Source organism: Amblyraja radiata, chromosome 6 (assembly GCF_010909765.2).
Source record: "Amblyraja radiata isolate CabotCenter1 chromosome 6, sAmbRad1.1.pri, whole genome shotgun sequence".
In the NCBI taxonomy this organism is placed as follows: Eukaryota; Metazoa; Chordata; class Chondrichthyes; order Rajiformes; family Rajidae; genus Amblyraja; species Amblyraja radiata.
This window is the reverse complement of record NC_045961.1, coordinates 14,965,698-15,109,876: the sequence shown is the minus strand read 5'-3', so window position 1 is coordinate 15,109,876 and position 144,179 is coordinate 14,965,698. Positions and strand designations below refer to the sequence as shown.

The window sequence follows — 144,179 nt, the reverse complement described above, 5'->3', positions numbered from 1 at the left end:
GTGGCTATCACACTGTAGAACTCCTGCCCCTTCTGTCATGGGGCAGACTGAGACTGACCCCCCTTCCCAATCTTTGCACATCCCCCATCCTTTCCACTCGTCACTTTAATTTCATGTTTCATGTATTTTGTGTTTTATGATTGTTGGCAGATCAATTTCCCTCCTGGCATAAATAAAATTCTATCTAATCGTATCGTATCGTGAAAGGAATCAATGAACTGAATTAAATATAAATGACACTGAACTGCTACCTCTCAATTAAAACTCTCGGACCCAACTTAGGTTTATCATTTATTCTGGATAAAAGATTCAAATGAATTCCCACAGATACTTTTATTTTATGCTGATTTGTAACATTTGTCTTGATTGGTTTTCATTTACAAACAGGTGAAACTTGTTCTTATCATAGACAGAGTTTTTTGTTAAAACAAGTGAAAAAAAGTTACGCGATGAAATTTATATTACTAAAAGTCTGATCTTGACCACTTCTTGTTGTTCTGTATAGTGATTTTAGAAAAAATGTTGCCACTTACGGCTGTGATTTTTGGCCATCTTACTCCGAGTCCCTCTCCGCTGCGCAGGACAAGAGTGTTTTTCCCATTGATGATAAATAAAAGAGTTATTAATGTTTTAAAAATGTTGAGATTCTCTCTCCTGAAGGCCACGCCGCTTCCGGAGGGACTATAAAACCCGGAAGTGTTGAGTGCCTCAGTCTCTGCAAGATGGGGGAGCGAGAGGGTCACATCTCTCAGTCTGAACTGTGAATAACACTGAACACATGTCTACTAACTGTGAGTGGTTTTACTGACCTTGAGTACCCTTAATGTGTTTGAAAATATAGTTTGGAAATGCTAAAGCCGTGTTGCCTTTGGTTTGGAAATGCTAAAGCTGTGTTGCCTTTGGTTTGGAAATGCTAAAGCTGTGTTGCCTAATTAAAGTTGCCGTCTTCTATATAATTAAAAGTCTAATCTTGACCACTTCCTGTTTGCGCTTTATATTGATTTTAGAATAAACACTATCACATATGGCTGTGACTTTTGGCCATCTTGCTCAGAGTCCCCCTCCGCTCATCAGGTGCCGAAGATTTTTCCCATCGATGGAAAATAAAAGAGTTATTAGTGTTTTCAAAATGTTGAGATTCTCTCTCCTGTCAGCCATGCACCTTCTGGTGGGAGGGGGGGATGGACTATAAAACCCAGAAGTGTGGGCGTGGCTCAGAATCTGCAAGATTGAGGAGGGAGAGGTCACGACTCGCTGTCTTTGGTGGCCTTGCTTGAAATGGTAGGAAACTGCACTTGAATTTGGTGGCCTTGCACCCTGCTTGAAATGGAATTTCAAGGAATAGACGTGAGTCAACTGCCAGCCGACCAGCCGTGAGTGAGTGAACTGCAAGCACAACACGCTTGAGTGACTGAGCCGCCAGTCCAAGAATCCATTCGGCCCTCAATGTCGATACTAGCCCTCTGGAAACCAGTCCCTTCAGCCCACAACACCCATACCAGTACCCCCCCCCCCCCCTGGCTACCAATATTGGAATTTATGGAGAGGTGGAATATTGCGTTGGGGGACCAGCCCTCCCGTGTGATGTTGGGACCCAACGGGTCCCGCTTTGTCTAGTTAGTACTAAATCTCACAATTACATTTAACTAAACAAGCTTTTTCAATTTCTTTATTTACAACAATTGGCATGGTGGCGTAGCGGTAGAGTTGCTGCCTTACAGCGAATGCAGTGCCAGAGACCCGAGTTCGATCCTCACTACGGGTGCTGTCTGTACGGAGTTTGTACGTTCTCCCCGTGACCGCATTGTTTTTCTCTGAGACCTTCAGTTTCCTCCTACACTACAAAGACGTACGTGTTTATATGGCAATTGGCATGGTATGAATATCAAATTGTCCCTAGTGTGTGTGGGATGGTGTTAATGTGCAGGGATCGCTCGTCGGTGCGGAGCCTGTTTCCCTAGAATAAAAAACACTAAAATCTAATAAGCTTTTCATTGTACCTTGGTACACATGACAAAAATAAATTAAACTAAACCGAAATTGTAGATCTCACCAATAACTGACAAAGCAAATAAACAGTGTGGCCAGAATCTCCTGAATCAGCGATTTCACATCATTGATTGTAAAGCACTAATGGGCCTGTCCCACTTAGGTGATTTTTCAGTGGACTGACGGCGACTGTCAAGTTGCCAGCAGTCGCCTGAAAAACTGGCAACTGGAACGGCGACTGTCAGAGTGGAACACACACACACATCGCTTCCTTCACCAGACCGTTATGCAGGCGTGGGACAGGGGAAGCGGGGGAGCGCTGTCTGAGTGAAATTCACACGGTACAAAGCCAATGTGATACAGACACACACCGTGATGAACAGGAAGGTTGGCGCTGTAATTAAGATAGGCACAGTGTACGGTAAGTCCGTTAAAAGAGGGGGTGGGGAGAGGGGGGAGAAGGAGCCAGAGATACACGGCTATGAAACTCGGCGGACATTTATCATTACCGGTCGGTTATCCTTGGTTCTGCAAACAACTGCTTACGTTTTTTTTCCCAATGAGCCAATGAAATTCACCGGTCAGCACCGGCTACAACCTACGAGAACCTTCGACCTCCTGGCAACCTATTAGGACCTCCTGGCGACCGACTAGGACCACCTGGCGACCCACCTATGGGACGAGAATTCTCGCTATTCTCCATGGCGGCTTCATTCTAGTCACCGCTAACTTTTCAACATGTTTTTTCCACCTGTGAACATGTAGCGACCAAGTGGCGACTGCATTGTCTCCTGCTGTCACCTAAAAAGTAGCCTAAATGGGACAGGCCCATTAGGAACATGATACAAAGTGTTACACGTTTTACTTTCTTTTCATCCCCAATGTTGTTATCCCATTCAACATACTGAGGTGGAAAGTACATTTGCTTAAAAAATATCATGGTTTGTAGGTAGACATAAATGCTGGAGTAACTCAGTGGGACAGGCAACATCTCTGGAGAGAAGGTATGGGTGGTGTTTCGGGTCGAGACATTTCTTCAGACTGATAGTCTGGGGAGACACAGAGATATGGAAGGGTAAGGTGTGAAAATGAGAGATCAAAGGGGACGAAGTTCCAAGGAAAATGTGGAATAGCTGAGGGGAAGGTGACAATGAGGTATACAATCAGTAACATTTAATGAGGGGGTCAGTGAAACTATTTGGAGAATTAATCAGAAGAACAGAGACAGTGGCGGAGGGAAGGAAAGATGGAGGGAAAGCAAGCATTACTTGAAGTTAGAGAAGTCAATGTTCATACCACTGGGTTGTAAGTTGCCCAAGCTAAATATGAAGTGCTGTTATTCCAATTTGCATTGGCCTCACTCTGACAATGGAGGAGGCCCAATAGAGTAAAGCCCCTGTCCCATTTACGTGTCCTTGACACGCTAATTACGCGACCTCGTCGTCGCGTTGAGGCGCACGGGTATCATGTGTACCATGCCGCGCGGGACGGTGGCATGGAGAAGCGCGGAGGGGTATGGAGTTGTGCGTGGTATCGCGCGGCGCTCCGGGATTTTGTTGGGAAACTAAATCTTTGCGCGCCTCCGGCGTGACGTATAGCGTACGCGCGCAGGCGTATATCGGTCCCACGATACCCGTGCGCCTTAACGCGATGAGGAGATTGTGTAATTAGCGTGCCAAGGACACGTAAGTGGGACAGGGGCTTAACTAATAGACTAGGGTGTCAATGTTCAAAAAAACATTTACTCCCCACAGGGGAGTACACTCCTCCCTACACCAGATGGCAGTGTCTATGCACCCACTTCATCTTCACCAGGACCCAATCTCCAACCACCAATCCCTCCAACCTGACAGTTGCAGCACTCGTCGCCAATTTATGTAACAGATGTTCAACTGTCAATGTCCTGTGTCTACGGTGCTATTGAATTTTGCAGCATTAGGCCCATAGTCATAGAGTGATACAGTGTTGAAACAGGCCCTTCAGCCCAACTCGCCCACATGTCCCAGCTACACTAATTCCACCTGCCCGTGCTTGGTCAATATCCATCCAAGCCTGTCCCATCCATGTACCTGTCTAACTGCATCTTAAGCATTGCGATACTCCCCGCCTCAACTACCTCCTCTGGCAGCTTGTTCCATACACCCACCACACTTTGTGTGAGAAAGTTACCACTCAGATTCCTATTAAGTGTATACCTTGTATCCCTTAAGTATTGTCTCTTGGCATCCCTGATGACTTTGCAAAGTTTGCAGCGAGACTGACTCAAAGCAGTCGTGTAAGATGTCATCCGTGTCCGTTGACCAGCATTCAACAACTCTCTGTATCAGATCTAGGGTTGCCTAGTTTCTCACTCGAAAATAAGGGACAAAAGGTCAAAATAAGGGCCAAATTCCCGACGGCATAAAGTACAGGCCTTCGTCGAGTCACCGCTGACGGGCTTAACCCACATCTTTTTTGCTTCCCATTGCTTGTTGTAGCTGCACAGTCTTTTCTTTTTTGCAGGTTTATCCATATTTGCAGATGCCAAACCGACCGAACAACACCAGACGTTACTGAGACTTGTTGTTTTGGCAGGAATTGGCAAAATATAACATACAAATTATGCACATAAGGAGGTCTGTGATTCGATGACAAGTGAATCACTCGTGTGTGGTGTCAACAGCACATGCAACACGCACGATGTTGTATCAGAACTAGGATCTGTCTATGAGCGTGCCCTCTGGTGATTACAGAGTACACATGCTCCTCGACTTACGATGCTTCAACTTACGATATTTCGACTTGACGATGGTGCAAAAGCCATACACATTCAGTAGAAACTGTACTTCACGTGCCTGGCCTCGTGGCTGCATTGATAATTTAAGCGGTAATGCTTTACTGCTTAATTAAAATTGCTTTCCTGTGGTCTATTTAGATTTACGCCTGCTCTGTCGAGCAGATGCACTCCTCGCCTGAGCTGGCTTGTTAGTATAGAGCGTGCAGTGGATATAGGCTGAAGAAGAGGCTGGCGTACGGCGAGATTTTGCAGGGAGATAAGAGAACCGTGTTAGCCTTTCCGTGGGAGGAAGCGACGAAGAAGGGACTTGTGAGGAATCTTGCAGGAGGCGAGATGGACATCGAACGGCAACAGATCTGATGAACCGGTTGATAAAATCTCAGAGCTGCTGCTATCTGCTGTGACAATTCGCCATGTGTTCGCTCCTGCGAGGGCTGGCTGGCACTCAGGAGAAATAAGGGGCGTCGGTGCACAGGAAAGTAGCAGTCAAATACGGGACAAACCAATTTAGCCCAAAAAACGGGATGTTCCAGCTAATATGGGACAGTTGGCAACTAATTAGATCCTCCTGCATTGCAGGCAGGGAGCAGAAGCACAGCTAGGTGATCCGATTTTGTGGAATGTGGCTGAGGAATGGAGCGGTAGGCATGTTTTATGGATGTGTAGCAGTGGTTGAAGGTGTTCAGGCCTCTTGTGCGGCAAGAGACATGCTGGTGGTAGTTTGATAGTAGGCCCCTGAGATTGGTTTGATTTGTCTCCAGTCTACATTCAGGTTGGGCAGAGATTCCCTGAATATGGATGGACCAGTCCACTGGCACAAAGCAGGCGCTCAGGATGTCATCTGTTTCCACACACCAGCACTGAACAACTCTCTGTAAGTGGTGGTTTATTGCTCCTCCCATTGAAGCAATATGTTGAGACTGCTTACAAGACTGAGTGAAAATAAGGATAATGTACCTGTTGGAACAGATGTGTACGGCTGAGGTCTGATTCTCAATGGTTACATCTCCCTGTTGTGTGGATTAACTCCCACTTCTCAAAATGACGAATTTATGTAAAATCTGTTTGGTGGCATCGCAGTGGAAATTGTAAAGGATTATCAATTAAATGTGAAAGGTGGTGGGATGGAATCTGGGAACAAGGGGAACCCTATCCGGGTCCAGGAGAGAAGAGGTTGGCTGAGGACTCAAGTGGAGGAAATGTTTCTTCTCCTACGTTCATCCCCTTTGATGTTTGGTTAGATTTAGATCTCAGGGCTAAGGGAATCAAGGGATATTGGGGAAAAAAGCCGGAAAAGGGCACTAAGAATAAGGGGTGAGCCATTTAGAATGGAGATGAGGAAGAACTTTTTCACACACAGAGTTGTGAATCTGTGGAATTCTCTGCCTCAGAAGGCAGTGGAGGCCAATTCTCTAGATGCTTTCATGAGAGAGTTAGATAGAGCTTTTAAAGATAGCGAAGTCAGGGGATATGGCGAGAAGGCAGGACCTGGGTACTGATCAGCCATGATCACATTGAATGGCGGTGCTGGCTCGAAGGGGCGAATGGCCTACTCCTGCACCTATTCTCTATTCTCTATTGTCTTTTTGATGATCAGCCATGATCATATTAAATGGTGGCTCGAAGGGCCGAATGGCCTACTCTTGCACCTATTTTCTATGTTTCTATGTCATTTAATATCTCCTGCATTCCAACCCATCATAGACTTTCCTTTCTGTCCTTCTTTACATCTTTAAACATGTTTATGTTTGATGTTTTATTACTCTTAACATTTTGAAACATGGACCAAACGTTCCCCACTCCACAAGTGTTATTTGAAAGGCTGAGTCTCTCCAACACATACTATTATCGTCCGAATTTCCAGCATCTGTTTTATTTTGCTTTGGTGCTGTGGTTGGCAGAACAGTTGAAATTGTTGTGTTTTGTGCTCAAACCTAAATTTTGGACGTATACATAAATTGAATACAGAGAATAAATTGTCACATAGTCACAGAGCACACAGGCACCGAGTCTCTTGCCCAGAGTAGGTGAATCGAGGACCAGAAGACATAGGTTTAATGTGAAGGGGAAACAGAAAAGATTTAATAGGAAGGGCCTGAGAGATCATTTTTTCACACAAATGGTGGTGAGTGCATGGAACCAGCTGCCAGAGGAGGTAGTTCAGGCAGGGACTACGCCAATGTTTTAGAAGCAGTTAGACAGGTACATGGATAGGACTGGTTTGGAGGGATATGGACCAAACATTGGCAGGTGGGACTATTGTAACTGGGACAGTTGGCCGATGTGGGCAAGTTGGACTGGAGGGCCTGTTCAAACACTGTATCACTCTATGACTGTATGACTCTATGACTATGGGCATAATGCTGCAAAATTCAGTATCACCGTGGGCACAAGACGTCAACAGCTGAACATCTGTTACATGAATCGGCGACCAGTGCTGCAACAGAGTTTAGGTGTCGGGTTGGAAGGATTGGTGGTTGGAGATTGGGTCCTGGTGACTCTGACTCTGTGACTGGTCCATATCAGGGAATCTGCGGCCAACCTGAATGAGTACACCACTGCCATGAGTGACTTCATTAGCTAGTGTGTAAGGAGTGCGTGCTGATGAAGACAATCTGAGTGTTCCCCAGTTCACCTACCACCATAACAGGTCCACGGACGATGCCATCACCCCGGGCCTATCCCTGGAACACCCGGATAAGAGAGACACCTACATCAAACTTCTATTCATAAACTACAGCTCCGCCTTTAATTTGAATTTGAAATAATTTGAAATAATTTAATTTGAAATAATTTAATTGCCACACAACCAAGGTCGGTGGTATTTGGGTTGCCAGCAGCGGTACAATAATAAAGAACACAACCACAATAAAAATTTTACACAAACATCCACCACAGCATTCATCACTGTGGTGGAAGGCACAGAGCTTGGCCAGTCCTCCTCCATTTTCCCCCGTGGTCGGGACCACCACCCTCCACAGCTGTTGCTGCGGGCGTCCAGATGGTAAGGGACAAAGTCAAAGTCAAGGTGAGTCCAGGATCGGCTCTTCCCAACCAGAGACCGCGGCTTCAGGCTGGTGTAGGCCGCAGGCCGGCGGTCAAAGTTTTAAAGTACCTGCCGTGCTGCAGCCGGAAGCACCGCAGTCTGCAGGGCCGGCGGTCGAAGATCCCCTCCTGGGGTGATGTTAAGTCCATACCGCACCCGCGGTAGAAGATGGCCGCGGGCCGGCGGTGGAAGCTTCTTCCACCCGGGTCCCCAACGTGAGATCCCGGGCTGTAGACGCCATTATCCCATCCAAGCTCATCTCTAAACACATGGAACTTGGAGTCAGCAGTCATCTCTGCAACTGGATCCTCGACTTCCTGACCAACAGACCACTATCATTGAGGACAGGGGACAAATCATCCTCTACGATAACCTTCCACACTGGTGCCGCACAGGGATGTGTTCTCAGCCCCCTACTATACTCCTTGTACACTCATGACTGTGCAGCCAAATACCAATCTAACTCGTTACAAGTTTGCAGACGACACCACTGTAGTGGGCCATATACTGACGAGACGGAGTACAGAAAAGAGATTGAGAACCTTGTAACCTGGTGCCGACAACAACCTCTCCCTCAATGTCAACAAAACAAATGAGATTGTGATTAACTTCAGGGAATGAAGCGGTACACACACCGTGGCACACATTGATGGCACCAAAATAGAGATGGTATAAAGCTTCAAGTTCCACATATCACCAGCAATTTGTCTGGACCAGCCACATTGATAGTTTGACGGTTAATTTGATAGTTTAGTTTACTGTTACGTGTGCCAAGGTACAGTGAAAAGATTTTTGTTGAGTGCCATCCAGTCAATGAAAAGACTATAGATGATTACAATTGTGCCACCCACAGTGTACAGGATAAAGGGAATAACATTTAGTGCAAGATAAAGTCCAGTAAAGTCTGATTAAGGATAGTCCAAGGGTCTCCAATGAGGTAGATGGTAGCTCAGGGCCGCTTTCTATGTGGTTCAGTTGCCTGATAGCAGCTGGAAAGAAATTGTCTCGGAATCTGGAGGTGTGCGTTTTCACTCTTCTGTACCTCTTGCATGATGGGAGAGTGGAGAAGGGTGAGACTCGTTCTCGATTATGCTGCTGGCTTTGCTGAGGCAGCGTGAAGTGTAAATGGAGTCAATGGCAGGGTGACTGGTTTGCATGATGGTCTTGGCTACATCCACAACTCTGCAATTTCATACGATCTTGGATGGTGCTATTCCCAAACCAAGCTGTGATGTATCCCAATAAAACGCTTTCCATGATGCATCCGTAGAAGTCGGTGAGAGTTGTTGGGGACTTGCTGCACTTCCTCAACCTTCCAAGGGTGTTGGTGTGCTTTCTTCGCCATTGCTTCGATATGACTGGTCCAGGACAAATTGCTGGTGATATTTACTCCTAAGGACTCGAAGCTTTGCATAATCTCTACTTTGGCGCAGTCAATATATACCGGGGTATGTGTAACACTTGGCTTCCTGATGTCGATCACTATCTCCTTTGTCATGCTGACATTCAGGGAAAGGTTGTTGTCTTGGCACCAGGTTGCGAGGTTCTCGATTTCCTTCCTGTCCTCCGTCTCATTGGAGCTGTGGCCAAGAAAGCACACCGACCCCTTTACTTCCACAGAAGGCTTAGGAAGCTTGGCATGTCCCCAACAACTCTCACCAACTTCTAGAGAGGAGCCGTAGACAGCATTTATTTGGGATGCATCACAACTCCATCCAAGACCGGGAGAAATTGCCGAGAGTTGTGGACGCAGCCCAGACCATCACTCAGACCAACCTCTTCTACATTGACTCCATCTACACTTCACGCTGCCTCAGCAAGGCCAGCAGCATAATTAAGGACCAGTCTCAACCCGGTCACTCCCCCTTCTCCCATTAGGCAAGAGGTACAGAAGTTTGAATGGCAAGAAATTCCATTTCTTTGACTGGGCAGCACGTAAGCAAAAGCTTCCAATGTACCTCGGTACATGTGACGTTAATTGACAAAACTAAACCAAAATATAATAAAGTGCCTGTCTTTTTGTTGGCTACGTTGAACAGTCCTTGTTCCAGGCAAGCACTGGCCCTATTCCCCACATCAAAGAGAGTAGTGATGCTAAAGTTGTAACATGGTCTTTATCATGGCAGCTGTGAAGGATGGGAATTCTAGTTGGCATCCACGTAGAATAAGTCCATGCCTTATACGTTAAGTGAAGAGATATGGCGGTGGATGCGAATATTGGTCAACACTAGTCAAGGCAAGAGAGGAAATAGAAACCATTGAGATGAACATGATGGTGAAGAGGCAGATGGAACTCCCATCAGAGAGAGGATAAATCCTCCTTAAGGTGGACATAGTTGGAAGAGAAATGTGATATAGATGTGGATATGCAAAATGATAATATAAAGTGTTCAGAAGAAGTGGTGAGAGAAGAGAGCGGAATAATAATTTTCTTCTGATAATTGTAACTTTTGTATGGATTGGTTTTTCAGTTCCCTCGCTTTTCCATTTGGTCCTTTAGTTCACAATGACACCGTTCTATTTTCATTCCATGAAGTTGTTGGAACTTTACGGGTGTTTGGGGCGTTAAACTTTGTCATCCTGTATGCATGAAAGCTGGAAATATGCGAGTTCTTGTCATTGTGGGATAAAGGTGACCACTAGGAGACAGCATTCACAGCCTATGGCCAATATCTTTCTCTATGCCTATCTCTGAGAAAACAGGCTTTCCCCGAGTCTGAAGAAGGGTTTCGGCCCGAAACGTCGCCTATTTCCTTCGCTCCATAGATGCTGCTGCACCCGCTGAGTTCCCCCAGCAATTTTGTGTACCTTTCCCCGACTTATGTAAGGGTTACATTCTGTGGATCCTTAGTCAGATTTTACACGTCGGAATCAGCTTAAAATTAGACAGAAACAAAGAACTGCAGATGCTGGTTAATAGCAGGTCAGGCAGCATCACTGGAGAACATGGTTAGGTGATGTTTCTGGTCGGGACCCCTCTTCAGACAGTCAGTCTGAAGAAGGGTTCTGTAATGTATATAATGGTGACTGTACCTTTAAGAACTGTACTATCTAAATGGCGTCAAGTTGGGAAAAGGGGAAGAACAACGGGATCTGGGGGTCCTTGTTCATCAGCCTATGAAAGTAAGCATGCAGGTACAGCAGGCAGTGAAGAAAGCGAATGGCATGTTGGCCTTTATAACAAGAGGAGTCGAGTATAGGAGCAAAGAGGTCCTTCTGCAGTTGTGCAGGGCCCTAGTGAGACTACGCCTGGAGTATTGTGTGTAGTTTTGGTCCCCTAATTTGAGGAAGGACATTCTTGCTATTGAGGGAGTGCAGCGTAGGTTTACAAGGTTAATTTCCAGGATGGTGGGACTGTCATATGCTGAGAGAATGGAGCGTCTGGGCTTGTACACTCTGGAGTTTAGAAGGATGAGAGGCGATCTTATTGAAACATATAAGATTGTTAAGCGTTTGGACACATACTCGATGTTGGGGGAGTCCAGAACCAGAGGCCACAGTTTAAGAATAAGGGGTAAGCCATTTAGAAAGGAGACGAGGAAACACTTTTTCTCACAGAGAGTTGTGAGTCTGTGAAATTCTCTGCCTCAGAGGGCGGTGGAGGCCAGTTCTCTGGATACTTTCAAGAGAGGGCTCTTAAAGATAGCGGAGTCACGGGATATGGGGAGAAGGCAGGAAATGGGTACTGATTGGGGATGATCAGCCATGATCACATTGAATGGCGGTGCTGGCTCGAAGGGATGAATGGCCTACTCCTGCACCTATTGTCTATTGAGATTTGAGTCATGAGATATATTCATATCTTATCTGAGCGCGAGCATGCACAGGGTACTTTTCTAAATTAAAGAAGAACCACACTGGCAACTTCTTGACTGAAACCTGTGTTTGTTTTCTGTCTACATTCCACGACCGTAATATCTTACAGGTCCTGACCCGAGACATCACCTATCCATGACCTCCAGACATGCTGCCTGACCTGTTTAATGACTCCAACACTGCGTCATTTCACTAAAATGAGGCAGTGATACTGCTGGACTACACCAGCAAGTCCTTCTTCACCAGCTGTAGCAGTCTCATTGATGCGGCTGTTGTTGTGGCTCACTTTGTAGCCCCTGGCTGACAGCGCTTTCTTCAGGCCGCTGCCATCGACAGAACACACTCGGCTACCATGGGGCTCCCTCCTTTCTCACCAGCTGCTGCTTCTTAGACTCATAGTCATAGAGTGATACAGTGTGGAAACAGGCCCTTCGGCCCAACTTGCACGCATTAGCCCACATGTCCCAGCTACACTTGTCCCACCTGCCCGCATTTTGTCCATATACCTCCAAACATGTACCTGTCTAACTGTTCCTTAAATGTTGAGGTAGTCCCTACATACAAGGAATTTGCCTTGGTGCTCTGCCCACAAGTAACAACATGACATACATTGACAGTTACGAATGATTCAGAAAACACTAAACATTAATAATAATTAAACATTAATGATAATACACCTTTGATCAAGCATCCTTTGTGTGAAAAAGTTACCACTCAGATTCCTATTAAATCTTTCCCTTTCAACTTAGACCTATGTCCTCTGGTACTCATTTCACCTCCTCTGGGCAAGAGACTCTGTGCATCTACCTGATCTATTCCTCTCATGATTTTATACACTTCTATAAGATCACCAGGGGAGGAGGAGAAGGAGGTGGCAGCAGAGGGGGCAGTGGTGGAGTGGACCTTGTGGAAGGTGTTGATGATTCAGCCAAGTTGGCCAAAGTTGGTCTCCACCGCCTCCCTCCTTCTCGCTTACATTCCCAGTGTCGCAAGCACCGTAAGTGGAGGAGGGAGCAGCTCCCCAGGCAAAGCTTTCACATCTGTGAAGCAGACGGGAAGCTCTCGCCATCCTCCCGTTGCTACATTTGTGTTTCTCACTTTTATTAAACCCTCTGATTGCCGCAAGACCCCCCCCCCCCCCCCGCTTCCCGCAAATCCTTAAATTCCGACTGGCCTTACTTGCTGCGCTGGGTGACACTCATTCACTGCCAGGTCTTTGCCTTTCAATGTAAATTTGTATGGGGACATGGTTTGGAGGTGTGTGACGGTTCGGTCAAGTGAGAATAAGAATGCTGCCGTCTTGTCAACAGTCACGCACGCAAGCAGTTGATATTAGTTTTGAAATTCTCGTTGATCACAGAATTTCTCACGACAGAGCGTGGGAAATTCTGTGATCCGCGTGAGAGCATGAGAATTGGGCGAAATGCGTGAATCTCACACTCAATGCGTGAGAATTGCCAGCTCCGTACTATAACTACTCGGCTATTGTTCATGAAAATTCTTGTTTACTTAAATTCAGAAATGCATATTCTACACAAGACATGATTACAAAAATGATACTGATATTTTTTTTAAATTATTTCCCGAAACCAAATGCTTATTCACAATTGGTGACATATCACCTTACGCTATGAGAATTTGTATGACAAATCCATTGTTGACCAGCAAGGAAATGAAACTATCAACAGTGTAGATAATAATTGTAATTTATCACCATGGAGAAGAGAATGAAACTATTTTCACAATGATTAGAATTGATAATTGATAAGCAATATAGGGCAGTTACGTTTATTTGGGTTGGACTATGCACCATGATGTAAGAGTTGGCAGGCTCTAACCTCAATAACATATATAAGAACACTCGGTTTCAAAACAAGAGTGTATACTTTATTCTTGCGTAATAGCAAGAAATACCAATGCTTGATGCTTACATCATATACACAGATGGACAGTTAATGGGCAGCACAGTGGAGCAGCAGTAGAGTTGCTGCCTTAAGCCCCTGTCCCTCTCAGGAGACCTAAACAGCAACCTCTGGTGACCTTTCCCGCCACCCAAAAAAAAAATCACGGTCGAGGTGACCTGCAACCTCCTACCACCTCCCACGCATATGTTGCAAACCTTCCTCGACTATGAAGAAAACTGGCTTCGACTAGACCTGCGACTAAAAAATTATCGATTTTTAAAATGGCTACCTATTTTTAGTCGAGGCCGGTTTTAATCATGATGAAAAAATAGCAGCAACTTAGATGAAGCCTCAACCACGCGGAAACCACTTTCGACCATTAAGGAGTGTGACCGAAACCTCCGGTAACCTCATGGAAACCTTGGGTGACGGGCAAGGTCACCAGAGGTTGCTGTTTAGGTCTCCTAAGTGGGACAGGAGCTTTACAGCGCTTGCAGTGCCGGAGACCCAGGTTCGATCCTGACTACAGGTGCTGGCTGTATGGAGTTTGTATGTTCTCCCCGTGACCATGTGGGTTTTCTCCAAGATCTTCGGTTTTCTCCCACACTACAAAGACATGCAGGTTTGTAGGTTAATTGGCTTTGTATAAGTGTAAATTGTCCCTAGTGTGTGTAGGACAGTGTTAATGTGCGGGGATCGCTGGTCGACATGGACTCAGTGGGCCATAGGGCCTGTTTCCGCCCTGTATCTCTAAACTAAACTAAACTAAACTACATTTTGTATCAATCTATTGGATGCTGCATGTAAATACTGCAGAAATACCTCTCTTCCCTGGGTGACCCTGGAAAAGAAGCACACAGTGTCTACTGTTCTGAGACTAATAGACACACAGGGGCTGGAATGTATAGGGCTATAGGGTGTGCCAGGGTTATAGGGTGTGAGCTATAGGGAGAGGTTGAGTAGGCTGGGTCTCTATTCCTCGAAGCACAGGAGGATGAGGGGTGATCTCATTGAGGTGTATAAAATCATGAGAGGAATAGATTGGGTAGATGCACAGAGTCTCTTGCCCAGAGTAGGTGAATCGAGGACCAGAGGACATCGGTTTAAGGTGAAGTGTAACTTTTTCACACAAAGGTGCGTGTGTGGAATAAGCTGCCTGAAGATGTAGTTGAGACTGGGACTATACCAACATTTAAGAAGCAGTAAGATCGGTATATGGATAGGCCAGGTTTGGAGGGATATGGACCAAACACGGGCAGGTAGGTCTAGTGTAGCTGGGCATGTTGGCCGGTGTGGGCAAGTTGGGCCGGAGGGCCTGTTTTCACGCTGTATCACTCCCTGACTCTAACATGGGTAAGAAGGTATCTCCTTTGATTTCCCTTGCTACAACCTTTATGGAATTGCCAAACCTGCCAGTAGATTTTGTCACACCACCCACCACACCACTGCAGCAAAACAGAATATGTAAACAGTACATAAACGAGAGAAAAAAAAAGTTCAGTGTGTGTATATACACATACACACATACTCAAAAAACAAACAATTATAGTGCAATAATATTAATAGTCTGGTGTAGTTCAGACCTTATTTGGTGTCTGAAGGGGTGACTGAAGGGAAGAAGCTCTTCCTGAACCTGAACGTTACAGTTTTCAAGCTCCTGTACCTTCTTCCCGATGACAGTGGTTCCAGCCAGCATCTGCAGTTCCTTCCTCCACAGATGTTGGCTAACCCACTGAGTTCCCCCGGCACCTTTATTTTTGCCCATTGTTAATAGAGGCCAGTTTCTTCTCACTTCAAAAGCCATATGGAAGAAAAGTTTGGAAAAGGGTCAAGAAATTGAATTTTGGTCGAAGTAACTCGTAGCAAATGAGCAACTTTATTGGTCCTACCAAAAGCATACCAAGTCAAGTCAAGTCAAGTCAAGTTTATTCGTCACATACACATACGAGATGTGCAGTGAAATGAAAAGTGGCAATGCTCGCGGACTTTGTGCAAAAAGACAAACAAACAAACCACCAAACAAACTACAAACAGAATGGAACAGAATCACATATTCTTTTACATATTAAATATTGTGGGGGGAAGGAAAAAGGGAAAAAACAGCAATTTAAAAAAAAGCAGTAGAGTGGTACAGTAAAAGTTAGTCCCTGGTGAGATAAGAGTGTACAGTCCGAATGGCCTCTGGGAAGAAACTCCTTCTCAACCTCTCCGTTCTCACAGCATGGCAACGGAGGCGTTTGCCTGACCGTAGCAGCTGGAACAGTCCGTTGCACGGGTGGAAGGGGTCTCCCATGATTTTATAGGCTCTGGAGTTGCACCTCCTGATGTAAAGTTCCTGCAGGGGGGCGAGTGAAGTTCCCATAGTGCGTTCGGCCGAACGCACTACTCTCTGCAGAGCCTTCTTGTCCTGGGCAGAGCAATTCCCAAACCAGATTGTAATATTTCCGGACATATAAAAGCATATATAGATAGATAGATAGATATAATTTATTGCCACACAACCAGGGTTGGTGGACATTTGGGTTGTCAGCAGCAGTACAATAATAAAGAACACACAATAAAACTGTAACACAAACATCCACCACAGCATTCATCACTGTGGTGGAAGGCACAAAAATTTGGCCAGTCCTCCTCCATTTCCCCCCCGTGTACAGGACCAGAGTCCAGTCAGTCCAGGATCGGCTCTTCCTCACCGGAGACCGCGGCTTTAGATTGTTGTAGGCCGCAGGCCGGCGGTCGAGATTTAAAGTCCCCGCCGCAGCCAGAAGCACCGTAGACTGCAGGGCCGGCGGTCGAAGCTCCCCTCCAGGGGTGATGGTAAGTCCATGCCGGCCCCGCGGTAGAAGTTGGCCACGGCCGGCAGTGATGGCTTCTTCTTCCCCCGGGTCCCCCACGAGGGATCCCGGGCTGTAGACGCCGCACCAGCTGGAGCTCTGCAGACTGCGGCTTCAGGCTGCGACTTCAGGCTGCCCCGGGCCAGCAAAACGGAGCGCTCCCGTCCAACGAGCCCCAGCGAGGGTCGCCCGCTCCACGCCGAGAGTCCACGCTGCGCCCGCCGCTGAAGCCCCGGGCGTGTCTCCGGGAAAGGCCGCGTCGACCCTTGATGTTAGGCCACGGGGGAGGCGACCTGGAAAAACTCGCCTCTCCATGGAGGAGGCGACCGAAGCGGTTTCCCCCTAACCCCCCCACACCACCCCCCACATAAAACACACGAAGAAACACAAAGTGAACTTAAAATATACAGTCGTCATTGAACAAAATACTTCATCGTCTTTCTTGCATCAGTGTGCACAGTTGATAAGATTCATGTTTTGTTTACTGTCTATTGTCCATTGTCCATTGTCTAAACCCGATTTGTCACATATTTACACAGATTTTGGACAAGATGCCAAATCAGGGTCAAATGTACCTCTCTGTGGACAATACAAAAGATCACACTAAGATAGACACAAAATGCTGAATGAGAATCAAGGGAAATGCAGAATAGATCATTGTTAGCCAGAGGAAGGAGCCAACAAAGCATAGAGATAAAATGTAATCAATGGAACAGTCAGACTCGTCGGAGAACTAGGATGGGGGAGGGATGGAGAGAGAGGGAAAGCATGAGTGTTCTACATTTTCCTTGATCCGCATCCCCCTTGATGTCTCGTTTTCACACTTTACCATTCCTTACCTCTGTCTCCATCTCCCCTGACTCCCAGTCTGAAGAAGGGTCTCAATCGGAAACATCATCAATTCCTTCTATCCAGAGATGCATCCTGTCCCGCTGAGTAACTCCAGCATTTTGTGTCTATTTTTTGTGTAAACCAGCAGCTGCAGTCCCTTGCTACACAAAAGATTGTCCCATATTGGCAGGCAGATTGGAAAGATGGAAAAATAACAAGGTTATTGTCGTGGGTGATTGAAAATTCCCTAAAATCGACTGGGACTCGAGTGCTCGGGGCTAAGATGGGACAGAATTTAATATGTGCATCCACGAGAATTTCTTGAAATAACATACATAGTCCAACAAGGGTCCATACTTGACTTTACGTTGGAGAATGAGCCTGGCTAGGTGATCAAAGTTTCAGTAGGAGAGTATTTTAGGAACAGTGACCATAATTCCATAAGTTTCAAGATAGTTATAGTTCAGGATAAGAACGTGCTTAACCCGAGGAAAGCTAATTACAACAGTATTAGTCAGGAAGTAGGGAAGTAGATTGAGGGCATCTGTTTGAGTCTAAATCTACATTTGACATGTGGGAGTCTTTTAAAACCGGTTGATTAGAATTCAGAACCAGCATATTCCTGTGAAAATAAAAGATAAGGAAACCTCTGGTGACAAGAAATGTCGCAAGTTTGAGGTGTTGCACTTTGGGAGGTTGAAGGTAAGGAGAAAGTATACAGTTAATGGTAAGACCCTGAACAGCACTGATGTATAGAGAGATCTTGCAGTCCAACTCCACAGCTACTCAGGGCAACACAAGTAGATAGAGTGGTAAAGATGGCATATGGTATGCTTGGTATTGGTTGTGGCATTGAGTATGTCAGGAAGTCATGTTTCAGCTTTATTGGACTCTGGTTAGCCTGAATCTAGAGTATAGCATGCAGTCCTGGTCGCCCCATTGTTGGAAAGGTGTGGAGGCTTTGGACAAGGTGTAGTTTGGACAAACTTGGATTGTTACCGCTGGAGTGTCGGAGACCTGATAGAAGTATGTAAAATGATGAGTGGCATAGGGAGGGTTAGACATTCCGAAGCCTTTTCCCAGGATGGAAATGCAAGACTAGAAGGGATAGCTTTAAACTGAGAAAAAAATTCAAGGAAGGTAGACACAAAATGCTGGAGTAACTCAGCGGGTGAGGCAGCGTCTCTGGAGAGATGGAATGGGCAACGTTTTGGGTCGAGACCCTTCTTCAGACCCGAAACGGCGCGTATTCCTTCTCTCCAGAGATGCTGCCTCACCCGCTGAGTTACTCCAGCATTTTGTGTCTACCTTCGATTTAAAGTCGCATCTGCAGTTCTTTCTTACATAAAAAATTAAAGGAGATGTGGGATTTAAAGGACATGCTCTTTTACAGAAGGCGTGGAACGTAGCTGGAATGTTCTACCACGGGTGTTGGTGAGGTAGATGTGATAGTGGCATTTAGGAGGATAGGTACATAGATACGCAGACAATAGAGGTATGTGGATCTTGTGAAGGCAGGGGAGATTAGTTTAACCTGGCATCATCTACAACGTGAACATTTGGGCCAAACTGCCTGTTCCTCTGCTCTTCTATTTTCTATGTCCGAGAAAGGAAGAAGTAGAGGAAGTGTATTGTTTAGGAAGCTGAAATCAGATGAGGTCCGTGACCAAAATAAAACAAGCAGAAAATAACAAAAAAAATTAAGAGTTTAGGAAGGAACTGCAGCTGCTGGTTTACGAAGATGGACACAAAAAAATGGAGTAACTCACCGGGACAGGCAACATCTCTGGAGGAAAGGAATAGGTGATGTTTCGGGTCGAGACTCTTCTTCAGAATCTTCAAAAATTAAGAGGTCTAAAAAAAATGCCTGGAAGTGACCTTGAGAAGTAGGATTAAGGATAGCCCCAAGGCAATTTAGCACAGCTGATAGAGCTGCTGCTTCACAACGCCAGAGACCCAGATTTGATCCTGATCTCGGGTGCTTTCTGTGCAGAGTTTGCACGTTGACTCTGACCATGTGGGTTTGCTCCAGTGCTCTGTTTTGTTCCCAGATTCTAAAGACATGCAGGTTGGCCTCATTAAATTGCCCTAAATGCATCTAGAGTGGATACTGAAATGGGATAAAATAAAAACAATTGTGAACGGGTGTTTGAGATATTGAGATTGATGAATCACAAAAGACCATCTGCATTTTGAAGGCCATTTTGTTCAGTAACTAGAAAAACACTTAAAAAACTTGGAAATTGATGAGGAGGAAAAAAAAAGCTGCCTTAGGAAAATCTTTCATATATGGCATAGATTCATAAAGTGATACAGCATGGAAACTTGCCCATACTGACCACCTTGTCCCATCTACACCAGTCCCACCTGCCTGCGTTTGGCCCATATCCCTACATTTGACCCATAGTCCCAGCCTCAACTACCTCCTCCAGCATCCCATTCCATACACCCTAAAGTTTATGTGAAAAAGTTTCCCCTGACTTTCCTATTAAATCTTTCCACTCTCACCTTAAACCTATGTCCTCTGGTTCTCGATTCTGTAACGGGTATAGCTTGGACCCAATAGCAGCACAGAATCAGGCAGGTATAGTTGGTAACGAACTTTATTACGATACTGTAACACACAGTAGTAACACAGGAATGGGTACACCGTACTCACACAGAGGCTCAGGATTGAGCGAGGGTTCCGAAGAGGGGCAGGCAGGAGACGTAGTCGGGGTAGCGGAAGGTCCGGTAACCAGGAGATCCAACACACGATGCAAACAAACCAGCAAGAGACAGACGAAAGGAGAGTCGAAGCCAGGCAGGAAGTCGGGAAATCGCTGGAGAGTCTTGCATGAATGCTGAGAACAATCTGTCACTGTGTGAACGGTGAGGAGAGTCTATATACCGGGTTAATTGGTGATCAGAGGCAACTGAGTGCAACAGGTGAGGAGAGTTGGGCTGATGAGAGGGGAGTGGCAGGCAGGCAGGTGAGGAGAAGGAGGGACCGGTGGAAAAGTACTGGGAGGTGAAGTGGATGAGAATGTGGAGAGGGCAGACTGTGACAGAACCCCCCCCCCCCCCTCAAGGGACGGCTCCTGACGTCCCAAAACAAAAACAAAAACAATAAAGAAAATAAACCCAATCCCACGCAGAGTTGGGTGGGAGGAGGGGGACCGGAGGAGGGCTAATATTCGTCCGAGGCATCCATGTCCGCATCCTCCTCCATAGCATCAGAGGAAAGCTCCGTCTCTTCGTCACTGAGCGCCTCAGACGGAAGAGGGGACAGAGTTCTCAGGGGCGGCGACCCCTCTAGGAGTGGCGGACTTGGACGGCTGGTCGGGATGACGCCGGTGAAACTCCCTGATGAGGGAGGCGTCCAGGATGTGTCGAGCAGGAACCCAGGACCTCTCCTCTGGACCGTAACCCTCCCAATCGACCAGGTATTGGAGACCCCTCCCGCGACGGCGGGAGCGCAGGAGGCGGTGCACCGTAAAGGCGGGGCCTCCATCGATGAGACGAGGAGGTGGAGGAGGAGGGACTGCGGGGACCAGGGAGCTCTCCCGGACTGGCTTTACTCTGGACACGTGGAACGTAGGATGGACCCGCATGGAACGAGGCAACTTGAGCCTCACAGCCGCTGGGTTGATGACCTTCTGGATCTCAAAGGGACCGATGAACTTGGGTACCAACTTCTTGGACTCCACCCTCAGGGGAAGGTCCCGGGTCGACAGCCCCACCTTCTGGCCCGCGAGGTAGGTGGGGGCCTGGGTGCGGTGACGGTTGGCAGCCGTGGCGTAACGGTCCACGGAGCGGAGAAGAGCCGCCCTGGCTTGGGTCCACGTCCTGCGGCAGCGACGAATGAAGGCCTGGACGGACGGGCAGGAAACCTCTTTCTCCAGCGCCGGGAACAGTGGAGGCTGGAACCCGTAGGCACACTGGAAAGGGGAGAGCCCAGTGGCCGAGCTTGTCAGGGTGTTGTGGGCGTACTCCACCCACAACAACTGCTGGGACCAGGAGGAGGGGTGCTTGGACACCATACACCGCAGCGCCGTCTCCCTCTCCTGATTCTTCCTTTCAGTTTGGCCGTTGGACTGGGGATGAAATCCGGACGTCAGACTCACGGTGGCCCCCACAAGCGTGCAGAACTCCCTCCAGAACAGAGGCAAACTGGGGTCCCCGGTCGGAGACCACATCGACGGGGAGACCATGGAGCCTGAAGATGTGGAGTAACATGAGCTCGGCAGTCTCCTTGGCTGACGGAAGCGTGGGCAGGGGCACGAAGTGAGCCATCTTGCTAAATCTATCGTCCACGGTCAGGATGGTGGTGTGACCACTGGATGGGGGCAGGCCGGTAACGAAGTCCAGGGAGATGTGGGACCATGGTCAATGGGGTACAGGCAGTGGAAGCAGATGACCCGCAGGAGCTTGGTGTGAGACCTTGTGCTGGTTGCAAACGGGACAGGCGTTGACAAACTCCCGAGTGTCCACCTCCAGCGATGCCCACCAGAACCTCCGTAGCACCATCTCCTTGGTCCGCTGAATGCCGGGATGACAGGTGAGTCGAGAGCTGTGGGCCCACTGAAGGACGTTGGACCGCAGGGCAGAAACCACAAACAGGCGATCAGGAGGGCATGCGCTGGGTCCCGGCTGGTTCTCCAAGGCCGCCTTGACCCTCTCCTCCACTTCCCAGGTGAGGGAGGCAACCCTGTGCGAGGACTGGAGGATGGTGTTGGGGCCAGAGGCAGGGTCCTCCTTCGCCAAGAACTGTCGAGAGAGGGCATCGGGCTTCACGTTGCAGGACCCAGGTCGGTAGGAGAGGGAGAAGTTGAAGCGGGTGAGGAAGAGAGACCAGCGGGCCTGACGAGAGTTGAGCCTCTTGGCTGACTGGAGGTATTCAAGGTTCTTGTGGTCAGTCCAAACCAAGAAAGGCTGCTCGGTTCCCTCCAGCCAGTGACGCCATTCCTCCAACGCCAACTTAACCGCCAACAGTTCTCGGTTGCCAATGTCATAATTCCTCTCAGCAGGGGTCAGGCGTCGGGAGAAGAAAGCGCATGGATGGAGCTTCTGGTCCCCGGCATCCCGCTGGGACAGAACAGCTCCCACCCCCACGTCGGAGGCGTCCACCTCCACCACGAACTGTCTCTCTGAGTCCGGAACTTGGAGGATGGGGGCCAATGTAAACCGTGTCTTGAGTGTCTGAAAAGCTTCGTCGGCCGTGGCAGACCACCGGAACGGAACCTTGGAGGACGTTAGTGCCGTGAGGGGTGCGGCCACAGTACTGTAGCCACGGATGAACCGTCGGTAAAAATTGGCGAACCCCAGGAACCTTTGGAGCTGCTTGCGGGAGTCAGGAACAGGCCAGGTGGTGACAGCAGAGACCTTGGCGGGGTCCATCTTGATGTTCCCTTGGCCAACGATGTATCCTAGGAAGGAGACTGACGGGGAGTGAAACTCGCACTTCTCAGCTTTAACGAAGAGCGAGTTCTCCAGGAGCCGATGTAGAACTGCCTGGACGTGGTGTACGTGTTCCTCCTTGGTCCGTGAAAAGATGAGGATGTCATCAATATAGACGAACACGTACTTGTTCAACATGTCTCTGAGAACGTCATTGACCAAAGCCTGGAAGACGGCCGGGGCATTGGTGAGGCCAAAGGGCATCACCAGGTATTCATAATGTCCCATGGGAGTGTTGAAGGCGGTCTTCCACTCATCTCCCTCTTTGATGCGGACCAAGTGGTAGGCGTTGCGTAGATCCAACTTCGAAAAGATGGTGGCCCCCTCCAGGAGCTCGAAAGCAGAGGAGATGAGTGGGAGAGGGTAGCGATTCTTCACCGTGATGCCTTTGAGCCCCCGGTAATCTATGCAGGGACGCAGAGATTTGTCCTTCTCCATGAAGAAGAACCCAGCCCCAGCAGGAGACGAGTAGGGACGGATGAGACCAGCAGCCAAGGAGTCGTTTATGTATTTCTCCATGGCGCCTCTCTCAGGGGCGGACAGGGAGTAAAGGCGACCCCTAGGAGGAGCGGAACCAGGCAGGAGGTCTATGGCGCAGTCATAGGGCCGATGAGGAGGAAGGGAGGTGGCCCTAGACTTGCTAAAAACCTCCCCAAAGTCATGGTACTCGGCTGGGAACCCCGTCAGATCTGGAGCAGAACTGGAGCAGGTGGCCGGTTGAGGAGCAGAGGCTTGCTTCAGGCACACTTGGTGGCAGGAAGGGCTCCAACCTAAGATGACCCCCGTCCTCCAGTCGATGTTGGGGTTGTGTCGCCGAAGCCAGGGCTAACCCAGGATGAGGGGAAGACGGGGAGACTGCAGGATGTGGAACTGGATGGTCTCATGGTGATTACCAGACAGGAGCATGCGCACTGGGACCGTCTGGTGAGAAACAGTCCCAAGGAGATGGCCGTCGAGGGTGTTGGCGGGAACAGGTTTAGGCAGGGGAACACAACTGATGCCAATCTGGCGGGCTAGTTCCTTGTCCATAAGATTAATGTCACAACCAGAGTCTATGAAGGTGGCGAGGGTGTGAGAACCATCAGACAACAGCAGACGGGCATGACAAAGAGGGCGTCGGGCAGAGGAATGTTCAGAGGTTCGACTCACCAGTAATTCCTCCGCTACTGGTGAGTCTGGCCTTTTACTGGACATTTGGAGATGTAATGACCCGCCAGGCCACAGTAGAGACAGAGGTTCCCCCGACGTTCCCGTTCCTCGGGGGTGAGACTGGTGCGACCCACCTGCATGGGTTCGGGTTGCCTCGACGGTGGCCCCGACGAGGGTAGTCCAGTCTCCGGAGGAAAACGAGCTTGGGTGGATAGCTGGCGGTCCGCCTGTCCCTGTCGCCTCTCCCGACGTCTCGCCAGGATGCGTCGGTCCAGACGGGTCGTTAGCTCGATAAGCCCATCCAGAGAAGAAGGAAGGTCGTGGGACACCAACTCATCCTTGATATAGTCATTCAAGCCCAGCAAGAAAGCGTCACACTGGGCCGGGGCGTTCCAATCACTCTGACGGGCCCTGGTGCGAAAGTCGATGGCGAAGTCAGCGACGCTCTGGTTCCCCTGGCTCAACCCCAGCAAACCTCCCGCAGCGTCCGGACCCATCGAAACCTCACCGAGCACCTTGCGAAGCTCCGCGGCGAAGGCCTGGAAAGAGGAGCAAGCTGGCGTGTGTCGCTCCCATTCAGCCGTTCCCCACAGCCGAGCTCTGCCAGTCAGGTGATTAATGGTAAACGCCACTCTCGCCGCTTCCTGGGTGAAGGTGTAGGGCTGTAGGGCAAAGAGAATGGAACAGTTCGTGATGAATGGGTTGCAGCTCTCCGGGTCTCCAGCGTAGCGCTCCGGGGTTCCCACCTGGGGCTCAGTTGATGGTCCTGGCAGACCGGGAGCTGTCGGAGCCGGAGGTGAAGCATGGGGTGTAGCCTGGGCGAGGGTGGTCGTCAGCTTTTGGACCTGGGTGGCTAGTACAACCAATGCTTGCTCCTGGTTTGACACAGCCTGTCGAACCTCGGAGTTGGAGGCAGTGAGCATAGCTTCGTGCTGCAGGAGCGTGTGCTCAATCCTCTCGAAGCGGTTTGACGGAGACGTTGTGTGCGCTGAGTCCATTGTTGGCCAGATTGTACTGTGACGGGTATAGCTTGGACCCAATAGCAGCACAGAATCAGGCAGGTATATTTGGTAACAAACTTTATTACGATACTGTAACACAGAGTAGTAACACAGGAATGGATACACCGTACTCACACAGAGGCTCAGGATTGAGCGAGGGTTCCGAAGAGGGGCAGGCAGGAGACGTAGTCGGGGTAGCGGAAGGTCCGGTAACCAGGAGATCCAACACACGATGCAAACAAACCAGCGAGGGACAGACGAAAGGAGAGTCGAAGCCAGGCAGGAAGTCGGGAAATCACTGGAGAGTCTTGCATGAATGCTGAGAACAATCTGGCACTGTGTGAACGGTGAGGAGAGTCTATATACCGGGTTAATTGGTAATCAGAGGCAACTGAGTGCAACAGGTAAGGAGAGTTGGGCTGATGAGAGGGGAGTGGCAGGCAGGCAGGTGAGGAGAAGGAGGGACTGGTGGAAAAATACTGGGAGGTGAAGTGGATGAGAATGAGGAGAGGGCAGACTGTGACTGATTCCCCTACTGTAGGCAAGAGTCTCTGTGTGTTTACCCAATCTATTCCTCTCAAGATTTTGTACACCTCCATAAGATCACCCCTCATCCTCCTGCGCTCTAGAAAGTCTGGAAAAAAAATATTTGTTACCTCTGCAGTAATTGATGCCATTGTCTCTTCGGAATAAGGGTGGCCATTGAAAATGACAAGTAATCACCTCTATTGTTACTTGTGTAATGAATCTCTATTAAACAATGTAACATACAGGTTTTTTATTTGTTTTTGTATGTCCTGTGGGAAGAAATATGTGGGTCAAAGGCCCTGTTCCTGTGCAATGCTGTTTTTTGTTCTATGATAAAACAGAAGATAGATCCGTTCAAAATTTGGGCAGAAAATGGCAATTGGAACGTAATCTGGGCAAGTGAGATATGTTATATTTGCCAAATGCAAGAGGAAAGTAAACAGTAAATGGTAGGATCTTTAGGAACACTGCTAAACAGAGGGATCTTAGGTTGCTCTGAAAGTAGCAATGGAAGTGGCCGCGGTGGTAAAGAAGGTAATGAATACAAAGATAGGGACCATCAGCGGGAAAATGGGATTAGATTATTGTCACATCATGATCAATGCAGATATGTACTTTTATTCGTCCAATTGCATTGATCTGCAGAGCTAAATTCTCTCCTAAGACCTTAAAGTCCAGTTGCATGTTCTCCCCGTGACCTGCCTGAGTTTTCCCTGGGTGCTCCCACTGTTCAAAGATGTACAGTTTGTAGGTTAATTGGCTACAGTAAAATGGTAAAGTGTTTCTGGCATGTTGGATAGTGTTAGTGTGCGGGGATCGCTGATCAGTGTGGACTCGGTGGGCCGAAGGGCCTGTTTCCACGTTGTATCTCTAAACTAAACTACCTGCAAATGGTAAAAGACTATTAGTTGCAACTGGATGTGTTTTTATAGATCACAAACCATTATTGGCAACTCTGGAGCATAATGCAACCATTTTCAACAACATCATCTTCTTGAATGCAATGGTAGCAATATAATTGCTGATGCTCTAACCACATTGTTGCACAAATTGTCTGATAATGGTGGTAAAAACATGATTTTCTCACAACAACTTGGAGACAACCACAAAATGCTGGAGTAACTCAGCGGGCCAGGCAGCATCTCTGGAGAGAAGGAATGGAATGCTGCCTGTTCCACTGAGTTACTCACGCATTTTGTGTCTATCTTCCAGCAATAAACCAGCATCTGCAGTTCCTTCCTGCAAACTTGGAGGCAATGTTGCCTTATCACAGTCAAGAATGTTTAGGCAGCTCAACAAATTTACTCTTGAAATAAGTCTACAAATACATCCTAAGCAGGTTCACCGACCAGAACAAGCAACCAAATAAGTCTAACTAACAATCTGGGAAGGAAGGGAGTGCAGGGCGGTGGGAATGACTTAAGACCAAACTAAATGAAAAAGTGAAAAGTCAACGAAACAGTAAGCAAAGATGAAACTCAGCACTAAGACCATGGTCTAAGTCTACAGACTAAAAAGGTATTACCTATTGGAAATATAACTTGCGATATTTGTATTAATCAAATGATAACAGCAAGAGAGATAGTTGAAGATATTAAGTAATTTGTTATGATGTATCCATTTCTGATATTCTCAGAGCTTGCAGAAGCACAAAATTTGGCAGTGTTGTGCGCAGTGAGGAATATTGTCAAAGTACACAGTTTTATACCAGATGGAGTTTAATCTAGAGAAGGCTGAGGTCAAATGTATGGGAGGGAGAGAGTAAATGGCAGGATCCTCCGGAAAACTGATGTACAGAGATATATTAACGTGTAAATGTGTAGCTTCTTGAATGTGGCAACAGTAGTAGATAAGTGTATTCACATATTTTTTCTTAGAAAGAGAAATATTATGGTGAACGTGTATAATAAGTGATTAATAAAGCTTTCCTGTGTTTTAGTTTAGTTTAGATACAGCGCGGAAACAGGCCCTTCGGCCCATCGAGTCCTCGTCGACCAGCGATTCATTCACACTAACATTCTTGCTCGTGATCACGTTATGTTCCTGCCCCAACTTCCTTGTAAATCTCGGTACTCTTTCCAGCTTGCTCTGAGATTAAATCCTTGCACTCACTGACCTATCCACCATGATCTACAAACTCCCCAATGTTACAATGCCTTGATAGGATTTGCACGCAACATTTTCATCACTCACACTTTCTTCCAACTTCTTTTGATTGCTTGTGCCACATTTTTGTTTGTCTATTATCTGGAATATTCGAATATTCGAAATATTCGTCTAACTTCTCCATTTCCACTGCAAACAGGTTAATTTTAGCTTTCCTATGACTGAGACACTACATCTAGAAAAAATAAGGCTTGTGTTGACTGACAAACCAGATCAATTTTCAAAAATATGGTCTCCCTTTATTGAATTTCTTCAACAACATAATGGTTGAACACAAACTCAAAGCTGACGCTAGGGTCGGGTGAGCGGGCGTATGGAAGGGCAGTGGGATATATCTCCTCTTCTTTCACTCCGTCGTTAGTACGGGGTTTTCCATTTTTCTTTTTCGTGTTTTTCTTGAAATTCTTTCTTTTCTTTCTCTTTTCTTCTTTCTTTCCCTTTTTTCCTTTTTCCTTTTTTCCGATCTAGTTATTAGTTCATAAAATGTTAAAACTGAAGCAGTAAGAAAATTGTATAACTGTTATGTCGATCATTCTCTCTTTGTACAATTGCTTCTAATAAAAATAAATATTTAAAAAAAACAAAAAAAACGAGCTTTCCTGTTTGCCTTTGGTTTCTATGACAGTTATCAGAAGAGGGTCCTCGACCCGAAACGTCCCCCATTTATTCAGAAGGGTCTCGACCAAAAACATCACCCATTCCTTTCCTCCAGACATGCTGCCTGTCCCGCTGAGTTACTCCAGCATTTTGTGTCTATCTTCAGTGTACACCAACATCTGCAGTTCCTTCCTACATATTGGGAGTGTAAGATATAGGAGATGATTTCTGTGAGTAAGATTATTTTTTTATTCCCTCACTTCAGCATTGAATCTTTCTGCATTCTCAGCCTTATCTTCAAGCACATGTATATTATTGACTATGAAAAGCATCTCTACATGTAAAATGTGAATGATTCACAGACCTTGTTACACAGTCCAGGCTGCCTCCAGAGCCTGTCTGTGCCCCTCAAAATAGGGCTCAGTATCCAAGCCTCTGTCTATCCAAGCTTCAATATTTAAAAACATATAGACACGTACATGAATAGGAGAGGTTAGAGGGATGGAGCATGCTTCCATGATGTATGACTCTACAGCTCCATGTGTTTTCACTTTTCACCAAATAGTCCCCTACACCAAGAATCTGCCTTTACATGGATGCACCAAGGTTAAGTTAAAATACATGATCTAATTATGATGACATCTTTAAAGATGCCTGCACCCGAATCATCCGGGCCAAGACACAAATACTGATTAAACCAGGTGTCAAACCAATCCATTGGGGTACAGACTAACATGATCTGTTCCGCTTTTTTAATTTTCAAATTGCATCTTCCAGCCTTAGCAGCAACTATTAGCATGCTAAAGTGTGTCGCTGTCCAACAACTTCAGAGACCCAGTTTCAAGCTTGACCTTGAATGCTGTCATTGTGGTGATTGAAAGCTGCTATTGTGGTGTTTCATGTTATTCTGGGACTGTGTGGGTTCCTCCAGGTGCTCGAGTTTCATCCCACAATTTTCAGCCTATCTCAGATTCATCGTGGTTCAAAAAGCAGAGAAAGAGACCACTATGTCGGGGCTGTCCATCAAGCACCCGTTTATGCTAATGCTGCACTCATCCGTCTTATTCTTCTCTGTTTCTCCATCAATTCACTAGACTCCAGCATTCTACATACAAAACAATTAGGTCCCAACCACATAAAAACCTGTAGGAAACGGAGTCTCTAAAATAAAAGATAAACACAGCAGCTGGAGTAACTCAACGGGTCAGACAGCATCTCTGGAGAAGAGGAATAGGTGACGTTTCGGTCGAGACCCTTCTTCAGACTGAGAGTCAGGGGGAAGGAAAAGAAGAGATATTGACGGTGATGTAGAGAGATATAGAAAACATTTATGAAAGATATGCAAAAAAGTAACAATGATAAACGAAACAGGCCATTGTTAGCTGTGGGCTTGGTGAAAACCAGTTACAGACAATGAGACTCAACAAGACGCCTTTGAAACTGGTACGACTTGGGTGGGGGAGGGATGGAGTGAGAGGGGATGTAAGGGTTACTTAAAGTTAGAGAAATCAATATTCATGCCATTGGGTTGTAAGCTGCCCAAGGTGATGTGCTGTTCCTCCAATTTGCCTTCCTCCCCAGCCTCTAAAATAATGTGATCTAATTGTAATGCACACTAACGCATTGTGCCTACGTCATAAAAACATTTGATAACCTTATTGTTTTTTAGCCACATTACTAATCTATGTTTATATAAACTGCAATGGAGCACTTACGGACCTCCTCTTGCAATACCTTTTGTCAAAATCTGTTTTGCACTTTGTTTTTGAACACACTTCAAAGGTTAATTGGCTTGGTATAAATGTAAAATTGTCCCTAGTGCATGAAGAGTAGTGTTAATGTGTGGGGATTGCTGGTCGGTGCGGACTTGGTGGGCTGAAGGGCCTGTTTCAGCGCTGTATATCTAAACTAAACCTTTTTCTTTTACTCTTGCAGAATGTGTGTAATTTCCATATAATTTGTGTTTTTGAGTGTTTACTGAGTCTTTGTGAATGTGATGCTGCTGCAAGCAAGATTTTCATTGTAGCTGTACCTCACGGTACTTGTGCATATAACAAACTCGACTTGACTTGAAAAGTTCACACTCTCCATGCAAACTCCACTGGGTTATAACCCTGTGGGATATTTACCCCTTCCAAATCCTGCCTCTTACTCATCCTTGGAATTAATCATTCCACCCCACAAATCTATGCCTTAAACCTTTAAGCAATAAGGAGTAGGAGTAGAATTAGGCCATTCGGCCCATCAAGTCTACGCCACCATTCAATCATGGCTGATCTATCTCTCCTTCCTATCCCAATTCTCCTGCCTCCTCCCTGACACCCGTACTAATCAAATCTCCTTGATTAATATTTTATTAATCAGACATTTATACTAATAAGTCCCCTGACTCTGGTGTGCCCTATTTCTTCCTGAAAATGGTCTTTAAAACCCATGACTTTGACCAAGATTTTAGTAATCCGATGTTATCATTTCCTATTTTGAAAATACTTTTCTGGGTTTCTCAGGGAGTTTTGAACATTGAAGCCACTATTTATAGCGCCACTGAGTCCTTTCGCAGATACTGTCTGAGCCGCTGAGTTACTCCAGCTTTTTGTGTCTATCCTATAGCATAGAAATGGGCCCTTCGGTCAACCAAGCCGACCTTCAAGTGCCTTTCCAGACTAATCTAATGCACTAGCACTTGATCCGCAGCCGATTATGCTTTACCGTTTCAAGTGCTTCTTACATTTTGTAACGCAGTGCGAGTTGTTTTTACTTTAATTGCATTCAGCGTGGGTTTACGCTCCGTGAACATTTAAAAACCAGTGACTCCATGTTTGCTAACGTCAGGGGATATTAGCATTAACGTCACATCAAGCTTCAAGCGCAAACATTAACGTGGAATTCACGTGTAAACCAGGATAAGGGGAGTGTGTGTCGTCTATCTGCTTATTTCCATGTTTGAATTAAAATCTTTAGAGTCGATTGCAAATTAACCCTGCTCTTTTGTAATCTATTTGGCCCGGAGATTATATTCATTGCCCTGTCTGCGACGGATCCTGCTTTGAACTGCCAGTTGGCAGATGGTAAACAACGTGCAGGACTGCAGGTTCGCTCAGCGAACCACGTCAATAACTTCATGCCTTTCAGCCAAAAAGTATACCCGCCCTCTTTGCATGTTACAACAACAACAAAAACCCACACAAATCCCTTTGCGATAGTTACGGCGGCTTTATTTAACTTATATTTAGTTAGACCTAGATCGGTATTCGTTGCAAGCAGAGTACGTATGAAATGCACAATGAGACAGCGAGACAGCATCTATGGAGCGAAGGACAGATGCTGTTTCACCCGCTGAGTTTCTCCAGCATTTTGTCTACTTTCGATTTTCCAGCATCTGCAGTTCCTTCTTAAACATTCTGTTAGATTTAGCTCTGTGGGACTAAAGGAATCAAGGGATATGGGGACAAAGCAGGAACGGGGTATTGATTGTAGATGATTAGCCATAATTATGTTGAATGACGGTACTGGTTTCGAAGGGCCGAATGGCCTACTCCTGCACCTATTTTCTATGTTTCTAAACGGAGCCATGTTATTGCTGTAGATTCGTGATCCCAGTGGCTCGGCAGGGAAAGGAGATCAGCTCGGTGCAAGCTTATCCCAGCGCCAGACGCCGTGTAGAATAGGAAAGGTGGCTGTTTTAGTCCTCTGAACACTGCGAAATATAACTTTGGTGCGAGTTTTCCCCGGCTCCTTTGAACGCGGTGGGTGTGCCCAGCCCGCGTCTAACTCTGCGCTTGCAACTATGGAAACACTGTTCATTTCCAATTCAACTTGACGCACTGGCGATAAACAAGGGGCTCCCTGTCTCACAATGGCCACCAACTTTCAACTGCTCACTTCTACTTATTCCTACTGCAATACCTTGCGTGCTCAGAGAATCCCAACAACAACAACAAACACCACAAGAGAGTAGCAATCTTGTGTCTGTGGAATGGTCCAGATATTTATCTGATACCGATAAAATGCGCCATTATTTTGTTTTGAATGTAAACGGGACAGTTTGTCAAGTGGGGCGGGAGCACCTCACCGCAGCGGGCTGTGTTAGACTACCTTGAGCCCAGGCGGCTCTCTCTGTCTGACTGCGGCTGAGACCCTTGGCGGGGATTCACCTCCCCCTCTACCCCTCCCTCTCATCTCCCTCCCCCCCCCCTCTTTCCCGCCTCTCTCTCCCCTTCTCTTACCCTCTCTCCCCCTCCCTCCTCCCCCCTTTCCCGCCTCTCTCTCCCCCTTCTCTCCCCCCTCGTTCCAGCCTCTCTCCCCCTCTCGCTCTCCCTCTTTCCCCCCCTCGTTCCAGCCTCTCCCCCCACTCCCCTCTCTCCTCCCCCCCCTTCCCCCCCTCTCTCCCCCTCTCTCTCCTACCCCTACCCCCCTCTCTCTTCTCCCTCTCTTCTCGCCCTCCCCGCCCCGCCTCGCACCTTCTGTGTTTCACTGGAGAGCTGGCGTGTGTTAGGGACGTCACATGTTGTTTTGCTTTTTCGCCAGTCAATGTGTGTGTGTGATATTTACTGTTCGCCCTCCCACTTCGACAAGGAGAGAACGTAGAACAAGACGAAGAGCGTTGAGAGAGAGAGAGAGAGAGAGAGAGAAGGGAAGAAAAGAAAAACACAAACAAACCCACACTCACGGCGTTTCACATCTACATGTATATATGTGGAAGGACATTGTTTCAAAAGAATGGCGAGTCCGCCAACAGTGAAAGGCGGGTCGTCTGGTTCTCTGTGCCCGGCCAAGGTGAGGAAATGCGGCTACTTGAAGAAGCAGAAACACGGGCACAAGAGGTTCTTCGTGCTGCGGGAGCGGGGCGGCGGATGCCCGGCCAGGCTGGAGTACTACGAGAACGAGAAAAAGTGGAGGAACAAGTCGTCGGCCAAGAGGGTGGTCTCCCTGGAGTGCTGCCTGAGCATCAACAAGCGAGCGGACGCCAAGCACAAGTACCTGATCGCGCTCTACACTAAGGACGAGTACCTGGCAGTGGCGGCGGACAGCGAGCCGGAGCAACACAGCTGGTTTACGGCGCTGAGCGACCTGCTGCCCCCGGGCTCTGGCTCCTCGTCGCCGCTGCTGCCGCCGCCGCCTCCGCCGCCCTACACCGACCACAGCGACTACGGCCCCCTGCCCACCGCCCTCTACAAGCAAGTGTGGCAGGTCAACCTGAAGCCTAAAGGCCTGGGCCAAGTTAGGAATCTCAGCGGCGTTTACATGCTGTGCCTTTCGAGCCAGAGCATGGGCTTGGTGAAACTCAACTGCGAGCTGCCCTCGGTCAGCCTGCAACTGATGAACATCAGGCGCTGCGGCCACTCGGAGAATTTTTTCTTCATCGAGGTGGGCAGGTCGGCGTCCACCGGGCCCGGCGAGCTGTGGATGCAGGTGGACGACTCGGTGGTGGCTCAGCACATCCACGAAACCATTCTGGAGGCGATGAAAGCCATGAAGGAGCTGTGCGAGTTCCGGCCGCGCAGCAAGAGCCAGTCGTCCGGCTCCCATCCCATCTCGGTGCCCGGCCGCCGGCACTTGGTCCACCTGCCCCCCAGCCAGGCTGGGTTACTACATAGGAGGTCGAGGACTGACAGCATCGCCACCCCATCTCATGCTGGTAAGATTGTGCCGAGTCGTACGAGGACAGCCAGCGAAGGAGACAGCTCCGTGTGTAGACTAGAGTCTATGACCGGTAGCCCCATCAGTCCAAGCTCGGCGAGAACACACTTCAGCCGGTTAAACACCATGTCGAAAAACCCCAGGGCGATGCAGCCCAATTCTCTTCACCATAGCCAGTCGATGTCCATGCCCGTGTCTCATTCCCCCTTATCCGCCACCAGCCCAGTGAGCCTGTCCTCCAGCAGTGGCCACGGGTCTGCATCAGACACCATAGCTCGTCCATCCAGCGCTAATGCATCTGTCTCGGGTTCTCCAAGTGACGGAGGGTTTATTTCCTTTGATGAATACGGTTCCAGTCCTGGAGATTTAAGGCAGTACATGGGGTATAGGAACAACACTCCAGAATCCCTCACCTACACCCCGCCTGTACGAGAATGCAATGGGTTGTATGGTTACATGTTAATGGAAAGGCATGCTAGTGGCCGGTGTGGGCTCGGCTGTTCTCACATTGTAAGGGATGAAAGTTCTGATAAAAGTTACCGGAAGAGAACCTATTCCCTGACAACACCTTGCCGACAGAGAGCCATTTCACAGGTTTCTTCTGTTTCATTAGATGCATATACTTTAATGAAAGCTACTTGCATTGGCAATTCTGAACACCTGTCGTGTCCAGTCTCCCCCAACGTAGCCTACAATCCTTATCCAGAAGACTATTGTGACATTCAAGTAGGGTCCCAAAAGAATTCTGGGTGCAGTAACCTTGGTGATGATGGCTACATGCCGATGACCCACGGCATGGGGAATGTTCCTCACAAAAATGATGACTACATGCCAATGAGCCCCAAAAGTGTCTCTGCACCGAAACAAATAATTAATCCGCGATCACATTCACAAGTGAATGTAAGTGGATACAAGAACATTTCTCCTACTGGGTGCTGCTTACCTGATACCAGTCAATACAAGAGAATGTGGTGCGGGTCAAAGCTTTTGGTAGAAAGTTCTGACGGGAAGTTCACCTCGGACGAATACATGAATATGTCTCCTGTTGATCACTGTGCATCAGTTACGCCTCCAGATTGCTTTTTCCCTGTTAGTGAAGAACTTCCCAGATCCAGTGACTCTTTTTACACATTCCCCCAGTCTCATAAGCCTCATTGCCAGAAGGACGGGGGAAATGATCACTATGTTCTGATGAGTTTGCCACATGGTGTGATTCTTGAAGAGCCAGCATTGAACGTAAAGTGTGGCGCTCCTTCTGTGGTAAACCAAGCTGCACATTCACCAGTTAGGCAAAGTCTGGTGGATGGTTTAGCCCACCGAGAAAGAGTTATGAGACCCTCCAGACTGTCACTGGAGATGCTACGAGCCAACACACTATCGAGTCCAAATGAACCTGCTTCATTGCCTGAACCAAAAAGCCCAGGGGAATATGTCAGTATAAATTTCAGCAACAAATTTCCATACATTGCACCATCTGTGCCACATAAAAGTTCCTTATCTTTTCCGGATTCTGCAAATGTCCAGAAAGGTTTGCCAGTATCTGATTACATGAATGTCGATCTCAACTCAAAGTCACCAAAGAATGGATTTGTTTCCATCAGTTCCTTTGATACAATAACTGGGTCTACGGTGTCATGTCCCAGCAGAAATCTCCCCGTCGATGTTTTCCTGAAAAGTCAGGTTGGAACCAACTGTCTCGCCCACCCCTCAGAAGATGAGACGGAATATACAGAAATGGCATTTATAATGGCGACAACACCCCCTCTGCCTGTCCCTCCAAAACAAGTGGACAGCCCCACAACCGGGATGGAAAGACTCTCCCTGATAGATCATATGCCTGGGGTAGATGTTTTCATTCTTCCAAGCTTGGCACCCGATCCGAACCGGGGTGCTAAAGTTATCCGCGCCAACCCTCAGGGACGCAGACGCCACAGCTCGGAGACGTTCTCTTCCACAACGACTGTCACGCCTGTTTCACCTTCATTTGCTCATGACCCCAAGAGACACAGCTCAGCTTCATTTGAAAACGTTTCCCTCAGAAAGAATGAAGAAGCCGAAGCGGTTCAAGGAAGCCCGATCAGCCGTAAAACCTCAGCTGGAATTCAAAGTGGCCTGAATTATGTTGCCTTGGGCTTAGGGGATGACAATTTCTTGAGCTATGAGAAAGTGGCACAATATCAACTGACGCCTCAACGCAAGGAAATATCAACTTCACTGACGATGGTGCATATACCACCATAGACTTTGTGTCAAAGAATTTTGACCAAACAGCTGCTGTTGAAGGTTTGTTAACTTTATACTTATTTATGATGATGTCAAAGAATTTTGTCTAAGTATTGACTAGCTCTGAACATACTCCATAACCAGGAGGATCCAGTTTGTATTTTGGCCCATTGTTGCCAAATGTTCCCAATGATTTATTAATTAGGAAAAGCAAGATAGGATTTAGGAACTGCAGATGCCTGTTTTACCACACAAAAAAGACACAAAGTGCTGGAGTGAGTTAGCGGGTCAGGCAGCACCTCGCTCTGGAGGACATGGATAGATAATGTTTTGGGTCGGGACCCTACTTCAGATATGGTTTGGAATGGTTTAGTCATTGCTTTGACATTTTAATCTTGACATCTGTCTCACGCTTTGTTTTACGCTTAAAACAAAAGAAAACTATAACCTCAGTCGACAGAAAACCCAGACAATTATTTTCTCAACAGCGAAATGTGTTAATACACCTGGAATCACTTCCAGTTCTTCCTTAACATAAGTGCTATGAGCCTTGGTAAATATTGTAGTCTAGCTTAGAAATACGTTGAAAAGGACACCTGCTAGTTCATCTTTTGGTTTCAGTTTGACCGAGTAGTTCAAACAAAAACAAGTTTATTTCCATCATGGAAAACTAAACTGGCGTTACAGGCCCAGCATCTTCTAGAGATGAACACTAATTATGAACAAATTTTTATGTGAATATTTACAACACATTCTCCCAGTATGCAGGGTCATATTCCATGACTTTATTAACAATTTCAAGACAAAACTAATCACTTCAGACATTATTCCTCCTCTCTGATCCCTCATTCCACTAGCTGACAGTCCCGCTTGTGTTTTACCTTTCATTTAAGATTGTGCTTAAATTTAAAAGGGGTGAGGATGATTCTTGGTGGGTTAAATCCAAAATAAGTATTTCGATTATTATTTTGCCGATGTATTTTGAAGTCGGCTCTGTGATATGTGACGTTGTCATCAAGATTAATGAATAATCAGCAACATCAACAATTCAAACACCTCCGCTCGGTTCACAATAACCAACCTGATCTCCCGATGGCTCAGCACTTCAACTCCCCCTCCCATTCTGAATCCGACCTTTCTGTCCTGGGCCTCCTCCATGGCCAGAGTGAGGACCACCGTAAATTGGAGGAGCAGCACCTCATATTTCGCTTGGGCAGTTTGCACCCCAGCGGTATGAACATTGACCTCTAATTTCAGGTAGTCCCTACTTTCTCCTCTTCCCAGCTCTCCCTCAGCCCACTGTCTCCGCCTCTTCCTTTCATCTTCCCGCCCCCCCCCCCACCCTCACACCAGTCTGAAGAAGGGTCTCGACCAGAAACGTTGCCTATTTCCTTCGCTTCATAGTTGCTGCTTCACCCGTTGAGTTTCTCCAGCATATTTGTCTACCTTCAGCCAAAGCATTTGGTTTCCACATTAAAAAAAAGATTTATGCTCACTATACCACGTAATCTTTTATTGTAAACAAAACTAAAACTGCTGAAACCTGAGCTATGGAAGGTCAGTGTTATTCAGAATTCTAAAGATTCTTCATGTCTAAGTTTTACAATAGTTCCCAAAAATGGCAGCTACTAATTATAGCCCTGTTATATAACAAGGAAGAGAGAAAACTGAGAACTGCAGACCAGTAAGCCTGACATCAGTAGCAGGGAAATGCGAGAATCATCTGATGAAGGAAGTGTTCACTTTGAAAATAATAACGTCCCTTTTGGACTTATGAAAGGGACATTTCATAAGTTTGAGTTTTGAGGTTGAAACGAACAGAATAGTCAAGGGGGAACTATAGGTTGTATTTAAAATATACATGGTTGTCAATGTGTCAAATAGAGATTTTTAAAAGAGGATTTGATTGCGGTTTTACTAATATGCATTGAAGATTCGATAATGGACAGAAATTGGAGATGATGAGTATTTGGGTCAATTTCATGCTGGAACTGTGAACTGCTGCAAAGGCAGAGTGATGGTGCCTTAGCTGTTCGTTGTCTATAACAATGATTCGGATGAATATATTTTATCCAAGTTTGCTGATGATATCAGGTTGAGTGGTGCAATGAGTGATGGGGACACAGTGAAGCTTCAGGTGGACATGGGCTGGCTCATTGAATGGATGAGAATAAGGCAGGCGGTATATAATGTGGAAAAGATACACTTTGGTTCATCGCGTTCATCGTTTGCTAGCTCTTGTCCACTACTCCCTCAACCCCTTTACACTGGCTACTTCATACCCCCCCCCCCCCCACTCTCTCAGTCCATGGGTTTCAACCTAACATGTTCACTGTCCATTTCCCACCTTGATGCAGACTTACCCACTGAGTTCATCCAGCTACTCCTTTTATTTTGCTTATGTTCATCCACCTGAATTTCTACTGCTGAGGAGCAATACAATTGCTTAAACCTGTCAGGTTAGGCATCTTTTTTAATTTGTAGTGGGTGGGGGAGGGCACTGGTAAAGAGGCATGTAGTTGTTAGATATGGATGTACAATACATCCGGCAGATGTGGAGTTTAAATTGGCATCATGGTCGGCATATTCATCGGTCCGAAGAGCCTCGGCCCGAAACGTCACCCGTTCCTTCTCTCCAGAGATGCTGTCTCATGCTCCTGCTGAGTTACTCCAGCATTTTGTGTCTTTCATCGGGCTGAGGGACCTCTCCCGCTGCTGTACTGTTTTATGTTCTATGTTCAACTCTTAATTAAAATCCATAGGAATGACAAAAGACTTCTAAATGCTGCCTTTCAAGAACCATAATCCATAAGGGAAAAACAAAAAGTATTGACAATGTTTGCCAAGTTTTCCTCTTTTGCACTTTCCATGATGAGTTTCTGACGAATACAGGTATTTGAAAGCGGTTTCAGTTGATAGATTGGTGGATTATCTTATTATGGTTACAGGACCATGAACACATCTGATCAGGTTGCTCACATCCACCCCTGTGGCACACAGATGACATTATTGCAACAAAAAAAACCTAGTAAAATCTCTTTAGCTAGTGGACGAGCTGCAGCAGGTCTTAGATAAATTGAAAAAGACTCTCAACAAGTTGAGTCTTGTTCGGCATGATGTCAGTATATTATGGTAGGATTCCCATAACACATTTAATCAGGAAGTTGTTTTATTTCAAATTGGCCTTGGTGTCTGATTAGTCACTGAAATACACTGTTGAAAAACTGGATCGGTACCAGCCAAACAAAGAGGCAGCACATTCTGTCCATTCATGTAAAATAGCATGCAGAGTTGCCAAAAGGCTTCGAGAAAGGCAGCTTATTTGTAATTGGTAGTCTAGCACTAACTGCCACCCTGTCTGTGATTTATTTATTTTAGTAAATGCTTTTGCTTGGGGCAATAGTCAGAAAGCTGCTCACTTCCATACATGGCACACGTTGACATATTTTTCACAGACCCTCTGAATTGTACATACTGAGAAACAAACTTATTTTTGTGGATAAATGTGAGAAAATAATTGTTACATGCGCGTTGATAAATTGTCTGAGGCATTTTATGCAGCTATGTTTTTGTTTTGTTGGATTGTTCATCTGGTAAGAACTAAATGTACAAAGTACAGGGTGTGTGTTTGCCAGTTCCAAGGCAGAGTTCTTACTAATTTGTTTCCCAAATGTTCCTGAGAGTGTAGGTGGAATACTGTAGTTAAAAGATGGTCGCTATCTTGTGGTCTGTGCTGTTTCTGTACAGATCTAACTTTGCCCCCCTTCTATTTCTCTTCCACATGTTGAGCTTCGAACACATCTGAGAGAATCATGAAGTCATGCAGGAAAGAAAGCAACCTTTCACCCTATCACCCCTGTGCTGCTTAGCGAGCACTCATTAACACTACTCTTACACTATTTCCATTTTATTCGCACCGCATTCCTATTAACTCCAACCACCGCTCCCTGCAGATTACACCACTCTACCACTCATAGTCATAGAGTCTTAAGGGCATGTCCCACTTGGGCGTGATTTGCGCGTCATTTATGCGACATTATTTACGCGTCATGATGCGTGATGCGCACGTGACGCGCACATGGTGCGTGGTGACATAGGCAGTGACGAGCGGTTGCGCGTGGCGCCCCAGGATTTTGGGATTCACAAAATCTTCGTGTGCCACCTGCGTGACACGCAAATGACACCCAAGTGGGACAGGCCCTTTACAGTGTGGAATCAGGCCCTTCGGCCCAACTTTGCCCACTCCAGCCCACATGTCCAATTACACTAGTCCCACTTGCCTGCATTTGGCACATATCCATCTAAACCTGTCCTATCCATGTACCTGTTTAAATGTTTCTTGAATGTTGCGATAGTACTTGCCTCAGCTACTTCCTCTGACAGCTCGTTCCATACACCCACTACCCTTTGTGTGAAAAAAGTTACCCCTCAGGTTCCTATAAAATCTTTCCTCCTTCTCCTATAACCTATGTCCTCTGGTTCTCGGTTTCCCTACTCTATGCTAGAGATTCTGTGCGTCTACCCAATCTATTTTTCTCATGATTTTATACATCCCCATAAGATCACCCCTCATCCTCCTGCACTCCAAGGAATAGAGTCCTAGCCTGCTCAACCTCTCCCTATAGCTCAAGCCCTCGAGTCCTAGCAACATCCTCATAAATCCTCTCTGCACCATTTCCAGCTTGACAACATCTTTCCTATAACATTGTGCCCAAAACTGAACAAAATACTATAAATGCCTTCTCACCAATGTCTTATACAACTGCAACATGACCTCCCAACTTCAATACTCAATGCTCGGTCTGATGAAGGCCAATGTGCCAAAAACCTTCTTGACCACCCTATCTCCATGTGATGCCACTTTCAACAAACTATGTACCTGTACTCCGAGATCCCTCTGCTCTACAACACACCACAGAGCCCTGCCGTTAACTTTGTAAGCCCTGCCAGTCATTGTTCAACTACATTTTGTGGGAGTATTTACAGCAGCAGGCTAACCAACAAACCCCCACGTACTGAGAAGATAGTGGAACACCTAGTGGTCAGAGAGAGAACCATGCAAACTTTGCAAGGACAGCACTGGAGGTCAGAACTGACCAGGTTGTTGGAGCTATGAAACTGTGCCGCGTAGTGGTGCAGCAAGTAGAGCTGCTGTCTCACAGTGCAAGAGACCTGTGTTCGATTCTGATCTTGGATGTTGTCTATGTGGAGTCTTCACGTTCAAATTGTGACCGCGTGGATTTCCTCCGGGTGCTCCGGTTTCCTACAAAGACGCGCGGGTTTGCAGGTCAATTGGCCTCTGTAAATTGCCCCTGATGCGTAGGGAGTGGATGAGAAAGTGGTATGAAGTTGGCATGGACCACAGGGCCTGATTCCATGCTGTATCTCTAAACTAAACCAGTGACCTAACTAACTGTGGGGCTGTTCAACCATAATTCTTCTGCTCAAGATACCACCCAGCTCACCCTCATTACCATCTTTCTCAACACTTCATTCTCTAAATTGTTAGACTACTTGTCTGAAATCCAGTATTGAACAAATACAAATTTTCTGCACAAATGGAAGGGCAGCTTAGGCCACTGTCCTGAGACCCAATCACAACCTTCATCCTTTAGCCACCAACACCATTCTTCTTCCTGGGAATAGTTGGATGCTAAACCACAACATTTTGTCTGTTCGATCTCAAGTTGCATATTTAGGATATTTGATCAATTGATTTTCTGACAAAACATCAGATCATCATTATGACAGCCTACACGTTTTGAGGGATATGGACCAAACGCGGACAGGTGGAACTAGTGTAGCTGGGACATGTTGGCCATTGTGGTCAAGTTGGGCCGAAGGGCCTGTTTCCACACTGTATCACTCTATGACTATTTCTGTCCTGGTTCAATTAATTTACTGATGTAACCCATACCCATATATTTACTAACATACAATCCACCTTCTGCAACCTGAGGTTGGTCAAAATGCTTCCATTTAAGATCTTTAAGCAAATCAAGAGCATCTGAGGAAGGACATTATTGCCGTAGAGGGAGTGCAGAGAAGGTTCACCAGACTGATTCCTGGGATGTCAGGACTGTCTTATGAAGAAAGACTGGATAGACTTGGTTTATACTCTCTAGAATTTAGGAGATTGAGAGGGGATCTTATAGAAACTTATAAAATTCTTAAGAGGTTGGACAGGCTAGATGCAGGAAGATTGCTCCCGATGTTGGGGAAGTCCAGGACAAGGGGGAAATCCTTTAAAACCGAGATGAGAAGAACTTTTTTCACACAGAGAGTGGTGAATCTCTGGAACTCTCTGCCACAGAGGGTAGTCGAGTCCAGTTCATTGGCTATATTTAAGAGGGAGTTAGATGTGGCCCTTGTGGCTAAGGGGATCAGAGGGTATGGAGAGAAGGCAGGTACGGGATACTGAGTTGGATGATCAGCCATGATCATATTGAATGGCGGTGCAGGCTCGAAGGGCTGAATGGCCTACTCCTGCACCTAATTTCTATGTTTCTATCCCTGTGCTCACTGTTCCATTTTGGTTCATACTTTGGCAACATGTTAGTATTTTTTTAAATCAGGCTTCTCTGGATCTTCATTCATCTCATCCTCTATATCCACTAAACCTATGACTCTGGAGGTAGCTTTCACCACTCCAAATTGTAAACAGTCCTCCATTCACAGCCATGCCTTTTACTAGGCCACTAGGTTATTACCATTGCAAATTTCTTCATCTTTCATATATTTGCTTCTAACCATTCACAGCATCCCCTTCCTTCCTCCCAGAAAAGGAATCTGTTCTTCATTTCAGTTAAGTTAAAAAAAAAACTGTCTAAAATCTAACCATCATAAAAGTTGTTTTGGCTCAGTGTCCAACTTTGAGCAGACCTGTGCTTAACTCTTTGTGACTTTTTTCTACGTTAAAAATGTAATTCGAAGGCTAGTTGGCTTGATGAAAGAATCCATAATTGGCAACCCCTTTCAATTATTACATTTTTGATTAATACTTCCTGAAAAACATATTTCAGAAAACATTAACCTGTCATCAATTTTAATTGAAGCTGTAATAGGTTAAATTATCCAAAGAACCAAAATATTTATTTATTATTTAAGTAAAGAATGAGTTTCATCATCACGGTATAAATTTTACAAGCAATCTCACAGTTCTTGCTGAAGGAAATGTTGATAGGTCATAAGTGATGGGAGCAGAATTAGGCTATTCGGCCCATCAAGTCTACTCTGCCATTCAATCATGGCTGAGCTATCTTTCCCTCTTAACGCCATTCTCCTGCCTCTCCCCATAACCCCTGACACCCGTACTGATCAAGAATCTATCTCTACCTTAAAAGTATCCATTGACTTGACCTCCACAGCCTTCTGTGGCAATGAATTCCACAGATTCACCACCCTCAGACTAAAGAAATTCCACCTCATCTCCTTTCTAAAGGAACGTCTTTTAATTCTGAGCAGTATTCTGCAGGTTATGCAGTATTCTGGAATTGCAGTGGATATGCTTTGCAGTGCTCGTTACTTTGATTTTGACCCCTTTCTGCCTTTTGCAGAGACCACTCTGTCTGCAAAACATTGGTTCGCTTGTCCCTTTCCACCCAAATTAATCTTTCCCCAGGTACTTTCCCTTGCAACTGCAGGAGATATAACACATATCACTATACCTCCTCCCTCACATCCATCCATGGACTCCAGCATTCCTTCCAGCTCAGATAGAGGTTCATGTGCACCTCCTCTAACCCCACATACTGTATTTTGTATTCCCGATGTGGCCCCCTTTACATTGGTAAGACATAATATAGATTATGCGACCAGCGGGCCAAACTTGTGCTCGGTCTGCCCACGCCTGTGGGATCTCCCAATTGTTAACCATTTTAACTTCCCTTCCTATACTAACCTTTCTATCCTGGACCTCACACAAAATGGAGGAACAACACCTTGTATTCAACTTTAGTAGCTCACCACCTAATCGTATGAGCATTGAATTCTCGCCCCGACAACTCTCCCCGCTCCTTTCCTGTCCCCAACTTGGATTCACATCCATTTGTTGCCTCCCATCTCCCCCTGCCCCTTATATTCCTTCCTCTGGCTTCACAATTCTCATCTCTTCTATCCGTATCCCACACAATTTGTCTCTTCCTCTCTGGTGTTTGTCCAGCCACTGATCCATCAACACCTCCCTTATCTGCATCCACCTTCCACTCATAGGCAGACACAAAATGCCGGAGTAACTCAGCGGGACAGGCAGATCTTTGGATAGAGGGAATGGGTGATGTTTCGGGTCGAGAACGTTCCTTGGGGTCGTGACCCGAAACGTCACCCATTCCTTCTCTCCAGAGATGCTGCCTGTCCCACTGGGTTACTCCAGCATTTTGTGTCTATCTTCGGTGCAAACCAGCATCTGCAGTTCCTCCTGCACCTACCATTTGCTAGACTTTGTTCTGTCCCCACCTCTATTCCTGGTTCCCTCCACAATCAATCTGAAGAAGGGCCCCGACCCGAAATGTAACTTATCCATGTTTTCCAGACCTGCTGAGGGTCCAGCACTTTCTGTCTTTTTTTTCCAAAAACTTGCTAATTCATGATGTGCCAACGAATAATTGTAAACTCCCACATTAAAAAAAAAATACTGGCTTGTGAAACAGATCAAGAAAGGGTTGAAAATGATCATAGTTGCAAGATCAAAGACAGAACATTCAAGGCCTGTACCTAGTGCAACAACGTTGAGTTTGATATATGTTACAATATTAGTGATGAAATAATTCAGCCTTTCTGTTCGAGGCTCAGTTCATTCACCCTGAGTGTTGGTTCCAGTCCTCCTGCTAGAGGCTCTCCCCCCTAAGTAGGCCCAAAGTATTAGATCATTCAACTGCACCCATTCACAAAGAAATCAATACTATCAATTCACTCTCTACAGCAGCCCAGTGAGTTAAAGCCATTGCAGTATTCCAACCCAGTCGGTAGGTTTCCTTTAATGGTGCTGCTTCTTTGTCTGTGTGTTTCTCCCCCTGCTGCTTCAGAAATGCTCAGCTTTGCTGAGTAGCTCAATAGGTATTTACCATGGGTGGTCTGCCTTCACAAAGGTCTGTGCAAAGATGTCAGGAGAAGCACTGCAGTTTATTGCACTGATGCAAGCTGAGAATGATTACCAAAGTCCCTGCTTCTGAGCATTCAGACGAGGACCGAACAAGGTTCAGTTATCTGGTATTCTCAAATAGTTTTCTCATTTGGGCACAGGAAGAATAACCTTTTGGATGTGGGCCTAAGTGTAGGAATTGATGCCTCTTGGAACTGTCCTTCAGCAAAAGAAGAACAGAAAAAAGTATGCGGCTGAAGCCATTAAATCAGTTCATGGCCAAAGACACAAAATGCTGGAGTAACTCAGCGGGACAGGCAGCATCTCTGGAGAGAAGGAATGGGTGACTTTCCAAGTCTTCAGATGGTCTAACAGCACATTTAAAGCAGAAAAGAGAATAGAACATGATGAAAATGTGACTGGCAAATGTTCTTATTAAGAAAAAAGAACAAGTAATATAAAATCTATGACAACACATTTTCAAACAACCTGGGAAACCATTTTAAGGAAATGTTATATGTAATATTAGTATTGTTTTATTCATGCCATTTGTAATAAGAGACAGTGGAAAAACATTGTTTAATCTATTATTCAGGCATCATACATACATGATTACAATAGGTAATGCAAAAAGAGAAAGGAAGGAATGCAGAATATAGTGTTATAACTACAGAGAATGTGCAGATGAGCAAAGTGCAAGAGGGCGCCACGGTGGAGCAGCGGTAGAGTTGCTGCCTTACAGCGAATGCAGCGCCAGAGACCCAGGTTCGATCCTGACTATGGGTGCAGTCTGCATGAAGTTTGTATGTTCTCCCCGTGGCCATGTGAATTTCTCCGAGATCTTTGGTTTCCCCCACAAAGACGTAAAGGTTTGTTGGTTAATTTGCTAAAAAAATTGTCCCTAGTGCGTGTAGGATAGTGTTAATATGTGGGGATCGGTGGTCATCGCGGTCCCGGTGGGCTGAAGGGCCTGTTTCCGCGCTATATCTCTAAACTAAACTAAAGCTGCAGCAAGTTAGATTGGGAATGCATCCATGGCATATGAGAGGTCTGCTCAAAAATCTAATAACAGAAGGGAAGCAGCCATTATTGAATATGTTCATAAGTGATAGCAGCAGAATTAGGCCATTCACCCCATCGAGTGTACTCCGCTGTTCAATCATGGCTGATCTATCTTCTCCCCATAACCCCTGACACCTGTATTAATCAAGAATCTATCTATCTCTGCCTTTAAAATATTTATTGACTAGGCCTCCACAGCATTCTGTGGCAATTAATTCCACAGATTCACCACCCTAACCACAGATTCTCCCCATAACCCTTGATATCCATGATATATAATGGACCATTCTTTCAAACTTTTGGATCTTCTTCCTGATTGTGCTCTATGGGCCAGGAAGTCCAGGATCCAAATGCAGAGCCTAGAATGTTACGACACTGGGATGTCGCCAAGAATTTCCGTACAAATTAATAACTTTGGAACAAGAGTGTTAATCCATGATGTATCATTATTTTATTGTTTACAGTTTTGCTTTCTTTTTGGGCCTATCCGTTTTTTTATCCTCTTATTATAAGGTCATAAGGAATAGGAGTAGATTTAGACCACTCGGCCCATCAAGTCTAATGTGCCATGCAATCGTGGCTGATCTATCTCTCCCTCCTAACCCCATTCTCCTGCCTTCTCCCCATAACCTCTAACACCTGTAGTTATCTTTCAATGCCCTGTTTACACCTCCTTAAGGCAGATCATGGCTTCACCAACATTTCTCAATTGGCACCACCATCGTCTGTATCATGCAGTCTCCAACTTGTTTGATTTTGAAGTATCTAACGGAAGATTACCAACGTGAAATGTTAACTCTATTTCTCTCTCGCTCCAAATGCCATTCCTAGCATTCTTTGTTTTTTATTCCAGTGAGAGGTTGCTTGCAGTTACTCAGATCCTGCTAAAACAGGATGGTGTCAGAAAAAAAAACTTTGATTTATTCCTTTTGTTACGACGTGACCTGTACAAGAGGAATTAGTTACACCTGAACTGGAGGGAGACAAAATATCCTGGCAGGCTGGTTTGCTAGTGGTACTCGGATGGGTTTAAACTAGATTGGGGGGTGGGGGGGGGGGGGGGGGGGGGGGGACTAATGCAGGACTGGAAATGTATGCTTGGCATATGAGGGTCTGCTCAAAAATCTGATAACAGATGGGAAGAAGCCAATGCAGGTCTGAGGCAGGTGAAAGGATGGAAGATAATATGGAAGGTGATGAAATGAAGATCAGTTAAACAGGAAAGGCAGCAGCAGGGCAGAGAACAAGGAAGGACCGTGGGATTGCATTGCGTTTATTTTAATGCATGAGGCCTGACGGGTAAAGAGGATGAGCTCAGGGAGTGGAAATGTGACAGGGAAGTTGTAGCCATATCGTAGGGGGTGTAGGTGTATTGATTAAGGATAATGTCACAGCACTAGCCAACTGGATAGAGAATTGGTTTCATGGAAGAAAGCAGAGGGTGCTGGTGGAAGGTTGGGTTTTCAGACTGGTGGCCTATGACTAGTGGTGTGCCTTGGATTGGTGCTGGGCCCATTGCTGTTTGCCGTTTACAATGATTTGGATGAGAACGTACATGGCATGATTAATAAGTTTGCTGATGACATAAAAGTGGGTGGCATTGTAGATAGTGAAGATGGTTGTCAAAAATTACAGCTATATCTTGATTAGATGGGAATGTGGGCTGAGAGATAGTTTATGTAGATAACCGTGAGGTGTTGTATTTAGGGAAGTCTACCAGGGCAGGACCTACACATTGGACACAAGACACTGTGGAGTCCTACAAATCATAGGACTTCAGGCTTATATTAATTGGAGTTTAGAAGGATGAGGGGGAATCTTATAGAAACATATAAAATTATAAAAGCACTGGACAAGGTAAATGCAGGAAAAATGTTAGGGATATGGGGAGAAGGCTGGCACGGGTTATTGATTGGGGACAATCAGCCATGATCACAATGAATGGCGGTGCTGGCTTGAAGGGCTGAATAGCCTCCCCCTGCACCTATTTTCTATGTTTATAGTTCCCTGAAAGTGGTGTCACAGATAGATCGGGCAGTCAAGAAGGCCTTCAGTACATTGGCCTTCATCAGCCAAGGTATTGAGTACAGAAGTTCGGATGTTATGTTACAGTTGTATAACACATTGCTGAGGCTGCATTTGGAGTATTATAGGAGGAATGTTGTTAAGCTGGAAAGATTGCAAAGAAGATTTACGAGAATGTTGCTAGGACTTGAGGGCCTGAGCTAAAGGGGGAGGTTAGGCAGGCTAGGACTTTATTCCTTGGAGTACTGGAGGCTGGTGATCTTATAGTGGTGTATAAAAACATGAGGGTGTTAGATAGGATGAATGTACAGAGTCTTTTATCCAGAGTAAGAGAATGAAGAACCAGGGGACATAAGCTGAAGATGAGGGAGGAAAAATATAGTAGGAACCTGAGGGGCAACTTTTTTACACGGATATTTGATCGAGTTGCCAGAGAATGGAGTTAAGGCAAGTACTTTAATAACATTTAAAAGACATTTAGACAGGTACATGGATAGAAAAGGTTTAGAGGGATATGAGCCGAACACGGGCAGGTGAGGCAAATGTAAACAGGCAAGTTGTGGACAAGTTGGGCCGAAGGGTCTGTATCCATGCTGAATGATTCCAAAATTCCATGATCTGACTGAAAAATGTTTATAACGAATACTTAAGTAAAACGATGTTTGCTTAAATCTATTATTTTCTTTGGCCACTAGTTCAATGAACTGTTTGGCGTTGCAGGGATTTGTGAGGACATATTTCATAGATAGTCTTGCAGGAATACAACACTCCAAGGCTGTCAAACCTATTTAAAATAGAAGTAAATGCAAATATATATATTCATGCTACTAAAACATTGAATCCTGTGGCATGTTTAAGAAATATTTATGCATCTGCTTTGTATTTCCTAATTGGTTAATTCAGTGGGTCATCATTAATTGGAACTCATTCTTTGAGAGAAGTACATGTTTTGCAGATGTATTTAAAGGTTGAGTTGGTTTCATGATTGTAACTCACTGGACATTAATGATACTTTACAAAAACAACGGAGCCAATTGCCTGCCAGTTGTCAGGTAGTGGAATGCAGACAGCCCGACCAAAGGTTGAGCAGCTTCCTGTTTTGTGTTCTAAAGAGTTAGGCAATTTTTGTTTTTGAAATGAGAAGGTTATTAGTCTTGAGGGAAGGGAAAGGTATTGCTCAACTCTATCTCCCATTAAATGACGGTTGTTTGAACGTTTCAGTTACAGGTAAGCAAAATAGCCCTTTCACCATGCCGACTACGCCTATTTATGCTAAACTCATTTGCCTTTACTAAACGCATGTCTCTCCATGCCTTTCCTATTTAAGTCGCTGCCCAAAAGCCTTTCAAACATTGTGATAGTACTTGCATCTACCACCTAATTTGGCAGCTGGTTCCAGATCACCACCATCCTTTATGTGGAATTACCGTTAACCTTCTTGAATGAATGAATGATCTTTTATCGTCACATGTACCGAGGGTACCTAGGTAGAGTGAGAAGCTTTGTTGTGCATGCAGCCCAGGCAGTACACAAATATCACCACGTATTGGCACCGACAAAGTTACTAAAGTACCGGACAGTCTTATCTGCTGCCTGCAGCCGCACATGGCTGTAGATAGGACTTTTCGGTACTTTAGTAACGTTGTCAGTGCAAACACGTGACAACATTTGTGTACTAGTTGTGTACTGGCATAACATGCTGTCCTTTCACAAGGTCTCGTATGTAATGCTAGTTTGGAAAGTTAGATTAGATTGAATCCAAGGTGAGGCAGGCAATTGGATTCAACATTAACTTTTGGAGGAAGGGGTCAAAGGGTAGATGTCTAGGATAGACAAAAATGCTGGAGAAACTCAGCGGGTGAGGCAGCATCTATAGAGCGAAGGAAATGGGCAACGTTTCCGGTCGAAACCCTTCTTCAGACTGATGTGAGGGTGGGGGTCGGGGGGGGGGTGGCGGGAGGAAGAAAGGAAGAGGAGGAGCCAGAGGGCTGAGGGAGATCCGGGAAGGGGAGGAGAAAGTAAGGACTACCTGAAATTAGAGGTCAATGTTCATACCGCTAGGGTGCAAACTGCCCAAGCGAAATATGAGGTGCTGCTCCTCCAGGACAGAAAGGTCGGATGGGAGGGGGAGTTGAAGGGCTGTAGATGTCTAGGGTTGTTTATCTGATTTGAATCCAGTGGCCAGTGGAGTGCCGCAGGGGTGGGTACTGTATCCACCGTTATTTGTCGTATACATTACCTATTTGGTTGCCAGTATAGTATTTAACAGCAAAGTTTGCACATTACATCATAATTTGGGGACCTCATTGATACGCACACAATAGTGAAAGGCTTGGATGGAGTGGATGTGGAGAGAATGTTTCCACTTGTGGGAGAGTCTAGGACTATAGGTCATAGCCTCAGAATTAAAGGATGTTCTTTTATGAAAGAGATGAAGAGGAATTTCTTTAGTCAGAGGTTGGTGAATCTGTGGAATTCATCGCCACAGAAGGCTGTGGAGGCCGTCAGTGGATATTTTTAAGGCAGAGATAGGTAGATTCTTGATTAGTATGGGTGTTAGAGGTTATGGGGAGAAAGTAGGAGAAAGGGGTTAGGAGAGAGAGATAGATCAGCCATGATTGCATGGGGGAATATTGATAGGCCGAATGGCCTAATTCTACTCGTATCACATGACTTTATGACCTTAAGACCTAATTGGTGTTTTAGTGGATAGTGAGGAAGGATCTTGAAGTTTATTAAGTTTAGTAACAGAATCTAGATCAGTTGGGAAGATATAAGCGAGTTCGGTATTCTGAAAAACGAAAGGAATCATGGGATTGTCAAAGGTCAAATGCTATGAATAAACATCGAACAAAACGCTGTAGATACAGTGAGTGTAGTTTGTGTCCGTTTTTTGTTGTCATTTTTCAAGGTTGAATTTGTCAGGGGGCAGATAGAGGGAGCAGATACGAGTGGGAGACCGGTGGGGGAGGGGGGGGGGGGGGAGACTGGGTCGGCAGAGACATTCTTGGCTGCCACACGGACACAGAACCGCATCTCATCCGCAGGCAGGATCGAACCCGGGTCCCCGGCGCCGCAAGCGCTGCTGAACCGCCACTGGACCGTCCCCCCCCCCCCCACCCCCCCCACTCAAGTGTCCCATCCCCGCCCATGGGGGGCAGCCGGAGACCTCCGGACCGATGGGACACCGGCCCCCAGGCCAACAGCCAGCGCGGAGAAGTGCCAACCTCAGCTCACCTCTGCCTCTCCCGCCGGGCCAACAGACAGCCCTGGACCGACGACATCAGCGGCCCCAAACCCACAGCCAGCGCGGAGAAGAAGCAACAACTCCAGCCCAACCCTGCTCCAATTCCAGAGGAAACCGCTCCCAGATGGGCCGCTACGGCGACAAGTGCGAGTTCGCCCACGGCCTGGCCGAGATGCACTGCCTCAGCCGCTACGCCAAGTACAAGCTGTACCTTGCACACCACCGGCTTCTGCCCCTACAGTACCTGCTGCCACTTCATCCACAGCCCTGAGGATGAGCGATGGCCCCTGCCTTGCCTGCGCCAGAGCGCCAGCTTGGCTCAGCCTCCTCCAGCCCGGCGCTCGACTGGGCCAAGCTGCAGGCGGCCTTCAGCCCCGACCTGGAGTTGGAGCAGGCCCGGACTCTGGGCTTGGGGCTGGGCAAGGGAGGGGGAGGAGATTGCTGTTGCCGCCAGCACCACCATCACCAACAGCACCAGCGGGCGCGTGGCCTGCCGATGGCCAGCAGGAGTCCGTCCCCAGACTCTCTCTCCGACTAGGACGACTCCAGCAGCAGCGGTTCCGAGTTGCCCGTCTTCGAGCTGGGCCAGCGGCTGCCCATCTTCAGCAGGATCTCGGTGTCGGGGTGAGGGGAGGGGGGTGGAGGTAGAGGGCTGTCGGCCAACCTGGCGGGACAGGCAGAGCCAAGCTGGAGCCAGCGGCTGCATGTCCGGGGCCGCAGAGCCAGCTCAGGGCCACCCCGGCAACTCAGCAGCAACTCAACAGTGCCGGAGAGCCAGGCCCGGCCTCGACCATGGACGAAATGCAAGCCTGCACACAACGCAGCACCACCATTGCCGAGACTGGTTATAGCAAGTGACCTATGGCCTGGGCATGCGCAGTCGGAATACCGAACTCACTTATTGCAAGTAATGTCAGAGTGGAGAGCCAGCTGTGTGAAGATGCATCTGCTGTGGATCTGGTGTTGCGGTGGGCGAATTGAAGAGGGACAGGTCATCAGTCAGGCAGCAGTCGACAAACACGATCTGATCCTGGTCGCCTTTGTAAGATATTACTGCTTTAGCATGAAGATAGAAACAAAGCACAGATTTTCAGTCCACGCTGTTGCCAGTGTGGGTCTTCTTTATTTGACAAAAGTACACTGCTCATACTCACACATTCATAACACTGATAAGATATTGAATGTTATCATGTGTAGGAAGGAACTGCAGATGCTGGTTTAAATCGAAGATAGACACAAAATGCAGGAGTAACTCAGCGGGACAGGCAGTATCTCTGGAGAGAAGAAATGGATGACGCTTTGGGTCGAGACCCTTCTTCAGATTGATGTTTTGGGTCAGGGCAATTCATCAGAACCAAATGACCTATGTGCCAGACCTATGACACAAATCATACCATTCTAATACTCAGTTCTTAAAGTTACAGTTACCTATGCACTATTATATATACTACATGCATCAAAACCAACCTCTTGAAACACACCATCACAATAGACATGAGTGCCACTGGTTGGTAGTCATTGAGACAGTCACCTTGTCAGTATAGATAGACACAAAATGCTGGAGTAACTCAGCGGGACAGGCAGCATCTCTGGAGAGAAGGAATGGGTGACGTTTTGGGTCAAGACTGTCAGTGAATTATGTTTAAAGTGAAGAAACAACATCTACATACATTGCTTCCATGCATGGTCTCACCAAGGTAGTATTACAGAAATATTGATCTTGTAGTCCTAACTGCTAATTTGTTTGCTGCATCTGCATATTTATTTTCTATATTTTATGAACTTGTATACCAACATCCTTCTATTACGCTAATATTTATTAGTTTCCTATTTTTAAAAAGTTAGTTGGGATTAAAAATTTGGTTGCCCAGTAATAATTAAAATAATTTTGGAGTAGTTTGATTTGGGCACTTTATATTGTGGGTCATATTTCCACAGCAGGCATTTCAATTCTTTAATTAATCTGAGATGAGTGATTAGCAATGTTGACCACAAAATTAAGCCCCTGTCCCACGATGCGAGTTTACCCAAGAGCTCTCCCGAGTTTAAAAGAAAATCAAACTCGTGGTAAGTTCATCATATTTTTTTCGTGGTAAGTTCAAGAGTATTTTTTTACTCTTGGACATTTTTCACAGTGTTGAAAAAGCTTCACGAGTTACCGTGTTTCCCGGCTGTTAGCATTACGAGCCGCTACGAGATATGCATGAGCTCCTACGTACCCGCTACGTACCCGCTATGTACATTCTCTGAGTTTGAATCGGGGGGAAAACTCGGGAGAACTCTTGAATTACCTCGTACAGTGGGACAGGGCCTTTACCAGATTGTTGTTTAAAAGCCATCTAGTTCACTAATGTTTTTCAAGGGAGGAAGTCTATTATCCTTGATAGACACAAAATTCTGGAGTAACTCAGCGGGACAGGCAGCATCTTTCGAGAGAAGGAATGGGTGACGTTTCAGGTCGAGACCCTTCTTCAGACTGGGAGGGGAAAGGGAAGCGGGAGATATAGATGGTGATGCAGAACAAAGACAGGAAAGATATGCAAAAGAATAACAATGACCAAAGGAGCAGTCCATTGCGAGTTCTGTGGAGAGAAGGAATGGGCGACGTCACATGTCGAGACGAAGTGGTTCGACCAGAAACGTCACCCATTCCTTCTCTCCAGAGATGCTGTCTGTCCCGTTGGGTTACTCCAGCATGTTGTGTCTATCTTCGGTGTAAACCAGCATCTGCAGTTACTTCCTACACAGGCTATCATCCTTACCACTTCAGGCCAACACATTGCTCTATGCTCATCAATATTGTTGCTGCATTAGTGATCAATTAAATGATCGAACAAACATAGTTTGAGGCCAATTCTGGAGAGCCAATAAATGAGACCTTGGTGGACGAAATTCCAAAAATGAAGAAATTAATTGCTTGCCTTCTGCCATCTCCCTGTATACCCGCTCATCCTGTTTTTGTCTCTTTCCACCATCCTCAAACTTATTGCAATAATTTTCAATAACACCAGGGAAATATTTATATGGAAACAGCGTTGTGTTTATACTGCAAGTACAATAACTGAAATATGAGTAAAGAGCGGCAAGCATTTAATTCTAACCATGTTCCAGCGAGTTCCTCCTCCCAAATTAATACCAAAAAGTGTCACAGTACACAAGGGGCAGCACGGTGGTGCAGCGGTAGAGTTGCTGCCTTATTGCTGCAGAGACCCAGGTTCAATCCTAACTGCGGGTGCAGTCAGTATGGAGTTTGTACGTTCTCCCTGTGATCGTGTGGGTTTTCTGCGGGCTCTCCGGTTTCCTCCTAATGTGTAAGATAGATTTACTGTAGTGTATAGGTATTTGCTGGTCGGCACGGACTCGGTGGGCCGAAGGGCCTTTTTCCAAGCTGTATCTCTAAACTCAACTAAAGGAAACAAAGCCATTGTGCATTTGCAAAACAGGCAGCCGTCTGGTGTCAGGATCCATAAGCACAGCTAATGCAGCTGCATTTGTGGAACAGTGTTAGAACAGTTTCTCTTGGTTTAAACCAGCATCTGCAGTTCATCCCTACACATCTCTCTCTGGTTCTATGTTTTGGTCCCCCACTTACCTTTCTTATCAAAATCCACCCTTTGCACATGTTGTCTTCTCCACTTCTCATAAGGTATAAGTGTTAGGAGTTTTGCAGTTTCCTCATCGACTATTTGTAATCTGCATTCTCGAATTGACACACGCTTTGAGGCTTTGTACTGGACAAATAATCCTCCTTATGGGAGATGCAACAGATACTGAAGATATTAGGTAATATGAACTGATTGAAAGTGTGTCATTAAAGCACAAAGATTTGAACACCCAAAGAGTTGTGAATTTGTGGAATTCTCTGCCACAGAAGGCAGTGGAGGCCAATTCACTGGATGAATTTAAAAAGAGAGTTAGATAGAGCTTTAGGGGCTAGCGGAATCAAGTGGTATGGGGAGAAGGCAGGCATGGGTTACTGATTGTGGATGATCAGCCATGATCACAATGAATGGCGGTGCTGGCTCGAAGGGCCAAATCTCCTCCTGCACCTATTTTCTATGTTTCTATGAGCAGAATTAGCCCATTTAGTGCATCTGGTCAACTCTGCCATTCAATCATGGCTGATCTATCTCTCCCTCCAAACCCCATTCTCCTGCCTTCTCCCCAGAACCCCTGACACCCATACTAATAATATACACCATATACACCAGAGTGCAATGAAATTTCTAGTGTGCATGGAGCTCAGAGAGTAAACATTAAAAATAGTAAGTACACAATAAATACAACAATGAATGCAAATACAGCAGAATGGTGCAGAGTGTAGTGCAAACTGAACTAGAAAAAAATGCTTAAGTGCAATAATGTAATAACTGAATGAGATATAGTTAAGAGTAAGATTAGGCGCCATCAATGGGGAAGGGAGTATTTAAGAGGTGATTAGTTCATAAGTAGTGGGGAAGAGACTGTTCTTAAGTTTGGGTGTCTGGGCTTTCAAGCTCCTGTTTCCTCTCCCAGAAGGAACAAGAGAGAAAAAGGGAATGTCCAGCATGGCAGGCACCTTTGACGATACTTATAGCCTTCCTGATCCACCGTGAAATGATTATAATATGTAGCTGTTTTCAGGAATTACGTCGCTCCCATCATCCAGAAAATGGCTGAAGGCTAAAGCTAATGGTTCAGAGGCTTTTCTTTTTGTCGAGTCACAACCTCTTTAGCTGGTAAACACAGAATATTTATCTTCCAGCAGATGGCAGTCCCGGAGATTTGTGCACCTGCCATTACGAGTACAACACACCAGTGATCAACCCTCCTTTGTTGACGGCAATTGGCTAATGACTTCAAATCATTTGTTTTCCATTTCAAATATAATATGTGTCCTTCAGCTGAGAAGAAACAGCACAGGAAGTCGTGGTAAAAAATAACTGCGGAAGGCAAAGAAAGGAAAACCCCTCTATTAAGCTGAACTTTCTGTATTTAATCCATCAATTGCCCTGTAATCTGATTGCTTGATGACATTTCTTTCAGCTTAATTCAGTTCAAGATATGTGATCTGTTGTGAAATATGATAGAGTTATAGAGTGGTGCAGTGTGGAAACAGGCCCTTCGGCCCAACTTGCCCAGCTGCACTAGTCCTGCCTACCCGCGTTTGGTCCATATCCTTCCAAACCTGTCCTATCCATGTACCTGTCTAAATGTTTCTTAAACCCTGCCTCAACTACCTCCTCTGGCAGCTTGTTCAATACACCCACCACCCTTTACGTTGTGGCCTTGACAGTGACATGATAATGACCTATACTTGGTCATTTTAAACAACTCCACAACATCATCCAGACAATGCCTGGCCTGATTTGTACCTTTGAATTCAATTGCACAGGATAAAATAGAGTTCTGGAATCTTATGAGGGTACTTGGAGCAGGTTGTGCCAGGTTCAACCACTGATTACTCCCAGATCAACAATGTTTTACTAAATGTGTAGGTAGGAACTGCAGATGCTGGTTTAAACCAAAGATAGATACAAAATGCTGGAGTAACACAGCAGGGCAGGCAGCATCTCTGGAGAGAAGGAATGGGTGACGTTTCCCATTCACTCATTCCTTCTCTCCACAGATGCTGCCTGCCCCGCTGAGTTACGGCAGCATTCTGTGCCTATCTAAGGTTTTAATAACACAGCACTGAATTGGACCCACTAAACTGACTTCCAGATTTTGATCCGTTATGTCCCAGGTTTCTGGGCTCAGGATTCCATCCTACAAAGCCTTTGATGGAAGCCCCTATTCCAAGTTGCCTCATAACACCATCACAGTCACCTACTTCAAGATAGACAACACAAGCAGACCCTTTGGACCAAATTGCCAATGCCGACCGAGAAGGCACTAAATCTTTCCTATCCATGTACCTGTTTGAATGTCTTTAAAACATTTTTAATCGTACAGGCCTCTACTATTTCCTTCGGTAGCTCGATTAAAATACGTCAAATCGAGTTTATTGTCAAAATGTGTAGGGAAGAACTGCAGATGCTGGTTTACACTGAAGATCAACACATAATGCTGGAGTAATGCAGCAAGACATGATACCTGACCCGCTTGAGTTTCTCGAGTACTGTGTCTTTTTTTGTAAACCAGCATCTGCGGTTCCTTGTGTCTACACAGAGAGTAAAGGCTGATGGTTTACACTGTGTTTATATCCACGCTAGAGGTTTAACAGGTAAGGCAGACAATCTCATTGTGTGGGTTGGCTCAGTGGAATTGGATATAATGGTCATGTCGAGAAACATGGCTGAGAGGACTGGACCTGTACCAATGTTCCAGGGTGCAGGCATTACAGGTGCGATAGGGATGCAGGTAAAAGAGGAGGTGGAGTTGCCATTTTGATCAGGGAGCAAATGACGACAGTGTTTTGAAAGGAGATTCTTGGGGAAAGCATCCATAGGCTATATGAATCGAACTTAGAAACGGAAAAGAATGATCACTTTAATGGCAATCCATTGTAGACTAATATTCAGTGGGAATTAGAGGGGCAGATGCGTGGAGAGATTGCAAATAATTCTAAGAATAATAGAGTAGTATTAGTGGGAGGTTTCAGCTTCCCTAATATTGTCTGGGTTAATATTGCCTTTGTGTAAAGGGCTTGGATGGGATGGAATTTATTAAGTGTGTCCAATAATTAATAATTATTATCGAGAATCCCACTAGAGAAGATGCAACACTGGATCTCTTCTTAGGGAAAGAAGGCAGGGTAAGTGACTGGAAGCTGGACGTCAAGCTGGAAAGGGTACTGAGAAGATTTACAAGGATGTTGCCAGGGATAGAGGGTCTGAGCTGTAGGGAGGGGTTGTGTAGGATGGGACTCTATTCCTTGGAGCGCAGGAGGATGAGGGGTAATCTTATAGAAGTGTATAAAATCATGAGAGGAATAGATCGGGAAGATGCGGAGTCTCTTGCCCAGAGTTGGTGAATCGAGGACCAGAGGACATAGGTTTAAGGTGAAGGGGACAGGATTTAATAGGAATCTGAGGGGTAACTTGGACAGGTTTAGAGGCATATGGACGAAACGCGGGCAGGTGGGACCAGTGTAGCTGGGACATGTTGCCCGGTGTGGGCAAGTTGGGCCGAAGGGCCTGTTTTCACACTGTATCACTCTATGACTCTATGATTGAAGTGCCAGTGGATGAGCACTTTGGGACCAGTGACCATACAGCACAGAAACTGGCCTTTTAGCAAAACTCGTCCATGCCGACCAAGATGCTCCATTTGCATGTATTGGACACATATTCCTCTAAACTTTATCTATCCATGTACCTGGCCCAGTGTCTTTTAAATCTTGTTATTGTACCTGCCTTAACTACCTCCTCTGGCAGCTTTTTCCATTTACCCACCACCCTCGGAGTGGAGAAGGTTGCTCCTCAAGTTCGTATTAAGTCCTTCCCACTCACCTTAAACCTATGTCTTCTGGTTCTTCAATCCCCTTTCCTTGGTAAAAGACTGTGCATTCACCTTATCAATTCTCCTCATGATTTTATACACCTCCATAAGATCATCCCCTAGCCTCCTTCGCTCCCAGGAATAAAGTTCTAGCCTGTCCAATCTCTCCTTATAACGCAGCTCCTTGATTCTTGGCAACATTCGCTATTTTTCAAATTACATATGGAGAAGGACTGGCCCCACAAGTTAAGGTCCCAAATTGGGGCAAGGTCAATTTTAGAGGCTTTAGGAGTGAGCTTGATTGAGCTGGCGCCGATTGTGTCTGCAGCCTCAGGTTGTGTACAGCAGGGAGACAGAAGGAAGAGAATGGAAGGTGCGGAGAAAACAAACCCTTGCCTGCAGGGTGCGTACAACCGTGAGAATTTTTCAGTAAACAGTGCGGCAAGATGGAAGACCAGGGGCATGCCACTATCTCACTCTACTAAATGGTAGGCTGCGATACGATACAATAGAGCTTTATTTATCCCAGGAGGGAAATTGATCTGCCAACTCATAAAAAACACAAAATACATGAAACATGAAATTAAAGTGACGAGCGGAAAGGATTGGGGATGTGCAAAGATTGGGGAGGAGGGGAGGGGAGTTGGTCTCAGTCTGCCCCATGGCAGAAGGGGGAGGAGCTGTACAGTTTGATAGCCACAGGGAAGAAGTATCTCCTGTGGCGTTCTTAGAAACATAGAAAATAGGTGCAGGAGGAGGCTATTCGGCCCTTCGAGCCAGCACCGCCATTCATTGTGATCATGGTTAATCGTCCCCAATCAATAACCAGTGCCTGCCTTCTCCCTTGCCTGAACTGCATGTTGGTGGAACCAGTCTGTTGCTGATGGTGTTCCTCAGGTTTACCAATGTGTCAAGGATGAGATGAGCTGTATTGTCCCGGATGCTCCACAGTTTGAGGAGCATCGTCCTCTCCAAGACCACCTCCCATGAATCCAACCCCGCCCCCAGGACGGAGCCAGCCTTCCAGATGAGTTTTTTAGAAGCTAGTAGAGGGAGAATGAATACAAATATCCAAATCCAAGTCCAACTGTCTGAAGAAGGGTCTCGACCTGAAACGTCACCCATCCTTTTTCTCCAGAGATGCTGCCTGACCAGCTGAGTTACTCCAGCACTTCACTCCTATTTAAAAATAGACAGGAAATAGTTTCACTCACACATGTACTTTTTGGATGATACCGAATTTATCAAGTGATGCAAGAGATATGATAGTGAAATGTCTGTAATTAATCTATCCACAAATGAACTCATTACAGCACTCCAGTTTGGACAGACGGCTTGTTTTCTCTGAGATGTTGAAGGTTGAGGGAAGACTTGATAAAAGTAGAAAAAAGTATGAGACAAAGATTTTGAGTAAACATTTGGCATTAGCCAAATTGATATGGATCCAAGTCATTTCTGAGGCAAGAATTGAAATTCATGCCAAAACCAACAACTTGAAGCACTTCATTTTGGTGGATGTTTGGGTTATTGTCACGTGTACCAAGGTACAGTGAATAGCTTTTGTTGCGTGCTATCCAGTCAGCAGAAAGACAATGCATGATTACAATCGACCCATTTACAGTGTATAGATGCATGATAAGAGAATAACGTTTACTGCAAGGTAAAGTCAAAGTCCGACCAAGGATAGTCCAAAGAGATAAATAGTCGTTCAGCACTGCTTTCTGGTTGTTGTAGGAAGTTCAGTTCCCTGGTAACTGTTGGCAGTCATTGAGGCAAGTTAAGGGCCTGTCCCACTTGGGCGTCATTTGCGCGTCACGCAGGTGGCGTGTGTGGATTTTGAGAATCCCAAAATCCTGGGGCGCTGCGTGCTACCGCGCGTCACTGCCTACGCCACCCCGTCTCACCACGCGCCATTCGCGTGTAATGCACGCCATGCGCAAGTCATGCATGTTAACGCGTAAATGATGTCGCATAAATGACGCGCAAATAACACCCACGTGGAATAGGCCCTTTACTGTGCTCTTCCGGAGCACTGTTACAATAGATCCCTTTTGAAGTGTCAGAGAAGGAGCGGGAGAATATAAAAGGTAGCCTGTGGATTGGTCTGATCAATTGACTAATTGAACAACTAATAAGAAGCAAAGTGTAGCGGAGTGGCCGTGTTAGGAGAGAGGCTGCATTGAAGTGCAGTGCTGTGTGGAGGGTAAGTGTGAGTCTTTGGCTCAAGAGTCTTTGGTGAGGAGATTGAGGCAATGGGGTGAGCAGATAGGGACAGGAGGTAAATGTACAGTCTGCTGTTGTGTGTGATTCTTGTGATTTTTCTTTCTTGGTTTAGTGCAGTGTTGCTGGCAGGCAAGTTGATGCAATGCTCCTCCTGCAGGATGTGGGAAGTCAGGTAAACTGCTGGTGTCCCCGATGACCACACCTGCGGGAATTGTATCCGGGTGCAGCCGAAGAAGGGGTTCGGCCCGAAATGTTGCCTATTTCCTTCGCTCCATAGATGCTGCTGCACCTGCTGAGTTTCTCCAGCACTTTTGTCTACCTGCAGCTTCTTTTATTAGGAGAGCTGTAGCTGGATGACCTTGGGATCATCCGGGAGAATAAGACCTTCTTGGACAAGACTTCTAGAGACCTGGTCATGCTGAAATTCCAGGAAGAGAATAGATGGATGACCAATAGGAAGGCTTGGATAGAGTGGATGTGGAGAGGATGTTTCTACTGATGGGAGAGTCTAGGACTAGAGGTCATAGCCTCAGAATTAAAGGATGTTCTTTTAGGAAGGAGATGAGGAGAAATTTATTTAGTCAGAGGGTGGTGAATCTGTGAAATTCTTTTCCACAGAATGCTATGGAGGCCAAGTCAATTAATATTTTTAAGGCAGAGATAGATAGGTTCGTGATTAGTACATGTCCAAATGTCTTTTAATTGCTGTTATAGTTTCTGCCTCAACTACCTCCGCTGGCAGCTCATTCCATATGCCCTCCACCCTCTGTGTGAAAATGTTGCCTCTCAAATTCTTATTACATCTTTCATCTTAAACCTATGTTCCCTGGTTCTTGATTCTACCACTCTGGGTAAAAGACTGTCCACCTATCTAATTCCCTCATTATACTATATCTCTTTCACATCACTCACCGCTCCAAGGAATTTAGACCTAGCCTGCTCAACCTCTCCCTGTAGCTCAGGCCCTCAAGTACTGGCAACATCCTCATAAATTTTCTCTGCTCTCCTTCCACCTTAATAACATCTTTCCTATAGGAGGGTGACCAATACTGAGCACAATACTCCAAATGTGGCATCACCAACGTCTTGTGTAACTGTAACATAACATCCCAACTTCTATACTCAATACCCTGACTAATGAAGGTCAATGTGCCGAAAGCCTTCTTGACCACCCTATCCACCTGTGACGCCACTTTCAAGGAATTATGTACCTGCACTCCTAGGGTCCTCAGCTCTACACTCTCTCTCATGCCCTGACATTCATTATGAAGCTGCTGCCCTTATTTGACTTCCCAAAATACACCATCTCACACTTATTTGCATTAAACTCCATTAACATGGATTTTCTGTATGATACTAGATCACCAGTCTTAAACGCCACAGATCTAGCCTTCAGTGGTTACATGTCTCCTGGTTCGTCCAGGACCTCTGGTTGGGGAGGAGTCTGGATGTTTTCGTACCTATTATGCCTAGATGTGTAGGAAGGAACCGCAGATGCTGGTTTACACTGAAGATAGACACAAAAAGCTGGAGTAACTCAGCGGGGCAGGCAGCATCTCTGGAGAGAAGGAATGGGTGACCTTTTGGGTCGAGACCCTTCTTCAGACTCTTCAGACCCAAAATGTCACCCATTCCTTCCCTCCAGAGATGCTGCCTGCCCAGCTGAGTTACTCCAGCATTTTGTGTCTATGTACAATGCCTAGATACCCCACATCCACAATAGCATGTTTTGGTCAATAACCGATATCTGTGGCAGCTAGTAAGTCAGGCATTTAATAATGATGACATGGGAACAGTCTTTTGTGGTCATACAATAAGATGTAACTTGACTAGGGCAACCTTATGAAATATGCTACTAGGAAATAAGGAGGCTTGATTCTCTAACAGTCAGATTCAAACCAATAACATAGAAAAAACATGTTTCTAATGTAAAAGTTGATGAGGTAGTTGAGGCTGGGACTCTTACCATCGTTTAAGAAACAGTTGGACAGGTACATGGATAGGACAGGTTTGGAGAGATATGGACCATGCGCAGACAAGTGATACAAGAATAGCTGGGACATTGTTGGCCAGTGTACTGTTAGAGTCACTTGTCTGCGCATGGTCCATATCCCTCCAAACCTGTCCTATCCATGTACCTGTCCAACTGTTTCTTAAACGATGGGAGAGTCCCAGCCTCAACTACCTCATCTGGCAGCTTGTTCCATACACCCACCACCCTTTGTGTGAAAAAGTTACCCCTCGGATTCCTATTAAATCTTTTCCCCTTCACCTTGAACCTATGCCTTCTGGTGTTCAATTCCCGTACTCTGGGCAAGATATTCTCCTCTCATGATTTTGTACACCTCTTTAAGATCCCTCCTCATCCTCCTGCGCTCCATGGAACAGAGACCCAGACTCAATTTAATTATTATTTTTTGGCCAGAACTGATGTGGAAAAGTATCCAGCTAGTTTTCATTTGCACAAGTCAAGATAGCACGGAACATCATCAGACAGTCATGTTTCCCAGTGAACATCTATCATTATTCAGTGCCAAGGAATTTTAATCGATGTAATGCAACTAGCCTTTGGCAATGCAGAATGGCAAGACAAAAGTAGTGCTGACAATGGACAACTTCTATTTATATTCTATATATAGATGTGCTGAAGGTGACCTAAAGCTTGATAAATAGATGGATTTAAAGGACAGACTCAAAACAAAATAGAGAGAAAGATGGGGAGGCTTGGAATTCTTTTCATAAGGAGATGAGGAGGAATTTATTTAGTCAGGGGATGGTGAATCTGAGGAATTCTTTACTACAGAAGGCTGTGGAGACCAAGTCAATGGATATTTTTAAGGCAGAGATAGAGAGATCATTGATTAGTACGGGTGTCAGGGGTTATGGGGAGAGGCAGGAGAATATGGTTGGGGGGGAGAGATAGATCAGCCATGATTGAATGGTGGAGTAGACTTGATGGGCTGAATAGCTGAATTCTGCCCCTATTGACCTTACCAGCTGGACCCTGGATCTGACTCAGTCCGTTTTTACATGGCTCATCCTGTTCACACTGTGGACTTTCAAAGTGTTCTGCATTCTACATTGGAAAACTATTTTCACAGACATTGTGCACAGTTTCACGTATTTCTTTTTCAGATGCTCATGTTGCCATCCACAATACCAGCAACATACAGTATGAACAATCTTGCCAATAGCATCTCGATGTTGCATTTTACCACACCCTAGTCCCACTTGCCAGCTTAGGTGGCGGAAACCGATACCGCAACAACATTTGAGAGAGCTTTAGAGATTACAGAGCCCTAGTGAGACCACACCTGGAATATTGTGTGCAAATTAGGTCCCCTAATATGAGGAAGGACATTCTTGCTATTGAGGGAGTGCAGCGTAGGTTTACAAGGTTAATTCCCGGGATGGCGGGACTGTCATATGCTGAGAGAATGGAGCAGCTGGGCTTGTACACTCTGGAGTTTAGAAGGATGAGCGGGAATGAGGGATAGAGAGGGGATCTCATTGAAACATATAAGATTGTTAAGGGTTTGGACACGCTAGAGGCAGGAAACATGTTCCCGATGTTGGGGGAGTCCAGAACCAGGGGCCACAGTTTAAGAATAAGGAGTAAGCTATTTAGAACGGAGACGAGGAAACACATTTTCTCACAGAGAGTGGTGAGTCTGTGGAATTTTCTGCCTCAGAGGGCGGTGGAGGCAGGTTCTCTGGATGCTTTCAAGAGAGAGCTAGATAGGGCTCTTAAAAATAGCGGAGTCAGGGGATATGGGGATAAGACAGGAACAGGGTAATGATTGGGGATGATCAGCCATGATCACATTGAATGGCGGTGCTGGCTCGAAGGGCCAAAAGGCCTACTCCTGCACCTATTGTCTATTCGGACAGGCAGGGAATGGAGGGATGTGAACCGTAAGCAGGCAGGTGGAATTCAAATACGCTGGCGTCATGATTGACACAGGCAAGATGGGCCGAAGGGTCTGTACTGTTCCATGTTCAACATCTCACACCAATTTGAAGTTTAAGTTCAGGATAACCAAACTTTAATGCAAAGATAGGTCTCATCTACTACATCCGGTTTCCTGATGTGACCTCCTGTACATTGGCAAGAACAAGTATTGAATCAGTGACCATTTCACAGAATACTTATGCTCGGTCCCCAAAGGGCCTGTTGTATCTCCTGGTTGCTGACCATTTTAACTCCCCTTCCCATTCCCACAATGCCCTTTCTGTCTTGGTCCTCATCCATTGCCAGAGTGAAGCCAAATGCGGAACGGCACCTCATACTTTACTTGGGTGACTTACAACCCAATGGTGTGAAGGTCGAATTCTCCAATTTTATGTAACTTCTACTAATATTCCTCTCCCCCCTCCCCCTCCCCTTGCTTGCCTCCATCCCCATCTTGCCCCCCCCTCCCCCCCCCCGCTCCACTAAACGCCTCCCGGCGTCAGAGCCCACGGCTGACATAGCATGGGTCAGCGGAGCCCGCAGCCAAGGTCGGAGTCCACGGGCCATGAGTCGATGGAGCCCGTGGCTGGGGCCTGGGTCGGTGCCATGCAGGTGTCTGGAGAGGAGCCAGCGGCGATGGTGGAGAGGTCGGTGCCGCGGTCGATGATGGCTCCGATGGACGGACGAGGACGGACACGTGGAGTGAGGACGTTGCTGTCGTGGGAAGGAATAAAGGGGGGCACGGCATAGGGGGCCACCGTGAGGGAGGGGGAAGAGCAATGCATCATGGAGGACCCGGCATGGGGGGAGGGGGAGACCAAAGGGAGACCTGGCGCAGGTACTTTGTCTACTTTGTAACTTTGTCAACGCCCTTTATGTGGCGAGTATTTGCATACCGTATGCAAGCAAATAATTTCACCGTAACTTGTCACATGTGACAATAAAGTATTCATTCAAAAGTCGGTTAACCAGTTCCACAGTTTGCATTGATGTATCCCTATTGGGATCACACCCTCCTTCGCCAACAGGCAGACAGACTATCAGGAAATCATCTGTTGACGGCTTGTTTCCACCCGGTCTTTTCTTATTTCCAGTTCCCACCTCACAATCAGTCAGAAGAAGGGTCTCGACCCGAAACATCACCCATCCATTTTCTCCAGTGATGCTGCCTGACTTGCTGAGTTACTCCAATATTGTGTGAATATCTTCTTCTATCTATACAATTACTAAAACTCTCATCTTGACCACTTCCGGTCTGCGTTGTAATTAAATTTGCGCAAAAACAATCCCCCATAGCGCTACGATTTTCCGTCACCTTACTCACCATTCTCCTCTGCTGCAAGTCAAATAAGTTTTGTTCCGATCGGTGAAATAGTACAAAAGTTATGAAGGTTTAAAAATCGTAAATACCAACCCTTCCGGAACCCGCTGTTAATAACACGGCGAGGAGAATTAAAAGCTGAAGGGGTGGAGTGTGTTGAGCAGCCCGCGGGGTGTGTGCAGCCTTCCCCACAACCCCCCTTCCCCACACACCCCCTCCCCCACAACCCCCCTTCCCCACACACCCCCTCCCCCACACATCCCCTCCCCCACACATCCCCTCCCCCACATCCCCCTCCCCCACAACCTCCCCTCCCCCAACCAACCCCCCCCCCCCCCCCATGTTCTTTAGGGATACTGCCTGAACCGCTAAGTTCCTCCAGACCTTTGCATCCTTTTGTGTATTAACCAGCATCTGCGGTTCCTTATCTGTACAAAAAGGGATCATTGTGTGTGTTCACTTGGATGGTTCATCACTATGAGGATGTTGCCAGGACTAGAGGGTCTGAGCCTTAGGGAGAGACTGGGTCACTTGGCGTGCAGGAGGATAAGGGGTGACCTTATAGAGGTGTATAAATTCATGAGAGGAATAGATTGGGTAGATGCACAGAATCTCTATCCAGAGTAGGGGGATCGAGGACCAGAGGACACAGGTTTAAGGTGAAAGGGAAATGATTTAATAAGATCTGAGGGGTAACTTTTTCAAAGTGGGTCTATGGAATAAACTGCCAGAGGAGGTAGTTGAGCCTGGCCCATCCCAACATGTAAGAAACAGTTAGACAGGTACATGGATTGAGCAAGTTTGGAGTGATATGGACCAAGCGCAGGCAGGTGGAACTAGTGTAACTGGAACAATTTGGCCGGTGTGGGCAAGTTGGGCCGAAGGACCTGTTTCCACACTGTATCACTCTATGACTCTATGACTCTAATAGCAATGCACATATTCTAGTGCATTGGTCTATTGTGCTGGAACGGCATGGTAGTGCACCATTGCTGGTCGTTGCCCCTCATTAAGGGCCATACTAAAGATATATCTCGCTTTACGTGGTCACAAGGAGAATGTGCAAACTCCACACAGATAGTTCCCTAGGTCAGAATCGAACCTGGGTCTTTAGCGCTGTGAGGCAGAGGCTCGTCCAGTTTAGGTTCAGGTTTATTATTGTTCTCAGTTTTTTTTTAAACATTCTCAGATGACACATACCACACCATAACAAGGATGTATTAAGCTAGAGAGGGCGCAGAAAAGATTCATTAGGCTGGTACAGGGACTGGAGGACTTGAGTTATTAGGAGAGATTTTTATCTGGAGTGAAGGAGGCTAGGGGGGATATCATGAGTGGCACAGACATGAAGGATTTCAGCCTTTTGCCCAGGGCAGGGAAATCTAAAACTAGGGGCCTAGGATTAAGGTGTGCATGGAAAGATTTCAATAAAACCAGGGGGCATGCTTTTAACATGGGGAAGTGGGTAAATAAAATGAGTTACTAAGGAAGTGGTAGAGGTGTGTACATTTGCAACAATTAATCAGCATTTGGCCGTATACAGGGATAGGAAAAGTTTGGGGGGGATATTGTCCAAATTCAGTTCAGCTTAGTTTATTGTTATGTGTACCGAGGTACAGTAAAAAACATTTGTTGCGTGCTAACCAGCCAGCAGAAAGACAATACATGATTGGAACCGAGCCATTTACAGTTTATAGATACATGATGAGGGAATAACATTTAGTGGTAGGTAAAGCCCGATCAAGGGTGGACTGAATGTTTAAGAAGGAACTGCAAATGCTGGAAAATCGAAGGTAGACAAAAATGCTGGAGAAATTCAGCGGGTGAGGCAGCGTCTATGGAGTGAAGGAAATAGGCGACGTTTCTAGTCGAGACCCTTCTTCAGACTGATGTGGGGGCGGGAAGAAGAAAGGAAGAGGCGGAGACATTGAGCTGTGGGAGAGCTGGGAAGTGGAGGGAAAAGAAGGAGAAAGCAAGGACTACCTGAAACAGGACAAGTCAATGTTCATACCGCTTGGGTGTAAACTACCCAAACGAAATATGAGGTGCTACTCCTCACTCTGGCCATGGAGGAGGACCAGGACAGAATGGTCGGATTCGGAATGGGAAAGGGAGTTGAAGTGCTGAGCCACCTGGAGATCAGGTTGGTTATTGCAAACCGAGCGGAAGTGTTGGGCGAAGCGATCGCCAAGCCTACGCTTGGTCTCACCAACGTAGAGCAGCTGACACCTAGAGCAGCGGATGCAATAGATGAGGTTGGAGGAGGTGCAGATGAACCTCTGCTGCACCTGGAAAGACTGCTTGGGTCCTTGAATGGAGTCAAAGGGGGAGGTATTTCCTGCGGTTGCAAGGGAAAGTACCAGGAGAGGGGGTGGTTTGGGTGGGAAGGGACGAATTGACCAGGGAATTACGGAGGGAGCGGTCTCTGTGGAAAGCCGAAATGGGAGGAGATGGGAAGATGTGGCCAGTGGTGGGATCCCGTTGTAGGTGGCAAAAATGTCGGAGGATTATTTGTTGTATGTGACGGTTGGTAGGGTGGAAGGTGAGGACATGAGGGACTCTGCCCTTGTTACGAATGGGGGGATGGGGAGTGAGAGCAGAGTTACGGGGTATAGAAGAGACCCTGGTGAGAGCCTCATCTATAGTAGGCGAGGGGTACCCCCGTTTCCTATAGAATGAGGACATCTCCGATGCCCTGGTGTGGAACACCTCATCCTGGATGCAGATAGAAGGAAGAATTGGAGTAGGGGATGGAGTCCTTATGGGAAACACAGTGGGAAGAAGTGTAGTCCAGATAGCCATGGGAGTCAGTGGGTTTATAGTAGATGTTGGTCAGTAGTCTGTCACCTGCGATGGAGATAGTGAGGTCTAGAAACGGTAGGGAAATGTCGGAAAAGTTCCAAGAGAATTTGAGTGCCGGATGGAAGTTAGTGGTGAAATGGATGAAGTCAGTGAGTTCTGTATGGGTGCAGGAGGTAGCGCCAATGCAGTCATCAATGTAGAGGAGGTAGAGTTCGGGAACAAGGATTGTTCGACGTACCGTACAAAGAGGCAGACATAGCTAAGACCCATGCGCGTACCCATAGCTACGCCTTGGATTTGGATAGACTGAGGGTCACCAAAGAGGTAGATAGTAGTTCAGCACTGCTCTCTGGTTGTGGTAGGATGATTTTGTTGCCTGATAACAGCTGGGAAGAAACTGTCCCTGAATCGGGAGGTGTGCGTTTTCACACTTCTATGCCATTTGCCTGATGGGAGAGGGGAGAAGAGGGAGTGACCAGGGTGCCTCATCCTTGATTATGCTGCTGGCCTTGCCGAGGCTGTGTGAGGTATAAATGGAGTCAATAGAAGGGAGGTTGGTTTGTGTGATAGTCTGGGGTGCATCTACAATTCGCTGCAATTTCTTGTGGTCTTGGATGGAGCTGTCCCCAAACCGCTGTGATGCATCCTGATAAAAATGCTTTCTGTGGTGCATCTGTAGAAGTTTGTGAGAGTTGTAGGGGACATGCTGAACTTTCTAAACCTTCTAGGGAAGTAGAGTTGTAGTTGTGCTTTCTTGGTCGCTGATTCAATATGGGTGATCCAGGAGAAGTTGCTGGTGATAGAATCAAAATGCTGGAGTAACTCAGCGGGACAGATTTCTCCTCTGGAGAGAAGGAATTCAGACTGAAGAAGGATCTCGACCTGAAACGTCACCCATTCCTTCTCTCCAGAGATGCTGCCTCTCCCGCTGAGTTACTACAACATTTTGTGCCTACCTTCGATTTAAACCTGCAGTTCTGCAGTTCTTTCCCACAGAAGTTGTTGGTGATATTGACTCCTAAGAATTGGACATTTTCAACCATCTCTACTTTGGCACTGTCAATGCAAACTGGGGTATTTCCACCACCACTTCCTGAAGTCGATCACTATCTCCCTTGTCTTGCAGACATTGAGAGAAAGGTTGTTGTCTCGATGCCAGGACACGAGGCTCTCGATCTCCTTCCTGTACTCCATATCATCATTATTTGATATCCGGCCCTACAATGGTGGTGTCGTCTGCGAATTTGAAAATTGAATTAGATTTGTACTTGGCTGCACAGTCGTGGGTGTACGAGGAATAAAGGGTCAAGCAAATGGGATGAGCAAAGGCAGACTCCAAGGTTGATATGGACAAGTTGGTCTAAATTCAATGCTGTATAATTCAACCACTAAGACTCATGAGAAATTTATGAATTCTTAGAGTCATAGAGTAATACAGTGCGGAAACAGGTCGTTAGGCCCAACTCGTCCACACCGGCCAACAATGTCTCAGCTTCCCTAGTCCCACTTGCCTGCGCTTGGTCCATATCCCTCCAAACTTGTCCTATTCATGTACCTGTCCAACTGTTTCTTAAACGTTAGGATAGTCCCAGCTTCAACTACCTCCTCTGGCAGCTTGTTCCATGCACCCACCACCCTCTGTGTGAAAAAGTTACCTCTCAGATTCCTATTAAATCTTTTCCCCTTCACCTTGAACCTATGTCCTCTGGTCCTAGATTTTCCTACTCTGGGTAAAAGACTCTGTGCATCTACCCGATCTATTCCTCTCATGATTCTTATCAAATGAAAGTTTAATTTAGTAGCAACCATTCTTGATTTTTTATTCTGAAAAGTTTGATAGAAGCTGTTTTCAGGGCTGTACATCAGTGGTGAGGCTGGATGTGAATGAGTAGGTTGGTGAGTGCAAGACAAACAGCCGTCGATCTGTAATGGAAGTGTGACAGAAGTGAATGATGACTTAGTAGATGAGTAACAGTTGCAAAAGCACTGCAGTTGTCAACAAAAATACACACGCTTGCTCTGGTGGCCCTTGCAATGGTTTGTGCATGAAATATTTGACAGTCTGCGGGCGCTCTGGCCTTGAATCATATAGATAACAGCACTATTTTTTCTCTTTTCAAGATCAGTGATCCATTTCCCTGTGATCTGTAATTATAGAATGTTCAAAGGTCACAACAGAATGTATAACCCTTTCAAATATCTAATGAAGGTCTATTATAAGCCTGCCTTCCCTATCTGATAGATACAAAATGCTGGAGTAACTCACCAGGACAGGCAGCATCTCTGGATAGAAGGAATGGGTGACGGTTCGGGTCGAGACCCAATACATCACCCATTCCTTCTATCCAAAGACGCTGCTTATCCTGCTGAGTTACTCCAGCATTTTGTGTCTTATCTTTGGTGTAAACCAGCATCTGCAGTTTCTTCCTACACAAGCTATGAAGTTTTGATTGCTGACTATATTAGACGCAGAGATCAATATATTCTTAGATATTAAGGGAATCTAGGGATTATTGCAGAAATGTGACTGAGGCAATGACCTTATTAAATGGTGGAGCAAGTATGAAAGGTCAAATGATCTATTCCTATTTCTATTTCTAATGTTCTTCCAAAAGTACAAAAATAGCAACTGGAGTACAAGTCAGGGGTTATCAATTGCATTCAGTCCTCTGGTCATTGCAGTTTAAATGGTCTGGTCAGCGTTAGTTGGATGTGATTGAGGTTGGTCCAGAAATAACTGATAAATTGATTTGTTGAACCATTGTATGAGAAGATCCTGTCCAGACTATCTTCCTATTAACATTGAAAGTATGTGAACAGGAGAAGATCTTTATAACACATTAAATGGTATAAAGTATATCAAGCATTGTGATAGGATATAAAGCTATTACTGATCTGTCAACTTAAGACTGATAGCACAAATAACTTTCTTTACCTTGATAAAAACCAAATAGTCCTGAAGATAGAATCTTATATTTACTTGGGATCCCACTGGATGACTGTTAGTTAAGCTTTTTGAATTGTATTGCTCAATATTTAAGTGAAGTCAGTAGGAACGTCTTTTCTTGGATTTTAACAGACAGTTACGTAAATTGCCTCTCTTCCTCATAAATTAACGTGGACATGAATCCTTCGAGTCTGGGACTGAGAGTGTTGCAGCTATATAGAGTCATAGAGTGTCCCCAAACCGAAACGTCACCCATTCCATCCTTCCAGCGATGCTGCCTGAGTTATTCCAGCATTTTGTGTCTATCTTTGATTTAAACCAGCATCTGCAGTTCCTTCCTACACAATCAGAATGTAATACAGTTTGGTTTGGCAACAGCTCTTGCCTAAGTCTACCATAAATTGCTGAGAGTTGTGAATGTAGCCCAGACCATCACACAGACCAACCCCCCCCCCCCCCCCCCCCCCTTCATTGACTCCATACAAACTTCATGCTGCCTCGGTAAAGAATAATCAGCATAATCAAGGACCTTTCTCAAGTAACATGGAGCATACAGCACAAGAACACAATGTGTTCTTTGGCCCACAATGTCTGTGCAGATTATAATGTCATTCCAGGTAACCCTTGTTCCGTTGGCACTCCCACCAATCCACCCACGTTCTCTCTCCCCTTTGATCAACATTTCCATCCCCCCCCCCCCCCCCTTCTCCCATCTGCCTCTCATTGCCCCCTGATCAAATTCCCTCTATCACTTACCAGCTCCTGTTCTACCCATCCTCTGCACTTCTATATGCTGGACACCTCCACCCACAGCAAGAGCCACAGGCCAAAGCAGAAACATTGACAAAATCCCTTTTGATTCCATAGATGCTACTTGACCTGCTGAGTTCTTCCAGCAGTTTATTTTTGCACCATAATGCAGAAGATGCACACTTTATTTTGGATGAAACATGTCTATATTGCCTACCTGCCTTGAAATGGCCATAAAATTACCCACTGCACTACTTGAAGAAAATTCTCCCTATGTAGACACAAAATGCTGGAGTAACTCAGCGAGACAGGCAGCATCTCTGGAGAGAAGGAATGGGTGACGTTTCAGATGGAGACCCTTCGGTTTAATCCTGCTTCTGCAGTTCCTTACAAACAGAGTTCTCCCAATGTTGGATTAACTTTCATCCTTCAAGCAACCTTACTAAACCAAATCGTCCTTATTTTTCATGCTTCTGCTTATCGGAGCTCGCTGCTTGCAACCTCAGCAGCCAAGTTCCCAATTTTACAAGAATGGCTTTGAAACATTGGAAGATTGTGAGGATGCACCTTCTTCACCTGTTTTATAAAATATTATAGTTCCATGTAGTAATGACAGGGACAGCAAAATAACTGGACAAATAATGACAGCACGCAAAATTGGTGCTCATGTTACCAAATACACAAACCATATGGCAGGTACATGGATAGGACAGGTTAGGAGGAATATGGCCCAAACATTGCCAGGTGGGATTAGTGTAGCTGGGACTTGTTGGTTGATGTGGGCATGTTGGGCCGAATGGCCTGTTTCCACACTGTATCACTCTATGACTCTATATAGCTGCAATACTCTCAGTCCCAGACTCGTAGGATTCATGCCCACATTGATTTATGAGGAAGAGAGGCAATTTACGTGACTCTGTTAAAATCCAAGAAAAGATGTTCCTACTGACTTCACTTAAATATTGAGCAATACAATTCAAAAAGCTTAACTAACAGTCATCCAGTGGGATCCCAAGTAAATATAAGATTCTATCTTCAGGTCTATTTGGTTTTTATCAATGTAAAGAAAGTTCTTTGTGCTATCAGTCTTAAGTTGACAGATCAGTATTAGCTTTATATCCTATCATAATGCTTGATATACTTTATACCATTTAATGCGCTATAAAGATCTTCTCCTGTTCACATACTTTCAATGTTAAGAGGCAGATAGTCTGGTAGGATCCCCTAAAACCTAATCTTACACAATGGTTCAACAAATCAATTTATCAGTTCTTTCTGGACTAACCTCAATCACATCCAAACCTAACGCTGACCAGACTATTTAAACTGTAATGACCAGAGGACTGAATGCAATTGATAACCCCTGACGTGCTCCAGTTGCTATTTTTGTACTTTCGGAAGAACATTAGAAATAGAAATAGGAATAGATCATTTGACCTCTCATACTTGCTCCACCATTCAATAAGGTCATTGCCACAGTCACTTTTCTGCAATAATCCCTAGATTCCCTTAATATCCAAAAATATATTGATCTCTGTATCTAATATAGTCAGCAATCAAAACGTCATAGCTCGTGGAGGAAGGAACTGCAGATGCTGGTTTACACCAAAGATAAGACACAAAATGGTGGAGTAACTCAGCGGGACAAGCAGCATCTCTGGAGAGATGGAATGGGTGACGTTTTGGGTCGGTGAACCGACCCGAAATGCAACCTATTTCTTTTCTCCAGAGATGTTGTCTGACCCGCTGAGTTACTCCAGCTTTTTACGATACGATAGAACTTGTGTCAATCTTTGGTTTCAACCAGCATCTGCAGTTCCTTCCTGCACATTAGGTAATGTGAATGCTGTTTGCCACTTTTGACATTTCTACACAGCACCAGTTGGCGCACTATTGTAGAACGATCAATGGGCCTTTCTAAAATAGTGCACACCTGGCAAGTTACACTTATAAAATCACATTCTTATCATGGTGTTGCTCCATGTTTTTGATATGTTTTTGACTTGATCATTATCTGCAAACTATTTAAAGACCTCTGTTCATTTAAACTTGCTTAAATCATGAAATTTGAACTGCGGAGCATGCTTATACAAATGTTGTTTGCTTTCAAGATGCCACCCACTTGGAGAGCTCTGTACATTCCTGTTTCTAATCCTCACATTCCTTTTCACAGAATTACACATTACATTGAAAGAAACATTCCCCTTGCGTACGGATGGTATGCTTAGATGGCTAACCAAACAAGTTCTAGGAGAGGGTAAAAAGTTCCTAATTCCTGCATCAGAGTTAGTTGGAAATAGACACAAAATGCTGGAGTAACGCAGCATTTCTGGAGAGAAGGAATGGGTGATGTTTCGGGATGAGACCCTTCTTCAGATTGAGGATGACTTCTTCAGGGGAGAATGAAATGAGATATGGAGGGGTACAAAGCACACATAAGGTGTGAAAAGAACAGATTACAGCAGACGATGATTAAGGAAATGTTGGCTGAGGTGAAGGTGACAATGAGGCAGATACACAGTAAAATTAATCAGGAGGACAGTGAAACTAGTCGGAGAACTAATAGCCCTGTCCCATGGTACGAGTTTATTCCAAGAGCTCTCCTGAGTTAAAAAAAAATCAAACTCGTGGTAAGCACGGTGAATGAACGTAGCGGGTATGTCGGAGCTCGGGGACGTCTCTTAGCGGCTCGTAACGCTAACAGCAGGTACTCGGGAAGACTCGCTAATGGCAGGTAAGCACGGGAAGACTCGTGAAGATTTTTCAACATGTTGAAAAATGTCCACGAGAGCACCGAGTACTGACGAGTGGCCATTAAACCTCCGAGTTTGAATCAGGGAAAACACGGGAGAGCTCTTGGAATGAACTCATACCGTGGGACAAGGCTATTAGGCTGGTTATCCAGGTCTTCCCTATAGGTTATTTCAGAAACAAGCTGACCAATAATAATGCACAAATGTTTACATTAAATTGAATCTGTGGAATTCTTTGCCACAGAAGGCTGTGGAGGCGAAGTCAATGGATATTGAAGAGATAGATTGATTCTTGGTTAGTACGGGTCAGGGGTTATGGGGAGAAGGCAGGAGAATTGAGTTAGGAGGGAGAGATAGATCAGCCACGATTGATTGGCGAAGCGGACACGTTGGACCGTTTCGCCGAATTCTGCTCCTATTACTTATGAACATATGACATTACCAAGTTTCCTATATAATGTTATTGTTTTCATGCAAGATTTTTCTTTTTGCTCAAGATTCCATCATTTCCAAATTCTTGTGTCAACATTTTTTCCTTTTCTTTTGTTCAGATTGACCCATCTGCACCATTGCTGGAACGTCGCATAAAGGATGCTGCTTAGTAGACACCTTTGTCGAATGCTGCTCAAGTTGACCTCTTTGCCTCATTGTGAATGTGTTGCTAACAATGCCTCGAGACCATCACAACACTGCAATACATAGCACACTTGAAAGGACAAGGAAGCTTTCTGCCTCATTAGATCCTGTTATGGATATTGATTATCCTCTTTCCTTTCCAGGAGCAGTGCCGTCAAGCAGTTCTTGTTCAGCATCACATTAACTGTTGCCTGTTTAGCCTTGTTCTAAGTTGAGATTTGGCCAACATCTATGTTACACATGGGTTGCATTACCTTTCTCAGAATGGCCAGAAATCAACTGAATTGGAATGTTACTGACCTGGTACAAACACTACCTCGTTTAAAAACTAAAGCAGCCTTTTATGGGAGAAAAAGCCCAACAGCTTCAGCTGTGGGCTGAACTCCCAAGACACCAAACCAAGTTGATAGTTCCCAATATACCAATGTGATAAGCCAGAATTGTGTCCTACAAAGATTCCACGTTGACTAGTTTTACGCCCCTATCTGAAAGTCAAAATGGCTGACAGAAGTGCAATTTCAGATTACTGGGCGAATCAGAGGGTCCAAGAAAGGTCTATTAAGATTCGTACGAGGATTTTCTCTGAGACCTGGGTGATGTTTTTCACATTCCTTGGAGGGAAGGAAGGAATCTTTTCAAAAGTTAGGTGCCTAGAAAATTGTCTCCGATTGGTAATGCTAAATATACTTAGTATTGTCTCTCCAAAATGTTATCCATTGACCAAGGATAAATTTCTAGGCAATGTAAAGTTCTTGATATTTCTTAATGGTGAACATTGTTTATGTTCAATACAGAAGTTAGGCAGTTCAGGACTGCTTTGGGTGAAAGAGACTGCACAAGAACTTCCTGCTGACTTATTTATTAGCATTAGAACTGTTGACAAAAGTGTGCCAGAAAATTCTGAATGTAGACACTCTATTTTGCAAGTGATTGAAGTTTCACCACAGGCCTGTGTGAAGTTCTCTATATTTTGCCAGGGGGTCAATTCCCTTGTATTCATGCCTGGCTTTGTATATAAATAATATGCAAGGAAAATCTATATTGTGAACAATGCTCATTTTTACAAGATTAAAAGTAGCATGGATCTCGATACAGTGGCTGAATCTGCAATAAAAGCAACATATAACCATGGGACTGAAAGAATGCTGACTTTGAATTGAATTACCAGACACAATGGCAAAATATGGAATGAACTGAGACGATAGCAAAATATGGAATAAACTGTAATCAATGAACATTTTCTACCGAATGCAGTTTTCATAGCTTCACAACAATGCTGGAATGTATAATCCAGAAATTAAGTATAGAACACTTTACATTCTTAGTTTACAGTTTGGAACCTGTATATAACAGTTACTATTTTCTCTAGAATGTATAGCAAAGGTTGCTATTTGTATATTTTGCTATTTTCAGTTTAAGGCATGCAACGTTCCATATTGAACCTGTATAAACCTTAAACAGCATAAGAGCAGGGTTCTCATGTTATTTTTTAGCCTAGAGATGAAAGTGAATGTGTAATAATACTTCTAAGCAGACAAAAGATAATTGTAAACTTAACATATCTTGCTGTGTCTTCCGTTTTATGTATTTATAAATAATTCCAATGTAATGTTATCAGAAGATGAGAATCTGATTGAGAATTGCGTATCATACTTCATCTGAGTTGATCTTGAATTATCCCTCGGTTGTGATAAGTTACAATATTTTTGAAACTCTTGTTTCCCAATTTGATTAAAAATGATTTTTGTTTTGTTAGCAATCTATTAAACTCCAACTACAAATTCCTACATTATTCTCTTCTGTTTCCTTTATCAATTGGACTGAATTAAGAAGTCCTGAGGTACTCAGAATATTTTCTGTAGCTCATCTGTCGGAGCTGCTTTTACATGTCCAATGTATTAACGTAAATAAAATAGAAAGATATCCTTCATATGTGGTATTTGCTTTTGGATCATAGTACTAATTTACGACGTTTCGGTTTCCAAACCTATAGGCTGGGTAGGTTTAATGACAGTATATCCTTTAGGTTTAATGACAGTATATCCTTATACTCCACAACAAAACATCACATAGCAATCCAAGACATTTGAAGTATTTTTCTGCTAGTGTGGGAGACAAGATCAGAATGTTACTGCTGCCCAAGGTTCAGTGCCTCATTTCTAAAATGGTATAAGATGGACTCTGACTAACAAGCATGATATTTGACACCAAGAAAGGATAACTATAGGTTGCCAGAAGTGAGAGATGCATGAAGATCGTTTCTTGCCCCTCAATAAGTAGCCACCATCAGTAGGTGACCCCAGGGAATGTTATCACAATGGCACGCAGTGGACTATAGTTCAAAGCGCCCAATTTGCTGCTATAAGTGCACTCCGTGCAATCATAGAAATGCACAGTATAGAAACAGGTTTAGTTTAGTTCTAGAGATACAGCATGGAAGCAGGCCCTTCGGCCCACCGAGCCTGCACCGACCAGCGATCTCCGCACACTAACACTATCCTACACACACTAAGGACAATTCACACTTGTACCAAGCCAATTAACCTACAAACCTGCACGTCTTTGGAGTGTGGGAGGAAACCGAAGATCTCGGAGATTATCCACACTGGTCATGGGGTGAACGTAAAAACTCCGTACGGACAGCACCCGTAGTCAGGAACAAACCTGGGTCTCTGGCGCTGCAAGCGGTGTAAGGCAACAACTCTACCGCTGCGCCACCATGACGCGAAAGCCTATTGTGATGCTGAATCTCTCCTGTCAAATGTTACAGAACCGTACACAATATTACAATGTGGGGCTAAACAATGTTTTATACAACAGTGATATGATGTGCCAGCCCTTCAACTCAATATCAGCATAGCGTTTGGCAGGACAGGAGGGGGCGGGTCTTGTTTTTTATTCAACTCCAGTGCTTGGGGAGGCTCACGAGCTAAGATCTTTGCTGAGGAGTGCTCAAATCTTACCTTGTCCAGTACATAACTAAAACTCTGATCTTGTTATCTTCCGGTTGGGCGGTTTTCTATTTACGCAAAACCGGTTTGCGATATCGCTACGATTTTTCACCAGTTCACTCACCGTTCTCCTGTGCTGCGAGTCCACCAAGTTTCATTCCGATTGGTTGAATGTCGTGAAAGTTAACGAGTTTTAAAAATCTTTAAAACCGCGCATGCACAGATCGATCTCCTCTCCTGCCAGTCAGCGCCGCATGGATTAATCTCTTCCCCTGTCACTCCCTGGGATGGTCCGCCCCTTCTTGCACCAACGCACCTTTACTGCTGAGGATGGCTGGCGGATGTTTCCAACCGGACTGTCAGGGGGACCCGAAGCAGCCCCACCCCAAGCAGCTGCCCAGACCCATGCAGCAGCCCCGCCCCAAGCAGCAGCCTAGCCCCAAGCAGCATCCCAGTGTCGGAGACCCGACCCAGCACAGCGTGGGAGACCCAGCCCAGAGTCGGTGACCCAGCCCAGCCCGAAGTCGGAGATAAACGGAAAGCGGAGACTCTGATCCCAGTGGAGGATAACGAACAGTGATCAGCCCCTGCTGTGAGTCCCCGTCGCACTGCCAATTCCAGCCACTCCCACTCTGGTCCCCCTTGCTGGCTCCTCCCCCCCCCCCCCCCGTGATGCCCCACTCTCCCCCATGGCTCTTCCCCGTCTATTCTCCGAGCTCACTCCCCCCGCCCACACACCCCTCTCCCCCCACAATTCCCCCCGCCCACACACCCCTCTCCCTCCACACAACCCCTCCCGCCTCCCACACTTCCCGCCCCCTGCCCACACACGCCCCTGCCCACACACACCCCGCTGCCCACACACACACCCCCCTGCGCACACCCCACAATGGCAGGGTGGTGGTTATAGACCACTTACAGTGCCCTTCATAATGTTTGGGACAAAGACCCATCATTTATTTATTTGCCTCTGTACTCCAAGATTTGTAATAGAAGAAAAATCACATGTGGTTAAAGTGTACATTGTCAGATTTTAATAAAGGCCATTTCTATACATTTTGGTTTCACCATGTAGAAATTGCAGCAGTGTTTATACGTAGAGAAAGGACCAGAGGACATAGGTTTTAGGTGTGAGGGGGGAAATTTTAATAGGAACTTGAGGGGCAAGTTTATCACACAAAGGGTGGTGGTATATGGATGAGCTGCCAGAGGAAATAGTTGAAGCAGGTACCGTAACACCATGTAAAATACATTTGGACAGAGTTATGGATAGGAAATGTTTAGAGGGATATGGGCCAAACACAGGCAGTTGGGACTAGTACAGATGGGGCTTCTTGTTCAGCATGGGCTAGTTGGGCTGAAGGACCTGTGTCCGTGTTGTATGGCTCTATGACTCTGGTGTGGTGAGGCAGCAGCTCTACCATCTATGTCACTATGCTGTCATGTTCATGGAGGGAAACGGACAGACTGATCTCAGTCTGAAGAAGGGTTCTGACCCAAAATGTCATCTGTCTGTTTTCCTCCATGGATGCTGCCTGACCGCCGAGTTACTCCAGCGGTTTGTCTCTTTGTTCAAAGATGCCAACTTCTGCAGTCCCTTGTGAACCCAGTGATGTTCATTGGTGACAAAATTGTGGGGTGATTTTTAATCACTCATATTGCAGTTTTACTACGTTTATTGCAGCCAGATTGCTGGTTGATTGCCTTTGGAGTCTCTATAGATCTGTGATGGATAACATCAAGAAGCACCCATTTGTCATGGGTTCCCCCCTGATTGGCATTGACTGCCAAATGTGGGATGGCTGACTGTAGGGCAAAGATGAGTTGGTCCTTGAGATGCCATCAAATGTCCTGACCTCTTGAACAAGTTTCAGCAATGTTTTGATTTTTCCACACCAGGGATCAGGTAGACGATGCTGTCGGCAGGAACTGCAGATGCTGGTTTATACCGTAGACACAATTGCTGGAGTAACTCAGCGGGACAGGCAGCATCTCTGGATAGAAGGAATGGATGACATTTCGGGTCAGACTGAAGAAGGGTCTGAAGAAGGGTCTCGACCTGAAACGTCATCCATTTCTTCTATCCAAAGGTGCTGCCTGTCCCGCTGAGATAGGTGGACAATGCTGCTCTGTTATGTTGCCACCTAGCTTGCCCTACCTTCACATTAACCTGAAAATCCATTGCAGAGGAAAATCCTGTTCAGAAAAGGTTATAAGAATATGCAAGACAATTGCAGCCCATTCAGCTTGGTGTCAGTTACAACATTGCTATCAGAAGCAATGATCAGTAAAAGCATTAGAAACATAGAAACATAGAAAATAGGTGCAGGAGTAGGCCATTCGGTCCTTCGAGCCTGCACCACCATTCAATATGATCATGGCTGATCATCCAACTCAGTATCCTGTACCTGCCTTCTCTCCATACCCCCTGATCCCTTTAGCCACAAGGGCCACATCTAACTCGCTCTTAAATATAGCCAATGAACTGGCCTCAACTACCTTCTGTGGCAGAGAATTCCAGAGATTCACCACTCTCTGTGTGAAAAATGTTTTCCTCATCTCGGTCCTAAAAGATTTCCCCCTTATCCTTAAACTGTGACCCCTTGTTCTGGACTTCCCCAACACCAGGAACAATCTTCCTGCATCAAGCCTGTCCAACCCCTTAAGAATTTTGTAAGTTTCTATAAGATCCCCCCTCAATCTTCTAAATTCTAGCGAGTACAAACCAAGTATATCCAGTCTTTCTTCATATGAAAGTCCTGACATCCCAGGAATCAGTCTGGTGAACCTTCTCTGTACTCCCTCTATGGCAAGAATGTCATTCCTCAGATTAGGAGATAACATCTTTACACAATACTTCAGGTGTGGTCTCACCAAGACCCTGTACAACTGCAATAGAACCTCCCTGCTCCTATACTCAAATTCTTTTGCTATGAATGCTAACATACCATTCGCTTTCTTCACTGCCTGCTGCACCTGCATGCCTACTTTTAATGACTGGTGTACCATGACACCCAGGTCTCGTTGCATCTCCCCTTTTCCTAATCGGCCACCATTCAGATAATAGTCTACTTTCCTGTTTTTGCTACCAAAGTGGATAACCTCACATTTATCCACATTATACTGCATCTGCCATGCATTTGCCCGCTCACCCAGCCTATCCTCCTCACAGCTAACACTGCCCCCAGCTTTAACTCACATGTGGCAACATTTCAATTGATAGAGATCAAATGTGGATTTGTTGGGGGAAAAATCACGTTTTACTAAATTGTTTGATGTGCCTATTGAGGTAATAAAGAAGACTGAAAGAAATACATTTGATGCTCGCCAAATGGATTTACGGTGACTGTTTATTTACTGTTTATTTAGGGCATCATTGTGTAGCGCAGAGTTGCAGCCTTACAGGGCTTGCAGCACCGGAGGCCCGGGTTTGATCCCAACTACGGGTGCTGACTGTACGGTGTTTGCACATTTTCCCCGTGACCGCGCGGGTTTTCTCCGAGATCTTCTGTTTCCTCCCACACTCCAAAGACGTACAGGTTTGTAGGTTAATTGGCTTGGTATAAGTGTAAATTGTCCCTGGTGTGTGTAGGATAGTGTTAGTGTGCGGTGAACGCTAGTTGGTGCAGACTGGGTGGGCCGAAGGGCCTGTTTCCACACTGTATCTCTAAACAAAACTAAACTGAACTAAACTGGCCCTTGCTCCTTCCATTCTATCCCTCTGTTGACAACTACCGCAAGCTTCCAACCCAATTCTTCAATGGAAATCCCAATCTTTCCCACAAATTGCCGAACTTTCAATTATCACGTTGCGGACTCCAATTCTCCAATCTCCCTTTGGTCAGACATACAACCCTTCCTCCATTGACCTCAGACTGACCTTCCATTGCCTATCTTAGTCCCCGATGTTCAACCCACCAAGCGTAGCCCGTGTCTTATTTCTTTCTGTAATGGAATAACATTGATTTGGTAATGAATGTATCGAGTCAAGTTTATTGTCTCCAGCACAACTATGGTGAGATGCTGGTACAATGAAGAATCTTATTTCCAGCACCAGAGGCCCATAAACATACACAACACGGTAAAACAAATCATATAGAAATTAGAAATAAATGATAGGTAACATTTTTAAAAGAAAGACGCCTGCAAAAAAACATGACATTAGTGCAAACCATAATTAAAAATAAACAAGTCCATGGAGTATTGCAGTGATGGTTTATAACCAAAACCAGCATTAAAACATCACACACAAAACGAGCAGTGCTCTTTTAATTACAAAGGTGATTTTTATAGGCCAGACAGTTTCATCAGTATATGCTTACAACTCTTTAAATATCTGGTGACGTGCTAATGTGTAGAAGGAACTGCAGATGCCGGTTTCAACTGAAAATGGACACTAAATGCTGGAGTAACTCAGCGGAACATGCAGCACCTTTGGAAACAAGGAATGGGTGACGTTTCGGGTCGAGATCCTGATCAGTCTGTAGAAGGACTCAACCCGAAAAAGTCACCCATTCCGTCTTTCCAGAGATGCTGCCTGGCCCGCTGAGTTACTCCAGCATTTTGTGTCTATCTTTGGTGATGTTTCTGCTCCTTGCTGACTCTATACTTACTATCTGACATTGCAAAGCTAAAGCATGCACATTTCAAAGACAATTGACAATCAAATTGATATTCTTTTGATATTCCTTTTCCACCTTTGCAGAAAACCCTTCCAACTGGATCTCTGGCACTGTAAGCATTGCAAGGTAGCAACTCTACTGCTGTGCCACCGTGCCGCCCCCTGGATAGTAATTGCAGAGTATTATTAAGTGTTCTTGTTTGTTATGCATTTTCATTTCTTATCTCTCTCTCTCTGTCTGATTTTTGGAGTATTCCTGTGACAGCAGGGCCAACATTCTCTGTCGGTTCCCAGCTGGGAGTTCTCTTTGAAGGTTGATGAGGCAGGGTTGTGTAGATCAAGAAATTTGTATTTGTTTTAATTCAAGAGGCCTGATGGGCAAAGTGGACGAACTCAGTGTGTGGATAGGTAGGTACGAATGGGAAGCTGGCTGAGGGATTGGACTGGCAGCTTGATGATCCAGAGTACAGGTGCTGCAGGTGAGATAGACGTGGGGTTGAAAGTGGGGGGGGGGGGGGGGGGGGGGGGGGAGATACTTTACCGATTAAGGAGAAATGTCACTGCAATAGTCTGCGGGCAGCACGGTGGTGCAGCAAGAGAGCTGCCTTTACAGCACCAGAGACCAGAATTTGATCCTGACTACGGGTGCTGTCTGTACGGAGTTTGTACGTTCTCCCCATGACCGTGTGGGTTTTCTCTGAGATCTTCAGTTTCCTCCCATACTCCAAAGATGTACAGGTTTGTAGGTTAATTGGCTTGGTATAAGTGTAAACTGTCCCTAGTGTGTGTGGGATATTGTTAGTGTTTGGGGATCGCTGGTCGGTGTGGACTCGGTGTTGTATCTCTAAAACTAAAACTACTGATGGTGTGTCCAGTGAGGCTGTATGGGTGGAGCTGAGAAATAAAAAGGGAATGGCCACCTTATTGGGAGTGTACTACAAGCCCCCAAATAGTCAATGGGAATTAGAGGACACTGAAAAATTGCAGGCAACCTCCAGACTCAAAGGGTTGTCACAGTGGGAGATTTTAACTTTCCCAATATAGAACGGGACTGCCATACTCCCAAGAGCTTATGCGGGGTGGAATGTATCAAATGTAGTCAGGAAAGCTTCCTCAGACAATATGCATAGGGTCCTACATGGGAAATGGCAAAACTTGACCATGGAAATTGGGAAGGGAAAGTGTCTGAGGTTTTGATGGGCAGCAGTTTGGGATCAGCAGTCACAGATCGATTAGCTTTACAAATAGTTAAAGGGAGCGAGGGCACAAGTTAAAGTTCTCAACGGGGGCAAGGCCAGCGTTGATGGTATTACTTGCTAAGGTTGATTAGAGTAGGCTGTTTCTGGGCAAAGTGATGTCAAGAAAGTGGGATGCTTTTAAAAATGTGATGGTCAAGGCTTACATGATCGTGCAGGAGTGAAGGGCAAAAGAAACAGCTCTGGTCGGGGAAAAGGAGGAGGCATGGGCCAGGTATAGGCAGCTGGGATCAAGTGAATCCCTGGAGGAGTTTGGAAGGAAATCAGAAGGGCAAAAAGGGGACAGGACAGAGTTCCAGCAGATAAAATTAAGAAGAATCTAAAGACATTTTATATTAGGGAAAGTGAGTAACGAGAGAAATCTACACCTGTACACCCTAATCTTCTGACATAGACAAAGAAGACTGTTTTGCAGTGGAAATTTACTGAATGTTGGATCACAGAATGTTGAACAATTATAGATGACCAACCTTGCTTTTGTGGTATCAAAATAGTATAAAAATACTGCATGCTTTGAATCAGGAGAAGTCTCTTGCTTGACTGTTCACCTTGTCTGACAACTTATTACAGATAAAGTAGCGACAGTTCGATAGTCACTCACGTGTAAATTGTGCAAAATATTCTGACAAAAGTTCCTCAGAAACCAAAGTGGACATCCACGTGTGGAGCCCCAGGAGTTGGGCAAGGTCCTCTTTAGGTATTTCTCCTATGTTTATATTGTGGAGAAAGACATGAAACTGAGGAAACTTGGAGACTGTTAATTGAGATGTCTTGTGGATGGTCCATGTTAGGGACTTCCTAAGCCGCATGAAAGTAAATAAATCTCCCGGGCCTGATCAGGCGTTTTCGATAAAACCGTGGGAAGCCAGAGATGAAATTGCAGGTGCCCTGGCTGAGATGTATGAATCATAATCAGCCACGGGTGAAGTTAAAGTCAAAGTCAAAGTCAATTTTATTCGCCAAATGCACCCGAAGGTGCAGTGAAATGAATTTGCCAGCAGCGATACACTTAAAAAATGAACACACAATACACAATAGAATTTAACACAAACAACCACCACAGCATTCTTCACTGTGATGGAAGGCAACAAAGTTCAGTCAGTCCTCCTCCTTTGTTCATCTGTGGTCTGGGCCATAAACCCTCCATAGTCACCGCTCTGGACGGCCCGATGTACAGGCCCTCTCGTCGGGATGATCAAAACTCGGACGTCGGGAGAGTCAAACACACCCCGCGGCTTGGAGTGCCCGAATCGGCACTTTCCTACTGGAGACCGCGGCTTCAAAATGTTATAGGCCGCGGGCCGGCGGTCGGAGCTCTTCTCCAGCAATCCCCGGCAAGGGATCCCAGACTCCAGATGGTAAGTCCACGTCCCGCACGTGGCCCCATGATGCCAAAGTCACCAGGCCACCGATCGGAGCACTCCTCTTTGGCGATCCCTGGCAAGGTTCCGTGATGGAAAAGTCCCGCTGCCGAAGCTCCGGGCCTGACTCCAGAAAAGGCCGCTCTAATCCAAGCTGTTAGGCCACGAGGGAGGCGACATGGAAAAAGTTGCCTCTCCGTCGAGGAGGCGACTGAAAAGTGGTTTCCCCCTTTCCCCCCCACCACCCCTACACAGGACATACCGAGAGACATTAAAACAAACATTTGGACACACCAAAAAAAACAAAAAAAGTCGAAATAATGAACACGCTGCTGGCAGGGCAGCCGACTCGCAGCGCCCCCCAACTGTGAAGAACCGGTAGACTGGTGCATGGCTAATGTTGTGCCTCTATTTATGAAGGGCTGCAAGGAAAAAGGTCTGGGAACTATAGACCGGTGAGCCTAACATCTGTAGTAGGCAAGTTACTGGAGAGGATTCTGAGGGATAAGGTATACATGCATTGGAATAGACAGGGCTGATTTGTGATTGTACGTGGCTGATCATGTCTTAAGAATTTAATTTAGGTTACTTTGAAGATGTAACCAAGAAGGTTGACGAGGGCAAGGCCATAGATGTTGTCTACATGGACATCAGCAAGGCCTTTGATAAGTTTCCACAAGGTAGGCTGTTCTGGACAATTAGATTGCATGGGATTGGGGAGAGAATTGGCTAACTGGATACAGAATTGGTTTCATGGAAGAGAGCAGGGCATAGTTGTGGAAGGTTGCCTTTTGGACTGGAGGTCTGTGACTTGTGCTGTGTCTCAGGGATCGGTGGTGGACCCATTTCTTATGGTGGCTTATATCAACAATTTAGATGAGAACGCACAAGATATGGAAAGGAGATTTACAGTTGACACTCAAGTGGGTCGTATCGTAGATAGAAGAGATAATTATCAAAAATTGTAGCAGGATTTTGATCCTTGACGCAAATGGGCTGAAAATCTTTAATGTAGATGCGTGGTGCTACATTTTGGGATGTCGAACCAGGCAGGACGTTTGCGATGAAATTTATGGCACTGTGGATTGTTGTAGAGCAGAGATCCAGGAGTACTGGTACATTGTTCCCGGAAAGTAGACAGGGTTTAGCTTTTTAGTTTAGTTTAGAGGTCCAGCATGGAAACAGGCCGTTCGGCCCACCAAACCCATGCTGAGAATTGATCACCCAACAGTAGTCCCATGTTATCCCACTCTCTATCCAGTCCTTACACATTAAAGGAAATTAACCTAAAAACCTGAACGTCTTTGGGATGAGGGAGGAAACTGGAGCACATGGAGGAAGCCCATGCACCACCCATGGGGGAAATGTGCAAACTCCACACAGACAGCACCCCAAGTCAGTATTCAACCCGGGTCTCTGGCGCTGTGAGGCAACTGCTCTTCCAACTGCACCACCATGCTATCCTATAGAAGGCTTTTGGTATATTGTCTTCATCAGTCTGGATATCGAGTTTAGAAGCTGGGATGTTATGTTACAGCTGTATAAGATGTTGGTGAGGCTGCATTCGGAGCATTTTGTTCAGTTTTGGTCTAACCTGTCAGGAAGATGTTATTAAGCCGGAAAGAATGCAGAGATTATTTACGATGACGTTTCCAGTACTCGATGGCCTGAGCTGTAGGGAAAGTTCTGCGCAGGCCAAGACTTTGTTGTTTGGAGTGCCTGAGGCTGAGGAATGATCATATAGAGTTGTATGAAATCATGAGAGGGATAGAAAGGATGAATGCAGAGTATTTTATCCATGGTATGGGGAATCAAGAACCAGAGGACATAGAATTAAGGTGAGAGGGGAGAGATATAACAGGAACCTGATAAGCAACTTTTTCACTGGGGTTAGTTAATTCTAATTCTAATTCTAATTCTAATTCTAATTCTGATTCTAATTCTAATTAATGGAACAACGCCAGAGGAGGGAGATGAGGCAGGGACTATAACAGCATTCAAAAGACGCTTGGACAGGTACATGGATTGGAAAGGTTTAATGGTGTGGGCCAAAGGCTCGCATGTTTCACTTGATCAGATGGGGCCTGTCTCTTTGCTGTATGACTAAATCCTCTATTCATGTAGAAGCTCTGTTTTAATTCCTTTGATGAAACATCATTAAATATACATAATTTGTAATGAGACTTCATTAAATAATAAATTATTAAATGATGAGTATTTTGTTCTCTAATGTACAGATTGTCGAAATAAGAGAAAAGGCATAATGGGGCAATTATGATATTTTTTTATTCACAGTAGGCAATCCTGAGATTGTTTACTGGAAACATAACTATGTGTCGCCTACACTTTTTCACTATTTAAATATTAAAAATTGACCCTGGCTTTTAAAGTGAAGATACTCAATGTTTCAAGGTGTAATGTGTTGAAATATGGTTAAGTATTTCTAAACATTACTTTTAAACTAGATTTAAACCACTCGCTAGCCCTGGTCACAGACAGTCTTGTGTACACCACTGTGTTCTGTTTGCAGATTAAGACCCATGCCATGGATTACTATTCTAAATGGGTTGATAATCAAAGCTTGTAGCCTTTTGATTCCCAAGATTAATGCCTGGTAGAATTATTCTCAAGGAATTATTAGGAATCAACTCTTAAAATACTAACTCCTGGTAAACATTAACTGTTTCTTTTGTCATTTCTTCAGTTTTCTCTCCTTTACATTCTCTTTTATTACCTCCTTAGAAAAATAGTTTGCTGATATATGCCAAGTAAATAAAGTGATTTGAATCGTTGATTAGTTCAAATTGGAGCTCTGCCATTCTTGCTTTGAAGAATGTAAACCCTCTGAGTACGTAAACTGGATTAATCAAAATATGTGCCCTGGATTACTTAGAGTAATGATATAGATTCTGCATGGAAACAGGCCCTTCTTCCAGGTGATTTAAATGGCCCATTTAATGTAATCCCATTTGCTTAATTTGAGAAAGCATGAGATCTTGTTTAACGGCTCTGGGCCTGCACTCGCTGGAGTTTAGAAGGATGAGGGGTTACCTCATTGTAACTTACCGAATAGTGAAAGGCCAGAATAGAGTGAATGTGCAGAGAATGTTTCCACTAGTGGGAGAATCTAGGACTAGAGGTTAGAGCCTCAGAATTAAAGGACGTCCCTTTAGGAAGGAGACAAGGAGGAATTTATTTAGTCAGAGGGTGGCAAATCTGTGGAATTCTTTGCCACAGAAGGCTGCGGAGGCCAAGTCAATGGATATTTTTAAGGCAGGGATAGATAGATTCTTGATTAGTACGGATGTCAGGGGTTATGGAGGGAAGGCAGGAGAATGGGCTTTATTGCCACACTTTGCCTTCTGCCATCCAGCCAATCTGCTATCCATGCTAGTATATGCCCTCTGATACCATGGGCTCTCATTTTCTTTGGCAGCCTCATGTGCAGCACCTTATCAAAGCCTTTCTGAAAATCTAGGCAAACCACATCCACTGCCTCTCCTTTGCCTATCCTGCTATTTACTTCCTCAAAGAATTCCATCAGGTTTGTCAGGCAAGATCTCCCCATTACAAAACCATGCTGACTTCAGCCTATTTTATAAGTCACGGTGGCACAGTTGTAGAGTTGCCGCCTTGCAGCAAAATGCAGCGCCAGAGACCCGGGTTCGACCCCGACTACGAGTGCTGTCTGTATGGAGTTTGTACGTTCTCCCCGTGATCTGCGTGGGTTTTTTCCAAGATCTTCGGTTTCCTCCCACACTCCAAAGACGTACAGGTTTGTAGGTTAATTGGCTTGATTAAAAAAAATGTAAAATTGTCCAAGTTGGCGATATGCAGAATACTGCCCTGCCGACTACAAGGTTCAGAAGGTTCAGAAGGTTCAAGTAATATCACCCCCTCGGATTTCTTATAAATCTCCTTTCCCTTACCCTTAGCATACGTCCTCTAGATATATCCATCTGTGATCTGGGAAATGTTTCCTGCAGTCTACCCTAACTACTCATTGTAGTTTTATACACCGCAAGCATGTCTCCTCTCAACCTCCTCTGCTTCAGGGAGAACACACCTGGCTTCTCCACTCAATCCTCATAATTAACAGTAAACATACCAGGCAACACTCTGGCAAAACTATGCTGCACCCTCTCCAGCATGTTTATATCCTTTCGATTAACATGGTGACCAAAAATGCATGAAATATTCCAGCTGAGGTCTGAGCAAGCCTTTTATAAAATCGGAACATAATCTCTCTGTTGTATTCACTGCCCTGACTAATGTAAGCTGATTCTCCACATTTAAGACATGCTGCCTGCCTTGCAAACAGCATGGGTTCCAGCATCAGTTCAGACACAAAATACCACCCTCTATTAGCATCCTATATGGGGATTAATCTTTTGAACCAATCTCCCATGTATGACATTATCAAAGGTGCCCCAAAAGGAAGCCTCTACCGTCATCATCTGTATCCTATTGATAAACCAATTTTGGGTCCGGTTTGCCTATATCTCATAGGCTTGAACCATCTAAATCATCTTTCCATGAGGGACCACATTGAATGTATTACTGAAGTGCATGGAAATCACATGTATGGCTCTGCATTCATCAATATACTTTGTTACCTCATAAGTTCAGAAGTGATAGGAGCCGAATTAACCCATTTGGCCCATCAAGTCTACTCTGCCTTTCAAACATGGCTGATCTATCTCTCCCTCTCAACCCCATTCTCCTGCCTTCTCCCCATAACCCTTGACATATGAATCAAGAAACTAACTATCTCTGCCTTAAAAATATCCACTGACTTGGCCTCCACAGCCTTCTGGGTCAAAGAATTCCACAGATTCACCACCATCTGACTAAAGAAATCCCTCCTCACATGCTCCCTCAAGGAACGTCATTTAATTCTGAGGCTATGACCTCTGGTCTAGACTTTCTCACTAATGGAGACACCCTCCCCACCTCCACTCTATCCAGGCCTTTCAATGAATTCAACCAAATTGGTTACACAGGAACTGGCCCTGACAAAGCCACGGAAACAATCAGTGCCTGGAAATGGACCCTAACCTGAAACATTGTCTGTTTCCCTCCACAGGTGCTGCCTGACGTTGAGTTTCTCCAGCATTTTGTTGTTTTAAATTCCTGACAAAGCCATGTTAGGTGACTGAGTAGTCCCTCTCCCTCTGAACTTTTTTTCCTCCTACCACATAAGTTAGGCTCACTGGTGAACCGTTTCCATGCTTTTCCCTGCTACTCACTTTGAAAAGGGGGAGTACATTTGCCATCCCGGTCGGTACCTCACGTGTATTCAGCAAAGCTTTAACAATCTGAGCACTGGCCTCAATAATCTCTTTCCTTGTCTTCTGAAGCAGCCTGGAATAAAGCCCATCCAGTCCGAGGGAATTATCCACCATGGTGCCCATTACGGCATAGAGTATCTTCCCTGACTTGTCTTGAATGACAAACTGCCTTGATTGCATGCGGGACTTGGGCATTGTTTTTTGTCTCTGCACTACATTGTTTGTTTGTAGAACATTGAACTTCCTTTTGTTGGTTCCATGGTGTCAACTGAGTAGGAATGTCATTGTTCTGTTTTGGGACATATGCCAATAAAACATCTTGTATCTCTTGGGTTGGCATTGATATGGAGTTGGAGTTTGAATTGAATTGAATTGAATTCTTTATTGTCACATGTGACAAGTCACAGTGAAATTCTTTAAATGTTTAACAGTTTAAAGGTTTAGTTTAGTTTTAGAGATACAACATGGAAACAGGCCCTTCAGCCCACCGAGTCTGTGCTGACTATAGATCTCCTGTTCACATTAGTTCACTGCTCTCTCACTTTCCCATCTGCTCACTCTATACTGAGGAGAATTTACAGAGACCAATTAACCTAGAAACCCACACACCTTCGGGATAAGGGATGAAACTGGAGGACCCACTGAAAATACATGTGGTCACAGCGAATATGTTGAAACTCCACACAGAGAGCAGCAGAGGTCAGGATCGAACCTGGATCTCTGGCGCTGTTCGGCAGCAGTTCAAACAGCTGCACTATTATTTGAGCATTATTGATAGAGAGGCAACAAAGCTGCATTGGACAATCACAATTTAATTGGGATAAGGCAAAGAGTTTTTTTCAAACTGCTCCAGATATTGACTGAATGAGCTACCTGTAGGCTTTATTGAAAAGATTCAATCCATTCTGAGATCCCACATTAACTTTATACTAGTTCATATTATCAGGAAGAACTTTAGGAAAGAACATTCTCTTTGACTGAAAGATCTGGAGATCGTTTATAAATGTCCCAACTCAAAACATCACCTAGCCATTTTCTCCAGAGATGCTAACTGACCTGCTGAGTTATTCCAGCACTTTGTGTCCTAACTTGTTGAAAAGTTTGCCATTTTTAGTCATCCAATGTTGATGCTTGTATATTGGATATGACTTTGTGCAGCAGATGATCATTCTTTGCTAACAGAGTAATCATACAGCACAGTGGCACAGTGGTAGAGTTGGTGCCTAAGGGCCTGTCCCACGAACATGCGACTCCATGCGGCAAGCGCGACCTAAAAGGGCCTGCCCCACGAGCGTGCGACTCCATGCGGCAAGCGCGACCTAACGTGGTCGCTTGAGCCGTACGGCTCGCGGGGCCGGTCCCACTTCGATCGCCGGAGCTGATGGAGTTGTGCGGAGCTGGTCCTGACATCGCGCGGGGCTCCGAAAAACTGACCGTGTTCAAAAATTCTGCGCGGCAACGGCCTGCCGGCCCGCAGCTGCCTTGACGCCATACGCACCGCCTCGACGCCATAAGTCATGGGCGAACTTCACGTGGACTTCGCTCGAACTTCATGTCACTCACTCGACCTCCGCGCGGCCCCCACTTCTGGTTTGGTCGTGCTTGCCGCATTCAGTCACATGCTCGTGGGACAGGCCCTTTTAGGTCGCGCTTGCCGCATGCAGTCGCATGCTCGTGGGACAGGCCCTTTACAACGCCAGAGACCCGGGTTCAATCCCGACCACAGGTGCTGTCTGTACGGAGTTTGTACGTTCTCCCCGTGACCTGCGTGGGTTTTCTCCGAGATCTTCAGTTTCCTCCCACACTCTAAAGACGTACATGTTTGCAGGCTAATTGCTTTGGTATTAATGTAAAATGGTCCCTAGTGTGTGTAGGATAGTGTTAATGTGCGGGGATCATCGGTCGGTGTAGACTTGGTGGGCTGAAGGGCCTGATTCCACGCTGTATCTCTAAACTAATCTAGAAAAATGAAGACACCAATTATACTTAGAATTCTCCTAAGATCGGGACATCATTTGCTCATAATTTCAATTAAAAAAAAAATGCATTGCACGGAAGTTGAATCACACGGCAGAATTTCTTCATCAGTTCTATTCAATTGAAGATCAATTTAGCTAAAAGTAAATCTCTTTACGATTATGTCCAAAGAACAAATTGCACCACAAGTGAAATGTGATGGATACGTGATTAGTTTCATAATATCCTGATATTCCTTGAGAGTCAAGGAGAATTCATTTGAGAAGATCTGGGTAAAATGGACTGTTTATTTGAGCCATGACACCAATTAGATAAATGCCGAGCTAGATATGGGAAGATTGCGTTATATAGAACTAGATGGTATGTTTGTATAAATGTTGAATTATCTCCAGATAACTAATCAATGTAATGTTTTTTCTTTTTTTAATTTGGTAAGTGAACCACACGGTCTTCCAATCTTTTTATTTATTTACTTCTTTTTTTTTTCCCCCCCCGATCTACTTATTTTTTTATTTTGATCGCTGTTTTTCTTACTTTGTTTTATTTATGGTGATGGTGTTGCACTGTTTTGTATATATCTCTTAAAAATCAATAAAATTTTAAGTGAAAAAAAAAAAGAAAATCCTGATGTCAGGCATGTCATGTTGTACACTGCATGCCAGTATGATTGCCAAAAACTGGAGCTCAAAAAAAGGCAAGTCTACCATCTTAGATTGTCTCCCTCAATGTCATTTAAAAGGACCTTTAAAGAGAACATCAGATTTTAGAAGCTGTCTCCAGCTCTCACTGGAGAGTATTTCTGGAGGGCTGAGAATTTTCTGAAACTATCAGGCAGTGTTTTTTTTGTCAGGTAACCACTCAACACATTCAATAGTTGGCTCAGCAAATATACAGTACCATGGGTAGCACCTTTTAAATGAGAAGCTCAGTTCAGGCATCCAACCCGACTAAAGCATTGATGCAGATCTTGGGGGAGGCAAAGAAATACCAAGACCATATTTGCCAAGAATTTTCAAAGATGCAAAATCCTATCTTGACTTACAGTTTAGTTTATTGTCACGTGTTCCGAGGTGCAGTGAAAAGCTTTTTGTTGCATGCCATCCAATAAATGATTCCAATCGAGCCGTTTATAGTGTATAGGTACATGATAAGGGAATAATGTTTAGTGCAAGGGAAAGCCAGTAAAGTGCTCTCTGGTTGTGGTAGGATGATTCAGTTGCCTGATCATCCCACCAAACCAAAAAAGCATGTATCTTCCCATTGAGATTTTCCAAAGCCACCATCACTGTGTGATATTATATGGGAGGCCCCCAGCTGCACACATGCTCCTGGACTACTCTCAAGTCAAGTTCATGATAGCTCTCAATTTTGTCACTGCAGACCTATTGCAGAAACACAGAGGCCAAGCGAAATGATTCAATTTGAAACCCATGTTCCATATCATAGTTGCCTGCAAGGTATGGATGCTGAGGATATTTGGGTGTCACAGAACAATGAAGCATAAAACCTAAAGTTTTAAAATATCCCCGACTTGGCAGATTACCTCCTACAAGAGTCACTGCCATGTTCCTCTGGTTGAAACCAGGATAAACCATTTTTCTTGAAGACTCTTGAAATGTCCATCATGCATAAACATGTGCAGCTCTTGAGCTGGCACTCCCTCACCCTCTCACTCAATCTCTCTCTGTCCCCCCTCTCCCCTTCCTTTCTCCCCCTCTCCCACCCTCGCTCTCTCTCCCTCCCCTTCTCCCCCCTGCCCTCCCTTCCCCCGCCCCCCTCCCCCTCCCCACCCCCTCCCCCCTCCCCCTACCCCCTCCCCCTCCCTATTCTACATTTTCCTTGAGCTTCATCCCCTTTGATGTCTCGTTTTCAAACCTTACACTTCCATATCTCTATGTCTCCCTTTTCCCTCTCTCAGTCTGAAGAAGTGTCTCGACATGAAACCTCACCTGTTCCTTTTCCCCAGATTATTTGTCTGACCTGCTAAGTTACTCCAGCTTTTTGTGTCTATCTTCTGTTTAATCCGGCGCCTGCAGTTCCTTCTTACGCAGTTGTTCCCTCGTGATCTCTTTCACTTGCATCAATGACGTAGGGTCATCTGTCACGAGTGGACAGAGTGCTTGTCAGCTGCACCTTGCTGCTTATTCTGCCTCTCAATGCATGCGTGCACACTGCTTCATGCTCATTACCGAGTTAGCGCAGAGGTCATGGAGCCTGGCTCATAAACCTTGCAAAGATTGTGAATGATTTTGAGAATTTCCAACTGGTAGCAAACTGCTTAGCACATCAGAAGCATTTGTCACGAGTAAGTGAAATAAAATAGAACATAGCACACACGATCACGTTGTGTATTACATCAAAGATTTGTGCAATGGAATTTTAAACTATACAATGTTTCATTTAGTATAGTTTAGTTCAGAGATCCAGCGCGGATACACGCTCTGTAGCCCACCGAGCCCTCCCTGACCAGCGATACCCGCACATCAACACTATCCTACACACACACTAGTCAGTTTCGCTTATTGTCACGTGTACGGTGAAAGGCTTTTGTTGCGTGCTATCCAGTCAGCAGAATAGCACGCAACAAAAGCATTTCACTAGGGACAACTTGTAATTTTAACCAAGCCGATTAGCCTGCAAACGTGTACATCTTTGGAGTGTGGGAGGAAACCGGAGCTCCCGGAGAAAACCCACGCAGGTCACGGAGGGAATGTACAAACTCCGTACAGACAGCACCCGCAGTCAGGATGGAACTCGGATCTCTGGCGCTGTGAGGCAGCAACTCTACCGCTGCGCCACTGTGCCTCCCTAATTCTAATATTCTTTATCAATTAGAGTTGCTCAATTTTAATTTCACAAACTAAATCAAATGTTATTTACATATTCTGTGCTTGTAATTGACTGTTGTCATTGAGATGCCTAAACTTTGAGAACCCTAAACTTACTTTTTGCCATTGACCAATTTAAAATTAGTTAGAGAACTTACTTTAATCAATCCTGATTCTAGTTATGTGAGAGCATAATCTCGAAGGGCCGAATAGCCTCCTCCTGCACCTATCTTCGATGTAAGTACTTCCTCAAAAGGATAGAATCAGAACTCCATGGCAATTATTTCAGAATGTCCCTGAGAACCTCTTCACAAGCTGGTGACTTCACATGGACAACTGAAAAGGGAAGGGCAGGGGGGTTGTGTTCCCCCCCATGTTTCGACAGCGATTTCCGCCCCTGTCCCTCACATGTTTTGAGAGGTGGGGGACAATCCCCCCCATGTTTTGTAATTGGGATTTTGACATTCGGTGAAAATAAATCTATTAAAATCTTCGCTTTCCAGTCAGGGGTGTCACTGTTAAATGCTTGCTAAATGTCTCTAGTAACATCGTATTAACATGATGAGTCACCAATTGTGTTTTGACCTTCAAGTATTACTGAAGGTATTCACGGAGAATTTCTTAAAGCTGTCTGATGCGGGTACAATTCCCATCTGAACTGATTGGATGTATTGGTGGATGGGAAAGATTTAAACAGGTATCGGATTTAGATGGGTCAGGTCATTAAGGGATCCGGTCAAACGGGTTTCCTGGCTGGCTTGCAGGTAAGTCCCTCATTTTTTTGTCCCTGTATTTTTTTCCCATCTCTCTCTCCCTCTCTCCCCCCTCCAAGGTTGGTTCCTCTGTTTGCATTTATTTGCTTTAGTATTATTTGTTTAAGTGTTATTTATCACATTGTAGCTTTTGAAAGATTCAAGCGGGTATCAGACGCTTTCTAAGGGCTTAATCGGCCCGTTCGTGGGGCCTTTCATCGCCCGACGTAGCTTAAAATCAAACTGCCATGGCGAGGAGATCGAGGCTCCCGATGTTGACTGATTTTGCTGGCTGGCTGATTTTAAGCCACGCTGGGTGATGAAAAGCCCTGCGAACGGGCCGATTCAAGCCCCACGATTCGGGGCGGACGAAGCTGCTGTTGCTGGAGTTCAGAGTCGGTCAACAACCAGGTCAGCTCCTGATGTTACCATCCACGGGGCCCATGGCCGAAGCCTCGCGTGTGTGTGTGCGCGTGCGGGCGGCCACCAAGAAATTGTGTCCCCCCCCCATGTTTCGACAGCGATTTTCGCCCCTGGTTGTACTTGTAGGTCAATCCTCAGGTTACCAGCCTGGTCGGCAGTTAGAACTGGAAAATTGTAGTCAGGGTCTCTGCATTTTCGACTCTAGCTTCTGGGGATATATGTTATAACGAAGTGTGACTATAATAGGTGCTGGTTATTATCCCGTGACTGTAATGGAACCAGTATTACAGTGTGATTTCAATAGTGCTGAGATATTAGTGTGACACTCATCGGGCCAATAATATAGTGTGACTGGTCTTGGAGCTACACTGTGATGTGATAGTGTTTGGAGCCGTATTAGGAACTGAATTCATGTGTGATGGCACAAGTGATGTGATGGTGCTGCGCTTGTGCCAGTATTAAAATGTAACCATGTTTGGGGGCAGCTCTGTGGTATTACAGTGATAGTTAAACACCATACTGTGACTGAAGGCCAGCACCTCTATGTTAATATAATAGAGGCAGGTTTATTTAATAACTGCTTATAAGACAGTTTATCAGCATGACAGTGAGGTTCAGGAAAATGTAGTTGCTATACCAGTATGACACCACCTGCAGGTCTGCAATATCATAAAGTCATAAGGAATAGGAGTAGAATTAGGCCATTCTGCCCATCAAGTCTACTCCGCCAATCAAACATGGCTGATCTACTCCGCTATTCAATCATGGCTGATCTATCTCTCCCTTCTAACCCCATTCTCCTGCCTTCTCCCCATAACCTCTGACACCTGTACTAAGAATCTTTCCAATCTTATAATTTCAATTTGTCCACTAATATTGAATAACAATGGTAAGGAAAAACAATATAGTGTAGGCATGATAGCAGCAGGTCTACAGAATAACCAAGGGCGTCTTGTGCAATATCATGTATAGAGGGGATGCTCACCAAGTGGAAGGCCCATGTAACAGAATGACTGTGTTTTTGGGAAGTCAAACCAGGGCAGGACATTCACAGTGAATGGCAGATTGCTGGGGAGTGTCGTGGAGCAGAGGGATCTAGGAGTACAGCTACATCGTTCCTTCTTGACTACTCTAAGTAGCATCATAGCTCGTTAGGGTGGTCAAGAAGGCTTTGGACACATTGGCCTTCATTAGTCAAGGTATTGAGTATAAAAGTTTGGATGTTGTATTACGGTCGTACAAGACATTGACAAGGCCCCATTTGGAGTATGCTGTTCAGTTTTGGTCACCCTGCAATAGGAAGGATTTTGGTAAGCTGGAAAGAATGCAGAGAAGACTTATGTGGATGTTACCAGGACTACATGGGGAGGTTGTGCGGGCTAGGACTTTTATCCTTGGAGCGCTGGAGAATTAGTTTTGATCTTGTAGAGGTCTTACGACGTTGGTGGGTGCATGGAACGTGCTGCCGGGATGGTAGTTGAGGTAGATATGATAGTGGCATTTAAGAAACTTTTGGACAGGCACACGGATATGCAGGGAATGGAAGGATATGGATTATATGCAGGCAGATATGAATTGGTCCTAATTGGCATGCTTGCCACAAATTTGATAACTCAAATTTCACTGTACCTTAATTGGTGCATGTGACAATAAACTGGCCTTGAAACCTTGAGAATTTTGTGGGGCGAAGGGCATGTTCTTCAGCTGTATTTTTCTATGTTCTATTTTATATTTTCATCATCTGCTTTCTCCACATACTCCTTGTATTGAAATAACACATGATTCATCCCATCAGCAACAACATAGTCCTTTACCTCTCCATAGTCCATCCTTTGATGTATAGGCAGCAACTGCAGATGCTGGTTTAAACCTGAGATAGATACAAAAAGCTGGAGTAACACAGCCGGGCACTCTCCTTTTCTCCAGAGATGTTGTCTGAGCCGCTGAGTTACTCCATGTTTTTGTGTCTATCTGTCGTTCCTTTGAGACTTCTATTCCAATCACTCCTTCCAACTTCTGTCCTGTTACTCTGGTATCTCCCCCCCCACTCCTGACTCTCTTGTTTAAATCCTCCCGCGTAGCACTAGTGAGCCTCCCTACAGGGGCCCTCTCCAGAGGTCTCTCTCTATAACCTACAAATTGTTGCAACATTACTGCATTAATAAAAGAGTATCCTGTTGCCTTGTGAACAATTTTAGCATTTACTTAACAAGGATCTTCAGGCATTGACCTACCCTTCTTCATGGTGTCCCAGAGTAACGGAGTCACACCACATGGTAACAGACCTGTTCGTTCCAAACATGCCCATGCCGACCAAGTGCCCCATCTATATTAGTCCCACCACCCTGCGTTTAGCGTCATATGTGACCACTGCCCAGTCCATCATCGGCTCTGACGTCCCCACCATCGAAGGGATCTATCGCAGTCGCTGCCTCCAAAAGGTTGCCAGCATCATCAAGGACCCACACCATCCAGGCCACACACTCATCTCTCCGATGCCATCAGGTAGAAGGTACAGGAGCCTGAAATCTGGTTTATCCACGTTCAGGAACTGCTTCTTCCCCACTGCCATCAGGCCTTTAAACTCGCCATCAAACAAACTCTGAACTATAACAGCCTATTGCACTTTATCTGTTTATTTATGTGTATATATATGGTCTATGCTATATAGACACACTGAACTGTTCTGTATTCATGCTTACAACGTTCTGTTGTGCTGCAGCAAGCAATAATTTCATTGTCCTATCTGGGACACATGACAATAAACTCTCTTGAACTTGAACTATCCCTCTAAACCTTTCCTGACCATGTACGTGACCAATTATCTTTTAAATGTTGTTATATTATCTGCTTCATCTACCTCCTCATTCCATACACCCACCAACCTTGTGTGAAAACGTTGACCCTCAGACTCCTATCTTTCCCCTCTCACCTTAATCCTATGTCCTTTGGTTCTTGATTTCCCCAACTCTGGGTAAAAGACCTTGTGCATTTGTACTATCTATTCCTTTCATGCTCTTACACATCTCTATAAGATCACCCCTCATCCTCCTACGATCCAAGGAATAAAGTCCTAGCCTGCTCATCCTCTCCCTATAGGGCAGGCCTGTGAATCTTGGCAACATCCTTGTAAATCTTCTTTGCACCCTTTCCAGCCAAATATCATCTTTCCTATAGATAGACACAAATAGCTGGAGTAACTCAGCGGGGTAGGCAACATCTCTGGAGCGAAGGAATGGGTGACGTTTCGGGTCGAGACCCTTCTGCAGACCCTTCTTTGTTCTACAACATCTTTCCTATAGCAGGGTGTCCAACAGTGAACAGCACCGAACCATGCCACACGCCACTAATCACAGGCCTCCTGTCCAGAAAACAATGTTCCACCACAGCCCTCTGCTTCCTTCCATGAAGCTATGTTTCTATCCTGTTGGCTAGCTCTCATATTCATAATCATAGAGTCATACAGCGCTGAAACAGGCGCTTCGGCCCAACTTGCCCGCGCCGGCCAACATGCCACATCTTCACTAGTCCCACCTGCCTGCTGTTGGCCCATATCCTTCTAAACCTATCCTATGCATGTACCTGTTATAAATGTTTCTTAAACACTCTCCTTGGATCGATCTAACTTCCAGAGCAGCTTAAGTCAGGCCAAGGAATATACCTGATCAGCTGGGAATATTTCTGATCATGCCTGGGATATGATATCAAAGTGATTTATACACAGTAACCCCTCGCTATGACAAACTGAATGGGGAAGATGGTGTCAGTTATTACTGATTGCCTGCTATAACTGAAGAAGGGGGTTGATATGTAGAGTACAGTACTATTGGAAAACAGCTGATGAACATGCACTACACAATAAACAGTAAATTACACAAAATACCCAGCGCGGTAGAGTTGCTATCTTACAGCACTAGAGACCCGAGTTTGATCCTGACCTCAGCTGCTCCCTGTGGCAGCGTGGGTTTCCTCTGGGTGCGCGGGTTTCCTCCCGCATGGCGCAGGTGTGCAGGTTTGTGGGTTGTGTGGGTTCTGTGGGTCGCTGCCTCCTGGCATCGGGGACCCGGGTTTGAATCTGGCCTCGGGTGCTCCTTGTGGCCACGTGAGTTTCCTCCAGGTGCACTGGCTCTATCCTGCACATTGCGGTATGCAGGGTGGAGCTGGTGTGCCAGGGAGCCTGTGGGCATGGGGGGTGGGGGGGTGGGTGGGGGTTGGCATGATCATGGGGGGGGGGGGGGGGGGGGGGGGTGTGAGGGGGGGGGGTGGGGGGGGGGGGGGTAGGGGGGGGGTGTGGGGGGGGGGGTGGGAGTTGGCATGATCATGGGGGGGGGGGGGTGCCAGTGGTCAGGGTCGGGGTGGCAGCTCCGCAAACGGTTCGCTGAGGCCAGTTGTACTGGAGGCTTGCACATCTTCGCAGTGGAAACCCATGCTCTCACAATGTCTGTGTCTTTGCAATGTGGGAGGAAATGTAGAACCACTGCACTGCGCCCGTTCTATCCCACACACTGTGAAATGCCCCGAGTGTGTAGGATGGAACTAGTGTATGGGTGATCGCTGGTCAGCACCGAATCTGCTTTTCCATACTGTATCTCAAAACTAAACTGAGCTAAAATGGTCCAAAAACACTCCATCTATCTAGTAGACAAAATTGCTAGAGAAACTCAGCGGGTGAGGCAGCATCTATGGAGCGAAGGAAATCGGCGACGTTTCGGGTCGAGAGCCTTCTTCAGACTGATGTGGGGGTTGAGGGAGGGGGGGGGGGAGGGGCGGGAAGAAGAAAGGAAGAAGCGGAGAGTATGCTGTGGGAGAGCTGGGAGGGGAAAGAAGGAGAAAGCAAGGACTACCTGAAATTGGAGGTCAATGTTCATACAGCTGGTGTGTAAACTACCCAAGTGAAATATGAGGTGCTGCACCTCCAATTTACGGTGGGCCTCACTCTGGCCATAGAGGAGGCCCAGGACAGAAAGGTCGGATTTGGAATGGGAGGGGGAGTTAAAGTGCTGAGCCACCGGGAGATCAGGTTGGTTATTGCGAACCGAGCGGAGGTGTTGGGCGAAGCGATCGCCCAGCCCACGCTTGGTCTCACCGATGTAGAGCAGCTGACACCGTGAGCAGCAGATGCAATAGACGAGGTTGGAGGAGGTGCAGGTGAACCTCTGCCTCACCTGGAAAGACTGCTTGGGTCCTTGGATGGAGTCAAGGGGGGAGGTAAAGCGACAAGTGTAGCATTTCCTGCTGTTGCAAGAGAAAGTGCCAGGAGAGGGGTTTGGGTGGGAAGGGAAGAATTGACCAGGGAGTTACGGAGGGAGCGGACTCTGTGGAAAACTGAAAGGAGAGGAGATGGGAAGATGTGGCCAGTGGTGGGATCCCGTTCTAAGTGACGAAAATGTCGGAGGATTAGACAGGGTTGACGTGGATAAGCTTTTTCCATTGAGAGTAGGGAAGATTCAAACAAGAGGACATGATTTGAGAATTAAGGGACAGAAGTTTAGGGATAACATGAGGGGGACCTTCTTTACTCAGAGAGTGGTAGCTGTGTGGAATGAGCTTCCAGTGGAAGTGGTGGAGGCAGGTTCGATTTTATCATTTAAATATCAATTGGATAGGTATATGGACGGGAAAGGAATGGAGGGTTATGGTCTGAGTGCAGGTAGATGGGACTAGGTGAGAGTAAGTGTTCGGCACGGACTAGAAGGGCCGAGATGGCCTGTTTCCGTGCTGTAATTGTTATATGGTTATATGGTTATATTATTTGTTGTATGTGACGGCTGGTAGGGTGGAAGGTGAGGACAAGGTGGACTCTTCCCTTGTGGGGGGGATGGGGAGTGAGAGCAGAGTTGCAGGGTACAGTGGGGGGGATGGGGAGTGAGAGCAGAGTTGCAGGTTATAGAAGAGACCCTGGTGAGAGCCCCATCTATGGAAGAAGAGGGGCTCTCCTAAAGAATGAGGACATCTCCGATGACCATCTATCTAGTGGTCGTTCCATGAAAAACTGAACTTGGTCCACAACAGATTTGTTCCGCTGTAAACAAAATCGGTAATAAAAAGGTATTAAATTGAATTAAAGAGTTATTAAAGAGGAATTAAAATGAAGGTCCAATAAAAAAACTCTCTTGTTTTTGACAAGTGATCATTTATATACTTGAATTTTTGTACCTAGAGATTTATTTCTAACAAGCAGAGTTGATGCAAAAACCTTTTAGAGGCTGGTGTTTAAAGCAATATTTTCACGGTGATGAAATCACAGATTATATTTCTGCCGTAAATTTAATCCCACCAAGATCCTGCACCTTTCAGAATTTATTTCCTTTCATTCTTGTTGTCCCGTCAAAGCTCTGCTTATGCAGAAATGAACACTTTATTGTGACATGTGGCAAGTCACAGGAGAATTCTTTGCTTGCATACCCAAGGTATGCAAATAGTCGCCCATAAAGGGCACCAACAACGGATCAAAGTGTCCGTGCCAGGTCCCCCTTTGTTCTCCCCCCTCCCCCCACTCCAGTCCTCCATTGCCCATTGGTCTTCCCCCTCCCTCATGGTGGCCCCCTACGCTGGGTCCTTCTTTGTTCCTTCCCTCGGCAGCGACGTCCTCACTTCCACATGGTCCGTCCCCGTCCATCTGTCGGCGCCAGCATCGACCGCTGCGCCAATCTCTCCACTAATGCTGCTGGATCCTCTCCAGACGCCTCTGTGGTGCCGACCCAGGCCCCAGCCACCGGCTCCATCGACCCACGGGCAGGGTCGGATTTACGTATAAGCTAGACAAGCTTAAGCTTAGGGCCTCGAGATCTAGGGGGGCCTACTCACCTCGCTGCCTCACTGACCATCCGCCCACCGGGACCTCCTATTCTTCGCCCGCTGACCATGGCCACTCCACCGCCCTCCAGCAGCCCGCAGCCATCGCCTTACCTGCAGCCTGGACTCAGCACCGGGCCTGAGGTTTCCACGCTGCAGATTCCCACTCCCCCGGGTTTGACTGCGCTGGGTCTTAGTGCTAGGCCCCCTAACCCTGGTAATCTCAGTGGCTGTTCCACTGGGTCTTCCCCATTCCCCTCAAACCATGTGACCCCAGCTCTTCCCCACCCACACTACAGTCCTCATACCCCCCTCCCCCCTGACCACCCACCACCCCTCCACCTGACATTGCCTTGGCCTCAGTCCACTCACCTGCCTTCCTCCGGCCCCAACCCCCATCCCTGCCACAGGCCCAACACTCCAGCTTCAAACGGCCATCCAGGTAAGACATCGCCCGCTCCACGGTGAATCCAATATGTATTTTAAAACCAACTGTTTAATGACAACATACAGCAGGATCTAAAGGTGTCACACTGTCACTGTCAGATAGTCATGGTCCTCTAGTCGTGGGGGTGGGGGATTTGGAGGGGGGGGGGCCTCACAAGTGAAATAGCTTAGGGCCCCTCTTCAACTAAATCCGGCCCTGCCCATGGGCCGGCCACAGGCTCCGGCTACGATCCACGAGGCTCCGTCTGGTGAGGCCCGGGCTCGGCAACTCCGCGGCCTTCCGGTTGGCTGAGCTGGGAAGACACAAGAGACATGGGATGCTGGGATCGGCAACAGAAAATAGACTGCAGGGGGAAGTCACTGGGTCCAATACCATCAGAGAAGCCAAAGAGATGGTCAACCTTGCATCAGGATTAAAAATTTCATGGGGAAATAGCCAGCGTAAAGAGCTGAGAGGTCGGGGCTGACAGGGAGAAGGTGGCCAGATTGGTTAGAAGCACAGTTGAGAGACAGTGACATTTGCATTAGCAAATATAACTTGTGAACATGTAGATGAGGGTGGGTGGCAATGAAGTGTGATTAGCTGCACACTCCTAGTCCTTTTCCTGCCAAGACGGTCGCGCAGCGGTAGAGTTGCTGCCTTGCAGCGCTGGAGACCCGGGTACGATCCAGACTAAGGGTACTGTCTGTGTGGAGTTTGTACGTTCTCCTCATGACGTGCCTGGGAACTCCGGTTTCCTCCCACACTCCACAGGTTTGTAGGTTAATTGGCTTGGTAAAATTGCAAATTGTCCCTAGAGTGTGTAAGATAGTGGAAGTGGGCGGGGATCGCTGGTTGGTGCAGACTCGATGAGCCGAAGGGCCTGTTTCCGCGCTGTGTCTCTAAAACTATGAGTAGAGGCAGATGTGGTGAGATTAGAAGGGGAGCAGGTGGGTTGAGGGAAGGGCGGACATTGAGATGGATGCTGGAATGTGATAAGTGGAGACACAAGACTCCACAGATGTGGAATCTGATTAGTCTGATCAGTAAGAAAAATATTAGTTAGAAACATATAAGGGATGGGCAGATGGAACTGGGTGGGGAAGAAGAATGATATTGGGTAACGGGGTTGTGGCAGGCCCTTCAGCCCACTGAGTCTGTACCGACCAGTAATTCCCGCACATTCACACCATCCTACACACACTGGGGACAATTTGCATTTACCTGTATTCCAAGCCAATTAACCTACAAACCTGTACATCTTTCGATTGTGGGATGAAACAAAACACCTCGGGGAAAACCCACGCGGTCACGGGGAGGACGTACAAACTCCACACAGACGGCACCCGTAGTCAGGATCGAACTCAGGTCTCTGGTGCTGTAAGCGCTGTAAGGCAGCAACTCTACCACTGCGCCATCGTGCCATGTGGGTGAACTGAAGTTGATTAAAAAAATGTTCATACCATTGAGTTGTAGGCTACCCAGATGGAATACGAGTTGTTCTTCCAGTTTGCATTTGGCATTTCTCCTTTCAATGGAGAAGGCCAAGGAACAAACAATAAAACATAGAACGGTGCACCACATCTTCAAGTTCTTTGGCCCATCAATGTGCGTGCCTAGCATGATGCCAAGTTCAACAAATCTCTTCTCTTTGCATGTGAGCATATTTCTACTCTGGGAGGAGGAAGAACAATGAACAATGGAGGGTCTGGCTTGGGGGGACCATCGGGTAAGGGGAAGGGGTGGGGGGGCAGAACAATGGAGGATCCGGGGAGGGGGAGGGGGAGGGAGGGGGGAGGATAACAAAAGTGGGAGCCAACGTACATTGTAACTTTGTCAGCGCAGTAGGTGGCGACTATTTGTACACCTTGGGATGCAAGCAAAGAATTTCACTGGGCCTTGTCACATGTGAAAAGAAATCATTCCATTCCATTCCCTCCACATGTCTGCTACTACCACCACCCCTGGCAGCGCTTCCCAGGCACCAACTACTCTCTGTGTCCCTCAATCTCCAATGCTTCAGGGAAACAACCTTAGTCTCTCCAGCCCTTCATTATAGCGTGTGCCTTGTATCCAGGCAGTATGATGGTAAACCTCTTCTGTTCCATCACCAAAGTATCCACATCCAACAATGGGGTGACTAGAACAGCACATAATCTTCCAAATGAGTGCAGGAGAATCAGGAGTGATCTTATAGAGGTGTACAATGTCTTGAGAGGAGTGGATCTATAGTCTCTTGCCCGGAGTAGGGAAATCAAGAACCAGAGAACACAGGTTTAAGATGAGTGGGAAAAGATTTAATAAGAATCTGAGGCACCACTTTTTCACGCAAAAAGTGCTAGGTGTATGGAATATGCTGCCAGAGGAGGGAGTTGAGGCAGGTACTATCGCAACATTTAAGAAACATTTAGACAGGTACAGGCCCAGCACCGAACCCTGAGGCACACCACTAATCACAGGCCTCCAACCCGAGGAGCAACCTTCCACAATCACTCTCTGCTTCCTCCCATGAAGTCAATTTTCTATCCATTCAGCTATCTCTCCTTTGATCCCGTGCAATCCAACCTTCCAGAGCAGGCAACCATGTGGAACCTTGTCGAATGCCTTACTGAAATCCATGTACACAACATCTACTGCTCTGCCCTCATTGACCTTTTTGGTCACGTCTTCAAAAAACTCAATCAGATTGGTGAGACATAACCTCCCACGTACAAAACCATGCTGACTATCCCTAATCAGCACTTGTCCATCCGTATAACCTATCCCTCAGAATACTCTCCGGTAACTTTCCAACTACAGATGTTAAGCTCACTGGCCTGTAGTTCCCAGCATTTTCCCTGCAGCCCTTCTTGAATAGAGGCACAACATTTGCCTCCTTCCAGCCTTCTGGCATCTTGCCCGTATTTAATGACTCATGAATTTCATCTAGGGCTCATACAATTTTCATTCCAGTTTCCCACAGTGTCTATGAATATATGTGATCACGCCTGGGAGATTTGTCTATCTTTATACACATCGGGACCTTCAGTACTTCTTCGACCGTAATACTGACTGCTCTCAAAACACTTCCATTGTCTGCCCCAAGTTCCTCCGTCCTCCAGCCTTTCTCCATGGTAAAATTTACGAGGATGTTGCCAAGTCTCGAGGGCTAGAAATATAAGGAAAGTTGAGTAGTCTACGACTTTCCTCCTTGGAGTGCAGGGGGTGTTCTTATAAAGGTGTATAAAATTATGAGGGGATTTGTTTCACTAATATTGAGGGGGGCACATTGAGGGCACTGGAGATAAGGTTGGAGAACATGCATGTAAATCTTTCTCTGACCTGGAAACTTATGTCCCTTGAAGTTTATGCCTTAGACAGAGCTTTGATAATTCGTCAAAAAATCTCCCTCGGGTGACATGGACGAAGTTTCTATGAAACAACTTGGAGTTGTTTTATTTTTTTATTTTATTATAAGCATATGTACAAATGATAATAAACGACAAACTGGTTACAGAGTTCTTACATAGCTTCAATTTTTAAAGTTTATTTTTAAAGAAAAGAAATAGAGAAAGAAAGAGATAAGAGAAACTGTAAACTAATAGAAAGAACAAAAAGCAAGAAAGAAAGGAGATTACAAATATAAAGATTGTGAAGATAGATCCGGGAGATGTTAAGTATAGTTGTTCATCCAACCCTAAACTCAAGTTTTAGCTTTAATTTTGTGTTAAACCAGTTTACTTTTTAAAAAATTCAATAAATGGGGAGAACATATTTTAAAAAATAGTTCTGGTTTGTCAATTAAGACAAATCTTACTTTTTCCAAATGCAAGGTCTCGGTCATTTCCGAAATCCACATTTTAATTGTGGGGGTTGCTGGTTTTTTCCAAAATTTAAGTATTCATTTTTTCGCAGTTATTAAACTGTAAGCAAGAAAGTGTCTCTGGCTTATCGTAAAGTTTGTGGTACGTTCTGATAATCCTAATATTATTAATTTTGGATCTGGGTCCAGTTGATTATCGATAACTTTAGAGGTAATTTTAAAAATGTCCGTCCAAAAATTGTGTCCGTATAAAAATGAAACACTTGGAGTTTTTTGCCACCTTCAGTGTCATAGAGTAATGGAATTTAGTGTTTTTACTCTTGTTGTTTTGCAACATTTCATCCCTTAGAAGAAACAGTCAAATGCTTTTGTTTCTGATAGTAACATCTAGCATTCTTAAGGATGGAAACATAGAAACATAGAAAATAGGTGCAGGAGTTGGCCATTCGGCCCTTCGAGCCTGCACCGCCATTCAATATGATCATGGCTGATCATCCAAAGTCAGAACCCATTCCTGCTTTCTCCCCGTCCCTTAATTCCTTTAGCCCTAAGAGCTATATCTAACCCGCTCTTGAAAACAAATTGGCCCCCACTGCCTTCTGTGGTAGAGAATTCCACAGATTCATAACTCTGGCTGAAAAGGTTTTTCCTCATCTCAGTCCTAAATGGCCTACCCCTTATTCTTAAACTGTCACCCCTGGTTCTGGACTCCCCCAACATGGGGAACATTTTTCCTGCATCTAGCCCGTCCAATCCCTTAAGAATGTTATATGTTTCTATAGGATCGCCTCTCATCCTTCTAATGAGAGGATCTCCGCCCTCTTCTTCCCAATACTTCAAACACTACGCTTCCCTCTTCAATGCATAATACCTTAATTCTGTTTGAATTTAATTAGTCTTCTTCTTCTTCTTGCGTATGGCGTTCACAGCCTAAAGTTGTAAGACAACATGTTCTGTTTGATCTTCTGTTTGTGCACGCCAGGTTGATTGCATTCGTCGAACAGGGTGGACCACGTGAAGGTTGCAATCTCCCACCCCAATTGAATTAGTAAGGGCAGCTGGAAACCCACCTTACTAACACCAGTCTTGATTGAAAATATTAATGACTTGCCCTTCTTGATGTAATCAGTGTAATTATATCCATAGCGTTACTGCAATGCTTTCCATTAAAAAAAGTGTTCTGGTCAGCTGAAATGGAGGTGCAGTAGATGTTTCCTGCTCAGTTGATCAGCAAATTTCCTGCTCGATGCAGGAAAAAAATTCCCGATGTTGGGGGAGTCCAGAACCAGGGGTCACAGTGTAAGAATAAGACGTTGGCCATTTAGGACTGAGGTGAGGAAAAGCTTTTTCACCCAGAGAGTTGTGAATCTGTGGAATTCTCTGCCACAGAAAGTGGCAGAGGCCAATTCACTGGATGTGGTTAACTCTCTCTTGATCTAGTTCTTAGGGCTAATGGAATCAAGGGATATGAGGAGAAAGCAGAAACGAAGTACTGATTGTGGATGATCAGCCATAATCATATTGAATGGCGGTGCTGGCTCGAAATGGCCTGCTCCTATTTTCTATGTTTCTATGTTGAGTGGCTATTTTGCAAAGCTCTTCCTGATGGAGATTAAAATCCTTAATAGGATCTACACGTAGATTAAGAATCCTAATCGGATTTAAAATATTCAGAATGAGATTGGTAGATTTGTGCACTTGTTAATGTGATTGTATTCCTATGGAAATAAGATTAGTTCATGAAATTACAAAATAGATTAGGGCAAAAATAAAATGTAAAGACTTTATGTGCCATCAGGCCAGAAATGGACTGATGTTTCTTGAATAGATTTTGTCTCTCATTTCATAATCACATAACTGTTAACTGTAAACTGCTGGCAAGAGGCCAATTCTAAATGCTCAGCTGATGCTTGGATGCTATGATTTGAAAGACCTTGCAAATAGAATTTATTTGCATTTCATTTGTCCTTTTATTTCATCCAGGATTATATTAATTTCCATAATGTGCGTGGTATAAAACTGATGCTAGTATTTTCTAATGGATGGGATCTCAGAGATCATCTGCTGATTCTATTTCTCTCTCCTGAAAGTTTACCTGAGTGCTAACTTTAGGGGTTTGAGGCTAATTGTCAAGGCTCTGCCCTTCTGTGAATGACAGGATATGCACACTGTACTCAAGAAGAAGAAGGAAACATGGTCATCCGTGCTCAGGATGCATTCCAGCCCCTGTGTGTCTATTAGTCTCAGAACAACAGTTGACACTGCATGCTGCGTTTCCAGGGACACCCAGGGAAGAGAGGTCTTTCTGCAGTATTCACATGCAGCATCCAAAAGATGGATACAAAATTGAGTTTGGTTTAGTTTAGTTTAGAGATACAGTGCAGAAACAGGCCCTTCGGTCCACCGAGTCCACGTCGACCAGCGATCCCCACACATTAACACTACCCTACACACACTAGGGACAATTTATACATATACAAAGCCAATTAACCTACAGCCATACCTGTACATCTTTGGGGAGTGGGAGGAAATCGAAGATCTTGGAGAAAACCCACGCGGTCATGGGGAGAATGTACAAACTTCGTGCAGACAGCACCCGTAGTCAGGATCGAACCCGGGTCTCTGTCGCTGCAAGCGCTGTAAGGCAGCAACTTTACCGCTGCACCACCGTGCCACCTCTAGTTGTGGAGAATTTCAAGCACCAATTTTATGGCAAGGTTCCCAGTGCAAATAACTTTTAACAGAACAACATAATATATGAAAAGTAAAATAAATGTAAAACATTTTGATCCTATTAATTTAAAAAAAAATGTGCACAAACGAATTATAAAAATTGAGTTCAATTCAGCACAATCATTTATTTAAGAATTAATCTGATTTTAAAATAAATATTGTTTGAACAACTACAACTTTAAAACAATACAGTAACAGGAAAAATGACACAAATTGCTGGAGTAACTCAGCGGGGGAGACAGTACCTCGGGAGATCCTAAGAAGGGTCCCAACCTAAAATGTCACCCCTTAATGTTCTCCAGTGGTGCTGCCTGACCTGCTGAGTTGCTTCAGCACTCTTTGTCTTTAATTGTAAACCAGTACTTGCAGTTCCCTTTTTCAGTAGTAAACAGGATAATTCCTGTTCTGAGATGTTTCCGATTAGCTGACCTTGCCAGCTAATAAATCCATTCTATACTTTCCATTGCTGCTAAATTATGGCATACAGGAAACAAACACAGCTCAACAACTGCCTTCCTGTGCTCAGCGCTTAAATGGAGCCAAATTGACTTTGGGCTAGATATGTTGCAGAAAATTGTCGTCTGCTTATATTAGTTTAAACAATAACAAAGACTTCAGTTACTCTTTGAGCGTGAAAAAAGATGGTAAGTGGCTACTTATATGTGCTGTCTTAAGGTTTTTTTTTGAAAAGAATTGGAAATCGATATAATAAATGGTGGCGACATCTTTACCTAGTTTACACATAAATCACAAATATTAACGAAGTGTTCTCAATGCTACTATAACTTTAAAGGATTCTGGCACCAGGCTGTTATTAATATTGTATTTATAATTGTAAATGCCAAACTTCATGAAAATCTACTGTTTTTAATATGCTAACTAACATATGACAAAGCTAATCGGTGATATTATTTATTTAAATAAATGCTGGGTGATTGATTTGTCCAGTGCATTTTCAATTGCAATTTAACTCCACGACTTGTTTTCCAAAACAACTGGACATGATTGTTTATCCACACAGCATTTATTCGGTTCAAACTACAGAGGGAGGGTGAAGATGTTATGATTTGAAATTTTCACGGTGCGGTCAGGAACAATGAAACCTTTGAAACCGTCAACCATAATGGTTTAAATAAGCATAGCAGCAATTACATTGCTCCTTAATAGGAGCACTAAATAGCTGTAACATTTATGCAAACGTATTTTAAAGAATTTATTGTACTTTGTGCTATAACTTTTGAATTAATTGTACTATGTTATACCAGTCACTGCATTCAGTAATGGATATTTCGTTGACAGCTTCACCTCTGTACAAAACATTGGTCAGACCGCAGGTGGAGTATTCTCCACAGTTCTGTTTACAACATTGCAGGAAGGATGTGGTGGCAAGAGAGGACATCATTTACGCGTCATGACGCGCGATGCATTATGCGCGCATGGCGTGCATTTAAGCGAGCATGGCAACTTGTGTAGGGTCTGTCCCACTTGGGCGTCATTTGCGCCTCACGCAGGTGGTGCGCGAGGATTTTGAGGATCCCAAAATCCTGGGGCGCCGCACGCGACCGCGAGTCACTGCCTATGTCACCACCTCTCACCACTCGTAATTTTCAACCAGGGCTCCCGCAATTTCCTCTCTAGTTTAACACAATGTCCTTGGATATATCTGATCATGCCCTGGAGATTTGTCTACCTACAAACACGACAGTACCTTCAGCAATTCTTCGACGGTAACACTGACGGCTCTGACTTCCCTAACCCTGACTTCCATTGACTGCCCCAAGTTTCTCCGTCCTACTGTCTTTCTCCTCGGTAAATACAGAGGAGAAATACTCATTTAGTATTGACCATCTCCTGTGGCTCCACACAGAGGTGACCACTTTGAATCCTGAGAGGTCCCACTCTCTCTCTAGTTACCCTTTTCCCCCATATGTATTTATAAAATCTTTTGGGATTGTCCCGAATGCTAACCGCCAGAGCTATCTCCTGGCCCCTTTTTGCCCTTCTGATTTCCTTTTTTAGTTTACTGCTTAGTTCCCGAAACTTCTCCAGGGATGCACTGGATCCCAGCTGCCTATACCTGTCCCATGCATCCTTCTTTTTTTTGACTAATGTCTCAATTTCTCTCATCAGCCAAGCTTCCTTACATTTGCCTGATTTGCCCTTCACACTAACGGGAACGTACATATCCTGAGCTTTTGTCAGCACACTTTTAAAAACATCCCAATTGGCTGATGTTCCATTCCCCTCAAGTAACCAGTCAACTTGACCAAGATCTACTCTCATACTCTCAATGTTGGCCTTACACCAGTTGAGCATTTTAACACGTGGACCCTCTCCGTCCCTATCCATAATATCTTAAACCTAATTAAACTGTGGTCACTGGTCCCAAAAGGCTCCTCCACAAACACTTCATTAACTTGCCCTTCCCAATTTCCCAATACTCGATCCAGTGTTGCCCTCTTACGTGTTGGGGCCTCTACATACTGATTGAGAAAACTCTCCTGAATACTTTTGAGGAATTGCACCCCATCTGAACCCTTCACGCTATGATTTTCCCAGTCTATATTGGGAATCCCCTACTACAACAACCTTATTTAACCTGCAGCTGTCTGCAATCTCACGGCACATTTATTCTTCTAATTCCCGTTAACTATTCGGGGGTCTGTAGTACACCCCCAACAAGGTGATCATCCCTTTCTTGTTCCTCAGCTCCACCCATATAGCCTCACTAGACGAACCATCCGTAATGTCACCTCTGAACACTGCCGTGGGATCCTCTTTAACCAACAATGTAACCCCCACTTCTCTTTTTCCCTCACCCCTGTCTTTCCTGAAGCTCCTGTACCCCGGACCCTTGAGCTGCCAGTCCTGCCCATCCCTTAACCAGGATATGTAAATAAATTGGATTGGTGTATGTGTAAATTGTCCCTAGTGTGTGTCAGATAGTGTTAATGTGCGGGGATCGCTGGTCGCTGCGGACTCGATGGGCCGAAGGGCCTGTTTCCACGCTGTATCACTAAACTAAACTAAACTAAATTAGTTCTATCCTACACACCTGGGACAATTTGACAGAAGCCAATTGCCTAAACTAACCTTGACCTTTGCTAAGAGACCCAGAGAGGGGCTGTAAAACGAGAGCATTTGTTACAAGAAATTGTGCGGCAATTTGGCATACCTACACAACTTTCACGTGACAATGGGTCACCTCTTACTGTGACACCCCAGGAGGAAATGTGCCAAGTGTTACAAATCAATCGACACTTCCACTGCAGTTCTCATCCACAGTCAGCTGGGCTGGTGGAAAGGTACAACAAAATGTTGAACTATAAATTAGCAAAGCCAAGTCCTGCGACATAACCCAAGTAGGTTGAACGGTTACCCTTGGTATTAATGGTGATGCAATCAGCGACAAACAGAACGATTATCACCATATGAAATTGTTATGGACCATCCCAAATGTTTGCCTTTTTCTGCACATTTACCACTAAGCGAATGGGTATAGGAGGAAAATATGCTCAACTATCACATTGCCCAAAGGAAATGTATTTCTAGTTTCTATTCCCGTGAAAGAAACTCAAATTGATCCTGCAGAAGGCAAGTGTCACAGTCTGGAATCCAGTGATTATGTGTCTGAAGAAGAGTCTCGACCTGATACATCACCCATTCCTTCTCTCCAGAGATATTGCCTGTCACGCTGAGTTACTCCGGTGTTTTGTAGTCTGTCTTATGCGTATGTAAAGATTTTTAAAATAAAGACCAACATGGATTGGCTAGGAAGGAACTGCAGATGCTGGTTTAAACCAAAGATAGACACAAAATGCTGGAGTACCTCAGTGGGTCAGGCAGCATGTCTGGAGAGGAGGAATGCGTGATGTTTTGGGTCAAGACCCTTTTTCAGACTGAGAGCTAGGGAAAACCCATGTTCGACTGCAAGAAGGTACCAGGGCTCAGCTGACCATTCAATTTGAAAATCAAAGGGATTTTGGGACTTTGTATTTCCATGGACTTCAATGCCTTTCTATACATGTGTTATATCTATGCAAAACCATCAGTTTATCTAGCAAGATCTAACAGCAAAGCGAGACAGGACCGAGGCAGGAAAATGGGATTAGGATGCAGTGATCAGCCATGATTGAATGGTGGAGGGCCGAAGGGCCTAATTTGATGGGCCAAAGGGCCTAATTCTACTCCTATAACTTGTGAACTTGTGAAAAGACAGCACCAGGCAGATGATGCGGGACCAGGAGAGGCAGGGGATGGGGGCTATATCCAATGCCCCAGTACCTCCAAAGATCAAAGATCGAGGACAGCAGCACTTGACAACTGTAGGGACAAAACCGTGTCTCCTTGAACGTTGACTTTGTGGAGTGGTGTTGCTCCTGAATTGAATTGTAACACCTTCCCACACCGAATTTATACGTATGCTGAGATCACCAACAAGTTCGCATGCTGGCTTTCTGCAAAGGTCCCCACTCACAGTAAGGTTGGAATCCCACCAAGACAGGTTCATGTAATGTGTCCGAGATGGCAGAATGGTGTCACCCAAAGCAGATCCCCATCCATCTCGATGGGGGCGCAGTTATTGATGGCTCCATGGATAAATGGCTATCAGCCGGCTACCCCTTAAACTTTAAGGGTGGTACCAATACATCATTAGCCGGCCACTCTCCTTCCAACAGTTATAAACACTTCGGGCACTAGGCAGCCTGTAGGCTTTGTCTGTTTGTGGGGGTCAACATGACGACACCAGTGACAGGCCCATGAAATGGAAACTGGGAGAACATGCACCAAAATGCTCAGCATTTAGATTTTATCTGGATTCGTATGCGAAACTCCTGGAAACAGTCAGCCTTAATGGCTTATAATAACATCTATTTTATCTACAGGCACAAAGCATATCCCTGGCTGGCAGCCACCTGGACAGGATGCTGCTACCTGTGATATGTAGTCCCTTGTATAACATGCAAAACCTTTGGAGGCAGTAGGGACTGGGAGCTAACTACCACAGGATCATGAGCCATAACAGAACCAGAGAGATACTTTGCCATCCTTCTCCCTATGTATGGTACCGATAGATTAGCTAAAGAAGTTAGGCTGATAGCAGCAACTATGGAAAAGGTGGCTAACGATCCTGCGGAAGGTTTTGGGGAAGTACCAGCGAAATGGTGGCTGTACTAGCTATACCCACAGTTGCCATGCAGAACCAAGTGGCACTAGATTTCCTCCTGGGTATGCAAAACAAAGAAGTTCACTGTGACTTGCCACATGTGACAATAAAGTATTCACTCATTCATTCACGAATATTGCAGTTACATCCCAGACAGGTTCCGAAAATATCATTAGTTTGGTGAATCATATTGATAAGGAAGTGACCAAGCTACACCGAGCCAACCAGCTCGTGGACCCTGTGGGGTTCTGCGTCAGGGTCTTGTGGAGCATCGGTACCAATCTACTGCAGGAACTCATCATAGTTGCTGTTATAATCACCAGGTATGGAAATCACTATAAAAACACAGGGGGGACTGGGGGACATACAATTTCTTGGCAGCCGCGCACGCATGCGCACACTCACACATGCGAGGCTTCGGAGGCTTCAGCCGTGGGCCCTGTGGACGGTAATTACGGGAACGACTACCCAGGCTTACGGTAAAGCAGCACTAAATCCAGCTCAACTCTGCCTGCCTCGCCTGGTTAACCTACAGCCCTGCCTGGACTGACAGGACACCAGTCTGGAGCCATGGAGCTAGTGCTGCTTCTCCGCGCTGGCTGTAAACCTAGGCCGTCGTTCCCGTAAGTCCAGGTAGGACTGGTGGGTTAACAGGCAGAGTTGAGCAGGACTTAGCGCTGCTTCTCCGCGCTGGCTGTGGGCCTGGGGACACCGGTTATCAGTCCCACCCCCACTGTCTCGTGGAAAGCGTAGATCTCACCGAGTTTTAAAATACGGATTACAAAAAATGGGGGGGGGGGGGGAATCGTCCCCTTCCTCTCAAAACGGGAGGGGCGGGGGGGGGGGGGGACACCTGCCCCCCCCCCCCCCCCCCCGGCTCTCCGGGATTTCCGCCCCTGATAATCACGGCCTTGTACTGTGTTGCTTCCTGGATCCGGCGTTGCAGAACTTGGGCATCTACTGCCCTTGTCACCACAGGACCAGTGGTAATACTGGAGCAAGTAACTAATCCCCAATCTCCAGGAGATTGTTAGATACATAGAAATTAGGTGCAGGAGTAGGCCATTCGGCCCTTCGAGCCTGCACCGCCATTCAATATGATCATGGCTGATCATCCAACTCAGTATCCCGTTGTTAAAGCGAATTTCACACTCTCACTGCTGTGGCAGAAACAGATTAGCCAGTTGTCCTAAAGGACAACAAGGAGGGAGTGCAGAAGTAAAACCTTAATGGGCCTGTCCCACTTGCCGATTTTTAAGGCAACTGCTGATGACTGTCATAGTCATAGCAGGTCGCAGAAAAAATGGCGACAACCTGCGTCATCCTGGCGACAACTTACGACAACACCTACGTCAGGAGAATTGAAGGCTACGCTCATTGGCGTCAAACCCACTGTCGCTGAAAAGTTTTCAACATGTTGAAAATTTAGATACGAACAGAAAGACGCAACGACTTTTTGCGCGACTGAGGAGACTACTCCTGGCGACCACCGGCGAACATGTGGCGACAAACTAGCCGCCTGTAGTTGCCTAAAAAGTGGGACAGGCCCATTAGTATTGCAAAGCTTAATGGAATAATTGACACAATGTTGCACAATCTGGGTGATTGTTGTAAACTCACCCGTTCCCACCCGGTCAACTCCGTACAAGTCCAGCCTTCCGACGGAGCTGAACGAGCTCCAGGCGGGCTGGGCTGTCCGCTGAGCCTTTGGGGCCTTCCAGTGGCATTGAGATGGCAGTGCCTTGATAAAGGCCTCCGGCCCAGTTCCCGGTCCCACAGACATGGCCCAGTGATAAGCCTGAACTCAAACTAAACCTAAAACAACCTTTTTCACCACTGTAGTGAGCGATGGCTCTTTCAACACTAAACAGAACAAATACGTCTATATCTATTTGCCAAGTGGCTGGCAGCCCACAATCACTCTCTGATCTATTCCTGGCTGGGAGTTTGAATGTGTTCTACTTAACATAAACACTCATTCATTGATTTCCTTGCGTCATTTGCAATGGCACAAAGCCAGGATGTTCCAACCTAATGGCTAGTTTTCGTGTCCTTAAATTGTCGATGAGTGTTACGTTGTCAGGTATCTTCCTGTCTATTACAGAGAGTGTCTTATCAATTTAGGGAGATCTTCCCTGATGAACCTGTTGGAATTCTTTGAGGAAGTAAATAGCAGGATAGACAAAGGAGAGTCAGTCGATGTGCTTTACCTGGATTTTCACAAGGCCTTTGATAAGGTGCCACACATGAGGCTGCTAAAGAAGATGAGAGCCCATGGTATCAAAGGACAGATACTAGCATGTGGCAGAAGACAAAGTGTGGCAATAAAGGGGGCTCTTTCTGGTTGGCTGCCACTGCAGGGTGTTTGGTGCTGGGGCCGCTACTCTTCACGTTGTACATCAATGATTTGGATGAGGGAATTGAAGGCTTCGTGGCCAAGTTTGCAGGTGTTACAAAGATAGAGGGGTAGGTAGTGTAGTGAAAGCATGGACTCTAGAGAAGGACTTGGACAGGTTGAGAGAGTGGGCAAAGTGACAGCTAGAATACCGTGTAGCAAAGTACGGTGTCATGCATTTTGGTAATAGGAACAAAGGCATAAACTATTTTCTAAATGGGGAGAGAATTCAGAAGTTTGAGGTACAAAGGGACTTGGGAGGGCTGGTGCAGGATTCCCAAAAAGTTATTCTGCAAGTCGAATCAGTAGTAAGAAAGGCAAATGCAATACATTTATTTTGAGAGGACTAGAATATAAAAACATGGATGAAATGATGAAGCTGTATAATGTGCTGGTCAGGCTGCATTTGGATTATTGTGAGCAAGTTTGGGCAGCATATCTGAGGAAGGATATGCTGGCTCTGGAGAGGATACAGAGGAGGTTAACACAAATTATTCCAGGAATGAGTAGGTTAACCTATGACAAGCGTTTGTCGGCACTGGACCTGTACTCGCTGGAGTTTAGAAGAATGAGGGGGGACCACTTTGAAACTTACAGAATAGTGAAAGACCTGGATAGAGTGGATGTGGAGAGGATGTTTCCACTAATGGGGGAGTCTGGGACTAGAGGCCATAGCCTCGGAATTAAAAGACGTTCCTTTAGAAAGGAGTTGAGGAGGAATTTATTTAGGAGGAATCTGTGGAATTCATTGCCGCAGACAGCTGTGGAGACCGTCAATGGACATTTTAAAGTGGAGATTGACTGATTCTTGATTAGTACAGGTGTAAGGGATTATGGGGAAAAGGCAGGTGAAGGGGTTGAGAAGGAAAGATAGATCAGTCATGATTGAATGACGGAGTAGGCTTTATGGGCTGAATGGTCTAATTCTGCTCCTAGAACCTATGAAGATCAGTATTATATCCCTGCTCTACTCACTCTATACCCATGATTGTGTAACCAAACACAGTGCAATGCTGTCTTTAAATTTGCCACCGACACTATCGTAGTTGGATGAACAATGGTTAATGATAGACACAAAATGCTGGAGGAACTCAGCGGGACAAGCAGCATCTCTGGATAGAAGGAATGAGTGACGTTTCGTGAAGAGACCCTTCTTCTGTTAATGATAAATCCGAGTATAGGAGATTGAAAACCTGATTGAATGGTACCAGAATGACAGGCTAGCATTCAACGTCATTATGAGCAAGGACCTGATTGTTAACGTCAGGAGGGGAAGACCAAAGATCCACCATCCTGCATTCATTGACAGCACAGCAATGAGGTTCCTGAGTATGCACATCTCTTTGAGAATCTGTTCTGCCACTGCACATTGATGCAATTACTAAAAACGCTCACCAATGCCTCTATCTTCTTGGAAGACTGAAGGAATTTGGTCTGTCGGCAATAATTATTTCCAACTTTTACAAGTCTGCGGTAGAGAACACACTGACTGGTTGCATTACAACCTGGTTCAGCAAATCACATAGCCAGGAATGAATGAGGTTACAGAGAGAGTGCGGACAGCGCTCAGTCCATCACAGGTACGGAACTCCCCACTATCGAAGGATATCAGGGGTGTTGCCTCAACAAGGAAGCCATTATCATCAAAGACCCACTCACCCTGGCCAGGCCCTCATTTCACACCTACCACCGGGAAGCAGGTACGAGAGTCTGAAAACTACAATCACCAGGTTGAAGTATAGCTTCTTTCTAACTACCATCAAGCTCTTGAGTACTACACCGTGAAGAGAGAGTGAACGCTGGCGCGCTTTGGCTGCCGCTGCTCCCTCTTCACACTGTGTTTTTGATTTTCTGTTTTTGGATTGAATCCTGTTTTTAATTTGTGTCTCTGTGATGTCTTTATTACTTGTTTTATTCCGATTATATGTTATTCCGATATACTATGTAATGTGTCCTTGAGATGTTTGAAAGGCGCCCATTAAATAAAATTTATTATTATTATTATTACACAACACTGATGTCAACCATGGATAGTCTGAAGAAGGGTCTCGACCCGAAACGTCACCCAATCCTTCTCTCCTGAGATGCTGCCTGTCCCGCAGAGATACTCCAGCATTTTGTGTCTGCCATCAATCATGGACTTCTATGGATTGTCTTTAATTGCGCTAAGAGCTATGGATTTTTATAACACTACTATTATTGTTCTGTATTTATTGAATATTTTTTTTTCTTATATATTTTCTGTGTGTGTATTGCATTTAGAGGCTTGTTATGCTGCTGCAATTAAGAATTTCATTGTTCTGTTGTCACTACACATGATAATTAAACACTCTTGTCTCTTGATATTCTAACTTTGCTGTGGATTGTACATATTGCATTAGGATAGGGGCTATTTTATTCATTATACCAAGTTTAATACAGAATTCTCTAATTCATAGACAATAGACAATAGACAATAGATGCATGAGTAGGCCATTCGGCCCTTCGAGCCAGCACCGCCGTTTAATGTGATCATGGCTGATCATCCCCAATCAGTACCCCGTTCCTGCCTTATCCCCAAATCCCCTGACTGCTATCTTTAAGAGCCCTCTCTAGCTTTCTCTTGAAATTATCCAGAGAACCAGCCTCCACTGCCTTCTGAGAGAGAATTCCACACACTCACAACTTTCTGTGAGGAAAAGTGTTTCCTCATCTCCATTCGAAATGGCTTACCCCTTATTCTTAATCTGTGGCCCCTGGTTCCGGACTCCCCCAACATCGGGAACATGTTTCCTGCCTCTAGCGTGTCCAAATTCTTAATAATCTTATACGTTTCAATAAGATACCCTCACATCCTTCTAAACTCCAGAGTGTACAAGCCCAGCCACTCTATTCTCTCAGCATATGACAGTCCCGCCATACCGGTAATTAACCTTGTAAACCTACGCCGCACTCCCTCAATAGCAAGAATGTCCTTTCACAAATCAGGGGACCAAAACTGCACACAATACTCCAGGTGTGGTCTCACTAGGGCCCTATACAACTGCAGAAAGACCTCTTTGCTCCAATACTCAAATTTGTATCCAGACATTCTCTGAACACTCAGGCAATGATAACCAATGTTTGTGCAAAAAGCCCAATTGGATTCCAAGCAAATACTTCAAAACAGTGTCATGTAACAAAGGAAAACCAAAAAAACAGACTGAGGAAGGGTTCCTACCCAAAACGTCATCTACAGTATTTATCTTCTCCACAGCTGCTTCCTACCCTGACTTTATGCCTGTTTTTTTGTAAACCAGCATCTGCAGTTCCTTGAATATACTGTGTGATTTAAAAAAAAAAACATTACTCCTAATTAATTGTGGGCAGCACGGTGGCCCAGCGGTCGAGTTGATGCCTTACAGCGCTTACAGTGCCAAAGACCTGGTTTCGATTCCGACTAAGGGCGCCGTCTGTACGGAGTTTGTCCATTCTCCCCGTGATCTGCATGGGTTTTTTTCCAAGATCTTCGGCTTACTCCCACCATCCAAAGACGTACAGGTTTGCAGGTCAAATGGCTTGGTATAAATGTAAAAAAAAATGTCCCTAGTGTGTGGAGGGTAGTGTCAATATGCGGGGATTGCTGGTCAGTGCGGACTCGGTGGGCAGAAGGGCCTGTTTCCGCGCTGTTTTTCTAAAATAAAATGTGCTGAGAGTTTTTCTATTTAACTATAATGGGAAAGAATATTCAAAACATGAACAATGAAAACACATCACATACAAGGAGAAGTGAAATTAAATTTTGGGTTCCAAAATGCACAGTTAACCATTTCACCATGAATTTAAATTTAAAGTTTTCGGTTTCCCAGTCAAATCTATTTTAAGATAACGACACTTTAAAATGATTGGAAAGTGCACAAATGCTCAAATGCTTAATGGATGAGTGAGAACCATTTGATAGGTCTTTCAATCTACAGTACATCCCATTCCGATTGTGGAATCCTATTTATCTGCTGCAGATAAGAGAATCTGCTGCATTTTGTGTCTTCAGATATCTGTTGGTCAAATAACAGGTAATGACAAGTCAGAGTACGGGGAAGATCCAAGTGTGGCTGCGTGATGCCAGAGGAAACATTTTGCTCTCAACGTAAGCAAGACCAAGACTTAAGGAAGGCCAAGGGATCATGCACCTAGCTTCATTGTTGGAAGAGAGAGAGAGAGAGAGAGAGTTTGATTGTCATATGTCCCAGATAGAACAATTAAATTCTTACTTGCAGCAGCACAACAGAATATGTAAACATAGTACATTGTAAACAATACAATAAACGAGAAGAAACATTCAGTGTGTGTATATATACACATACTCACATATCCACACACATATATATATACACGCACACACACACACACACACATATATGCACACTTATGTACACACAAAAAAATCTATAATAGTGTAATAATAACAATAATAGTCCATGTAGTTCAGAGCTTATTTGAGTTTGTAGTGTTTAATAGCCTGATGGCTGTAGGGAAGAAATTGTTCCTGAACAGGCTCCCGTACCTTCTTCCCGATGGCAGGGGTGAAATGAGTGTGTGGCCATGGTGGGTGTTGGTCTCTGATGATGCGGGCTGCCTTTTTGAGGCAGCGACTCTGATAAATCCCTTCGATGGTGGGGAGGTCAGAACCCGTGATGGACTGGGCAGCGTTCACAACCTTTTGCAGTCTTCTTCGCTCCTGGGCATTCAAGTTGCCGAACCAGGCCGTGATGCACCAGTCAATATGCTCTCTACTGAGCATATGTTGGTTCCAATTCCTGGGTATTCACATATTTCATGATTTGTCCTGGGTCCAGCACATTGACACAATCACAAAGAGAGTTGACCAATGCCTCAAGATTTCCAATGGGCTGAGGAGATTTGGCATAGAAAACCTCACCCATTCCTTCTTTCCAGAGATGCTGCCTGCTCCGCTGAGTTAAGGGCCTGTCCAACTGTACGAGGTAATTCAAGAGTTCTCCCGAGTTTCCCCTGATTCGAACTCGGAGAATTACGGTAATAGCTGCTTGTAGGTGCTCGGGGCTCTCGTGGACATTTTTCACAGTGCTGAAAAAACATCATGAGTTACAGCGTTTCTTGAGTACCTGCCGTTAGCATTACGAGCCGCTATGAGACATCCACGAGCTCTGATGTAGCCACTACGTACATTCTACGTACTTACCGTGAGCTTGATTTTTTTTTAACTCGGGAGAGCTCTTGAATTACCTCGTACAGTGGGACAGGCCCTTAACTCCAGCATTTTGTGCCTATCTGAGGCGATTTGGCATGTCACCAAATATTTCACTGAACCTCTATAAGCAGCACAGTGACACAGGGGTAGAGTTGCCTTACAGTGCCGAGAACTGGTTTGATCCTGAGCACAGGTGCTGTATCTATGGGGTTTGTGTGTATGGAGTCTCACTGTGACAACGTGGATTTTCTCGGATTGTTTCGGTTCCCTTCCACATTCCAAAAATGTGCAGGTTTGTAGGCTAATTGGCTTCTGTAAAATGTCCCAGGTGAGTAGGATAGAACTAATTCAGTTTAGTTTAGTTTAGTTTAGAGATACAGCACGGCAATAGGCGTTACGGCCCACCGGGTGCGCGCCGACCATCGATCCCCGCACACTAACACTATCCTACACTCACTAGGGACTATTTTTACATTTACCAAGCCAATTAATCTACAAACCTGTACGTCTTTGGAATGTGGGAGGAAACCGAAGATCTCGGAGAAAGTCCACGCAGGTCACGGGGAGAACGTACAAACTCCGTACAGACAGCGGCCGCAGTCGGGATCGAACCCGGGTCTCCGCCGCTGCATTCGCTGTAAGGCAGCAACTCTACCTCTGCGCCACCGTGACTGCCCTAATGTAGGGGTGATTGCTGGTCGGCATGGACCAGGTGGGCTAAAGGGCCTGTTTCAATGCTGTATCTCTAAACTAAACTAAATTAATGTGTATGGTGGACAGCACATTGATTAGTTGCATCACAGCAGGTTCAGAACTAGCTTGCACAACCCTAATTCAGTACCAAAACACTATGGACTCTGTACTACAATTGTTGCTCTATGCCCTTCACTATTTTGCATTATCACGGTTTAGTTTACATAATTATATTTTTTGTTGCATCTAAATAGCCTCCAAAGTTGCAACAAGTCAGTAGTTTGTTATTCCGGTCCATATCCAGTGCATATGATAAATAATCTTGACTTGTTTAAAACATCAACCTAAATGATTGTAATTGTTCCATTGTAATCTAAGCAGAAAGCTGTTGAGAGATGTTGAGAGCTGTTGAGAAAAGAAACTGCTTAAAAAATACTTGGGCAGGTACATGGATGGGAGAGGTTTAGAAGGACATGGGCCAAATGTGGGACTAAATCAGTAATTCACCGTGGTTGGCAGAGATAAGTTGGACTGAAGATAAGATATTGCAACCCTCTTAACATAAAAGTTTCACCTTTCCAATTAACAAAAGGTGCATTCACTATTTCCATTCATGCTGGACAAAGTAGTCAATGTTTAAGGAACAATAACATGGTGACATGGTGGAGCAGCGGTAGAGTTACTGCCTTACAGCGCCAGGGTCCCGGGTTCGATCCTGACCATGGATGCTGTCTGTATGGGGTTTGTACGTTCTCCCTGTGATCTGCGTGGGTTTTCTCCGCGATCTTCGCTTTCATCCCTCACTCCAACGTGTACAGATTTGTAGGTTAATTGTCTTGGTACAAATGTAAAATTGTAAGATTAAACGAGAACTTACCAGTTTGAAGTTTGATCTTGATTTTATGAGGAGTTACCATGAGCGATTACGTGAAGAAGGGCCGTCCGTCTGCGTGTACGTCAATCTTCAAAGCAGCGGTGTTAAATCAGATAAAAAGAAGACCTGAGATTGTGAAGAAACTAGAACTTCCATATGACCTTGATAGTATGAGGGTGGGAGCGGTGGGCACGTAATCGCTCATCGTAACTCCTCATAAAATCAAGATCAAACTTCAAACTGGTAAGTTCTCGTTTAATCTTACTATTTTACTTCGGAGTCACATGAGTGACTACGTGAAGATTTCAAAGCTCTGTGATTTTACGCTGGTTACGAATCCAGGCGTCACACACTGAATGGATTGACCATGAATGCGTGTAATCATTAAAGCATTCAGACATTACGTAGTTAAGTAAAGACACTGATGTTTTAAATGAAAGAAAAGTTTTTTAAAAATAGTTACACCTCCCAACCTTGGGGGGGAAACTAAGGGTGAGAACTTAAAATGGTACGTGCAAACACCCCCAGTCCGGTTATGGGTTTGTTATAAAACCGGTGGACCGTTATTTCCTTCGTCCATCCTGCAGCCACTAGGATGTCGTCAAGGGGCACGTAATAGCTCTTGCTGCCGACGTAGATGCAGCCCTGGTGAAGTGAGATTTAACCATATAAATGTTCACTCCTGCTACTGCCATTACCTCATTTGACCATCTGGAGATGGTTTGAGTTGACACCTTCTGGTGTGTTTTTTTATGGTTGATGAGGACCGATTGTTCTGAGCCTCTGAGGTTCTCCGTAACTCTCAGATAGTGGTGTTAGTATGTTACCACACACACAACCGCTGGTCCTCTGAATACGCCAAGAACTGTATCTTCATCCCTGGCATTCCTGGCCTGCTCTGTTTTATCAGGTTCCTGATCACGAATGTTATGCTGTACATATTGGTGGTCATGTAGTCCAACCATAGCTTTTGCAATGTCTGGACTCTTTGTCAGCATACCACCTTCAGGGTTAGTTATAGGCGGTCCCCACTGTCAAAGTAGGGTTAGTACCATGCTCACATCACATGTGTCCGTGTACCTTGGCCTTGGAGGTATTAAATTGTAAATTCCCTTCATGAATTTTGTTGTAAAGGGGTGCGTTCCTATCGACGCGTGCCCTGCTTCCAGCATCAGATAGGAGGAGAGTGCGCCTCTGGCACTATAGATTGCACTATAACTTTGTTTATAGTTATAGTACAGAGTTGATAGGAACTCCAAGACATCCGTTATCCGAACTGTGTTATATTTGTTCGGACAATCCTTTGCATTGAAATGGCCTCCTCAGAATCTGCAGACCAACTAGTTAATACGTAGTGGATGATTACTCCCTGTAACTGGGTTCACTAGGAGGTCCCTGCTCTTGGGTACAGCCATAACTGGCTGGACTATAGTTCCCAAAATGTTTTGGGAACCAGGCTTGAGTAGGCCAATCTGGCACTACCAATATGCATGTGGCTTAGTCTTGCTTGATTTTGGTCAAGCATCGGTTTGTGAGACAAATTGGCGGAAAGCATACGTAAACATTCCTCCCCAATTGAGGGAGAAAGCATCCACTGCCTTTGCTCCTGGATCCAGCTCGCAGGACACATATCTGGGTAACTGATGGGTTAGTCTAGATGCAAACAGATCAATATCTGGTATGCTAAATCGTGTAGTTATTTTGTTAAATCCTGCCTGATTCAACATCCATTCTGTGTTATTATTAAACATTCGTGATCCAGCATCTGTCACCGTGTTATATCTACCTCGTAGATAGCCCGCTGTTACCCAAATATTCCTCTCGATACACCAGTGCCAAATGAGGTTCGACAATCTGTCGTAAGATACAGATTTTACACCACCCTTGTGATTGATATATGCCACCGCAGTGGTGTTATCAATCTGAATTTGAACAAGCACCGGTTGCATATTGCTACAGAAAACCTTGAGTCCATATTGTACCCCCAACAATTCTGGGTAATTGATTCCATGTGATGGGGAATTACAGACTCCTGCTCATTCCATCTGCCCCCACAGCTCTAGACTGTGTTGGTGGCTTCCCATCCTTAGCCACTTGCATAGGTCTGAAGAACCCCCGATGGCTTTCGAGCAAAATTTCCCTTGAGCTGTCTCACGTTCGTTATCCACCATAGTTATTCAACAATGGCCTCTGCTGGCAATCCATAGTTTAGCCAATTTGGCCTGCTTGGAATCTGAGTGTTCGTTCCTTTGCTCGCTGTAAATTCTGGTAATGCAAAGGCCCGTGACGTACTGCTGGAAATGCAGCTACTATTTGCCAATTACACTCGCTGTTTGCCTGATAGATGGCTAGTATTTGACTATCAGGTCATAGCAGGCTTAATTAAATATTGTTGTTTGCCCCTAGGCAAAATCACCAAAATATTTACTGTTTTTGATAGTAAATTCTAGGTAATCAATTACCCTTGTAGGTGTCAATTTTGATTTAACTGGATGGATGAGGTAACCAAGTCTTTCAAACAGGGTTTTGGTTAGCTTTGGCTAATGCTTCTGCCAATTCTTGGTGACTCCAAAATGAAAATGTCCTCCCAAATATGCCATTATTATGTGGTTCTGAGACCTTTGTAGACCCAGAATTGGTCTCCGTAGTTTAGTCAATAGTCTAGGAGCTGATGTCAACCCATTTGGCAGAGCCATGCCATCCAGTTAAACTTCAAATATCTCCTGTTCTTAGTGAATAGACACCGAATAGTATGCATCTTTGAGGTCGATGCATGCCATGTGACCATTTTATAGGAGGCTCCTATAAAACAATTGTTAGACCATAACAAAAAATTGCTGTTCTGAAAGTCTGTACTGCACATATGAGTTAAACCTAGATGAAGTGACATCCTCCATCTGTCACCTGTCCTGAAAGGCAATCCTGCCCATAATACTGGGCCTGCCTTGAAGACAACTCCGGTCCGAGTTCCAAGTCTGCTTGTAACCTATGTATGTTGTGCAGTAAAAATAATCACATGTTATTATCTGTTTTTTTAAAACCAGATCTGAAATTCATGTTATTGTCATTTTGAACAAAAATACAAGAGTAAAATTACCAACATGTAACTGGTCCACAATCCCTTGTATCAGTAAACCCAGACCCACCTACCTCCATGGCTACCGGTGGTCTTGTGGTAAGCCCAAAGGCCCATGATGCGGGTTCCTTTTCTCTCCTTGATTGGGAGTAGGACTGGTAGGGAGTGTGGATTCCATGTTTTTCTTGACCTCTGCTTGGGTCTTGGTCTGAAAACCTCATCATACTGAGCCTGCCTTGTAGGACAATTCTGGCCATAATTCTGAGTCTGCCTTGAAAGACGACTCTGATCATATTTCCGTGCCCAGCTTTCAAGCTACCACCAGCTTCAGTGAACCACTTACCCCCTATGGAGGTGTGGGGTGTGTTGTCGCCTACTGATGAGGTTTTGCTTGTCGTTGGTACCTTGATTGGTCCGACAGCTTTTGCTTCCTTCTTCTGGTCTTACCTGAAGAGAGGATTCAGCGGCTGGTTTCCCCAAAGTCACCCTGATAGCGTTGTTCCCTTGCCGGCATTTGTAGCGTGCGGATATTCTGCCAACTGCTGGCTCTTGAGGCCATATGCATGTGCTTCAGTATGTTCATACTTTAAACTCGAGATCAGTTACCTACTGATCACTCACACTCCCCTCCACTGAGCGTGAGATTTGTAGGCAGCCCTGAAAACAGGTGCTGCCGCAGGCTCCTGAGGATACCTGCGCTGACATGGCCCCTCCAGCGGACCTAAATGAGGTTCTTGCTTTGGGTCAGACTGAAACTGACCGTGAATGCTCCTCTCCTCAGAGCAGGAGACATTTGTGCAGCCCTGAAACAGGTGCTGCTGCCTGCGGGTTCTCCATAATACCCAGGCTGTCAATTAGCTAGATCTCCATCCAGGGAAGCACCCAGTGGAACCTGAATGATTGCAGAAGTACTTCTTTTCTTTTGTTTGTATGAAAGTTTATTATTCATTTTATGTAAAGCACTTTGGTGTCAACGCGAGTTGACTTAAACAGTGTTATATATGTAAAACTTACTTACTTACTTCCTTTCTTCTGCTTGTCCTTGGGAAGGTTTCCCCCCCTGTTCTTTTGTACTCTGATTCAGAGTGGTTTCTTCCATACGTACTTCCCTCTCCAATGGGGAAGCCATTGGGCTGCCCCATGTGCGAGGCTCCCGGCACGGCCTGCTGTAGGGCCCGGGCTGATACAGCTCCCTGCTTCGGAGCAGATCATTGTTGGAGCAACTTCTCCATAAGTTGCTCCATGTGGGAGAGTCGTCCTCAGACGCTCTCCGTTGAGGGAGGGTATCCCTCTTCCCCGGACTCATCTGAGTCAACGGGTTTGTTAGACTTGCGAGTGGTATTACGTCCCGCAGGACCACCACGGAGCTCCTCCTCCTGCACGAAGTCTCCTGCCGATTCTGCTGCCGGCGCTAATGTCGGGAACAAGACCGTCGCCCGCTACTGGGAATGCTGCGGTCTTCGGCAGCCGACTTCCCCGCGGACCGTCTCCTCGACATCTGGGCTCTGAAACTACAAAAAGCTTCAAGCCCGAAAGAACGCAGGTAAGTAGTTCAACTTTCCTTACATGCCCATCCCGACGGCTGGGAGGACACAGTACCTGCCAGTCCGTCGTGCGTGTTGCGTTCAGACGTAATGACGCGCACGCAGACGGACGGCCCTTCTTCACGTAGTCACTCACGTGACTCCGAAGTAAAATTGTCCCTCGTGTGTGTAGTACAGTGTTAATGCTCGGGGATCGCTGGTCGGTGTGGACTCGGTGGGACAAAGGGCCTGTTTCCGTGCTGTACCTCAAAACGAAACTAAACCGGCTACTGCATCCGCTGCTCTAGATGTCAACTGATTTACATCGGGGAGACTATGCGGAGGTTGGGCAATCGTTTCGCCGAACACACCCGCTCAGTCCGCAATAACCTACCTGAACTCCCGGTGGCTCAGCACTTCAACTCCCCCTCCCATTCCCAATCCGACCTCTCTGTCCTGGGTCTCCTCCATTGCCAGAGTGAGCAACACCGGAAATTGGAGGAACAGCACCTCATATTCCGCCTGGGTTGCTTGCGTCCGGATGGCATGAACGTTGAATTCTCCCAATTTTGCTAGCCCTTGCTGTCTCCTCCCCTTCCTTAACCCTCGAGCTGTCTCCTCCCATCCCCCCCCATCGGGCTCCTCCTCTTCCCTTTTTCCTTCCTTCTCCCCCCCACCTCCCATTAGTCTGAAGAAGGGTTTCGGCCCGAAACGTCGCCTATTTCCTTCGCTCCATAGATGCTGCTGCACCCGCCGAGTTTCTCCAGCATTTTTGTGTACCTCCCAACACCATATGTTGCCTCTCACGCTTCAGCAGCTAGTAATGTTTCTGTGGACTGCCCTTTAGTCTGCTTAGCATGAATAATCATGAGCACCAGAACTTTTAGCCTTTGTTTTTGTTATTCGTCTCTGTGGTTAGCTTCTTAGGAAAAACAGTTGTTTGTCCTTAAGGTATTCATGAATGGGAGCAGTTGTAGACAATGTGATTTCATTGCAGACGGCGATTTTTGTTGCCATCTGCCCTAACTCAACTGCTGAGTGAATTGGAATTCAAGTGATGGGCATAGAGTTGGTTTAACATTTTCGAACAGCATCATTTACTGAGCAATGTTTGAGGAGTGTCCTTGTTTGTGTTTGATGATACTATCCCAGACAAAGATCACTTGTGGACCGTGCAGCACTTTTCCACTGAGAGTTCAAAGCGATCACGGTGAAATTGAGATGGAGGGTGGGGGGAGGAGAATCTGTGGAAAACAACAGATTGTTGCAGTCTGTGCAGGCATACCCTGCTGTGCACAAGACAGAATGTCAAAAGCTGCAGCACTAGTCACTTAGCAACAATGGAGATGGAAATCCTCTCAGAACAGCACTTTGCAGCACAATTTGGAAAACGGTTGACTTTTTTCCCCATGAAATATATGACAAGCCTTTGTTAGTTTATAACTGCTAACCTGCTGTGAGGTTAAAGCATGCAGTTCCAAATTTATTCTGAAAGTATGAACATCAGATGTATTCTCTCATTTACAAATCTATTTGTTTAAAGTGAGCATGCATAATATTTCACTCAACTCGTTGCTTAACATCTGAATATAGTAGTGAATGGCTTAAGCAAAGTGTGCAAGGGAGTCTGAGTCAACAAGGGCGGCACGGTGGTGCAGCGGTGGAGTTGCTGCCTTACAGCGCCAGAGGCCCGGGTTCGATCCCGACTACGGGTGCTTGTCTGTATGGTGTTTGTACGTTCTCCCCGTGACCTGCGTGGGTTTTCTCCGAGATCTATTGAGGGAGTGCAGCGTAGGTTCACAAGGTTAATTCCCTGGATGGCGGGACTGTCATATGTTGAAAGAATGGAGCGACTGGGCTTGTATACACTGGAATTTAGAAGGATGAGAGGGTTTCTTATTGAAACATGTTAGATTATTAAGGAATTGGACACGCTAGAGGCAGGAAACATGTTCCCGATGTTGGGGGAGTCCAGAACCAGGGGCCATAGTTTAAGAATAAGGGGTAGGCCATTTAGAACGGAGATGAGGAAAAACCTTTTCACCCAGAGAGTTGTGAATCTGTGGAATTCGCTACCCCAGAAGGCAGTGGAGGCCAATTCTCTGGATGCTTTCAAGAGAGAGTTAGAGAGAGTCCTTAAAGATAGCAGAGTCAAGGGATATGGGGAGAAGGCAGGAATGGGGTATTGATTGAGGATGATCAGCCATGATCACAGTGAATGGCGGTGCTTGCTCAAAAGGCCGAATGGCCTACTCCTGCACTTATTTTCTATTGTCTATTATCTTAGGTTTCCTCTCACACTCCAAAGACGTACAGGTTTGTAGGCTAATTGGTTTGGTATAATTGTAAAAAAATTGGCTTGGTATAAGTGTAAATTATCCTTAATGTGTGTAAGATAGTGTTAGTGTGCGGAGATCGCTGGTCTGTGCTGACCCGGTGGGCTGAATGACCCTTATCTGTGCTGTATTTCTAAAAACTAAAAAATAGTGTCCTTTGAAAGTCACAGTCGACAATTTCTCAACCTGGCATGTGCACTTGTTGCTTTAGGGCCATGAATAACGTGATTCCACGAATGAGTCATCAGGAGAAAAGACAGAGATAAAATTAGGTGGTTCCTTAAAAGGAGAGAACATTAGCTGTCAATTGACTGAAGATTCATTTAACTACCTACCTGGCCTCATAGCTGAGAAATACTTGGGGGAGGGGGTTGCAAAATATCCATAAATTCTGTCAACAGTGGCGCAATGGTGCAGGACGCTGGTTTAAATTTTAAGATAGACACAAGAAGCTGGAGTAACTCAACGGGTCAGACAGCATCTCCGGAGAAAAGGAATAGGTGATGTTTCGGGTCGAGCAATCGTTGCTGATTAGTCCAGGATTTAAGCCAGCTTCCATGGCATGGTGGTGCCATGATAGTGTCACGATTGTGGTATAGGCTGAACAGTCCATAAGGTTACTGAATGCTTCTCAACATGTTGAAGAGGATTTCTGAACGGATGGGCCTTTTTGAGATCGGAAATTGGATCCAGAAAAAAATTGACCAGGCTGCGAGAGATTGATTTGATCTTAAATATTCTGAGCAAACAATACTTATGTGCACTCAGTTTATGTTTTTTGTTCATTTTATGTCCTCTCCCTTGATATGTTAAGAGAGCCTTTTCTCAGATGATTAACAGTAAACTCTTGGGAAAGATGATTGTAAGCAGGACCGGATTTAGATGAAGAGAGGCCCTAAGCTGTTCCACTTGTGAGGCCCCTCCCAATGGGGGATGACTGGAGGAAGATGGTCCACCAGATTGACCCCGATTTGCAGCCGAGCGTGGCCAATGAGATTAGGGGCTGGAAAACTGCGCGTATCTATTTATTTATTTATTTATTGCCAGTGCTCGTGTTGAGTTATTGGCTTAAAACACTATTATTCTGAAATGGAGGGCAGCAAATATTACTGAAGGCTTGTTTAGAGACTACAGTGTGTTGTGACAGCATATGTAAGAAAGGCCTATGTCAAAAATATTATACACCTTGCAGGGCTCTCACTTAATTTTTTTTCTCTGTCATCAGCCAGGCAACCTTGGCAGCTTTTTTAGTTGCCAAATGACAGTTTAGGTGGTCATTTAAGACGGCTTGCATGACGCGTGCGATAATGTGCTCGGACGAAGTGCGTAGTTACCAATCGGAATTATGCTCAATGAAGCATTCACATATTATTTCTACTTCAAATAAAGTCACAAGCTAAACATATTCACCAATCAAGACATGATATATACCACAATGACATGCAGCAACATTACAATACAGTACCTCAACTCTTTTTACACATTACAATGAATGCAATTTCTATTATTTCTTTCCACTTCCAAACAAAAATCTGGTTGGATTGTTCAGCGTATGATCAACCTCGGTGAGATCAAGCGCAGGCTTGGCGATCGCTTCGCACAACACCTCCACTCAGTTCGCAATAACCAACCTGATCTCCCGGTGGCTCAACACTTCAACTCCCCTTCCTATTCTGAATCCGACCTTTCTGTACTGGGTCTCCTCCATGGCCAGAGTGAGGCCCACCACATATTGGAGGAGCAGCACCTCATATTTGCTAGGGTAGTTTACACCCCAGCGGTATGAACATTGGCTTCCCTAAATTCAGGTAGTTCTTGGTTTCTCCCTCCTTCCCCTCCCATTTATAGCTCTCCCACAGCCTACTGTCTCTGCCTCTTCTTTTCTTTTTCATGTGTCCCCCCACCCCGACATCAATCTGAAGAAGGGTTTTGACCCGAAACGTCGTCTATTCCTTTGCTCCATAGATGCTGCCTTACCCGCTGATTTTCTCCAGTATTTTTGTCTACCAATGGGATCCCACCTCTGGCCACATCTTCCCATGCCCTCCCCTGTCGACTTTCCGCAGAGACCGCTCCCTCCGTAACTCCCTGGTCAATTCATCCCTTCCCACCCAAACCACCCCCTCTCCTAGCACTTTCCCTTGCAACCGCAGGAAATGCTACACTTGTTGCTTTACCTCCCCCCATGACTCCATTGAAGGACCCAAGCAGTCTTTCCATGTGCGGCAGAGGTTCACCTGCACCTCCTCCAACCTCATCTTTTGCATCCACTGCTCTAGATGTCAGCTACTCTACATCGGTGAGACCAAGCGTCGGCTTGGCATGTGAGGCAGCAAGTCTACCAGCTGTGCCACTATATTTAGTTTTCCACCACACAAAAAAAATGATACGTTGATAACTTTGGTTACGAAAAAAATTAAAATATTCATTTTTAGTTTTAAATCTCCATGTGATGCTATGTCCCCTTTTATAGCTACTGTATGTTTTAATTAAGTTCAAGACTATGGGGCAGTACATTGGCCATAAAGTTGCTGCCTTTAAGTGCCAGAGACCCTGAATTGATCCTGAATATGGGTGCTGTCTGTATGGAGTTTGCTCATTTTCCCTTTGATCGCATGGGTTTTCTCCGGGTGCTCTTGTTTTCTTCCACATTCCAAAGGTGTGCAGGAACCTATTTCAGACCCAACCCAAAAAGTAATATTTTCCTTTTGTCCAGAGATTCTGTCTGACCTTTTGAGTTACTCCACTTTTTGTGTCTATCTTCAGTTTAAACCAGCATCTGCAGTTCCTTCCTACACACACAATACTATACGTAGAACTTTATTAATCTCAGGAGGGAAATTGTGTGTGTGTGGGTATATATATTACACACACACACACACACACACGCACACAAACACATATATATATATATATATATATTTATATAGTTATGTATTCATATATAAATATACACCGTTTTGTTTTCTCGTTTATAACAATGTTTACAGAGTACTATGTTTACATATTCTGTTGTGCTGCTGCAAGTAAGGATTTCATTGTTCTAACTGGGATGTGAGAGAATAAAACACTCTTGACTTACTCCGCTAATGTGTGCAATAGAGCTAGTGTACGGGTGATCGGTGGTCGGCGTGGACTCGGTGGGCCGAAGAGCCTGTTTCCACGCTGTATCTTTAAATTACACTAAAAACACTAAAACCAGAGGGAGCCTAAAGAAGGGTCTCGACTCTTCTATCCAGAGTTGCTGGCTCTCCATGGAGTTCCCCCGCACAATTAAAGCATAGAATAGTCTTTACCCTACCATAGTTACCCAACCCGATGCAACTAAATTTAAGGTACCTCTTTTTCCCCCCAAGAACCCTTTTTTGCTTAAGTCCAAGTCAAGAGTCAAGAGGGTTTTATTGTCATGTGTCCCAGATAGCACAATTAAATTCTTGCTTGCTGCAGCACAACAGAATATGTAAACATAATACAGAACAGGATAAAAGTTCAGTGTGTTTATATACCATAGACCATATATATATACACAATAAATAAACAGAAAAAATGCAATAGGCTGTTATTGTTCAGCCCTCCACCACCGGTGCCGAAAAAGTCAAAAATCACCAACCTCAACGACTACCGGCCGGTTGCCCTGACTCCAATCCCCATGAAGTGCTTCGAAAGGCTGGTCCTCTCCCATATTAAATCCAGCATCCCTGCCTCACTGGACTCCCATCAATTTGCATACAGGGCAAATAGATCGACAGAGGATGCCATCTCTCTGGCCCTTCACACTGTCCTGACTCACCTGGACAGACAGGGCACGTATGTGAGGATGCTCTTCATTGACTATAGCTCTGCATTCAATACAGTCATCCCCACCAAGCTCACCATCAAACTCCACCAGCTAGGCGTCAGCTCACCGATATGCGCTTGGATCCTGAACTTTCTCACGGAGCGACCGCAGGCAGTGAGACTGGGCCCGCACCTGTCCTCCACCATCACCCTGAGCACCGGCACACCACAGGATTGTGTACTAAGCCCCATGCTCTACTCCCTCTTCACTCACGACTGTGTCCCTGCATTCGACACCAACACCATCATGAAGTTTGCAGACGGCACAACAGTAATTGGGCTGATCACCAATGGTGATGAAACAAACTACAGAGCGGAGGTGCAGAACCTGGCGGACTGGTGCGCCAATAACAACTTGGCACTAAACACCTCCAAGACCAAGGAGCTGATTATTGACTTCAGGAGGTCCCATTCTGGAGAATACACCCCAATCTCCATTTACGGGGAGAGTGTGGAGAGAGTGTCCAGCTTTAAGTTTCTGGGCACTCATATTTCAGAAGACCTCACATGGTCCACAAACACCGCCGCGCTGGTCAAGAAGGCACAGCAACGACTGTTCTTCCTGAGGACATTAAAAAAGACTGGTCTGCCCCAACAGCTGCTGACAACGTTCTACCGCTGCACCACAGAGAGCATACTAACGTATGGCATCTCTGTGTGGTATCTCAGCTGCATGGAGGCGGAGAGGAGAGCTCTTCAGCGCGTCGTCAACAGAGCGCAGCGGATCATCGGGACAGAGCTACCAGCCTTGGAGGGCATCTACCACACGCGGTGCCTCAGGAAGGCCCTCAGCATCCATAAGGACTCATCACACCCCTGCCACGGTCTGTTTCAACTACTTCCCTCCGGCAGACGTTACAAGGCCTTCTACGCCCGAACCTCCAGACTCAGGAACAGTTTTATCCCAAGAGCTATAGCGGCTCTGAACCGTCCCTAATGAGTGCCCCCCCACCCACTCCCTTTGGACAGTCTCCCTCAGATGGTCACGTCAATCAATTAAGCTTGCTTATTTATGTATTATATTTATTTACCTTTCTTGTACATCAGTGGAGCTGCACACTAAATCTCGTTGCACTAACGTGCAATGACAATAAAAGATATATTATTATTATTATATTATTAGATTAAATTCCATTTAGAATATTTATAGAGGACCAGGAAACCAGAAGCAAGAGTTACTCCAGGGAGTTACTCCAGATCCAGGGTCAGGGAGTGATTCTGCGTTGATTTTCAGCGGTCGCGGCGAGGCGGCGACTGGACAGCAATGGCGGCCAGATCTCCCACAATTCAAAGCGGGGAAGAAAGTGCCCAGCGCCGACCAGTTGCTGTGGCAGTGCGCATGCGCAGGGCGGCAGATGATGTGCTGCCCGTGGTTGTACTGGTCGTAGCAGTGTGCATGTGCAAGGCGGCCTGCCGTGCTGGCGGATGAGGAGCGAGCAGAGCCCCGGCGCCCAGACATGGAAACGGATGGTGGGCGGAGACGGAGAGTGACAGACAGAGATAGAGTGATAGAGAGGGGGGCCCGCCCAGAGTTGAATGGCCGGTGTCCTGCCTTAGCCGGAGGCTCCCTACATTTCAAGGACCTAGGCTTCAGCCTATGAAGCTTAGTGGTAAAACCGGCTCTGCGAGGCACCCATGATCTCGAGGCCATAAGCTTAAGCTTGTCAAGCTTATATTTAAATCCGGCCCTGATTGTAAGGACACTTTAACCAACTTCCACAAGCTCATACTTCGTAGCAGAGGTTGAAGAATAGACCCAGAATGGAAATATCTCTCCCTCCCCCCCCCCCACTCCCCTCTCCGCGCTCTTTAAAGGACTTACCGTAACTGTGCCAGCCATATTTTACCATCCTGTTCATCGCATGTGTGAATTTCATACAGCGCTTCCACGCTTTCCCTGGTCCCCGTCTTTGCGATGTGTTTGTGTGTGTGTGTGTGTGTGTGTGTGTGTGTGTGTGTGTGTGTGTGTGTGTGTGTGTGTGTGTGTGTGTGTGTGTGTGTGTGTGTGTGTGTGTGTGTGTGTGTGTGTGTGTGTGTGTGTGTGTGTGTGTGTGTGCAGACAGTTGATCTGGCTCACGGTTTCATCACTGACGGTCGATCCAGCTCAAGGTTTTTCGGGAGAGTGCCCTCGAGCTTGAAGGTCGAAGACAGTCGCTGAAAAGTCGCGTTAGTGGGACAGGCCCCTTACTCAGCGAGTCAGATAGCATCTCTGGAGAAAATAAATAGGTGCCACTTCAGGTCAAGACCCTTCTTCAGCAAGGAAGTAATGTTGGTTTAAATTGCACTTTTTTTATGCAAGAGGCCCAACAAATAAGGCAGATGAGCTTAGTGCAGGGATAAGTATGTGCGATTGGGACATTGAAGCCATTACTGAAGCCTGGTTAAGAGAGAGGCAGGACTGGCAGCTCAATATTCTATAATGTAACTGGCGAGAAGGACAGTTCGCCCAATGAGGCTATATGGGTGGAGCTGAGGAACAAGAAAGAGATGATCGCCTTGTTGGGGGTGCACTACAGACCTCCAAGTAGCCAACGGGAATTAGAAGAGCAAAAATGCCGGGAGATCGCAGGCAGCTGCAGGACTAAAAGGTTGTCATCGTTGGGGATTTTAGCTTTCCCATTATAGACTGGGAATGTCAAAGTGCAAAAGGTTTAGACGGGACAACATTTGTCAAATGTGTTCAGGAAAGTTTCCACCAGCAATACCTAGAGGACCCCACATGGGAGAGGGCAACACTTGATCTAGTGTTGGGAAAATGGAGTGGAGAGTGAATGAAGTGTTCGTGGATGAGCCTTTTGAGACCAGTGACCACTGTTCTAATAGGTTTAAGATAGTTATGGATAGGGACAGGACAGGCCCAGGAGTTATAATTCTAAATTGGGACAAGGTCCACTATGAGGGTATTTGGCAGGAACTTATTCAAGTTGTTTGGAGCAGGTGATTTGAAGGAAAGGAAATGTCAGGAAAGTTTTTGTAAATGTGCTGACTAGCATACAGTCGGAGGGAAGGGTGTAGGATCGTGCAAGTGTACGGGGATCACTGGTCACCGCGGACTCGTTGGGCCGAAGGGCCTGTTCCCGCTCTGTATCTCTCAACTGAACTAAACCTCAGACAATCTAATCATTATCTTAAAGATGGACTCAAAAAGCTGGAATAACTCAGGCAGCATCTCTGGATGCAAGGAATGAGCGATGTTACAAACCAACCTGCGCAGGAAAGAACTGCAGTTGCTGGTTTAAATTTAAGGTAGACACAAAATGCTGGAGCAACTCAGCAGGACAGGCAGGATCCTTGGTCTTCCCCTCCTGACATTAACAATCAGGTCCTTGCTCTTGATAACGTTGAATGCTAGCTTGTCGTTCTGGTACCATTCAATCAAGTTTTCAATAGACAATAGACAGGTGCAGGAGTAGGCCATTGGCCCTTTGAGCCAGCACCGCCATTCAATGTGATCATGGCTGATCATCTCCAATCAGTAGCCCATTCCTGCCTTCTCCCCAGATCCCCTGACTCAGCTAACTAAGAGCCCTATCTAGCTCTCTCTTGAATGTATCCAGAGAACCGGCCTCCACCGCCCTCTGAGGCAGAGAATTCCACAGACTCACAACTCTTTGTGAGAAAAAGTGTTTCCTCATCTCCGTTCTAAATGGCTTACTCCTTATTCTTAAACTGTGGCCCCTGGTTCTGGACTCCCCCAACTTCGGGAACATGTTTCCTGCCTCTAACATGTCCAAACCCTTAACAATCTTGTATGTTTCAATACGATCCCCTCTCAACCTTCTAAACTACAGAGTGTACAAGTTGGACAAAAGTGCTGGAGAAACTCATGTGGCAGTCATCTAAAGGCCAGCTGATCAAAGTGCAGGAACAGCATGTTCCAGTAAGAAGGAGGCATATGAATGGCAAGTTAAGGGAACCATAGAATGGATGACCAAGTAAGTTGTCAACTTGGTCAGAAAGATAAAGGAAGTGGGTGTCAGGTGGCATCAGACGGAGCTTATGAACAATATAAGATGAATACGATAGATCTTAAGAGGGCAATTTAAAGGGCCAAAAATGACCATGACATTTCTTTAGCGAGTCGTATTAAGGAAAATTCTGACGCTTTTTATAAACGTTAAAAATCAGAGGGTGACCAGCGAGAAGGACCATCTAAAGTTAGAGGAGGGAATCTATGCTTGGAGATGGAGGATGTAGGTGAGATACTAAATGAGTTCTTTGCATCTGTATTTTCCAAGGAAAAGGACTTGTAGGGCAGTGAGATCAGAGTGGAGAATACAAACATGCTAGGGCAGTTGGAGATCGATAACGAGGTGGTGCTGGGGCTCTGGAAAGATAAGATATGATACGATAAAACTTTATTCATCCCCGGAGGGAAATTGGTCTGCCGACAGTCACAACACACAAGCTACACAAAAACTTGAAATTAATAGTGCAAAATAACTCCCACAAGCGAATGTTGTCTGGCTGCCATGTGCACAGTGCCTTCACCAGAACAAATGAACGAACGAACACAGACTTATGCCCAGGGCTGAGGATTCTAAACTAGAGTGCCCCCCTTCCCCCACACCAGTTCCCAATTTGTTCTTCCACTGTCCCTCATAGAGGTCCCCCCACCCCGGGTCCCTATTGTCTTCCCCGTCCCCATCCCCCCGCATTCCACCACCGCCGAGGCTCCCATTACCGGCAAGGCTCCCCTTGCTGCTGAGGCCCCATCACTGCCGAGGCTCCTGTCGCCGCCGAGGCTCAAGCCGCTGCCGAGTCTCCCGCAGCTGCTGCCGAGTCTCCCGCTGCAGGCCTCGCTGCCCGGTTTCTCCGCAGTCCCCTGGTAAGTCTGTGGGGCGAGTCGGGCCTATCAGGGCGCGTTCCGATCATTGCTCCAGTCGTCGACACGGCGGTTGTTTGGCCGGTGGATCGAGCCCACGTGGCTCCCGAGCACAGCTCCCTGTGACACTCCCACCATGCATGAGGCTCCCCTCGACACTCCCACTGTGCACGCGGCTCCCCGGGACACTCCCATAGAAACATAGAAAATAGGTGCAGGAGGAGGTCATTCAGCCATTCGAGCCAACACCGCCATTCATTGTGATCATGGCTGATCGTCCCCAATCAATAACCCATGCCTGCCTTCTCCCCATATCCCTTGATTCCACTCGCTCCTAGAGCTCTATCTAACTCTCTCTTAAATCCATCCAGTGATTTGGCCTCCACTGCCCTCTGTGGCAGGGAATTCCACAAATTCACAATTCTCTGGTTGAAATAGTTTTTTTCTCACCTCAATCTTAAATGGTTTCCCCTTTATTCTAAGACTGTTCCCCCTGGTTCTGGACTCGCCCAACATTGGGAACATTTTTCCTGCATCTATCTTGTCCAGTCCTTTTATGATTTTATATGTTTCTATAAGAACCCCCCTCATCCTTCTAAATTCCAGTGAATACTCCCACCATGCATACGGCTCCCTGGGACACTCCCAGAAGAGCATTAAGGTGGCTAAGTCCCCAGGGTGCGATGGGATCTATTCCAGGTTATTTAGGGAGGCAATTATTGACGAGGATCTTTGTTTCTTCTCTAGCCACAGACAAGGTCCATAGTACTAGAGAGTGGCCAATGTTGTTCCTTTGTTTAAGAAAGGAAATACAGGGAATCCAGGAAGATATAGGCCGGCGAGCCTTATATAATTAAACTATTGGAGAGAATCCTTCTAGATACCATTTACTCGGAAGAGAATGGGCTAATTAGGAATAGTCAGCATGTGTTTGGATGTGGTAGGTCATGTCTCACTAACCTGATTGAGTTTTTTGAGGAGGTGACAAAAGAGATTGATGAAGGTAGGGTGGCGGATGGTGTATACAGGGACTTTACGAAAACTTTTGATACGGTCCCTCATGGTAGGCTGACCCAGAAGATTAAGATGTACAGGATTCATGATGACTTGGTTGTATGGATTTAGATATGGCTTTTTCATGGAAGACAGAAGGTTTTGGCTGGAGCTCTGTGACCAGTGGCATTCCACAGGGATCTGTGCTGGGACCTCTGCCATTTGTGATATATATTAAAGACCTGGATGCAAATGTAGATGGGTTGGTCAGTAAGATTGCTGATGCCAACAAAATTAGAGGAGTTGCACACAGTGAGGAATGCGGCCAGAAGTTTCAGCAGGATATTGATCAGCTGCAGAAATGGGTGGAGAAATGGCAGATGGATTTTAATCAAGCAAGTGTGAAGTGTTGCACTTTGGGAGGTTGAATATAAGGGTAGTGTATACAGTTAATGGCAACGCCATTAGCAGCCTGGATGTACAGAGGGATCTTGGTGCCAAAATTCATAGCTCACTAAAGGTGGCAGTAAAGGGCGGTCACGGTGGCGCAGCGATAAAGTTGCTGCTTTACAGTGAATGCAGCGCCGGAGTTCCGGGTTCGATCCCGACTACGGGCGCTGTCTGCAGAGAGTTTGTACGTTCTCCCCGTGACCTGCGTGGGTTTTCTCCGAGATCTTCAAGTTCCTCCCACACTCCAAAGACGTACAGGTTTGTAGGTTAATTGGCTTGGTAAATGTAAAAATTGTCCCTAATGGCTGTAGGATAGTGTTAAAATGCGGGGATCGCTGGTTGGCGGGGATCCGATGGGCTGAAGGGCCTGTTTCCGCTCTATATCTCTAAAATAAACTAAAGGTAGATAGAATGGTTTTGTAGGTGTATGCTTTGCTTGCCTCTATTGCTCGGGGCATAGCATATAAGGGTCAGGAGCCTACTAAGTAGCTCTTTAGGACTTCGGTTAGGTTGTATTTGGAGTATTATGGGCAGTTCTCATCACCCCATTACAGGAAGGATGTAGAGGCTGTGGAGAGGGTGCAGAGGAGGTTCACCAGAATGCTGCCTAGATTACAGGGTATCAGCTACAGGGAGAGATTGGATAGACTTGACCACACAAAGTGCTGGAATAACTCAGCAGATCAAACAGCAGCTCAGGAGAACATGGATAGGTGACATTTCGGGTCAAGGCATTTTGGGACAATTCTTTCAACCAGACTTGGATTGTTTTCTCTGGAACGTCAGAGGATTAGCTTAGAGATACAGGGCGAAAACAGGGCCACCTAGTCCGCACCGACCAATGATCCTCGCACATTAACATACACTAGGGACAATTTACACCTATACCAAGCCAATTAACCTACAAACATGTACGTCTCTGTAGTAGTGTGGAAGGAATCCGAAGATCTCTTAAAAAATCCACGCAGGTCACGGGGAGAACGTACAAACTCCGTACAGACAGCACTCGTAGTCGGGATCGAACCCGGGTCTCTGACGCTGCAAGCGCTGTAAGGCAGCAACTCTACCACTGCGCCACCATGCTGCCCACTAGGGGAGTGGATACTTGAGGGGGATACTAAATAGAAGTATATAAAATGATGATAAGCAAAGCTTGGGTAGACAGAGGGCAGAGCTGTAAGGTAAGAGGGGGAATATTTAATCCAGATTTTTATACGGGTCAAGTTTTTTTACAGAGAGTTGTAAGGCCTTGGTGGAATGCATTGGAACAATAGTGGTGAAGCCAGGTACTAGAGTGGCGTTGAACAGGCTTTTAGTGCAGGAAATACAGGGATATGTTTTATTCTTTGGGTCAGTCTATTATTCTCGTCCCCGGTGGCCTCAGTACAAACAAACGGCACACTGTCGCCCCACTTCCCCCTTCAGAGAGGTACCAGACAGGGTTGCC

General features: G+C 45.6%; 1 protein-coding gene and 1 long non-coding RNA gene across 2 annotated transcripts; both read left to right on the top strand.

Moving 5' to 3' along the window:
* The first annotated feature begins 32,496 nt into the window (after positions 1 to 32,496).
* On the top strand, positions 32,497 to 78,088 carry irs2 (insulin receptor substrate 2). The gene is made up of 2 exons (XM_033022213.1): positions 32,497 to 35,999; positions 76,074 to 78,088. The coding sequence occupies exon 1, from the start codon at positions 32,796 to 32,798 to the stop codon at positions 35,955 to 35,957; it is 3,162 nt and encodes a 1,053-aa protein (XP_032878104.1). The 5' UTR covers positions 32,497 to 32,795; the 3' UTR covers positions 35,958 to 35,999; positions 76,074 to 78,088.
* Positions 78,089 to 83,641: 5,553 nt separating this feature from the next.
* On the top strand, positions 83,642 to 108,586 carry LOC116974085. The gene is made up of 3 exons (XR_004412279.1): positions 83,642 to 83,687; positions 93,036 to 93,038; positions 108,498 to 108,586. It is a non-coding gene; the product is annotated as an uncharacterized LOC116974085 (long non-coding RNA).
* Positions 108,587 to 144,179: the final 35,593 nt, after the last annotated feature.

Coding starts and splice junctions, on each gene's coding strand:
- irs2 (XM_033022213.1), top strand. CDS start 32,796: ATGGCGAGTCCGCCAACAGTGAAAGGCGGGTCGTCTGGTTCTCTGTGC.